This window comes from Mauremys mutica, chromosome 7, assembly GCF_020497125.1.
Source record: "Mauremys mutica isolate MM-2020 ecotype Southern chromosome 7, ASM2049712v1, whole genome shotgun sequence".
NCBI classification, from domain to species: domain Eukaryota; kingdom Metazoa; phylum Chordata; order Testudines; family Geoemydidae; genus Mauremys; species Mauremys mutica.
In genome coordinates this window covers 49,846,069-49,986,149 of record NC_059078.1, presented here as the reverse complement: position 1 = coordinate 49,986,149, position 140,081 = coordinate 49,846,069, and the positions used below count along the sequence as shown (strand labels likewise).

Here is a 140,081-nt window from a genome sequence, read left to right as displayed (position 1 = left end):
ATGTTTTATCCTAGATATGCCATGTAACATATCTCTGCAAAGGTTATGCTCTACCAGATATATTCATCCTATTTGCATGCATGTATCATTTTGTATTCAAAGTTATGAATATTGGCTATATACTTGTTTGATTTTAAGTAGCCTCAGTGAAGCATTTGGTCAGCTTCTTGAGAAAGGACTATGCTCAGTAAGTGCCCAGTCAAGAAACACTTAACTGACAATGAACTTTGGGAGATGCCAATCCACATGTGAGCTTTCCTGGGAATGTGGCGTCAGCCTGTAAGGAACTGAGTCATGCATGGATGTGTGACTTGCCCATGTGACTCCAAAACTCCATCTTGGAGCTGGATTCTGCATAGGAGAGAAGAGGGGTTTCCACCCACAAGAGAGAGTATATAAGCCCCTGGGTAAACCCCTCCATTTTGTCTTCAGCTGGCTCAAAGATGGCCTCTCCACCCCAAAGGATACCTGAAAGAAACTGGAACAAAGGACAGTAACCACAGGGGTGCATGGGTGGCAAGTTTGTAGAAATTTTGGTGGTGCCTAGAACCCACCCTCCCAACTCCACCCCCCTCCAAACTCTGCCCCCACCTGCCTAAGGCTCTGGGAGAGGGGGGGTAGGTCTGGGGTCCAGGTCCTGGTCTGGGGATTAGGGTGCAGGAGGGGTGTAGGGTGCAGGCTTTGGGATGGAGTTTGGGTAGAGGCTCTGGGCTGGGGGTGGGGGCGTAGGAGGGGGTGAGGGGTGCAGGCTCTGGGAGGGAGTTTGGGGGTGGGAAGGGGTGTGTGGGAAGGGGGGGTGCACACTCTGGGAGGGAGTTTGGGGATAGGAGGGAGTGCAGGGGTGAGGGCTGTGGGGCTGAGGAGGAGGGATTCATGATGCAGGAGGGGGCTCAGGGCTGGGGAAGAGGATTAGGGTGCAGAGGGACGAGGACTCTGGCTGGGGATGAGGGGTTTGGGGCATTGGAGAGGCTCAGGGCTAGGGCGGAAGGGCAGGGTAAGGGCAGCCTGCCCTGCCCTGCCCTGGGGGGCGCTAGGACCCTGGGGCAGCAGACAGCAGTTCTGCCGGGAGCCAATCCGTGTAGGAATGTGCTACACCGGCAGCACAAGCAGGCACAGGAGAGGCACCCGCCACTTTCTTTCAGGCAGGGACGCGGCGGGGCGTAGGGGAGGCCCGTGGGGGCCGGGGCCCAATCCAGGCAGGGTGGGGGGAGAGAGACCCAGCTCCAAATATTGCTGGAGCACAGCCCCCAGCCCTCAATATTCCTGGTGCTCGGGCACCTCGAGCCCATATAACCTGCCACCTATGCAGGGGTGTGAATGATTGCTGGACCCAGACTAGAAGGAGGCTAGTCTGTAAAAGAGGCTTATTGTAGGGTGACCAGATAGCAAGTGTGAAAAATCAGGACAGGGGGTGGGGGGTAATAGGCGCCCATATTAAAAAAAAAGCCCCAAATATCAGGACTGTCCCTATAAAATCGGGACATCTGGTCACCCTAGCTTACTGGAACATCTCTGAGGGTGAATTTTAGCTTTTTTACTGTATTAGGCTTAGACTTGGGTGTTTTATTTTATTTTGCTTGGTAATTCACTTTGTACGGTCTGTTATTACTTGGAACCACTTAAATCCTACTTTCTGTATTTAATAAAATCACTTTTTACTTATTAATTAACCCAGAGTAAGTATTAATACCTGGGGGGAGGGCAGCAAACAGCTGTGCATATCTCTCTATCAGTGTTATAGAGGGTGAACAATTTATGAGTTTACCCTGCATGACATCACTAGAGGGCAGAGTTAAGGTTGTTCAGGTAGAACATTATGCTTACCCAGGAGTTCAAAAGTTCTCCTTCCAAAAGCCTCCCCAAGCATGAAAGAACATCACCTCCCACCTTCCCCAGAGTATCTTGCTGGGTAGCAAAACACATGGAACATTACAGCCCGATCCCTCCAGAAACCCTCCCAGACAGCAAATACAATAAATGCTCTCCCCAGCATCCCCACCCAAGCCTTGGAAAGCCAGCCTGGGAGGGGGGGTTTCTAGAGGGACCCCTCTGTTGCCAGCATGATGGCTACCATCTGGGCTAACGCACCAAGGACTGAACCAGTGACTCCCCGAGCTAAGAACCATAAGCTACTACAGCTTGAGCTAATGAGCCTAGCCAGGACTAGGTGAGCTCCAGTGACACAAAGATTGCATGCCACAGGGCCACACAGGGAAAGTGGACGGTCTCAAGCTGGGACCCTTGGCTGGGGTTTTAGGCACCCCTTGAAATCCTTAGGCCCCTTTGAAAATACCAGCCTGGTTACTTAGGGCTAAGCCAACCCCTGTGGCTCTATTGATGGCTGAGAGCAGGAAGGTGGGGCTGGAGATGTAGGACAGGGAAGGAGAATTAATGGTGTTACCTTCATGAGAGCACCACCCAGGGGCTGCCCTCAGGGTCAAGGTGCCACTGTGCTGGGGGCTGCACAGACACAGAAAGAAACAGTGCCTGTCGGGAAGAGCTTACCCTGTAACTTACAACAAGGGGAAAGGGGTGAGTGTGACACAGAACAGGAGAGAGGTGAGGGGGACGGTGAGGAGATCACACTGATCCATGGGCTGCAATGACAGCTCAGGGGCACTTTGACCTACAAGCCAATGCTGCTGACCCAGTTGATAGGGAGCTGACTCCTTTTATGCCTCCCAGCAGAAGCGGGTCTTGAGGAGGGATGTGAAGGAAGAGGCAGAGACCTTGAGGGAGGGCATGCCATGTGGAAGGGAGCACAAAGACAGTTGGGGGAGATGGGGCCACACCGGAGGATCAGGGCTGGCACCATTGGCAGAACACAGGGGTGATGTGACAGGATACCAGAGCTGTGAGAGAGGATCTGAAGGGTGAAGCCGAGAAGCTGAGGAGCAGGCAAGCCAGAGGCAGGATTCACAGAGAGCGGGACCTGGGTGATGAACTGGGGGGGATGATCATGGTGGTTGCATTTTGCCTGGCTCTGAGTAGGGCAAGGTGGGTGTCAGGGAGGCCGGGGGTGGGGGGGAAGGCAGTCGAGATGAGTTGGTGAGGGCCTGCCTGGATGGGTGTTTTAATGAGGCAGGGACAGGGCCGCCCAGAGGGGGGGGCAAGAGGGGCAATTTGCCCCAGGCCCCGGGCTCCACAGGGGCCCCCACAAGAATTTTTCAGGGCCCCTGGAGTGGGGTCCTTCACTCGCTCCGGGGGGGCCGGAAAACTCTTGCGGGGCCGGGCACAGGAGCTTCTGCCACTCCCGGTCTTCACCGGTGCGGGGTCCTTCCGCTCCGGAGCGGAAGGACCCCCCACTGGCGAATTACCACCGAAGTGGGACCCGCCGCCGAAGTTCAACTCGGTCTTCGGCGGTAATTCGGCGGCGGGGGACCCTTCCGCTCAGGGACCCGCCGGTGAAGTGCCCCGAAGACCCGCGGCGGGGGCCCCCCCGTTGCCGAATTACCGCCGAAGACCAAGCTGAACTTCGGCGGCGGGTCCTGCTTCGGCGGTAATTCGGCGGCGGGGGGGACCCCGCCGCGGGTCTTCGGGGCACTTCGGCGGCGAGTCCCGGAACGGAAGAGCCCCCCGCTGCCGAAGACCCCAGGCCCCCGGAATCCTCTGGGCGGTCCTGGGCAGGGAGGGAAGGCTGGATTTAGGCCACAGAGGAGAAGTAGCAGGATGCAGACATGACCTGCCCCAGCACGATGAAGGATGGGCACAGTCAGAGTTGACACCATGTTTATTAGGGCCCCTGACCTCCCTCTGAATGCTCAGATCACTCCTGTTTTCACTTGCCTTTTTATTTACCATAAAAGCTTCTAGGGCTCCAGGTGCAGGGGCAGGACACGGCCTTACCATAGGGTCTAGATGGGACCTGGGATCCTGTCTCAGCCCAGCACAAGACTTGTTGGGTGGGATGCAGCTCACTGAAGACCAGCAATAGGATGATGGGCTTTGTGCTGGGTTCATCTCCCAGTATAAAAGCAAACCTTATGGCAGGGCTGGGATTCCTGACTGCCATGAGCCCTTGAAGATGACAGGACCTTCTTCAGTGCCTCAGTCCAGCATGCTGCTGCTGATGATCTGCCCAGAGGCCCTCAGCAGGTTCAGCTTCATGGAAGCATCAAGCCCCAGGAATATAAGCCAAAAGAAAAGTTGTGATGCACAAAGTTGGCAGAAGCGCAGTCAGGGACTGGCCACTAGGTGGCAGCATAGGGCTTTGTCATGGGTTTCCTCCCTGGCACTGTGGCATCACAGCCTGGGCCCAGCTGCATGGGAGGGTTCACGCAATCACTTCACTGATCTGAATGCTGGAGCTGGGAGCCCACCGGCCCGTGGGAGCAGAGTGATACGGTGACAGCACCTTGCTAGTTGGTTCTACTGGGGCATGTATCCCACTCTCATCTCTGCAGTATCGGAGCTTTCAGGCCGCACATTAAGCAATGTGATTGATATCTGTCCCATGAGGTTTATTCTCTCTCATCTCCACAGAACGGCAGCTGCTTCGGAGGCGGAACACAGCAGATTTGCAGCACTGGGGGTGGTGAAATTTGGACACAGATACCAGAGCAAACTCCTGCTCTTGGACTCTGCTTTTCCTGATTTGGGTGCAGTCAGCCTAGTCTGCATCCCCTTAGGGCACGTCGTCTACACTGTAGCAAGGAGTGAGCCTCCCAGCCCACGGCTTGGGAAGCCAGCTCAGACTCTCGAGCCCAGACAACTCCCTGGGTCTGAGCTCAGGTGGCTAGCCCAAGTTCCAGCCTTAGTCACAACACCCCCCAGGGCTCAAGCCCTGCCAGTGTGAGTCTGTCAGTGGGAGACTCTCTGCCAGCTGCAGTGCAGACAGACCCTTAAAGGCCCACTCCCACCTCGTGCCAAACTCTGCAGACCAACCCTGCTTCTGAGGGCTAACTTCTGTGCTTCCCATGCACCCCCAGTTCTCCATCTCCAAAGGCACCCATCTGGTGGCGGCTTCTTTGTATCTGTGAATGTCACTGGCTCTGCTCTGCTGGTGACGTCACAGTTGGTTGGTGGGGAGATAACTGTCATGTCACAAGCAGACAATGATGATCTCAGGTGAGCAGGGGCGGGCAGCTTCTCCAAGTACAAAGGTCAGGCGAGGGCTCCTAGTGTACAGGACAAGATGGAAGCAGAACATTCTCCGTAGCTGCCCCGGAATCTTTCCATTCTTCATTTTCCGAGCATTCCCCTGTTTGATTGTGTAACATCCAGTGAGAGACAAGGCAGCCCCTTCCTTCTACTGCCCCCCACCCCCATTTTCCCCTGTGAGTCACATTCCAGCCCTGATTCTCTAGGCTCTGGGAGTCGGGATTTGGAAACCAGATGGGCACACTGGAGTGAAAGGGATTAATAAGGAAAGAGCAGCACAAGTCAGTGCAAATGTGAGGCAGGGAGCACGGTGAGGGAGACAAGATCTCAGCTGAGAAACCATCCCAGAGTACAGGCAAACGCCCCTCCTCTGCACTGTGCCAAATGGCAGTGCTACCCTGCTGCTTGGGCCATAAATCCTGTGAGCAGGAAGACTTGGATTCTCTTCCCAGCTTCATCCTTGAGTTCTTGGGCATGTCCTGTCACTGTTTTGTGCCTCAGTTTCCCCAGAACCAAAGGGCATGGGCTGAAATGCACCAAGTGTTCACACTACATAGGGGACAATCCTTCAAGATGCCAAGAGCCCTCAATGCCCATTGGCTTCAACGGGAGGATCAGGCCTGTAGTGATTCCTGAGTGATGCCTCCATTCTCAGGAGTTTGGTTCCACCCAGAACCTCCCGCTGGCCCCTTGCCAGGAATTGCCTGTGTCCAGGTTCTCCAATGGCTCCCTTGCAAGGAAGTTGACGTGAAGCTGAGGTACACTGCAGGGAAGAGGACAGCACTGTAAATGAAGGCAGGGGCTTCTGAAATGGCTAGGAAGTCAGAGAAGGTGCAATGGATGTGCCTGGAGTGAGGGAGCTGTCTGGCTGCAGCATGGGAGAGTGGTGCAAATATTGCTGCCAGGAAACACCATTCAGGATCTGCAACAGCCTTTGCAAATACCTTTCCCCACAACCCTCTCCATGCTAACAGCGCTGTCCCAGGCTGGAGCTAACACTGGTGCCCAGAGCTGGTGCAAGGATGTTTCGCGCCTTAGGCAAAACTTTCGCCTTGCGCCCCACCCCACGGCAGCTCCCCCACTCCGCCCTGAGGTGCCCCCCCACGGCAGCTCCCCATCCTCCGCCCTAAGGCACCCCCCCCAGCCCCAGCTCACACCTCCTACGAGCACGAGCAGCCCGAGCACGCCGTCGCTACTTCACTTCTCCCGCCTCCCAGGCTTGCGGCACCTAAGCTGATTGGTGCCACAAGCCTGGGAGGCGGGAGAAGTGAAGCAGCCACAGCGTGCTCGGGGAGGAGGCAGGGCAGGGGTGAGCTGGGGCGGGGAGTTCCCCTGTGTGCCGCCCCCCTCCCTTACTTGCTGCAGTGGCCCTCCGCACGCTCCCCTGCCCCAGCTCCTTCCGCCTAAATGCCAGCGGCGACCAAGGCGGCCGAAGATCCGGCCACCGCGGTCGCTGCCGAAGAAAATGCCGCCCCCCAAATCCTAGTGCCCTAGGCGACCGCCTAGGTTGCCTAAATGGTTGCACCAGCCCTGCTGGTTAGACAGAGAAGAGAAGGTGACCAAGGACAGAGACCAGAGCTGCTGTGTGGTGAAGGGGAGAAGATGGTCAGAGAGATAGGGCTCATACTGAGAAGGGGGAGTGCTGGGGAGGTGGGCTTCTTGCTGATGACCCACAAGAAGAAAAGAGTTACCCATGAGGATGAGAAGGAGCCAGACTGGAGAGAAGCAGGTGTGCAGCCACATGGAGAAGGACAAGCTCAGTGCTAGGGTCTCACCCTCTGCCCACGTGTGGTATCTGAGTGTCTTAGGGGATGAGAGAGATGGGAGGAGACCACCGTCACCAGATGTTTGCTGAGGGACAGGAGATCAGAGGCTGGAGAGTAGTTGCTAGTAAGTGAGGAAGGGTCAGTGAGGGTATTTAAGATGAGGGATGATAGGGGCAGTGTTGAGTGTGATGAGAATGGACCAGGGTGGGACACAGGAAACCCCACCAAACTAAGCCAGAAGGAAGCTGGGAATGAGTGACAGGGGATGGATGACTTGATGATTACCTGTTCTGTTCATTCCCTCTGGGGCACCTGGCATTGGCCCCTGTCGGGAGACAGGATACTGGGCTAGACGGACCTTTGGTCTGACCCAGTACGGATGTTCTTATTTTCTTACAATCATGCTGTCAGGGTCAAAGGCCTCCTTGTGGTCGCCTAGGACTCTCTCATCCCCTCAGACTCTGGAGGGCCTGCTGATGTTGGAGCCGGGATTACAGCCCGTGAGTGGATATTCCCACAACAGCCCCTATTGTGGGAGAATGATGGCATTCCCACAGGCCAGCTGAGTGCTTGAGAGGCCTGCTCGAGTTATGGTGCCCTTTTCCTTGGAGTGGAGCCACCTGGCCAAACAAAGGAGGCTTAGTCCTTCAGGCCGGCTGCTGGACAAATCCAGAGAGAGGCAATCGGAGCCTGGGCAACATTCAGAGAAAGGGTAGGTGACTGTTCATGATCAGAGCTAGGATTGTTTCACCAAGGAACCCCTCCCAGCACTGAGCAAGCGGGGGCCACCCACCCCAGTGAGCAGAGGGGCCTCAATCACCTCCAGGGTAAAAGGAGAGGTAATCTCTGTCGGACATTTCCTCTGCGCACTACAAGCCAGATCCCCAGCCGGTGTAAATCTGAGCAGCTCCACTGGAGTCCCAGAGACAATCTGCAGTGAGGACAATGGAGCTGCATCCGTTTACATCAGTGGAGAATCTGGCCCTGCTTCTCATCTGCCCTTACACCATCCACTCATCACAGCGGGAAAGGCTGGCTTCGTGCACAGCTCCCTCCTACAGCAGGCCTGCCAGCACTTCACCTTGGATATGGAGCATAGTTTGGAAGGGGAAGGAAGGTTGATCCAGTGCCAGTTAAAGGCAGATAGTGAGCTGGAGTCAAGCTCCAGGCCAGCCAAGATAGAACCAGATAGGCCAGAGCAATCTGCCAATGCCCTGTGTACCAGCTTTGCCCGTTACTTTAGGGTACGCTCATCCATTAGGGTTACTCTTCGGGGGGAGTTCTGTAATTCTATCAATGTATTGCTTGTGTCACTTGTGTTCTCACATGGAGCTCTATTTCTCCCTGCTGAAAGATCCCTCCCAATGGAGCTATCATGCAGGACCTCCTCCAGCCCCAGAATCAGATGGACACACTCACACATTAACAGGAAATGTCTGAAAGGGCCAGGTTAATCAGCACTTCCAAGCTGACCTCTTATATGTCCTGGACTCAGTAGGCTGGGTCAAGCAGCATTTCTGAGCTCATCCTCATAGGCCCTTGGATTCAGCAGGCTGGGTCAAGCAGCACTTCCAAGCTGCCACCCGCATATGCCATAGGTACGGCACCAGAGTACACCTGAGCAGCCTGGGTCGAGCAGTACCTCCAAGCTTCCACCCTCATATGCCATGGGTACGGCACCAGAGTAGAGTACACCTGAGCAGGCTGGGTTAAGCAGCACCTCTAAGCTGTCACCCTCCTATGTCCCAGGTTCAGCACATCCCTATCCCCACTTTCACGTTACAGTTGTTCTGGCAGTAACCCACTTGATGAGCCATCCCCACAGGATTTTGGGGCGCTGCAGGGATCTTTTAGCTTAGGTACGAGGAGTGTTGCTGCAGAGTGAATGAGGAAGCCAAAAAACACCCATGAGGGGGAGAGAGAGGAGCAACCAGCTTAACCATGAAAGTTAAGTCCCCAGCACAATCAGTCAGAAGATGAAGTTTACTTGAGGTGGGGTGTGTGGAGGCTCTGCACTGTCTGCTAAAGGAGGTAGCACTCTCTTTGTGCACACCAGTCCCGCAGTCAGACAAAGTGGTGTCTAGTGGCTCTAGGACGCCTGGGTTCCATGCCTGACCCCACCAATGACTTGCCAAAGCGGCCTGTCAGAGACACAGCCTCTGGCGCCAGGTGTCTTTTGTCATCCATTCTGTTCCCATTGCCTTGCAGTTCCTCAATGCTATCCCCAGCGAATGTGTTACTGTCACCCTCTGATGGGACAGGCCCTGCGAGGTGTCCCAGCCTGGTCTGGATCACAGGCCCTACTGTGGATGAACAGCATTTGGCCCCTGTTTTTCCCTGCACCCTTCTTACAACTTAAGGGTCCGGAAGCCCTGGATCACTGGCCCTGTCCAATTCACCCCACTACACTGCGCTGCATGCGGAGCTTGAATGGGTTCCAGTAACCCAGTTGATTTTGGCACTCCCACCCTTTCCCAGTTCCTAGGGCTCAGGGCAAAAGGCACCTACCCGTACCCAGTTCCTAGGGCTTAGGGCCACCCGTACCCAGTTCCTAGGGCTCAGGGCATACTCTTCTGCAGGTGTGCTGGATCTTTTTACCAGTGAAAGAGCCTTACACAGTAATATCCTTATCCTCTATTAACAGTTACCAAAACAGAATGCACACACTAAGCATACAATGCTCACCACTCCCTATAAGGCAGACCAACTTTTCCTAATGGCCAGTCAGGATCAGGTCATCTGGGGTCTCCAGCTTCTGCACATTGTGATTGGCATGTTGAGGTCTGGCAGCTCTGATCTTGGGGCTGTGTCCTGGAGTTGGTTCCCAAGAACTTCCTTTTGGACCCCAGTTTATATAGTGAAACTTGAGTCCTGCTTAGCTGTACCTTAACCAATCATTTTACTAAAGGTTTACTAAACAATTTTTGGCCAGTCCTAACATACTGTGAAACAATTCTTTACCCAGTCAGACCCCGCCACCTTAGCTGATTTACACCTTGCAAAATTAGTTATGTAGCAGACAGAAGCAATCAAAGAACCAGACAAAAACGATACAGATAAACAATAGAGAAGTGAGGACCATACAAGCAAAACAATAATGGAGTAGAGATTTCACACCCACAACTGTTGATATGTGCTTCCTTGCCAGACAGGATGCCATCAATCAATGTTTTCTTTAAACATCTTAAGATCTGTTTCTTTATCTGGTGACAGTGGGTGCTATTAGGACAGGAGCGCCTTCTTAACAGCCCGATATCACGTTGTTTTAATGTGATTTGATGGAATGTGAGGATGTGACTTTCTGCTTCTTGGCTCGTGGTTGCTGCTCTACTAATATGACTGCAGAGAAAGGCCTCAGACCTTACATGACACCCCCTCCCGACTGAGTCACTCACCCTGCTCCACAGCGCCCCCTAGCACCATACTGGGGAAAGCACTGACTCAGAGGGTCGATGGCTTCCTACAGAAGCTGGGCTTTCGTTGGTGGTCTCCCATATCCAAGTACAGACTTAGCTCCTGAGAACTGAGGAGCACCAGGGCACAGCCAGTACATTAAACTTGCCCTCTTGGCTATTTGGCCGAGGCTATTGATTGCGGGACCCAGCTGGCCTGTGTGCCGGGGCCGGAGTGAGCGAAGGGGGAGAGGTCACCGGTCTCCAAAGCTGCACTCCCCAGAGCTTCACAATGGGAACGCCAGAGCACTCCAGAGTCCCACACAAATCTGCCTCTCTGCGAGCTGAAGTCATCAGTCTCAAGAGGGGCCTTTCTTCTCCCCACCAGGGCCTGCATCAAAGGGCTTCTGTTGCAGTTGTGTGTTGGCCGGCCCTAATTGCAGGCTGTGTAATCCTCAGGCAGTGCCAGCGGAACCTACGTAGCTCTGGGTCTTGAAGCTCTGTGGGGAAGCTGCAGACAGAAGAAGGGACCCAGAGTTAGGGACAGAGATAATGCCTGGCCCAGAATACAAGGGATTTTTAACCCTTATAATGCTGGTGTTTTCCTGCCAGCCAAGGAAATACTTAGGAGAGTTTATGTATGACAATTACCCAAAACCCCCACTATCTGAAGTGAGGTCTCCTCCCCTGACAGCGTTAGCTGGAGACACTGCCCAGGTTTCTGGCTCTGGGTTCTTTGGATAGGAGTTACTCAGATATGTGAGCATGGGAGGTGCTAGGAAAGGGGCCAGCTTGGGGTGGGTGTGCGGCTGAAGATGCTGCTTTTGGGTGCGCTGTGAGACATGTTGGCATTTCAGGGACTCCTCTCCCTGACTCAGCCTCTCACTGGCTCCCCCTCCAGCTCATGGCACCAAGCCCCCAGGCTTTTGTGAGGCTGCATTCGAGGGGCAGCTGTGGTCTAGTGGTCTGAGCATGCTGCTGGAGGCAGGACTGCTGGCTTCTCTTCCTGGGTCTGCAAGTGACCTGCTCTGTAAGTTGGTGCAAGTCACTTCCCTGGGCTGTGCCCATGGGCGCCAACTTATATGGGCTCTTGGAGCTAAAGCCCCAGGAATATTCATAATCAGGGGCTCTGCTCCACCAATATTTGGAAATATTAGATTTTTCCCCCTCCCCGGAGTTTCCCTGCTTGAATGTAAAGAGAGCACACAGCATGTCTCTCTCTCTCTCTCCTTTGCTGCTGCTGCCGGTAGCCTAAGGGCTGCAGCATTAACATAAGAGGAATGTGCTAAGCATTAACATAAGAGGAATGTGCTAATGATTGCTGAAGCACTCAGGAGGGGGAGGGGAGTGGAGGGGGCCTCCCCTCCCCTCCCCTCCCCTCCCACCCTTACCTGGAGGAGACACAAACGGGCCAGGAGACAGACAGACATTCACCTTAGCAGCAGTTGGGACTTCCGTGAGTGTTTGACCCTATGATTTTTTATTATGTTTGAGTGTTTGACCCTATGATTCCCCCCCTGCCCCAGCCCCAGTCCCAGCCCCCCAGTGAGGCACAGCAGGCTGCACAGGGGAGGCAGGAAGCCACATGTGAAGGCAATGCCCCCTCCCCCAGCACCCACCAACCCACCCGCCACAGGAGGGATGGGAGAGGGAGGCTTCCTAGACCTGAGCAGCTGGGGCTTGGGTGAATTTTATGACACCCTGCTCCCCCACCCCATAGCCAGCCACCACCCTGCCTACCCCACTTCTGCCCCATGCTGGGCAAGGGGCAGCCCCATCCCCCATCCACAGTGAAGTTATGGTGAGGGGCAACATGGAAGGCCACCTGTGCCCCCCCCCCCAGTACCCATCATAGGGGAGGGGAGTGAGCTTTCTGGACCTTAGAGGGGCTCTAGGAGCATGTGCAGAGTGTGTGTGCCATGGGGGGCAGGAGGGAACCCTCCCCTGGAGCTTGCTGCTGCCAGTGGTGGTGATGGGGAGTCCTCTCTGGCCCTAGCCCTGGGGCAGCCTGTCTGCACCCCAAGTTCCTCATCCTCAGCCCTGCCTCACTCCAAAGCCTGCACCCCCAGCACCGAGCACGCTCCTGCACTGTGAACCCCTTATCCCCAGCCCCACCCCAGAACCCTCACCTGAGGGGAAAAACATGCAACTTAAATTTGGTGGTCAGTTTGGAGTATCATTGTATTTAGCACAATATTTGATTATTTTACACCCTTCAAAGTATGTAATTGGTCGTATACAGGTGTTTTCTCTGAATACTGTCTGTGTGCCTCAGTTTCCCCAATGCATTTCTTAAGGCTCTAGATGGTGGGATAAGGGGGTGTGATTGTTGTAAAGCCCTAGAGGGCCAGTGTGATGCTGTCTGCACAGAGAATGGCTGACACCCTGTCTCCAGGCAACTGATGGCCTGGGCCACTCTCCTGCAAGGTGCCAACTGAAGGTGTTGGAGAACAAAGAGATCAGGTGGCCACCTAATGCTTGGAAAAGAGACAAAGGCCAGAGGAGGGAGTGTCAGTGCCTGTGCAGACTTCCGGGAAGCGCATGGTGTGGAAGGGGATGCTGGGATGCTTTGGAACAACTCCATACAAAGCCAGTCAGGACTCTGGGGGAGCCTCCTCTCTGAGCATACTGTCTCCAGGGCAAGAAGCTTACACCTTCCTGGGTCTGACCTTGGAGCATTCAGCATGCCCTTCCACACTGTGCACTTTCCGCAGCGAGTCTGCCCAGGCAGGTCCTGGGGCAACCAGAGGTCCCTGCACCCCAACTCCGCAGTCAGATGTGACTCTCAGCCAGACAGTAAAACAGAAGGTTTATTAGATGACAGGGATACAGTCTAAAACAGAGCTTGTAAGTACAGAAAACAGGACCCCTCAGTCAGGTCCATCTTGGGGGGTGGGGAGCCCAGACCCAAGTTCTGGGCCTCTCCCGATTTCCCCAGCCAGCTCCAAACTGACACTCCCTCATCTGGCCTTTGTGTCTCTTCCGGACAAGGAGGCCACCTGATCTCTTTGTCCCCAACACCGTCAATTGGCACTTTGCAGGGGAAACTGAGGCACCCACACAGTATTCAGAGAAAACATTAAGAACATTCCCACTTTGTCACAACAGGTGCAACAAAATTTAATACCGTATATTAGGTATTAATAGGCAAGTGCTGCTTCTGACTTTCCACTTTTAATTGACCCTTGTAATCTTGTGGTGCTGACGCATTGTAGCTTCATTTTATATCAGCTTACAGGGTGAGACCGGGGGGGGGGGGGGACACCACCATTTTGGGCCCCACCAAAAATGATATGAACCTGCCGCCTATGGCTGTGCCACAGTATCCCTCTCTCTCAAGGAGAGAATTACGCTCCGGCACAGAGAGCAGAGACAGCCAGAACCCTGAATGCTCTTCATTTTGCATATCAGGCCCATCTCTGTTACACCACTCATGACTTTATATACCTCTATGATATCCCCCCTTATTCTCCTCTTTTCCAAGCTGAAAAGTCCTAGCCTCTTTAATCTCTCCTCATATGGGACCCGTTCCAAACCCCTATTCATTTTAGTTGCCCTTCTCTGAACCTTTTCTAATGCCAGTATATCTTTTTTGAGATGAGGAGACCACATCTGTATGCAGTATTCAAGATGTGGACATACCATGGATTTATATAAGTTGTGACAAAGTTCCTCCTCTACCTTGGTGGGTCCTGCGCTTATTGGCGGATTTGCTCGCCTCAGAGATCTTCCCCTCTGGTGGAACCCACAGTCCAGGTCAACTCCTCCTATGTCTGATCAGGAGTTGGGAGGTTTGGGGGGAACCGGGCCCGCCCTCTACTCCGGGTTCCAGCCCAGGGCCCTGTAGATTGCAGCTGTCTATAGTGCCTCCTGTAACAGCTGCATGACAGGTACAACTCCCTGGGCTACTTCCCCATGGCCTCCTCCAAACACCTTCTTTATCCTCACCACAGGACCTTCCTCCTGGTCTCTGATAACGCTTGTACTCCTTAGTCCTCCAGCAGCACACCCTCTCACTCTCAGCTCCTTGTGCCTCTTGCTCCCAGCTCCTCACACACGCACCACAAATTGAAGCGAGCTCCTTTTTAAACCCAGGTGCCCTGATTAGCCTGCCTTAATTGATTCTAGCAGCTTCTTGATTGGCTGCAGGTGTTCTAATCAGCCTGTCTGCCTTAATTGTTTCCAGAAAGTTCCTGATTATTCTGGGACCTTCCCTGTTACCTTACCCAGGGAAAGGGGACCTACTTAACCTGGGGCTAATATATCTGCCTTCGATCACTCTCCTGTAGCCATCTGGCCTGACCCTGTCACAAAGGACAATAAGATATTCACTTGATATCGGCTGCCAACTAGACATGGAGCCATTGATCACTACCCCTTTAGCCCAACGATCTAGCCAGCTTTCTATCTACCTTATAGTCCATTCATCCAGCCCATACTTCTTTAACTTTTTTAACTTGCTGCCAAGAATACTGTGGGAGACCGTATCAAAAGCTTTGCTAAAGTCAAGGAATAACACATCCACTGCTTTCCCCCTCATCCACAGAGCCAGTTATCTCCTCATAGAAGGCAATTCCTGATCACTTTCCTCTCCTCTAAGTGCTTCAGAATTGATTCCTTGAGGACCTGCTCCATGATATTTCCATAAACTGAGGTGAGTCCGACTGGCCTGTAGCTCCCTGGATCCTCCTTCTTCCCTTTTTTAAAGATGGGCACTACATTAGCCTTTTTCCAGTCATCCACAGAACTATCCACGATGACTCCAAGATCTCTTTCCTGATTAGTTAGAGCTAAATTAGCCCCCATCATATTGTATGTATAGTTGGGGTTATTTTTCCCAATGTGCATTACTTTACATTTATCCACATTAAATTTCATTTGCCATTTTGTTGCCCAATCACTTAGTTTTATGAGATCTTTTTGAAGTTCTTCACAGTCTGCTTTGGTCTTAACTATCTTGAGCAGTTTAGTATCATCTGCAAACTTTGCCACCTCACTGTTTACTCCTTTCTCCAGATCATTTATGAATAAGTTGAATAGGTTTGGTCTAAGGACTGATCCTTGGGGAACACCACTAGTTACCCCTCTCCATTCTGAGAATTTACCATTAATTCCTACCCTTTGTTCCCTGTCTCTTAACCAGTTCTCAATCCATGAAAGGATCTTCCCTCTTATCCCATGACAACTTAATTTACATAAGAGCCTTTGGTGAGGGGTCTTGCCAAAGGCTTTCTGGAAATCTAAGTACACTATGTCCACTGGATCCCCCTTGTCCACATGTTTGTTGACCCCTTCAAAGAACTCTAATAGATTAGTAAGACATGATTTCCCTTTACAGAAACCATGTTGACTTTTGCCCAACATTTTATGTTTTTCTACGTGTCTGACGATTTTATTCTTTACTATTGTTTCAATTAATTTGTCCGGTACTGACTTTAGACTTACCAGTCTGTAATTGCCGGTATCACCTCTAGAGCCATTTTTAAATATTGGCGTTACATTAGCTATCTTCCAGTCACTGGGTACAGAAGCCGATTTAAAGGACAGGTTACAAACCATAGTTAATAGTTCCGCCACTTCACATTTGAGTTCTTTCAGAATGCTTGGGTGAATGCCATCTGGTCCCGGTGACTTGTTAACGTTAAGTTTATCAATTAATTCCAAAACCTCCTCTAATGACACTTCAATCTGTGACAATTCCTCAGATTTGTCACCTACAAAGGATGGCTCAGGTTTGGGAATCTCTCTAACATCCTCAGCAGTGAAGATTGAGGCAAAAAATTCATTTAGTTTCTTGGCAATGACTTTATCCTCTTTAAGTGCTCCTTTAGTATCTCAATCGTCCAGGGGCCCCATTGGTTGTTTAGCAGGCTTCCTGCTTCTGATGTACTTAACATTTTGTTATTACCTTTTGGCTAGCTGTTCTTCAGACTCCTTCTTGGCTTTTCTTATTACATTTTTACACTTAATTTGACAGTGTTTATGTTCCTTTCTATTTACCTCACTAGGATTTGACTTCCACTTTTAAAAGATGCCTTTTTATCTCTCACTGCTTCTTTTACATGGTTTTTAAGCCACAGTGGCTCTTTTTTAGTTCTTTGATTGTGTTTTTTAATTTGGGATATACATTTAAGTTGGGCCTCTATTATGGAGTCTTTGAAAAGTGTCCATGCAGCTTGCAGGGATTTCACTCTAGTCCAGAGGTGGGCAAACTACGGCCTGCAGGCCACATCCGGCCTGCAGGACCCTCCTGCCCGGCCCCTGACTCCTGGCCCAGGAGGCTAGCCCCCGGCCCCTCCCCCGCTGTTCCCCCTCCCCCGCAGCCTCAGCTCGCCCTGCCACTGGCGCAGTGCTCTGGGCAGCGGGCCTGACCCGGTGCTCTGTGCTGCGCAGTGCATGGCTGTAGTGCGGCCAGCCACCGGTGCTCCAGGCAGCGCGGTAAGGGGGAAGGGAGCCGGGGGAGAAGTGGGGGTGGAGAGAGGGCAGGAGAATTCAGGGTGGTGATCAGGGGTGTGGATAGGGGTTGGGGCGGTCAGAGGGGGGAAACAGGGGGGTTGAATGGGGGCAGGGGTCCGGAGGGCAGTCAGGAAGGAGTGGGGGTTGGATGGGGTACCGGGGGCAGTCAGGGGACAGGAAGCGGGGGGGTGGATGGGGCAGGGGTCCCAAGGGGCCATTAGGGAACAGGGGGTTGGATGGGACAGAGTCCTGGGGGTGGGCTGTCGGGGCGAGAAGTGGGGGGGATGGATAGGTGGGGTGGGGGCTGGGCCACGTCCCCCTCCCCTAACCAACCCTCAGGTTAAAAAGTTTGGCTGCCCCTGCTCTAGTCACTGTACCTTTTAATTTCTGTTTAACTAACCTCTTCATTTTTGCATATTTCCCCTTTCTGAACATAAATGCTACAGTGTTGGGCTGTTGAGGTGTTCTTCCCACCACAGGAATGTTAAATGTTATTATATTATGGTCACTATTTCCAAGCGGTCCTGTTATAGTTCCCTCTTGGACTAGATCCTGCGCTCCACTCAGGACTAAATCAAGAATTGCCTCTCCCCTTGTGGGAGTGACACAGCCAAAGCGGCCCGGTCTCAGGTGTAGCCCGGCCTGGACCCAGGCATGTCCGGGGTGGCCCTCCCCTGGCCCGGACCTGCTGGGGCTGGAGTAGGGGCATCTCTCCTGCAGCCCTAACCCCAGAGCTGCCACAGCAGGGAGAGGCGCCTCTCCCTCACAGCCTAGGTGCTGCTGCGGAGAGAGAGAGAGCTGGGGGGAGTCCTCTCTCCCCGTCATAGCCTCTGAGCACCCTCCTGCACCCCAAACCCCTCATCCCCAGCCCCACCCGAGAGCCCTCACCCCCTGCACCCCCAACCATCTGCCCCAGCCCTGAGCCCCCTCCCACATTCCAAACCCCTTGGCCCCACCCCCACCACACAAATTTTGTTATGGGCACCAATATGAAGGTGACACATCACCTTCATATTGGTGCCCATAACAAAATTCATTCCACACATGGGAACACTGTCCTGTGAGTTCTTCTGTGAGTATCTGGGTGTCCCTGCAGTATCTCCTGTTACTGCTCCAAGCAGAGACGGGACGGGGTCCTTTCTACCCAGATGTGTCTCTCTGACTAAATGAATACAGGACCTTCCTAATCCAAAGGGGAATCTAATGCTGGGGCAGCAGAGCAGGAAGCTTCTGCTGGCAATGTCACTCATTCCCAACCCGCAGTACTTAGTTCTGGGCCCTGCATGCTGCTTTGCCAATGCCCCTCAAGCCCACCCAGCCGCTGGTTTCACAGCCCTTGGCTCCTCTCCACCCGCTCTGCTGATGCCTCTCAGTCCCCACCTGCATCCCCTGCTGTCCAGCTCTGGGCCTCTCTTGAGTAGGATGTGCCACATTTGCTATGGTTTTATGCTGCGAACACTTTCAGATCCATCCCTCTCATTCCCCAGGTGACAATAGCAGCATTTGAGCCTCGTGCTCCCAAGGTACAAGGGGACTCAGGTTCTGCCCACCGAGCCCCACCCTCCCCTCACTCTGGTCTGACCTTCCTTTGGGGCAGGAAGTTCTGGTAGGGTTGCCAATTCTGGCTGGACGTATTCCTGGAGGTTTAATCACACAAAATAATCTTTAATTCCTGGAGACTCTAGGACAATCCTGGAGGGTTGGCAAACCCAGCTCTGAGAAGGTTTCCCAGGACAGTTCTATCCAACTCATGGGTACTGCGTCCCCTCTCCCAGCCCCCCGATCCAGGAGGGAGATGGTCCTGCAGACAGGCTCCAAAGGAAGAGTGGCCCCAGTGTAGGTGGGAAGGGAGCATCACTGGAGACTGGTGGGGGTGGGGAGTGTCTCAGCACTACTCTGGGGAGGCCATGGCCCTCTATGCCCTGCTGCTCACCCAGCTGCTCCGTTTAACTCTGCAATTGTGCCTCCCTCTCCCAGCTGCATTCCCTTGGTCTGGCTTTTCCCTCTGGCCTATCTGGCGCATGGCAGGGCATGTGTCTTAAGATGGGGTTGAGCTGGATCTCATTAGAAACCAGCTGAGCATGTTGACCTGTGGAGCTGCAGCTGGGAAGCTGGAGTGGAGCATAGTTGTGTCCCCCATGGCAACCACCACTGTGTGTACCAAGGGCAACCAAGGGGCTGCTGGCTCTATTATATATTCATCCCAAGATGCACTGGAGCAGCCGGGACTTCCCAGGGACATTTTAGTCCTGGGATACAGTATGGGGCATGCTCCTGTACGCGGAGAGAAGCGCAGGCTGGATACAGGTGTTGTCATGAGTGGCAAGGTGGAACAATAGAGAATGTGAATATCAGTACAGGGGGGATGACACATGGCCACTAGGGGGAAACACTGTCTCTCTTTCAATTGGCTTAGGGCTATTACCCAAATAGTGATGCAACCATGAATGACTCCTCTGCACCCTTCCATGCTGCTGGGGATTCCCAGAGATGAGATGATCCTCATCAGAGCTGGGCCAGCTTAGGTCAAAGCTGAACACGTCCCTCGGTCTCTCCCTCATCCTTTCCTCTTCTCTCCCTCCGTCTCTTTGTCTCTGTCCTGCCTCGCAATACAGGCACAGGTTTCCTCACCCTGACCCCCCAGCAGGCTGCGTCCTGCTCCGCCCGAGTGGCCGATCCCTGTCAGACCCTAGGTGCAGTGCCTACCCACAGTTCAAACTTCCCCAGCTGGGATGCCTGTGCTGGTTCCAGGTTTTCCCAGCATTGATGAGCCAGAGCAGCTCCTCCTGGCTCCTGGAACATTGGAGTCTCTCCCAGCAGTTGAAACTAGCAAACACACTTTCACGTAGGGTGCTGCATTAAGACAGAATCCCAAGAGCGGGGCACTGCGCTTTAATAGCGCCCCCAAAAGGCACTGTTCCCCTCTTCCTCCAATGAAACGCACAAGAGGGGTTGGGCATTTGGGGGTACTCTGGCCACTCTCAGCGTGTCGAGGGTTAACCCCACCCTCCAGGCTTTACCATGGATTTTCTGAACCCTAATTCCCGCAGATTCCCCGTGGACCCAGACACGCTCAGCTAAAACCTCTGGAATTTCCTCTGCAGCAGTGGGTTCTGGGGAGTCAGTGCTGGCCTTTGATCTGCATACTGTGCCGTCAGGGCTCCCAAGGAGAGAAGCAGATGGCAGGATGGCCTGGGATGCCAAGCACATAGCAGGCCTGGGCTCTTTCTCCATGGGAACATGCCTGGATCCTGTGGATCTGGGACAGCTCAGCTTAGCGTGAGTTTGTGCATGTCAGGAGAGTTCAGAGTCCGTCAGCCCTGGAGCTGTCCAGCCACAGATATACCACAAAGGGCCATTCTTAGAGGGCTCTGGGATGCACCCCCCACATCTCCAGGAGGGAGGGGCAGCCGGTAGGTTCCATCCAGAGGTGCCCGTCTATGCTGCAGAGCACTCTCCATGTCCATGTGGCCCATGGAGCGGGGTGGTGCCTCTGCCAGGATCGGGTGTTCATGTGGCAGCCTCGCCCACCACCCTCTAGCCCCCCGCAGAGGGACTGAGAAGATGGCCCTGTACAATGGGGCCCTTTGCTCCACACTGGAGAGTGGGGTGGCATGCTGCCCTCGTTCCTGCCCTGGCATTGGAGCCAGAGAGGGAGTGAGCAGAGGTCCTGGGTGCTGGGGCCCAGGTGTGGGAGTAGCACAGGCTGCGAGCTGAGGTTGCATACCCGTCAGCCCCACGCTCTCCTAGGCTGTGCGAAGGCCATGGCTGTGTGACAGGCTAGCCATGCACAAGCCAGGGATCAGCCTGTGCTGGGAGAGGCCAAGGATACTGGGTTGCAGGAACTACGTCAGGCAGAGCTTGGCCATGGGCCAGGGGCGGCTCTAGAAAATAGGCTGCCCCAAGCAGCGCGGTGTGCTGCGCCGCCCTTCCTCGGTCCCGCGGCGGGTCCCCTCTTCCCGCGGCTCCGGTTGAGCTCCCGCGGCAGGTCCACCGGAGCCCCGGGACGAGCGGACCTCCCGCGGGCACGGCTGCGGACGGTTCGCGGGTCCGGCGGCTCCGCTTGAGCTGCCGCAGTCATGCCTGCGGGAGGTCCAGCCGAGCCGCGGGACGAGCGCCCCCTCCGCAGTCATGCCTGCGGCAGGTCCGCTCGTCCGCGGCTCCAGTGGACCTCCCGCAGGCATGACTGCGGCAGGTCCACCGGCCCAGCCTGCCGCCCCCTAGATTTGGCCGCCCTAGGCAACAGCTTGGTTTGCTGGTGCCTAGAGCCGCCCCTGCCATGGGCAGGCCCCCTGGGGCAGGGAGACCACATGCCACGAAGCCAGTTGGAGGTAGAGACAGGATGGAGCCGCAGCTCCACCCTCCATGCCCAGTTGGATGGTTAGATTGGGAGTGGCAGAGAAACCAGTGACCTTCTCAGCACTAAGACTAGGAAGCCCCATCACCCACTCACCTATCGGTCCATCCATCCATCCGTCCCTCACAAAGATCCATCGCTCTCCCTCTCTTAGAGAGGGCCCAGAGCACCCCAGACCACCATCACTGCAGCCAACAATATAGACCCAATGCAGAAGGGGGCCTGAGAAGGACCTTCAAGCGGGGGAGGGTGAGTCACTCACCCCAGTCCCTGGTGAGCCACCAGAAAGTTTCCTCACTCTCAGCACACAGCAAGAGCCTGCAGGCGTGGGTCAGAGCCAGGGCTCGGACAGCTCAGTGCGACTGCAGGGCGTGGAGGAAGTTCTGGACTCTGACTCAGCGGCTGCTTACAGAGGGCACAGAGGAATCATTGACTTCTCCCTGGCATCAGGAGTGGCCTTGTCTCAAAGCTGCTTCCTTGTTCTGGATTAATGAATGGGCCATCAATTAGTAGCCCGCAGCCAGTGCTCATGCCCCCTCCCCACAGAGACCCCTGCTGGGAGAAACTGGGACTGTAATAGCTGGGAGCTCCCCCAGAGCCAGCGCTCTGCCTCTCCCCACAGAGCCCCTGCTGGGAGAGGCTGGGGCTGGAGCAGGGAGCTCTCCCCACAGCCAGCACTCCTGCCCCGCTCTCTACAGCGCCCCCTACTGGGACTGGAGTAAAACAATTTCCCAGCCATAGCTGGCAATCTAAAGACAACAGGGCACCTTTAGAAACTGTATTATTACTACAGCCAGAGATGTTAGGGCCAGAAAGGCCCATGATGACCCCTCATCTGACCTGCCCAGCACAGACTGTAGTCTCACCTGGTGATCTGTGCATCCAGCCCTGAAAATCTGGCTGAGTCCGCGCCGACCTCTCAGAGAGACACACAATCTGGACAGTAGATGGGCCCCTGGAGCAGCAGAGTCATGCGGGGTTGAATGGGCAAGGAGGAGCTGTGCTGGACTACATGGGAAGGCAGATTGGACGGGCTGAGCCCTTTAAGGCCAGAGGAGGCAGGTCGAGGGGCTGGTTCCCCGCTTCATATGTCCATAGAAAGTGGATGAAGCCCAAAGAAATAACTGAAGCCATCACTGGGAGAGAGGAAGAGGGCCTGGGGAACTGTCAGGCCCAGAGTCACCTTTAAGGACCTGGGGCCAGGAGCCTGGCAGAGGGGGTGGGGCAGGCTCCCCCCCAGCCAGAGTGGATGGAGCTTGGGGTCATCAGACCCACCTGGGAAGGATCAAGAGCCCAACTGGTGACTGGGCGAGTGATTGAGAAGAAGGCTGCAAGCCCAGGCCTCGGAGGGAGCTGCTGGAGGTGCTGCGGGGGGGAGGGGTCTCCGCTGGGACGTAGCCCCAAGGAGAAGAAGGACAAGGAGGAGGATGACTGTGAAACCCCTAAGTTTGAGGGGTGAGCTATGGACCGGAGAGGCTTGGATTTAAAGCCACTGTGCCAGGAAGGGGGGTTGTGAAGCCTACACCTGAGCAGAAAGGTACCTCAGGAAGATGGGGGAGGGGATATTGTTTCCAAGACCTTGGTGTGACTGGATTACTTTTAGGAACCTGCAGAGAAACTGAGGCAGAGGGCTGCCGTGACACCGCATGTAGAGACAGTACCGCTATTTTCAGGCGCCCCCATTGATGTGATCCTGCAGGCAGCCACCTCAGGGCCCACCACCGCCCTTTCCATTCTTGTGCCAGCAAAGAACAGGAGGGTGACCCAGCTCAGGCAGTGTGGCCATCTGCCCAGCTGGTAGCCGGTTGGGTAAGTGGCTGCACAGGGCTCAGTATCCAGTGAGTCAATCACCCTTTGTTGGCATCAGCCATAAAGGCCTAGGTTTCCGCTGCTGACTCACCTCTTTTGCAACCCAGATCACGCACCCCCAGAGAGCAGCTGTCCTCCCTCCTGCGCCATCCTTGCCTCCCCCCCCCCCGGGCTGTTACTTGGACCCATCACACGGCGAAGTGACTGTTCAGAGTTTAAAGGTCAGAAGAGGCTGTGGCATGATCTCAACCCGCAGGCTGGCAGGCCAGGGAGGGGCAGGAGTCTCTGCCAGCCTGACACCAAGGGACGGGGGAGTTTGGAAGCAGAGCCAGCCCATCGCTGCCTCCACAGGTCTGGCGCGTGCTAGAGAAATGGGAGGTCCCTGCTCACTGGTTTGAGATGTGGGGGGCCTCCATGCCTCCCAAAAACACCCACCTGACCTGTCCCAGCCTAGGACCCACCCCTCACAAGGGAGGGCAGAGCAACATAGAGCCAGTGATGTTAGGGGATCGATCTCATTGCTTGGCTCTGTTTCAGGTGCCTGGCAGGATCCAGAGCTGTAGGGCAGTGCCAGACCCTACCTGCTGGGATCGTTCCAGTTCTGAGCAAGGTGCCTGCTGCACAGGAGGGCAGGGAGGGCAGGCCCTTGTGCCCTGGGCAGACTGCAGGAGGGAAGATTTTGTCGCTGCAGTACTCGAAAGCGGGGTGGCAGCAGAGTCAGGGTTTACTCATTGCAGCAGGTCACGTTGCCCTCGCAAAGCCCGTGGCTGCAGGCACTCTCTGTTCTGCCAGGCCATGCTATAAGGTGCTGTGGGCATTGCCCCTGTGAGAGGCTGTGACTGGGTGCCACCTTCCCTACGCCCGTGGGAAGAGCCCCTCGGAGCACCATCCAGCCTTGTGGTGAGGCCATCCCTGCCTCTCCCAGCAGTGGGTGCTGGCTGGCTGACCCCGTGCACTGCAGCAGCAGGGAGGGCTGGGCTACAGCCACTCCTCCGCCCCACTGCACAGTCTGAGCAGGCTATCACGCTGGAGGGGAACGGACGGGGTTTCTCTGGTTTTGAGCACTGGGGGCCTGCTATTCACTGAACTACTGACTATGCGCGTGGTATCTGCTGGGCCCTGCAAGGCAGGAAATCTCCCTCACCGCCAGCACCTCTGCACCCACCCTGCAGTGCCTGCTGCTGCCAGGGGAGGCCAGGATAGATATTCCCGCATGCTGAGAGTATTTGGCGCTCTCTGCCAGAGCTGAAGCTGGAAAGCCCCTTCCCACATCAGCTGACTTGCTGAGCTGCTCCTGAATATGGGAGTGCCCCTCCGCCTGCATTTACCGCCTGGCCGTCCCCATCCCTTGCTTTGCCCTGTGCCTGGGATTTTTCCCTGGCACCCAGATGGATCTGAGCTGTAAGAAAGAAGAAAGAAACCCTCCATGGGTCCCTGGGCCCTCAAGCAGTGCTGGGAGATCCATCACCAGACAAGGCCCTATTGTGTCTGTGCTCTGGACTCCACTGGGCCTGCTGCAGATCAATAGTTGCATTATACACTCTTGTGGGCTGCCGGGGCTGTTCCCAGCCACCGCTGGGCTGTGAAAGCATCGTGGGATGGTATTCCAGGCAGCTGGAGTGATCTGGTTGGGAGAAGATGGGGGGCAAGAGAGGGAGAGCAGGGCAGGAGTGGGGAGAGTGCTCATGAGCCGCTTGCAAATAACTTAATGGTCCTATTGCACAATGAACTAATGGAGGTTCCGCACCATTAGTTCTAGTACAGAGAGCTGGGAACAGGTGTTCCCCTCTGGCTTAGTCATTAAATGTGACTGGCTGCCCCTGAGACTCCGTGGAGAGGGGCAGAAGAATAAGAATCTTGTACATATGTTTCGCTAGCTTCCCCAAAGCCAGCTTTATGGACAGGAACCGCTTCCCCGCCACAATGCAGCCACCCCTGGGCTGGAACATGGCCACTGTTTAACAACACACAGCAACACCACACGAGAGGTTAGGACAGAGAGTGAAGATGTCTGGATTAAATTGAAACTGCTGGGGGACGGGGTGGAACTTAGGGAGACAGAATGGAACAGGCTGTGTTGGAATTTGTCCAGGACACGGGGATTTGTCACCCCCACCCTGCCGAGATGTTCCAGGGTTTCCCTCAGAGCAACGGTCCAATACATTCACGCTTGTACTAGCCACACTGCATCGCACTAGACCAAGAGTAGCCCGTACAATTGTTTGAAATCTCCTCTGAAACACGGCCTCCCTACTGCTAGGCCATTCACTCGCTCCTGCCCTATTGGCGCTGCAGCCCGTGGGGTTTTTCTAGGTGGTCTCCCGGCCCAGCACTGCTCTGACCCCGCTCAGCATAGATCCGAGCAGCTGAAAGCCTCACACAGTCGCATCAGTGCCCACCCAGATGAGGCTGCAGAGCTGTGAATAAAGCCTGAAAGTCTGCGCCGAAGAAGCAGCACCATATCGCCTTCCCAGCCCACGTCCCAGCACATCCCAGCCGCCCTTTGTTCCCCCAGACAGTTGTTTGTCAAACAAGGAATTGAAGGGAAAAAGGGAGCCCCCACACACAGAGACACACAAAACCCTCCCTACTCAGCTTTGTTCTTCTAACACATGAGGACAGTAAATTCTCCTGGCTCTCAGTGGCTTGGCTCGGCTGAATGGCTATGCATGCCCCCCCCCCACCCGGAGGCGACACAATGAGACGGGCATCACCAGTTTGGCGCCTGCGTCCCAGACCTTTCTCCGTATGGCTGAGGCGAATGGAAAAGTTCCTGGGAAGCCTTGTGCCCAGGATCACAGAGAGCTCGGGGCACGGAGGTCCTGGGGGGAGGGTGATGGGTTTGCCAAGTGCAGGATGTGCTGGAGTATGGGTGCATCTGAAAAGGCCACCAGCAGGGGGTGAGTCGGAGCCTGCTTGGGGTCTGCTGGGTGGGCTGGGGGAGAGACACCTGCAGACATGTTCATGTTGCTCCCCCTTCCCCTGCTTCCCGGCTTTCTCACCCAGGCACAATAGAAGGGAGCTTGTGTTGCAGGCTGTCCCCAGATCCACAGAGCTGTGAGCAGGGGGAGTCCAGGGCTGGGCTAGTAGGGGGCTGCTGGTCGGGAATGAAGGGCACAGGCAGAGCTGTAGGAGGAAGGGAAGCCCAGGCTGGGATAGCAGGGGCTGCAGGTTGGGAGTGAGGGGCACTGGCAGAGCTGGGGAGAGATCCCAGGGCTGGGATAACAGGGGCTGCGGGTCGGGAGTGAGTGGCACTGTCAGAGCAGGGGGAGCTCAGAAGAGGAATAGTAAGAATTCCTTTCTAGGAGTATGAGGCAAACCCCGCCGTGGGGTCTCACGGGGACCTTTGTAGTAATAGTGCCATATGCTGTATTCGAATGAACACTCCAGGCCTGTTGAGCTTTGCCACCCGTCTGCTCTGCGGTGAGCTCACGGGTCCGATTTCTAACTCTGTGTCTGGAACCTCATGCTTCAGGGTGCCGGATGCTCCACTCTGGGGTCAGGAAGGAATCCCCACTTCCTCCCCTCCCCTCACACACACACCAGCGCCCAAGTGCATAATGGCTCTGTTGGGTTTTATTTAACTTCCCTCTGAAGTGTCAGATCCTGGCCACCCCCAGAAACAAGTTCCTGGTCTCGATGGACCATTAGTCTGATCCAGTGTGCCCGGCAGAGGGATGTAGAGCCAGGCCGGATGGGCCATTGCTCCGACTGGCAGGGCCGGCTCTAGACCCCAGCGCACCAAGCGCGCGGCAGGCGGCTCCGGTGGACCTCCTGCAGGCATGCCTGTGGAGAGTCCGCTGGTCCCGCGGCTCGGGTGGACCTCCCGCAGGCATGCCTGTGGATGCTCCACTGGAGCCGTGGGACCAGCGGACCCTCCGCAGGCACGTCTGCAGGAGATCCACCGGAGCCGCGGGACTGGCGACCGCCAGAGCGCCCCCGGCGGCGCGCCGCCCTGCTTGGGGCGGCGCAATTGCTAGAGCCGCCCCTGCCGACTGGTGCAGCAGGCGGTGAGATACGGCAGGGCTGGATGGAGCTGGGCTCCAATGGCTCTCCTCCCACAAGGCTGTCCCATCCCCTGTCACACTCTCAGTGCCCTGTGCCTGGCAGATCCTACCAGAACTTGTCCCCAACTTGCTGTGTTTGATTTTGGTGACATCAACCCACACAGCCAGTTTGTCCAGTCTGAGAGGGATGGATCAGCTGCAGAGCCGGGCTGGGGCCAGGCAGGGGGCCAGGCCCATGAGGGGTGAGCAGCTGCTGACAGCGCAGAGAGATTTGCACTGGGCCTTGCTGGCTGGTGGTTTGCAGACTGGGGAGCAGGCACTTTGGAGAGAGCGGCTTTCTACAGCCCGTGTGAGCAGAGAGGAGGATCCGGCCTGTTTCCACAGTGGGCACACCCAGGCCAAAAATACTGGCCCGTGGCAGGGTGGGGCGTGCTGGGCACAGCCCAGCTATTTTTAAGGTCTGGGTGTGTTGGAACAGCATCCAGCCGGGTGCTGTGAATCAGAGAGCAGGGCAGGGAGAAAGTGGAATTGCCAACTGGAGAGAGAAATAGAGATTATTTAGGTCTTTGTCCCGCGTCCCGATATTTCATTCCGCCGGCAGCACTCGCCTTTTTATTTATTTATTTATTGCTGCTCCGCCAGCAGCACTCGGTTTTGGGTTTTTTTCCCCCCTCTCGCTGCTCCGCTGGCAGCACTCGGCTTTTTTTTTTCCCCTCCGCTGGCAGACCCCCTCCATGTGTCCTGATATTTTCTCCCTCTCATCTGGTCACCCTACAGAGTCTGGATGTAGGAGTCTCTCCCCCTCCTCACATGTCCCCCCTTTCTGGAGATTGTGGGAGGCTCTGCCCTGGGAAGGATGTACAGGGGGCACTGGCTGTCTCGAGCTCCCCCTTTTAATATGTGTTTGTTCTGCTGTGTTACTGGGGTGTCAGGGGTGTTTGTTTCATTTGTTTCAGGGGTGTCATAATCCCTCCCCCTTGTTCTCCCTGGGGGCGAGGGGCTCCCCATGGAGGGCCCTTCCAATGGAGTGAGCACTCTGCCCCACAGACAGGGGCTTGGTGTGTGCCCACTGCGAGGGGCGTAGTTGAAGTTATTGGTGCCGGCTGATACAAAATCTGCCTCTCAAATGAGCAAATCCACTGTGATTTTCCTGGCCCGGGAGCAGCTTGGGGGAATGTCTACACAGTATTCAGGCTCGGGCTGGAGCCGGGGCTCTGGGTCCCCGAGAAGCCTGAATATTTACAACACAGTTTTTAAGCCTGTAGCCCAAGCCCTGTGAGCCTTAGTCATCTGACATGGGCCGGCTCGGGTGTTTAATTGCTGTGTAGAGGTACCTTGGGAGTCAGGTGGTCCAGGAGGGACTCTGGGTCGAGGAATTTTTTATTCCACGTATCCCCTTCTTTGTTCTTGCCGCGAACATCGTTCATTCCAAGGCCCCCTTTCCACAGTGCGGAGGCCCAGCTGGTGCCTACTGTCCCCTGCTATGGGCAGTGGGGATCCTGTTTGATGTGGCTTTACAGAGCCCTGAGCAGCCCTGGATGCTGGCACCATTTGGAGGGGAGGAATCATAGTGTTTGCCACAGCAGAGAGTATGAAATGTTCCTGGGGCAGGAAGCTGGGTCACCTGGGATCTTGCCCACACTCTGCTGAAACTGGGGACACTGGTGAGAATTCAGGCCCCAGAATAGAGGGGCAGGGGTGGGGACATTGTGGGGGCAGCAGCAGAGAGAGTCTGTACCTGCACCTATGAGATCGGCGCACCCCCCTTTGCCCTCAATGGGCTGCTGTTATTTGGCGGCCAACCCCGCAAGTCCCAGAGCCGAGAACCTCCTCCTTCTGGAGCGAGCACAAGCAAATGCTGGAGATGGGGCTGTGAAGCCTGCTAGGGAGGCGGATTGGCCTGGGATTGTTATAAAAAATGCCTTGACTTTGGAGACTCCGGGCTGTGGCTGTGGGTGGAGATGTGCAGGCCCCTGGAGGACACCGTTGCCACCTTTGGCTGAGCGGTTAGCCCATATTTGGGGCTTTGCTGGTTGTTTCTATTAGGAGGAGAAATTGACAAGTGAGTCAGGTGTTTTTTGGATGCAATCCTGTTAACTGACAGAGAGTGGACAAAGTCCTGTTCCCCCAAGCACTGCAGGAATCAAACAGCAGGAGGCAGGTTCTTTGCTCACAGTTCTAAGCCTCTTTCCAGGCAGCACTCTACCCAAAAAGCTGCATCTTGTCACTTTCCTTTTGGGCCATGTTTCCAGCCTTCTCTTGCTTTATGCTTGGCTTTTTGGCTGATCCTCTCTGCCTGTTCCCTGGGTGCTTCTGCTCACAGACACATGCCTCCATCAAACAGTACCCAGCGCACCCCCTCCGCCCACATACCTCAGCTCCTGACCAGCCTTCTTTCAGAGACCCCCTGCAAAATGACTACTGCAGCTGTGAAATCTGCCCTCCAGGGCAGGCCTTGCCCATTTTATTCACTGTCATAACTCTTTTCCCCAGTATCAGTGCAGTACACACTATCTGTTGGATCAGGAGAACAGCACCCGACTCCTAACCTTAGGCTGTTCTCATTTCCAGGTGTTGCACTGCACTAGAACAGGTCCAGTGGAAACCCTGGGAGCTTTCCTCTATCCAGGCACTTAGTAGACTCACTGGTTTACATTGTGGTTTTGTGGTTCCCTTTTTATTTGCTGCTTGTCAGAAACATTCGGCAAACAAACAGGGATCCATTCCAGCTTCAGGCTCACAAGAACTTTAGCAGCTAAAACTCCCCCTAAACCTTGGGTCTCAACCGCTCTCCGTCTTGGAAAGCTACCACAGTATGTAGCTGCTGTTATGGTTTTTGCCACGGCAGGTAGGACAACTTTCTCAGCACCAACCAATTGGCTACAAACCATTTGTCTCACCTGGGCTGCGTCTGTAGAGGGAATCATCACTGGCTGAAGCCGTAAGACACCTCCCTGGCATTGATTGCACAGTTATTAGCCATAACGGAATCCAAACCAATTATTCGCTCAGCCACTAGCTCGGCAATCCAGACTTCTCGCTCAGACTCCAGGGGTCAAACTTGCAGTCTTGTGGACAGGTGCCCTTGACTTATCTGGTCACAGGCTCCATTTAAGAACAATCAGGCGGTTCGGTTTTAGATCCCCTATTCCCTTGCATTGTTAACATGTCTGGACTGATAACTGTTGTGGCCAACTTTTAACGGAACGGCTTCCCTTCCTTTTTGCCAGTTTCCCTTATTTAACGACCGAATGTCTCGCTTTTTCTAACCTTTCAAAAAAGTCACAAACCAGCTAGAACCCGCCCTTGCCAGCATACATACCAGACACAAAGCTGTATATGCAGGGCTCACAGTGTCAGCATCCATCTTCCTCCCCAGCCGTGCTTCCTCTTCTGATGCACTGCTGCAAAGAAAGATTCACGTTCCACAGCTAATTCCACAGCCTCTCAGAGCGCCTTTGGCCTCCTTTTGCTGATCTTCACCTGCAAGGCCAAGCTCAGCTGAGTGTCTCTAAATGGGTCCATTGTTGATTTAGCCTCATTGATATCTAGACATGCTAGGAATGCACATCTCTGCAGATCCTAGTCTGGCAGTTCAGGTGGGGTTTCTTCTTTCCCTCTCCTAGCTCTTAGCTGTGCTCTGGCCAGCTCAGATTGATGGCTGGCTCCAACACACATGTCAAGAGCTTAGCCCAAGTCTAGATAACTCTGCCTCGGTTCTGGGGGGTACATTCTGCAGCACCAGTGGAGGTGGCCAACCAAGCCAGCTGCTGATAACCCACATTTCTGTCCCTCTCCTCAGCCGTTCATTTGGGCTATGAGGTTGAACTGAACTAAATATGCTTCCCTGGGAGTTTCACCCTCAAAGCAAGTTGGGTTTTGCCTTATTTGAGCTGGAACAATCCAAGCTCTCCCTTCGCTCTGGGCCTCGGTGACCTGTTACAAACAGACTTGTCACCTGGGTCCATTTTGATTGACATGCATTTTAATAATGTCTGGGGAGCTCAGGGTGTAATGTTCCCTGGGGTGGGTTTCTCTGCATTGAGACCTTTCAGTGTATTTAGTGTAATGTACAAGAGTTTTTCATTTTTACAATGCTTTTTAATGTGACTTCTATTTGATTTTTATGGTGAATAAAGGTGTTTGTCACATCATCTTTCTCCTTCTCCTCTCCTGCCAAGGCAGGTGGCTTGTCCCAGAAGTCCGTTTGCTTGTACCCCGGGCAGGGTGTGTGTGTGTGTGGACAGTATAGCTGTAAAGCACATGTGACAGAGCATAGCACTTCCTACTGTGTCTGCACTGTACCTAGCACAATGGGCCCTGCACTGTGATTAGGAGAGCGGGGGCTTGATGCTACTGTGATATGAACAGTAATAAGTATTAAGAATCTTGCTGTGTTCCTAGAGCTGTAATGGCATGTTTGCTTGCAATATGTTATCCAGCCACTAGGTGTCTCTATGGGCTGTGTAACGTGCCAGGCAGGGTGCAGTCCCTGGTAAACACAGGAGACAAAACGAGGGCTCAAGATGGGTGGAAGCTGGTTTGTTTGGGTCTGCAGCTGTGTCTTTTAATCAGTACCTACTATCTGAGGCGGGCTGTTCCATCCAGCACGACATGCACAGCTGGCAAACAATGGTGGGGAGGATAAAGCACTCTGCAAACTGACAGCTCTTCAGGCTGTTGGACTTCAGCTGGAGCACACAGGCCATGAAGGGGACCGGGTCTCCAAATTCTCCCAGTTCTGCCATCATGCTGCACCTCTCACGCCTGCCCGACACCCTTTTATCTGCATGTGTCCAATATGCATGTCAATAACTCACTCCTGCTCTGTGCTGCCGGCCCAGGCCCTCTGCTCTGCTTCCTGGAGTCCAGCAGCTACCTCAGACTGGCTCCTTTGCAGGTGGCAGCTAGCCCTGCAAGGGAGACTAGCTCTGCACAGCGGCGGCTCCAGGCACCAGCATGGGGCTCCAGGCACCAGCCTGGGGCAGCAAGCTGTGGGGGGCGCCCTGCCGGTCCCTGCGAGGGCAGCAGTCAGGCTGCCTTCAGCGGCTTGCCTGCAGGAGGTCTGCTGGTCCCACGGATTCGGCGGCAATTCGGCGGCAGGTACGCCAAAGCTATGGGACCGGTGGACCTCCTGCAGGCAAGCTGCCAAATCCATGGGACCGGGGACCTCCCGCAGGCACGCTGCCAAAGGCAGCCTGCCTGCCGTGCTTGGGGTGGCAAAAAAGCTAGAGGCACCCCAGGCTTCGCAGGACATGCACTGATACCTTGGTTCTGAGTGTGGCTGTTTTATTGCAGTGCGGGGGTCCAGGCCTTGGGCACACAATGAAGGGTTTGGGCCATGCTTTTGGGAGACCCTGAGCCCTGTCTCATTCCTCAGCTGGTCATGCTGGCAGTAGCGAAAGAGTTAACCACCCATCCCCTTCCCCCATCAGCTGTGGTGGTCAGGCTGCCCCTGTTGCAGATTGACAGACCTTTCAGCCACATCCAAGTGCTCCCAGCCCTCTGTGTGGCATCAGCCTTCGAAGTGTCCTCAGAAATCATGGAGGCTGAAGAGAGCGTAGCAGGGAGAGGCAGCTTCCATTAAACTCCCATGGTGCTCCGGAGGGTGAGGGGGCTGGCAGACTGAGGGGCTGGGCAGGATGATAGGAACCCACATGTCTCATTGGTTCTGTGCCGAGTTCTTGTCTTGGGTCTGCAGCAAAACCCTGGATCCAACACCCCCAAGTTGGCAGAAGTCCTGATCCCAATCCAGATCCCAGGGGCCCCGCAGGGCCAGACCCTTGTCCTGGGCTGACCCGTGCAGCCCAGATCTGAACAGTCCCCCCGCACAGGGCGCAGGTCCAGCTCTTGCTGGAGAACCGGGTTCCGAGCAGCTGCTGGTGGTGGTTTGTGAGGCATCCAAGCCCCTGAAATCCATATGACCTCACTGCTTCCATCATCTAAGCCACATGGAATATCCCTCCTCCTCCTCATTGGCAGCTAGTGAATCCAATCCACTGAGACAGACCTTTGGGTGGCTTATAGCCACAATGGCAGCTCCAGTGCCATCCTTAGCGAGGGGGCATATCCAGGAGAAAAGGGGGGCAGCCAAAGCGGCTCTTGCAATTCCCAGACGTTAGAATGGTGCTTGGGGGCGACTGTCAGCCAGCACAAAGTACTACGCCTGGAATTGGACTGGGAGCAGGCTGACCTGAGGGAGGGGGGCCATGAAGGTAACAGATCATGTGGAAAAAGCTGAAGTACTCAAGGCTTTTTTTGCCTTGGTCTTCACAGACAAGGTAAGCCCCAGACTGCTGCACTGGGCAGCATAGAATGGGGAGGAGGTGAGCAGTCCTCAGTGGTGAAAGAACAGGTTAAGGACTATTTAGAAAAGCTGGACATGCACAAGTCCATGGGGCCAGATGCAATGCATCCAATGGTGCTGAGGGAGTTGGCTGATGTGATTGCAGAGCCATTGGCCATTACCTTTGAAAACTCATGGCGATAGGGGGAGGTCCAGGATGATTGGAAAAAGGTAAATATAGTGCCCATCTTTAAAAAATGGAAGGAGAATCCATCCTCACTTTAGTCCCTGGAAAAATCATGGAGCAGGTTCTCAAGGAATCCATTTTGAAGCACTTGGAGGAGAGGAAGGTGATCAGGAATAGTGAAAATGGATTCAACAAGGGCAAGTCATGCTTGACCAACCTGATTGCCTTCTATGATGAGATAACTGGGTCTGTGGATATGGGGAAAGTGGTGGATGTGATATACCTTGACTTTAGCAAAGATTTTGATATGGTCTCCCACAGTATTCTTGCCAGCAAGATAAAAAAGTATGGATTGAATGAATGGACTATAAGGTGGATAGAAAGCTGGCTAGTTCTCAGTGGATAGTGATCAATGGCTTGATGTCTAGTTGGCAGCCAGTATCAAACGGAGTGTCCCAGGGGTCTGTCCTGGGGCTGGTTTTGTTCAACATCTTTATTAATGATCTAGATGATGGGATGGATTGCACCCTCAGCAAGTTGTTAGATGACACTAAATTGGAGGGAAAGGTAGATACGCTGGAGGGTAGGAATAGGGTCCAGAGTGACCTAGACAAATTGGAGGATTGGGCCAAAAGAAATCTAATGAGGTTCAACAAGGACAAGTGCAGAGTCCTGCACTTAGGATGGAAGAATCCCAGGCACTGCTACAGGCTGGCTAAGGAGCAGTTCTGCAGAAAAGGACCTGGGGATTACAGTGGATGAGAAGCTGGATATGAATCAGCAGTGTGCCCTTGTTGCCAAGAAGGGTAATGGCATATTGGGCTGCATTAGTAGGAGTATTGCCAGTAGATTGAGGGAAGTGATTATTCCCCTCTATTCAGCACTGATAAGACCACATCTGGAGTATTGTGTCCAGTTTTGGCCCCCCCGCTGTAGAAAGGATGTGGACAAATTGGAGAGAGTCCAGGAGAGGGCAACGAAAATGATGAGGGATCTGGAGCACATGACTTACAAGGAGATGCTGAGGGAACTGGGCTTATTTAGTCTGCAGAAGAGAAGAGTGAGGGGGGATTTGATAGCAGTCTTCAACTACCTGAAGAGAGGTCCCAAAGAAGATGGAGCTCGGCTGTTCTCAATCGTGGCAGATGACAGAACAAGGAGCAATGGTCTCAAGTTGCAGTGGGGGAGGTCTTAGTTGGATATTAGGAAAAACTTTTTCACTAGGAGGGTGGTGAAGCACTCTGGAATGGGTTACCTAGGGAGATGGTGGAATCTCCATCCTTAGAGGTTTTTAAGGCCCGGCTTGACAAAGCCCTGGCTGGGATGATTTAGTTTGTGTTGGTCCTGCTTTGAGCAGGGAGTTGGACTAGATGACTTCCTGAGGTCTCTTCCAACCCTAAACTTCTATGATTCTATGACTTAATGCTGCATTTGCCCCTCCCCTCTGAGCTCAACGGACCCTGCCCAAGACCTGGGCCTTTACATTTGTTCTTACTTTGTTCGTTGTTTCCCTTTGTGGGAGGTACGAGTCATCTGGCCAGAGGTGCCCGTGTGTCCAGGAGAGATGTACCAGCCAGGCGTCCCCAACCCCATGTGTGGGAGAGGAGCAGGAGCAGCTTGCGGGCAGCAGCCTGTGTTGTGTCTCATTTCTCACCCTGCATTTCTGCTGTGGCCATTTCTACCCAAGAAAGAATGTTCCTGATCGGCTTAAAGGCCCCTTGAATCCATTCCGAAGGGAAGTTCAGCTGTGCCTTGTGCTGGCTAATTCCCAGAGGCTCCCGGGGGGGAGCTGCCCAGGCAGTAAGCCGGGGAGGGGGTGGGAAGGAGGCAAGTGTGCAGTTGCAGATTAGCCACTGACTCTCCTGTGTTGCCCCTTCCAGCTCTTTTCCTAAAGGCACCTCCTCCAAATTCTCTGCTCCTCTCTAAACCCTGGGCTGTGCTGGGAAATACGGGGGGCGCTCTCAGGATGGATCGGCTGTGCCTTCCCTTCCTGAATCCCTCCCTCCCTCCCGCACAGACCCAGCAGAGCCCCGTTTCCTCGCCCCCAGTGGAACTTGGGAGCAGGATTAAGCGGGTGTCTCTCTGCAACAGTCCATGCCATCCTGTTTGCCCCGCCATGCTCCCCAGATGTCTTCCCCTGAGCTCCCTCTAATGTTTTCAGGTAGTTATTATAGCTGCTCACTCCTGCTCTGTTCCATGATTATGCTTTAAAGACACCATGTCCCTTGGCTTTAAAAGAGTCCCTGTATAATGTGACACGCAGCTACGGGCCTCCCAACTAGGGTCTGCTTCAAGAGGGCCCAAAAGGTTTTTTTTAACCGTGCGTGGGTCCTGTGTCACTCCATTACCATAGATAAATACAGGCTGGAAAGGGTTTTCTTTTCAAAAGCGGGACAGTGTTTCTCTTTCTGCTTGTCTTTTATCCTAGGCCTCATCTGTGTGTGAAATCTCCCCCCTTCTTGTTTCTGTCAATGGTACAAAAGTGATGGATCAAAGCCCTGACCAGGCATTCGCACAGAGCTTTATATCCACACAGGGTGATGCGGTGTGCCTCTGGCACTCTCGGACAGCTGTCAGCCAGCATGGAGGGGGGAAAGGACCTCCCTTCTATCGCTGCACTCTGTCAGCTAGCCAATCCCTTAGCAATATCCAGATTTGGAAGCCCAATGATTCTGGCCATTGCTGGGGGATCTCCGGGAACTATGGTTACTGGGATTTCAAACACATTAAACAAAGGGGCGAGAGTGTCATGTCTTTAACCCAGGCTTCCTTTATCCAAGTTGTGAGCTAGTCATTGCAGTTAAATGGGCATTAACGAATGGCACCAGGTTTAGCACAGCACCCTGCATATCCCTTCCCCTTGCTATGGTCTGACTTTCCCTCTTGTTTCTCTAGTCCTCCAGTCACCAGCATCTGCCCGACTAGACAGTACCCACGTTCCTAATGCCAGAACAAGCTGGATCTCCCTGTCCCCCAAAAGCCTTTCCAGGCTTGTCCTTTTAAAGCCAGCACTCTGAGGGCTGGAGCGATATGCTGCTTGCAGCCTGTCTCTTCCTACCACTTCCCTCAGAAGGATCTCTCCACTCTGCTGAGTTTGTTGGCATCGCTCTCTTCTCCTAATGGGATCCAGACCAGCCCTCCCGGTCCAGCCCCTCCCCTCCCGGGCAGTGCTGGGATCGTGTCATTCCCGGTCACCCCAGCCCCCTCCCCCCCTTTCCAGCAGGGGGGAAGCTCCTTGCCAGCAGGGGAAAGCGGGAACTCACGTCCCAGCCACATATCACTTTCCACACGTTCCCAGTGGAAACGGAGCCTGGCCGGCAGAAACCGCAGCCTGTGCTGTGCAAAACCATGGCCTTGTTCATCTCCCCATGCCAGCAAACCTCAGCAAGCGCACCCCAGGCCCACCACATGCTGCGCTGCGTCTGAGCCCCCGGAGAAGCAAGGAGGGATGAGGGTGAGAAGCCGCGGCTCTGCCTCGTCCCCTGATCTGCCAGCACAGGCTCCAGCTGGCTTTGCAGGACGTGCTGCAAGTCTGTACCGTGAACCGAGGAGAACAGCCAATAAAGGGGGAATGTGGCAGGGACCAGGCCAGCGCAGTAATACCTTCAATCTGTCATGTGCACTACCAGACTAATTTCACAGGCAGTTTAGGAATCCCCTGGCCACTGTCTCTTTTCCCCGTGTGGGTGGGTGCACAGGTTGGGGCTGCAGTCAGTTGTCAGTGGCTCAACTCTGGCAGAAAATCGAGCTTGTGTCTCCTGTGGGAGCTTCTGGGTGCTAATCGTATGAAGATCTCACCCGCTTTTCTAGTGGCATGGATATTATGCCCATTTCACAACCCATTCCTCACGCTGCACCGGCACCTCCCGCTGAGTTGACGTGTGTAAATGCAGTACGAGAATCACTGCAGCTCTCCTTTGATTCTTAGGAATTGGCCTCCTCTATTTTCCTAACTCTACTACTTACCCTCAGGGCCAGTGCGTCTTGGATCCTCCAGCTGGAGGGCTCATCTAACCCATACAAGGCCTACCAGAAAGGGATGGTCTCGTTTTTATCCTACCTTGGGTGGTCGCTCGGCAGGAGCGATAACAAGACAGAAATGGCAGCTTTACCCACAACATCTTCATGCTTCTGAATTCTGGGGCTTGCTGAAGCTTGCCAAGCTTGAGGTTATCCAAACCTTACTCCTCCAATGGAGCCTGGAGATATGTTTCCACAACATTCCCCCTGGCCTGGATCCATCTGGGAATGGCTTTGGTACGGAGACAAGTACTCGCTGCGTTTCGGGTCCTTTGGATTTTAACTCACGATGTACAGCTCTGCATCACAGGCATCTCCAGCATTGCCTGGCTGGAGCTATGAAGGCTTCACTCCTGATGAATCTATTTCCTTTGTTTCTCTGGGTTGGGTTTCCTTTGACTCCGGGGCAGAATTAGCAGATACACAATCTCCTCTAAGAAAGTCAAGCATATGGTGCTTTTTAAATGTGACCGTCGGACACTAGTAGAATATTGCATCTCTTTCTATCACAACGGGTTTGGCAGGATCGCAACTTTCTGAGGCTCCGAGATGTATCTGCATTGGCTAATGCTGTGGAAACCTCCTAGCGCCTCCCCTAGAGAGCAGGATTTCCATTGGCCAGTCCATGCTCCCACTGAAGTCACTGGGGGAGCTCCCAGCAATTTCAGTGGCAACAGAGTTCGGCCAGTACTGGGCGTGTTTGGAAATGCTGCCTGTTGATTCCATCTTTTGGAGTGAACAGCTGGTTCAGTGGTTAGAGCTCCAGCCTAGAACTCAGGAGCCCTGGGCTCAAGTCTCTGCCCTTCCACAGATTCCTGTGTGCCCTTGGGCAAGTCTCTCTGGGCTGCAGTCTGTCACCTGCCCAAAGGGGATCTCAGCAGTGTCCTATCTCACAAAATTGTTGCCAGGCTACTGGAGATTACAGCAGTGGGGGACAGAGACTTACCTGGTCTACACTTAAAATTTAGACCAAACTAGCTACTTCGCTCCGGGGTGTGAAAAATTCACCCCACCACACTGTCTTCTACAGTTTGGCCCTGATCCTTCAACTTTTAAACCCAGGGAGAGGGGGGAGAGCTAGTGACGCTGGAGGACAACGTTGGCATGAGACCAAATGGGGATAAACTGGCTGTGAGTCAGACAAAGTTTTCGAAGGCAGGCAGGCTCTGGAACACCCTCTCAGGCGAGGAGCGGGGGCAAACAACTGACCTAGTTTTAAGATGGTACTTGGTAAGTTTAGGAATGGGAAGATCTGCTGGGCAGGGGCGGCTCTAGGAATCCCGCCGCCCCAAGCAGGGGCGCTCTGGCAGTCGCCAGTCCCGCGGCTCCGGGGGACCTCTTGCAGACATGCCTGCGGAGGTTCCGCTGGTCCCGCGGCTCCGGTGGAGCATCCGCTGGCATGCCTGCGGGAGGTCCACTGGTCCCACGGCTCCGGTGGACCTCCCGCAGGCATGACTGCGGAAGGTCCGCCGGAGCCGGCTGCCGCCCTGCCGGCAAAATGCTGCCCCAAGCGTGCGCTTGGCGCGCTGGGGTCTGGAGCCGGCCCTGCTGCTGGGGCTGCCTGCGATCTTGGGGGGACCAGGAGGTCCCTTCCAATCCCATGTAATTTACAGACCAGCCACTGCAGGATCAGTGCTTTTAACTGGAGAACTCTGGAGGGGTGGAAGTGCCAACATGAGACCTTCATTGCACACTGGCAGCTAAATCCTGCCAACATGTAGCCACTGCCTCATCCCCTGCTCACCTTCCCCAAGGGGTGCCAGCTCCAACAGACATCGGATTGGTCTGGTCCCTTTGTGCGTTTGTGTGGCCCAAGTAAACCCCATGACTTCGCTGGAGTTACTCTGAATTGACCCCGCTGGGAGGGGGAAGAGAGTGTGGCCCAGGCTGTCTTCCTGTGTGTCTGGCTGAACGATCAGCATGCTCCACTGCAGCTGGAGGGAGAAAACTCCGGCAGATCTTTAAAGGCAGGGCCCAAATTCTCTGGTTCAGATGAGCCACGCTTAGCTCCAGACTAGGAACAGGCAGGGGGCAACATATACTTTCTGCTACCTTAAAGGTTCCCAGAGCTAGGAACTGGCTGGGGGTTGGTGTGACCCACCCACAGTAACTTAGAGCTGCTTCAGGGCGGCTCTAAATTGCACTCAGCTGCCTATGCCCAGCGGGGTCCTATGGGCAGCTGGGGATCACCAGAGCATAAGGATGCCCTGGTCACACACCCTTTTCCCTCTGTACCAAGACCAGTAGGGGGTGATGTAGAGCCATCACCCTGGCCCAAGGCCACTGGGGGCTTCCCAGTATGTTAGGAGAATCCTACAGGAGCCAGATCCATGTTTCTGGCTCTTTGTGCCCCCAGAGCAGGGCAAAGCAGCCAGAATAGAGGTGAGTGTCAGGTGCTGGGGCTGGAGTCATGTACGGTACCTGGTGTCTCCCCTCGTGCATGACAGCAGATAACGCAGAGGCCGGCAGGCCAGGGCAGCAAGCTCCAGGGTGCTGCCTGTCAGACACAGCCCCAGCATGCATGCAAGAAGTGACTTTCCCTATGATCCCCAGAGAGACAATATTTGCCATTAGCAGAGGATCAGCAGAGGCCTCAGGATTATTAGTCTTGTTACCAACTGGCACTGGGGGTTATCACCAGAGCAAGTGGCCGCTGGGGGTCCAGCTCTCAGACACGGGAGGCCAATGGCTGTTCTGGCAGAGAGCCCCAGCACGGGGAGTGGTTCGGTGGCATCTCACCTCGTCACTCAGCCCCCTCAGAAAGATTGGTTCCGCCAGTGAGACATGGAGACAGGCCCCATCCAGTCTCTACACAGTCACCCTGTCCCCCACCCCCACCTCTGCTGTGCGGGACCAACACCCTAGCTCCCAATGCTGGGCTGGGTCCCAGGAGCCCTGGGGAAGCTCAGAGCCACACTCAAACTCTGCACCTGGACCCTACGTCTGTAATGGGCAGAGCCAAACCCCTGGATGGATCTGGAACCCAGGAGAGCTGGGATCTGGATTGGAACCCCTTAGCACCGGCCCAGCTGTCCTCTCAAAGGAAAGGCGTTTTCCATTCACAGCCCTGGGGAAGGACCTCTCCTGGATGGGAAACCCTGCTGGTGCATTTGTAGGGGACGAGCCAGGGAAATTCCTCCCTGTGAACATCCCACAATGTCCCTGAGGAACAGATTCCCCCCATCCTTTGGTGCTGGAGATCCCACCCCTGGGTGGGCCATGAGCTGCAAGGACTGAAGCCAAAAGCTCTAGATCTAAGAGCATGGGCAACTGCTTCACGAGCTGAGACCCAACCCAGGAGCTGAGGCTGTTGCAGGCTCATCAGCCTTTACGAGGGGCCTGGCCCCTGGTCACCCGGCACATTGCTCTGTCCCACTCCATATACCCCTCTCACCTAAGGGGAAGGGCAAGTCCAGCCATATCCCTCCCTCCTTGCATCCTCATAGCAGGACCTGCCACTCCCCAGCCCCCTGACAAGGATCTGACCCCAAGCCCTCCAGTCCCAGGAGCTGTGAGTTCTCACACCCCATAGCTTGTGACACACAAATAGGGTGACCAGATGTCCCGATTTTATAGGGACAGTCCCGATTTTTGGGTCTTTTTCTTATATAGGCTCCTATTACCCCCACCCCTGTCCTGATTTTTCACACTTGCTGTCTGGTCACTCTACACACAAAGAACAGTCAATGATATGCTGCTCAAGGACCCACATATTTCCTGGCTGGTCCATGCACAGGAGCCTGAGCCATCAAGTTCAGATCTGGGTGCCAGTGCCTCTGCCTGGCCATTCCCTGGGCACAACAGCTGCAGAACCCTGCTTCCCCTTCACAGACTGCTCATGCAGAGCCATGGTAGGGGGATTTTATACTCAGGTATCTGCCCAGCCCCAAATCCCTTTGACAGACATGTAATTCAGCCAGTCGCTGCCTTCCCTTTGCTCAGCATGATGGTTTCACAGCCTCCCGTTACATTTCCTGTGCTGGGATGGGGGGTGTCTTGTTGCTCAATGTCTGGCCACTGTTTCACAGCAGCGCAGGGCTCCACTGGGCTGGGCTGTAGACGTGAGGGAAGGAGGTGCTTGGGCTTGGAAGACTTACTGCTTTATCCAGGATCTGCCTGTGCCACGTGCCCACAGCACTCCCCCCTCAGCGCTCAGTAGTACAGACAGAGGAGAAGACAGTTCCCAACCACCCCTCCCCAGAATGGGGGAGCCCTCCGGCTTCCAGCATATGGGTCCCTGAGTCTCTTCTGGTCCCGTTCTCTCCGAGGCGCCTCAGGCTCCCAAAGGGGAGAAGAGAACAGGCTGCTTCTCCCCCACACCTGCCTGCCCCCTGGCATTGCAGCAGCCTGGCCCCCTGGCAGCGATTTTCTGGGGCAAGGCCTCAGCCTCGGAAAGGGGCCAGGGCTGCCCTCCTGCGTGCTGCCCAGGGGCCCTGCTTTCCCTCTTCCCTTCCACAAGGAGCCCTGCACGCTCTCCATCTCGCCCAGCCCCCCGCACGGGAGGGCAATTAAAAAGGGATTAGCCGGCCCCAGAGCGTCTGGGAGCTGGCGCCTAATCCAGGCAAGAATTCTGCACATGGCTAGGGCAATATTTGGGGGTCCCTGAGTGACAATGGTGATTGAAGGCTTCCCCTGCAAGACCCCCCATGTCCCACCCCTATAAACCTCAGAGGGAAACCTGAACACTGAGGGAGCTTTGACCAGCCACGGGCACTTGGTCTTCTCTGATGTGTCTGTGCCATGGCAAGTACTTCATGATGGGAAAGCAGTGAGACCAACTACCTCTCTGGCAAAGAGCTGGCTGCTATGTTTGTGCCACTGTCCTCTACTGGGCGGAATTCAACTGTGTGCCACAGGCCTGTACTGCTATTGGAGATTCTCCACCAGCTCAAGTGGCAGAGTCTTTTAGCTCAAGCAGGAGGAGGGAGCTGAGTTTTAATGGATTTTATTTTCACAGCACCCCTGTGAGGTACAGGAGCATTACCCCCTTTTACAGGTGGGAAACTGAGGCACGGGACAGATTTGTCCAAGGTCACACAGCAAGACCATGGCAAAATTGGGTCTCCTGAGGCACAGTCCAATGCTCTCCTCACTAGTCCATGTGTTGTTACGGGATACTGTCTGGGGTTCTGGAAAGATGTGTCCAGTGCTCTGGAAACTCAGCAAACACGGACAACAGAAAACCAAAGCTGTTGGGAAGGGACCGAGGCCCAGATCCTCAGAGGTATTAAGGCGTCTAACTCCCATTGAGCTAGCTCTGTCCCACCCAGCCAGCCCCTGCCACTGGCTGAGGCCAGCCGGCCAGCTAGACTCCTTGTTAAAGACACTTGAATGGCATGCAAAGTGGAGACGGGTGGAGAGGAGATCGTGCTGCCCTCTGGCCTCCTAGAACAAAGCCGATGAATGCCCTGAGAGCAGACGAGCCCTTCATGACGAGGAGGGGAAATCTGCCTGAGGCCGCCAAGACGGAGCCACGCATCATCCATCACACAGCAAAGCTTGTCCCAGCATCCACAGAGAAGCATGGGGGTGTGTTGAAAGACTCAGACAATGTGTGACGCTGGAAGCAATCTTGATGAAAGATCCAACCTGCCAGGCACGGAGCCTTGGAAGTGTCTGTCCCCACGGTATCTGCAGATATAACTGGTAGCTATGTAGTTTGTGTCCTGCAGACAGCACAATCTTTGCCCTTCCACTTAGAGCCAAGGATTTGACCTTCAAGCCCTGAGCTCCTGGGGGAGGCAGCAAGCGACGCATTTCTGCCATGCTGAGGGCATCCAACACAGCTGCCTTCCTGATGGATTCCCCAACCAAGGAGATCCCAGGCATTTGCTGCAGTTTAGAATCTGCTCAAAGCTTGGGGCATTCCGCAGAACCCTCCTCCAGTGCCAGGATGCACACCACTGCGATTCTTATCCTGGGCTGTGTGGCAAGAATGCCACCTGTGTCTTGGCACCAGGCTGGCAAGGGCGAGGGGCTGGAATGGAATAAAGCAGCTCCAGGGACCATTGCTCTCTTCTTTGGGAGCAATTAGCAGGATCAGACCAGATCCGCTCAGAATCCAAGCCAGGCCCCGAAAGCCTAGTTCAAAGGACTTGCATGGCTACCAGGGACCGGGCTACAGGGTATCTGCCTGCTAAAAGAGAGAATGCAAGAAAATTGCTTGTCAAGGCTGAAGGACAGGAAAGCGAATACAAAAGATCCTCTGTTCCCACGGAGCCATGGCAATGTGTCCTGCCCCACAGCAACATCTGGGGATGCTTCAAAGGCTGCATTGGGCCTGGGACTGGACACCGCTAGCACAGGCCACAGAATTCTGTGGATTCTGCCACAGAAAGGGATGGACACCCCAGCAACAGATCTGGGCTCTGAACGTTGGGGGCTTGCCTTTGGGTTGGCCCCATGATAAAGATGGAGGCCAAGATCTCCAGCTGGGGCCTGGCTTAGAATCCTTCAAAGGGGCCTGAGGCTCAGAGGGCTGGTGTGCCCCAGTGGCTGAACAATTGGGCCCCTGGAAGGTGTCTCAGTTGGGGACCCCAAATCACTAGCCACTCTTGGAAACCTTGGCCGGCTGGAGTGACCCCTCTCCTCCGAGCTGAGCGGCTTTGGGTGGTGGGTTGGGGCAGGCCCAGCCCTGGTCACTTCTACGCTAGTTCCTAGATCGTCATTGGGATCGCCTGGTCTGACCTAGAAGGGGAGGGATCCAACTTACAAAGCTTGGAGCTTGTTCAGTGGCCAAAACACGTCCCCTAGAGCCACTCACGGCCACCCAGGGTGTCTGCAGCACGGATTGCTCCCAGCACCCTGACTCCCACGGGGGTTCTTTGTCACTAGGCCAGCCTTCCCTTCTGCCATGTGCTAGCTGGGTGTGGTCCCCTCCAGACACACATCCTCTAGGCTCAGAGTGTATGTATATGTTCTGGTGCTTATGTTCACATGGGTGGGGGGGGGGGAGTGCATGCACACGAGTGGCTTGGAGCATGTGGGGCATGGAAGGGGCCCTGGCCTGTGTTTCCACGCACACACACACACACACACACACACACACACACACACACACACCAGCATTATTTTCCTCTCTTGGTGAACAAGCACAGCCTCCGCCCCCCAACTGTTCCCCGTCCCAGTACACCAGGGCCGCCCAGAGGGGGGGGCAAGTGGGGCAATTTGCCCCAGGCCCCGGGCCCTGCAGGGGCCCCCACGAGAGTTTTTCCGGGCCCCTGGAGCGGGGTCCTTCACTCGCTCCGGGGGCCCCGGAAAACTCTCGCAGGACCTGAGCCCCTGGAGCTTCTTCGCTCCCGGTCTTCGCTGGCCGGGGGTCCTTCCTCTCCGGGACAGAAGGACCCCCCGCCGCTGAATTACCGCCGAAGCGGGACCCGCCGCCGGAGTGCAGCCGGGTCTTCGTCGGTAATTCAGCGGCGGGGGGGGGAGGGGTCCTTCCGTTCCGGGACCCGCCGCCGAAGTGCCCCGAAGACCCGCGGTGGGGGCTGCACTTTGGCGGCGGGTCCCGCTTCGGCAGTAATTCGGCAGCGGGGGGTCCCGGAACGGAAGGACCCCCCGCCGCCGACTTACCGCCAAAGCGGGGCCCCCCACCGCCGAAGACCCCGGGCCCCCGGAATCCTCTGGGCGGCCCTGCAGTACACACAGCACAGCAGCTGGAGACGGGCTGTCACTGCGCCGCTGGGGCATGCTGCCCCCTCCACTGATGAGCCAGGCGTGGGACGCTCTGCCCTTCCGCCTCTGTATCACTCTAACTTGGCGAGGGACCAGCATGGGATAGCCTGTCCTCAGGTGAGGATGGTGCTGCGTGGCCAACATGCCGTAGGCCTGCTGGCTACCCAGTGCTTGGTCTCTCTACCAGGGTAGCACCAGGGATTGGGTGCCAGTGGGCTCAGGACAGAGAGCTCCCAAACGCATTTCATGTGGGCCACCAGGCAAGCCTCAGAGGGTTGTTTCTGGAGGTGCCCTCAGCTGGATTTAACTGGTAACTGGGAAACCTCCGTAGCTCGTTCCTAGCCCCATGAGCCCCCCAGTCCCCATGCAGCACTTGCTGCCACGCTCCTGCATTGCAGAGTGGCTTTGACTGGCTGAGTTGTACAGGGTCCTGTGCTGCCAGAGATCCTGACCATTTGTGGTTATCAGAGAGCTCCAAGTGGAGGGGCCTTAACCACTGTGTCCCAGCCAAATCCCCTTTGGGGTAACTGTATTCGGCCTCCATGCATTCCCACTAAAGGTTTAGATGGACACAGGATGCTTCTTCCCTTCCTGTCCTAAGCGGTTGTTGCTGTGCACTGTTAAACAGCTGCTGTTTTCCTCCCCAGCAGTGGATGAATTCCAGTAGTGGGAGAAAGGACCGTACTAGATAGTGTAGAAGGAAAAAGCTTTGGGATCCTATGGGGTGGGACGTGCTAGATGAATGTATGATGCTATGATGACGCCATTAGGCCAGTGCACTCGCTCTGCCTTCTGAGAGACGGGGTAGATTTCACCTTAACATAAGAACATAAGAATGGCCATACTGGGTCAGACCAAAGTTCCGTCCAGCCCAGTATCCTGTCTACCGACAGTGGCCAATGCCAGGTGCCCCAGAGGGAGTGAACCTAACAAGTAATGATCAAGTGATCTCTCTCCTGCCGTCCATCACCACCCTCTGACAAACAGAGGCTAGGGACACCATTCCTTGCCCATCCTGGCTAATAGCCATTAATGGATTTAACCTCCATGAATTTATCCAATTCTCTTTTAAACCCTGTTATAGTCCTAGCCTTCACAACCTCCTCAGGCAAGGAGTTCCACAAGTTGACAGTGCGCTGTGTGAAGAAGAACTTCCTTTTATTTGTTTTAAACCTGCTGCCCATTAATTTCATTTGGTGGCCCCTAGTTCTTATATTATGGGAACAAGTAAATAACTTTTCCTCATTCACTCATGATTTAATATACCTCTATCATATCCCCCCTTACTCTCCTCTTTTCCAAGCTAAAAAGTCCTAGCCTCTTTAATCTCTCCTCATATGGGACCCGTTCCAAACCCCTAATCATTGTAGTTGCCCTTCTCTGAACCTTTTCTAATGCCAGTATATCTTTTTTGAGATGAGGAGACCACATCTGTATGCAGTATTCAAGATGTGGGCGTACCATGTGGGCATATAAGGGCAATAAGATATTCTCCATCTTATTCTCTATCCCCTTTTTAATGATTTCTAACATCCTGTTTGCTTTTTTGACTGCCACTTCACACTGAGTGGATGTCTTGAGAGAACTATCGAGGATGACTCCAAGATCTTTTTCCTGATTAGTTGTAGCTAAATTAGCCCCCATCATATTGTATGTATAGTTGGGGTTATTTTTCTCAATGTGCATTACTTTACATTTATCCACATTAAATTTTATTTGCCGTTTTGTTGCCCAGTCACTTAGTTTTGTGAGACCTTTCTTAAGTTCTTCACGGTCTGCTTTGGTCTTAACTGTCTTGAGCAGTTTAGTATCATCTGCAAACTTTGCCACCTCACTGTTTACTCCTTTCTCCAGCTCATTTATGAATAGGTTTGGTCTAAGGACTGACCCTTGGGGAACACCACTAGTTACCCCTCTCCATTCTGAAAATTTACCATTTATTCCTACCCTTTGTTCCCTGTCTTTTAACCAGTTCTCAGTCCATGAAAGGATCTTCCTTCTTATCCCATGACAACTTAATTTACATAAGAGCCTTTGGTGAGGGACCTTGTGTGACGAACTGGGAATGTTCTTAATGTTTTCTCTGAATACTGTGTTGGTGCCTCACTGTCCGCTATGCAGTTCTTAATATCTAGGTGGTGGAATAAGGGTGTGTGATTGCTGCAGAGGAAGGGGCCAGTACACCTAAATGCCTGGCACTCTGTCACCTAGCAACTAATGGCCAGGCCCTTCCCCCCTGCAAGGGGATGCTAAAGGTGTGGGAGAACAAAGAGGTCAGGTGACCTCCTGGCCCAGGAAAGAAGGTGGGGCTGGAGGGGTTTTGGGAGTCTGGAGCTGGCTGTGGACGAAGAGTGAAGTGCAGACGTGGGGGTCTGGCTCACTGCCCCCCAGAATGGACCTGGCCGAGGGGTCTGGTTCGCTGTATCTACAAGCTCTGTTTTAGACCCTGTTCCTGTCATCGAATAAACCTCTGTTTTACTGGCTGGCTGAGAGTCACGTCTGACTGCAAAGTGGGGGAGCAGGACCCTGTGGCTTCCCCAGGACCCCGCTGGGGCGGGCTCACTGTGGGAAGCGCACGGAAGGGCAGAGGATGCTGAATGCTCCAAGGAGAGACCCAGGAGGTGAAGATGTGTGAGCTTCTTGCCCTGAACAAGTCTGCTCCAAGGGAGAGGAGGCTCCCCAAAGTCCTGACTGGCTTTGTGGGGATCAGTTCCAGAGCATCACCCGGTGACTCTGTAACAACTTGTTAAAGGCTTTCTGGAAATCTAAGTACACTGGATCCCCCTTGTCCACATGTTTGTTGACCCCTTCAAAGAACTCTAATAGATTAGTAAGACATGATTTCCCTTTACAGAAACCATGTTGACTTTTGCCCAACAATTTATGTTTTTCTATGTGTCTGACAATTTTATTCTTTACTATTGTTTCAACTAATTTGCCCGGTACTGACTTTAGACTTACCGGTCTGTAATTGCCGGGATCACCTCTAGAGCCCTTTTTAAATATTGGCGTTACATTAGCTATCTTCCAGTCATTGGGTACAGAAGCCGATTTAAAGGGCAGGTTACAAACCATAGTTAATAGTTCCGCAATCTCACATTTGAGTTCTTGCAGAACTCTTGGGTGAATGCCATCTGGTCCCGGTGACTTGTTACTGTTAAGTTTATCAATTAATTCCAAAACCTCCTCTAATGACACCTCAATCTGTGACAATTCCTCAGATTTGTCACCTACAAAGGATGGCTCAAGTTTGGGAATCTCCCTAACATCCTCAGCTGTGAAGACTGAAGCAAAGAATCCATTTAGTTTTTCTGCAATGACTTTATCCTCTTTAAGTGCTCCTTTTGTATCTCAATCGTCCAGGGGCCCCACTGGTTGTTTAGCAGGCTTCCTGCTTCTGATGTACTTAAAAAACATTTTGTTATTATCTTTTGAGTTTTTGGCTAGTTGTTCTTCACACTCATTTTTGGCTTATTACATTTTTACACTTAATTTGGCAGTGTTTATGCTCCTTTCTATTTACCTCACTAGGATTTGACTTCCACTTTTTAAAAGATGCCTTTTTATCTCTCACTGCTTCTTTTACATGGTTTTTAAGCCACAGCTCTTTTTTAGTTCTTTTACTGTGTTTTTTAATTTGGGGTATACATTTAAGTTAGGCCTCTATTATGGTGTCTTTGAAAAGTGTCCATGCAGCTTGCAGGGATTTCACTCAGTCAATGTACCTTTTAATTTCTGTTTAACTAACCCCCTCATTTTTGCATAGTTCCCCTTTCTGAAGTTAAATGCCACAGTGTTGGGCTGTTGAGATGTTCTTCCCACCACAGGAATGTTAAAAGTTATTATATTATGGTCACTATTTCCATGTGGTTCTGTTATAGTTATCTCTTGGACCAGATCCTGCGCTCCACTCAGGACTAAATTGAGAGTTGCCTCTCCCCTTGTGGGTTCCCGTACCAGCTGCTCCAGGAAGCAGTCATTTAAAGTATCGAGAAATTTTGTCTCTGCATTTCGTCCTGAGGTGACATGTTCCCAGTCAATATGGGGATTATTGAAATCCCCCACTATTAGTGAGTTATTTATTTTGATAGCCTCTCTAATCTCCCTTAGCATTTCATCGTCACTATCACTGTCCTGGTCACGTGGTCGATAATAAATCCCTAATGTTATATTCTTATTAGAGCATGAAAGTACTATCCATAGAGATGCTATGGAACAAGTGGATTCACTTAAGATTTTGACTTCATTTGATTCTACATTTTCTTTCACATATAGTGCCACTCCCCACCTGTTCTGTCCTTCCGATATATTTTCTACCCCAGAATGATTGTGTCCCATTGATTGTCCTCACTCCACCAGGTTTCTGTGATGCCTATGATATCAATATCCTCCTTTATCACAAGGCCCTCTAGTTCACCCATCTTATTATTCAGACTTCTAGCATTTGTGTACAAGCACTTTAAAAACTTGTCCCTGTTTATTTGTCGTCCCTTTTCTGATGTGTCGGATTCTTTTTTATGTGAATGTTTCTTGTCTGATCTGGCCCCTACTTTATCCTCTTCCATCCTCTCCTCCTGACTATAACCTAGAGAATCTCTATCAATAGACTCTCCTCTAAGAGAAGTCTCTGTCCGATCCACGTGCTCCTCTGCAGCAATCAGCTTTCCCCCATCTCTTAGTTTAAAAACTGCTCTGCAACCTTTTAAATGTTAAGTGCCAGCAGTCTGGTTCCACTTTGGTTTAGGTGGAGACCATCCCTCCTGTATAGGCTCCCCCTATCCCAAAAGTTTCCCCAGTTCCTAATGAATCTAAACCACTCCTCTCTACACCATCATCTCATCTACGCATTGAGACTCTGAAGCTCTGCCTGCCTACCTGGCCCTGCGCGTGGAACTGGGAGCATTTCTGAGAATGCCACCATAGATGTCCTGGATTTCAGTCTCTTCCCTAGCAGCCTAAATTTGGCCTCCAGGATGTCTCTGCTACCCTTCCCTATGTCATTGGTACCTACATGTACCACAACCACCAGCTCCTCCTCAGCACTACACATAAGTCTATTCAGATGCCTCGAGAGATCCGCAACCTTCGCACCAGGCAGGCAAGTCACCATACGGTTGTCCCAATCATCACAGACCCAGCTATCTGTGTTTCTAATGATCAAATCTCTCATTACTAACACCTGCCTTTTCCTAGTGACTGGAGTTCCCTCCCCCAGAGAGGTAACCTCAGTGCGAGAGGATACCCTAACACCATCTGGAAGGAGGGTCCCAACTATAGGAAGGTTTCCCTCTGCTCCCATTGACTGCTCTGCTTCCCTGGGCCTTTCATTCTCCTTAACAGTGCAGGGGCTGTCTGAGTGGAGGTGGGACAATTCTACAGTGTCCCGGAAAGCCTCATCAACATACCTCTCTGCCTCCCTTAGCTCCTCCAGTTCTGCCAACCTGGCCTCCAAAGCCCAAACGCAGTCTTTTAGGGCCAGGAGCTCCTTGCACCGAATGCACACATACGCCACCCGCCCACAGGGCAGGTAATCATACATGCTGCACTCGGCGCAATAAACTGGATAGCTCCCACTCTGCTGCTGGGCTTCTGCCTGCATTGTCTCCTGCAGCTACCTAGTTAATGAACGGGTTTTGTTTAAATCAAAAAAATTTAACCGTGATTGGCTCAGATGAAAGTCCATGAAGTTTGTGCCAGGATCCGACAGGCGGGGGACAGAAGGGCTCTGTTACCTGGCCTGGATTCCTGTATCCCCTGGAACTGGCTCTGGGTGCAGCCTGCATACCAGGAAGTACAACGCTTGGAAGAGTTTCCTGTTGATTTCCGATTCTGAGATGGATGCTGGCGAGTCGGGCAACCCAGATCTGGGCTAACACAGGCTGGGGTGATAGAGCCCCCTCGGGCCTGCCGCCGCCACCAGCCCTTGTTTCTGCTGGCACTGGGGGCGGGATGGTGGAGGGAGGGGCAGGAAGTGGGTCAGCCTTTGGGTTTTTATAACCAAGAAGAGGAGCCTATGAGTTCCTCGGCTAAGGCAGGCATGTCTGGCTAGTTACTGGGCAAACAGGCGACCCCTGGAACCTCAGCAAGAGGGAAAGGGGCTCTTCTTATAGGGACTGTGTCAAAACAGTCCCTCTCTCACCCCTCAGGCCTGCTCCCTGGGTGTGTCTCAAAGTCAGATCTGCTGACTTTAGTGTTACTGACCAGAACACGGTATTGCAGCCTTTTGGTAACAGTGGTCACGAAATGAAGGTTTTTTCCCCCCAAAATTTCATGTTTTCAGCAAAAAATTGAAATGCAAAATACTTCTGCCAAAAAGGTTCATTTGGGATTGCCACTGCAGTGCCTCATGGGAGTCGTAGTTTGGTTACCTCAGGCTCCCATTCTCCTCTACCATGCCAGGCTCCCTTGACTGACTACATCACCCATGCTGCACCTCAGTCTCCCCTCTTGGTGCGAGGAGCCAGTGCATCATGGGAGATGTAGTCTGGCTGGAGAGCCCAGAGAGGAGAGGAGAATGGGAGCACGAGGCAGCCAACTAACAACTCCCACAAGGCATCAGAACAGCGTTGCAGCCTTAAAAGATTTTGGCTTTGAGGTTGGTTCAGTTCTTCTATGACAACTCGCGAATGTCATCTTTCGACCTATGAGCTGAGCCTGTCTGATCTGGGGTCCCCGAGAAACCCCAGCCGTGCAGCCCACACGCCCATCAGCCACGTCCCCGGGCACAGTCACATTTTCACCAGCAATCTTGTAGTGCAATGAGGTTTTGTCACCTGTCAGACTGGGCAGTGGCAGGGAACTGGGGCTGTGACGAACTGCGAATGTTCTTAATGTTTTCTCTGAATACTGTGTTGGTGCCTCAGTGTCCCCTCTGCAGTTCTTAATATCTAGGTGGTGGAATAAGGGTGTGTGATTGCTGCAGAGGAAGGGGCCAGTGCACCTAAATGCCTGACACTCTGTCTCCTAGCAACTGATGGCCTGGGCCCCTTCTCTGCAAAGGTGCCAGCTGAAGGTGTTGGAGACAAAGGGATCAGGTGACCTCCTGGCCCGGGGAAAGGAGCTGAGCAGAGGAGTTGGAGCTGGAGGGGGTTGTTAGTCTGGAGCCAGCTGGGGACAAGGAGTGAAGTGCAGATGTGGGGGTCTGGCTTGCTGGGCCCCAGAATGGACCCGGCCGAGGGGTCCGGTTCGCTGTATCTACAAGCTCTGTTTTAGACCCTGTTCCTGTCATCGAATAAACCTCTGTGTTACTGGCTGGCTGAGAGTCACGTCTACCCTGTGGCTTCCCCAGGACCCCACCTGGGCGGACTCGCTGTGGGAAGCGCACGGAGGGGCAGAGGATGCTGAATGCTCCAAGGAGAGACCCAGGAGGTGAAGCCGTGTGAGCTTCTTGCCCTGAACAAGTCTGCTCCAAGGGAGAGGAGGCTCCCCAAAGTCCTGACTGGCTTTGTGGGGAGCAGTTCCAGAGCATCGCCCGGTGACTCCGTGACACCGGGGCTCTGGGATTTGCTGCTCACAGAGCTGGTGGTATGAAACAGAACAGCACTTTCAAAGCAATCTGCTGCGTTTCATGAGGGTGCGGGGAGCTGGCCAGATGGCTCTGGGGGCTGCCTGCATCACCTCCTCCGTCCAAGTCAACTCATGGGGCTTAGATGGGACATAAGCTCATGGAGGTGAATTTCACCTGCCTCCAGGTGTAACTTCTGCCACCTCCCCGGCTGCTACCACACCTCAGCGCTGACCCCGGGTGCCTGCTCCAGGGCCGGGCAGCCAGGTCACTCTCACGGACCACTTGGAACTTGGCCCCTTTGTTGCATCTGCCCACCAGAGGGCAATTAGTGTCTGATGAACCAGTGGGCTCTGTGCCCACCACCTCCAAGAGCTTGTGTCTGTTGGTTAGGGTCAGAGCAATCACCCTTGGGCCTTGCCCTGCATTTTCCAGCCGGGAGGAGAAATGGGCTGTTGACATCTGTCTCCTAACTCACCAAAGACAGCTCTGTGGGGAGAGACAATCCCGGGGCTCTTTTATTTATTTCCCAGCCTGCTCCTGGGTGCCAGAGAGCGAGGACAAAAGCCTGTTTCCTGCAGTCCCACTGCTGCTGGCCCCATTTTGTTAAAGGACAAAACTCTGTTTGAAAAGCAGCCGTTGTGGATAATTAATGAGTTTTCCCCTCACCACCACCATAGCAGGAGTAGGACAGGACTAAAGACTGGCAAGATAGACAGACAGTTCAGGAGACATCAAAAAGATTGGGACAATTTAGTTAGAGATGAGCTGTGTAATGGGGGATACGGTGAAGACATGCAAAGTTGTGAGTAGTATGGAGGACAGAGCTCCTGTTTACCAGCTTGCAATACAAAAGCAGGGGGATGGCCCAAGCCAACACATTTAAAACAGATGCCAGGAAATACATTGTTGTTAATCTGAGGGACTCCCTGCCGCATGATATTATCGAACTTTTCAAAGGATTTCAATGGGAGTAAGGTGTCTAAATACCTTTGACATCAAAGCGATATTTGTCAGGATTTACTTTAATCTTCCCCTTGCTAAGATTCTTTCAGGAGGATACACGCTCCCTCTGGTCAACAGCTCTTGTCCCTTCCAGCATCCCCCCTTGGAAGAGAGTGTTGGATCCCAGTAGCAAAGGGAGGCGTGTGGGTGTGGAAATGCCTCCCTGCCAGCAGCACCAGGTGGACCCTCAATAGCAAGGCTCCCTGGGGAGGTGAAGGTGCACAGCCATTCTCCGCCCCTCCTGCGCCAGCTGAGGGGAGCTGAACAGAGGTTATTTCAATATTGTGCGAGCCATCAGTCAAGCGAGTATAAACCTGTCAGGGTGTCCACTGGGCGCCTCCGAAAGGCAGCCTCTGATGGATTCCCCCCGCGGCAGGAGCCAGTGCACCAGGCTTGTCTTTAACCTCCTTCCCCGGGTGATGGATTGCATTTTTGCTGGGGAGCTCTCGAGAGTTTTGTTCTGGCACGGGGGACACATGACAGCAGAGATGGGGGAAGGCTGCATTGTTACAGTGCCCCCTGGCACAAGCTGTGCCCTAGGCAGGCCATCAGGTTGGAGTCCCAGCTGGCATTGTCAGGGCATTCACTAGGCTGCAGTCCCAGAAACTCGGCCATAGAGATGCTTCTGTATAGCTGGCAAGAGCAGGGCATTGCTGTGAGAAAGGTCACACTGTTGGAGTCTGGGTGAGTGCTGGACCAGGGCACTGCTGTGAGGAAGCCCACAGCATCTGAGTGATGGCACATGGCACCAGGGCCAATCGGGGGGGACCAGGAGGGCCATTTGGCCTGGGCCTCAAGCGCAAAGAGGGCTTCAAATTTAGACACTTGTTAGTTTTTTTCAAATTTGATAAGTTTCACAACTTGGTTTTATGCACATCCCTATCGGACCAAAATGTGACACACTCTCAGCTTAGAGCTGCAAATTTAAGCAAATAAGAGAAATATTCAAATTATGTCTCACTCTTTTTTTGGTGCCTTATTTTGTTTTCATGTGTGGTCATTTTTAATTTTTTTATGGCTAGGGGCCTCAAAAGCTGAAAGTGGCCCAGACCTCTCTGGACCTCTGAAAGGGGCTGCATGGCACCACCCGGCCGTCAGCGTAGTCTCAGGAGCCTCACAAGCACCGATGTATTTCTCCGTACCCCTGTGCAACAGGGCAGCTCACAGCACCTGAGGGCAGGCTTGCATGGGCACATGGCACTGCCCTCCCAGGGGTTGAGAGTAACAGAGGAGAAAGGGCCAGAGGAGGTTTGGCGGAGCGGGAGCGTAAAACCCAAAAGCTGCAGTGATGGATTTGGGGGAGGGGCCTGACTTCCGGATTTTGCGGGGGTGACTGATGAGCCCCCCAGAGGGGTTAAATGCACGTCCAAAAACTGCAAGTACCTGGCCCCTGAATCATTTATCAGCAAAAGGCTCCAGGAGGGGGGCTGGTGAGGAGCCAGCAATAATTGGCCTCTCCTTGTGGTGCCAGGCGATCCCTCCAGTGAGAGGCAGCTCAGAGCTGCGGCCTCCCTCCCAGACACAGTGGCTGCTGCATTCGTGGGGGCTGGGCTCTGTGCTGGGGGCTTTTCTCTCTGGTCCTGCAGCCGCCTCGCACTGCTACACATGTAGCTCTGCCGGTTCCCCTCATTCCCGACCTGCAGCCCCCTGCCACCCCTGCCCTGGGCCACCCAACCCAGCTCTTCCATTCTAGCTTTAAGCTTCTCCCGAGCACTAGAGCTGGAAAAGCCCCATTAAATCTCCTCTAATCTACTGCCTTTGGGCCGGAAGGATTCTTTCCTAAAGCACAATCTTAATGCCTGTCCGAATTTAAATGTCCCAAATGAGGGAGCTTTTGCCCCTTCCCTGAGGGAGAGGAAGGAGGGCGTGTGATCAAGGTGCTAGCCCAGCACTTGGGAGTGCAATTCCTGCTTTGCCACAGACCTCTTGCGGGGTCTCAAGCAAGCTGCTTACGTCTTGGCTGCACGGCTCCGGCAGAGCCCACTAGAGGGGTGCGAATCGCAGAATGTTCTACCTGCCTTGCACAGACCCTGCTGGTGTGCTCTAAAGGTACCTCATTCACATTCACATGGTCCTGTTTGAAACAGGTCAATGGGAGCTGCATACCTCTTAGCACATGCCACCAGCTGGCTCTACACAGGGCGGTATGAGCATAGCACAGGAGCACGTTTCACAAATCACGCCCCTCTAGTGCGCTTTGCTGGCACAGCGTGGATAAACTCCTTCGTCTCACCGTGCCTCACATCCCCATCTGGGGATGACAGCCCTGCCCTGCCTCATTGGGGTGTGTGCAGATAAAAAGTTAAGGATCAGGAGGTGCCCAGATACTAGGGTGAGGGGGGCCAGAGAAGCCCCTAGCTAGATTGGAAATGCTGCCACAACTTCATACATCCAGGAAGGTTTTCCTGATAGTCACCTATGCTGAATTTCAGCCCATCTTTCCTAGCTACCCCTCCCCCCCCCACCCTTGCACCAGGCTGTCGTTGCCCAAGGGGCTGCTCACGGTTCAGGGTCCTGGGACTGTTCCAGCTGGAAGGAGAAATTGCCAGAGTCTGGTGTTTTCTTTGGTGCTGGCTTGTTTATTTCCAAGGCCCTCTCTGACCGCAGGAGGAACAAAGAACAAGAACATGCAGCTGCAGGCCTCAGGAGCCAGCAGACCCTGGAGCTCCCTCTCTAGCTTTTCCTTGCTCAGAAGTGACTGCTGGGCTGCCCTGCGATTCGCCTCTGCCTCTCTCTGTTCTGGTCTGTTCTCGGTGTCCCTGCATTCTGCCTGTTTTCACACATCCACCTCCTTCCCCAAATCAATACCCAGCAAAGCCTACACCGCCCACAGCTCCAGGGCGGGTTCCCATAACCTGCCTTAGGTGGGCGCTGGTGAGGAATGCCATTATGTTAATGGAAAGGGCAGTTCACCCAGGCCCTCTCAGCGGTCCAGAGAGGCCCAGGCCACTTCCAGCTTTTGAGGCCCCTAGCCATAATAAAAATAAAAAATGATGACACATGAAAACAAAATAAGGCACCAAAAAAAGAGTGAGACATAATTTGAATATTTTTTTATTTAACAAATGCTTTTCTGGCCTTTTTCTGTGCAAATGCACTAATTATTGAGGAAAAATCTAGATTTCGCTCAATGTCACAGTTGATATTAAGCATGCCGAGCCCATTCAAATGCTCTTGTCCCCTAGTTGAATGGTGGTAGTTTTTTACCTGCTTCAACACGTTGAAGGTGCGTTCACCTGAAGCCACTGATGCAGGAAAACTGACAAAAATACACAATGCAATCGTGGTATTAGGAAACACCCCAGAGAGTCCAAGTCTGAGTATTTCTTGAAGCAATTCCTTTGGCTTGCAATCCAATTTAAAGTTCATGGAATATATTTGTATGAGGAAGATGACCTCGTCACTGAGCTCTTTTGTGATTGCTTTGTTGTACTGAATTTGTCCAGCTGCAGAAAGTAGATCTTCATCACTCAGTCTGTTGAACTGCCAAAGAAACCCAAGAAGGGTACAAATTAGTCACAGTGACTCAAATCGACCTGTAAGACCTGATTGAATAGAGTCAATGATGACAAGGAAGACATTGACACATTGACCTTATAATGCTGCTCTGCATCGGATTCAGTAGGTAAGTTGCGATTGGTGGAGAACTCAGATGAAATGCCAATATTCTGTGCTATTTATTTGGACTCAGTCAGGATCACATCCCATTGTTCACGATTCTGTTGAATGTCATTGATAAGACTTTCAATGTTATACCTCTCAACATCAAGTGTAGCATTGCATGCTTCAATTACCAGATTAGTTTGGTGGATCATTCATTATAAGTAGCTTCATTCACAAAGATGACATCAGAATGCATTCAAATTTGGACATGTGCTTCTGAATAGACTGAAGTTCAGTTTGAGCCTGTGCAGTGAGATTGAGATTTTCAAGCTCATTTAAAGCCTTTCTCACTGAATTCAAATGCTGTGCAACTGGTTGAACACGATCATTCTGTGCAGACCATCTAGATTTGGACATCCCATGCAGTGAAACAGGAAGATATTGCTTCAGAATTTCCCACCTTTGTGGACTGCTACTGAAGAGATTGTACATTTGCTGAACAGTTCCAAAGTAAGTAATTGCCTCCTTGAATGATTCAGCACAGTCAACACCTACAAGGTTTAGTGTGTTGTTTCCACAGCCATAGGCAGCAGGTTTGTATAATTTTTGGTGGGGCCCAAAATGGTGGTGCCCCCCCGCTCCCGCCCTGTAAGCCGATATAAAATGAAGCTACAACGCGTCAGTGCCACAAGATTACAAGGGTCAATTAAAAGTGGAAAGTCAGAAGCAGCACTTGCCTACTTCAATATACAGTATTATATTTTGTTGCATCTGTTGTGATGAAGTGGGAATGTCCTTAATATTTTCTCTGAATACTGTGTGGGTGCCTCAGTTTCCCCTGCAAGATGCCAACTGAAGGTGTTGGGGACAAAAAGATCAGGTGGCCTCCTTGTCCAGAAGAGACACAGAGGCCAGAGGAGGGAGTGTCAGTTTGGAGCTGGCTGGGGAAATTGGGAGAGACCCAGAACTTGGTTCTGGGCTCCCCACCCCCCAAGATGGACCTGACAGAGGGGTTCTGTTTTCTGTACCAACAAGCTCTGTTTAAACTGTGTTCCCGTCATCTAATAAACCTTCTGTTTTACTGTCTGGCTGAGAGTCACATCTGACTGCAGAGTTGGGGTGCAGCGACCTCTGGTTGCCCCAGGACCAGCCTGGGCAGACTCACTTTGGAAAGTGCATGATGTGGAAGGGCATGCTGAATGCTCCGAGGTCAGACCCAGGAAGGTGTAAGCTTCTTGCCCTGGAGACAGTCTGCTCCGAGAGAGGAGGCTCCCCCAGAGTCCTGACTGGCTTTGTATGGAGATGTTCCAAAGCATCCCAGCATCCCCTTCCACACCGTGCACTTCCCAGAAGTCCGCACAGGCACTGACACTCCCTCCTCCGGCCTTTGTCTCTTTTCCAGGCATTAGGAGGCCACCTGATCTCTCTGTTCTCCAACACCTTCAGTTGGCACCTTGCAGGGGAAACTGATTTGGGAGAAATGAAGTAAAAGCTGCCCAAACCGAGCTTGAGCACTCCTGAATTTTGAGGTGTTCAAATCTGGAAGGCAGGTGCTGGGAGAGGGCTGTGGGCTCCATGGGGGAGCATGGCAGCAACTGTCTGGAGCTGCATGGAGCCAGATACGCTGGTCTGAGTGGCACAGTAAGCAGTTTGGGGGTTGGAGAAGAGGTAGGGAGTTCCGGGGGGCAGTCAAGGGACAAGGAGCAGGGGGAGTTGGATGGGGCAGAGGTTCGAAGGGGCAGTCAGGGGACAGGCAGCAATTGGATAGGCATGGGAGTCTAAGGTTTATCAGGGGACAGGTAGGGGGTGCGGTCCTGGGGGGGGGGGGGAAGTTGGGTGGGGTCTCAGGAGGGGGCAGTTGGGGACAAGGAGAAGGGAGGCTTAGATAGGGGCTGAGGTCCCAAGGGGCAGTTAGGGGCAGGGGTCTCGGGAGGGGGTAATTGGGGAACAAGGACCAGTGGGGCTTAGATAGGGGGTGGAGGTTCTGGGGGGCAGTTGGGGCAGGGGTCTGGGGAGGGGGCAATCAGCGGACAGAGGCTGGGATTCAAAGGGCTCTGGGCTGCTGGCAGCCGCGGGGATCCCAGAGCCCTTTAAATCCCAGCCGCCTCGGCTGGGAGTCAGAGGACTCTGGGCTGCCTGCAACCGCAGGGAGCCCAGAGCCTTTTAAATCCCAGCCGGGGCCGGGAATCAGAGGGCTCTGGGCTGCCCGATCGGCGGGGAGCCCAGAACCCTTTAAATCTCAGCCGCTGCTGGGATTTAAAGGGCTCTGGGCTGCCTGCAACCGCGGGGAGCCCGCAGCCCTTAAAAACTCAGCCGCGGCAGGAATTTAAAGGGCTCTGGGCTGCCTGCAACCGGGGGAGCTGAGACCCTTTTAAATCCCAGCCGCGGCCGGGAATCAGAGGGCTCTGCGCTGCCCGCTGCGGTGGGGAGCCCAGAGCCCTTTAAATCTCAGCCGCAGCTGGGATTTAAAGGGCTCTGGGCTGCCTGCACCCGCGGGGAGCACAGAGCTTTTAAAATCCCAGCCGCGGCCGGGAATCAGAGGGCTCTGGACTCCCCGCCGCAGCAGGCAGCCCAGAGCCCTCTGATTCCCGGCCGCGGCTGGGATTTAAAGGGCTCTGGACTGCCTGCAACCGCGGGGAGCCCAGAGCCGTTTAAATCCCAGCCGCGGCCGGGAATCAGAGGGCTCTGGACTCCCCGCCGCAGCAGGCCGCCCAGAGCCGTTTAAATCCCAGCCGCAGCCGGGAATCAGAGGGCTCTGGGCTGCCTGCTGCAGCGGGAAGCCCAGAGCCTTTTAAATCTCAGCCGCTGCTGGGATTTAAAGGGCTCTGGGCTGCCTGCAACCGCGGGGAGCCCAGAGCCTTTTAAATCCCAGCCGCAGCCGGGAATCAGAGGGCTCTGGGCTTCCCGCTGCAGCAGGCAGCCCAGAGCCCGCTGATTCCCGGCCGCGGCGGGGATTTAAAGGGCTCTGGGCGGCCGGCAACCGCGGGGAGCGCAGAGCCTTTTAAACCCCAGCCGCGGCTGTGATTTAAAGGGCTCTGGGCTGCCTGCAAACGCGGGGAGCCCAGAGCCTTTTAAATCCCAGCCGCGGCCGGGAATCAGAGGGCTCTGGGCTGTCTGCTGCAGCGGGCAGCCCAGAGCCTTTTAAATCCCAGCCGCGGCCAGGAATCAGAGGGCTCTGGGCTTCCCGCTGCGGCGGGGAGCCCAGAGCCCTTTAAATCCCAGCCGCGGCCGGGAATCAGAGGGCTCTGGGCTGTCTGCTGCGGCGGGCAGCCCAGAGCCTTTTAAATCCCAGCCGCAGCCGGGAATCAGAGGGCTCTGGGCTGCCTGCTGCAGCGGGAAGCCCAGAGCCTTTTAAATCTCAGCCGCTGCTGGGATTTAAAGGGCTCTGGGCTGCCTGCAACCGCGGGGAGCCCAGAGCCTTTTAAATCCCAGCCGCAGCCGGGAATCAGAGGGCTCTGGGCTTCCCGCTGCAGCAGGCAGCCCAGAGCCCTCTGATTCCCGGCCGCTGCTGGTATTTAATGGGCTCTGGGCTGCCTGCAAACGCGGGGAGCGCAGAGCCTTTTAAATCCCAGCCGCGGCTGTGATTTAAAGGGCTCTGGGCTGCCTGCAAACGCGGGGAGCCCAGAGCCTTTTAAATCCCAGCCGCGGCCGGGAATCAGAGGGCTCTGGGCTGTCTGCTGCAGCGGGCAGCCCAGAGCCTTTTAAATCCCAGCCGCCGCCGGGAATCAGAGGGCTCTGGGCTGCCTGCTGCGGCGGGGAGCCCAGAGCCTTTTAAATCCCAGCCGCGGCCGGGAATCAGAGGGCTCTGGGCTGCCTGCAACCGCGGGGAGCCCAGAGCCTTTTAAATCTCAGCCGCTGCTGGGATTTAAAGGGCTCTGGGCTGCCTGCAACCGCGGGGAGTGCAGAGCCTTTTAAATCCCAGCCGCAGCCGGGAATCACAGGGCTCTGGGCTTCCCGCTGCAGCAGGCAGCCCAGAGCCTTTTAAATCCCAGCCGCGGCTGGGATTTAAAGGGCTCTGGGCTGCCTGCAAACGCGGGGAGCCCAGAGCCTTTTAAATCCCAGCCGCAGCCGGGAATCAGAGGGCTCTGGGCTGTCTGCTGCGGCGGGCAGCCCAGAGCCTTTTAAATCCCAGCCGCGGCCGGGAATCAGAGGGCTCTGGGCTGCCTGCTGCAGCGGGAAGCCCAGAGCCTTTTAAATCTCAGCCGCTGCTGGGATTTAAAGGGCTCTGGGCTGCCTGCAACCGCGGGGAGCCCAGAGCCTTTTAAATCCCAGCCGCAGCCGGGAAACATAGGGCTCTGGGCTTCCCGCTGCAGCAGGCACCCCAGAGCCCTCTGATTCCCGGCCGCGGCTGGGATTTAAAGGGCTCTGGGCTGCCTGCAAACGCGGGGAGCGCAGAGCCTTTAAAATCCCAGCCGCGTCTGGGATTTAAAGGGCACTGGGCTGCCTGCAAACGCGGGGAGCCAAGAGCCTTTTAAATCCCAGCCGCGGCCTGGAATCATAGGGCTCTGGGCTGTCTGCTGCAGCGGGCATCCCATAGACTTTTTAATCCCAGCCGCCGCCGGGAATCAGAGGGCTCTGGGCTTCCCGCTGCAGCAGGCAGCCCAGAGCCCTCTGATTCCCGGCGGCGGCTGGGATTTAAAGGGCTCTGGGCAGCCCTGGCGGCGGCGGCGGCGGGGCGCTCCAAGCAGGGGAGAAAAAACATTGGTGGGGCAGAGCCCCTGCTTGGGATTTATTCATGGGGCTAAAGCCCCAGAGCCCCATATAAGTCGGCGCCTATGTCCACAGCTGGAGAAAATACAGTCTGAATTATGCTCAAGCAGAACTGCTTGTACACCTTTGTACTTCCCAGCCATATTAGATTCATTGTCATAGGCTTGACCAATGCAGACTTGAAAATCTAACTTAAAACATTCTAGAATTGCTAGTACTCGAGCAGCAATTTCTTTTCCAGTTTTTTTCATAAAATTATCAAACAAAATAAACCTTTCTTCAATTGAAAATGTTTAGCTGTCTACAATCTTAACATATTGAATAACCATAGTAGACTGTTCCTTGTGAGAACAATCTGGAGTGGCATCAACAATGATTGAAAAATACTTGGCATTTCGAATCTCATCAAGAATTGTTATTTGTACGAATGACCCACATAGCTCAATAAACTTGTTTTGTATGCATGTGGAGAGAGAACGGACTTGCATGCGCTTTAGACTCTCTTGCGATTCTCGAACACATTTAACATGCTCTGATAAAAGTGGGTCATATTTGCTGAGGAGCTCAACTATGCCTAGAAAGTTTCTATTTGCACCATCACCAGTACATTGACTGGAACCAAAGAAAGCCAATCCCCACTCAGAAAGAAAAAGGATGACATTCAGGATGCGCTCAAGAAGTTTTTTCCAGTTATTAGTTTCTGTAGAGAGTTCAGTCAAGAGTAAATTCTCAACTTACCTTTCAGCTGATGCTGCCCTACTGGCTGATTTCCATGCAACTTAGTTTTCTTTGTGTGATGTTGAACTCTCATGTGATGGTACTGGCTCTTTCAACTTCCTCCAAAATCTGTTGATGCTCCATCCTGATTGATCAGAGAGAACTGATGCATTGCATCCAGTTTTGCATCCAGTTTTGGGGCCCCCACTACAGAAAGGATGTGGACAAATTGGAGAGAGTCCAGCGGAAGGCAACAAAAATGATCAGGAGGCTGGGGCACATGACTTACTAGGAGAGGCTGGGGGAACTGGGATTGTTTAGACTGCAGAAAAGAGTGAGGGGGGATTTGATAGCAGCCTTCAACTACCTGAAGGGGGGTTCCAAAGAGAATGGAGCTTGGCTGTTCTCAGTGGTGGCAGATGACAGAACAAGGAGCAATGGTCTCAAGTTGCAGTGGGGGAGGTCTAGGTTGGATATTAGGAAAAACTTTTTCACTAGGAGAGTGGTGAAGCACTGGAATGGGTTACCTAGGGAGGTGGTGGAATCTCCTTCCTTAGAGGTTTTTAAGGTCAGGCTTGACAAAGCCCTGGCTGGGGTGATTTAGTTGGTGTTGGTCCTGCTCTGAGCAGGGGATTGAACTAGATGACCTCCTGAGGTCTCTTCCAACTCCAATCTTCGATGATTCTATGATTTGCAGCACTTTTGTTCAAAATGAAGCAGGGTGCACAGCACAGAGATTGTTTTTCCGTACTCCAGCATAACCAATCTCTTGTGCAGGTCTCACCATTTGGAAGAGTTTTTGTCATCAGACGAGTAGGGAAATCATGGTTATCAGCATCTCGTGGATTGTAACCTGGAATTTCAAAACAACTAATTTGAAGAAAAGTTGCATTTGGGCAGCATTGCTCTTGTCAATAATTCTAATGTCAGTCACAGTCAAACCTGTAGTACTCATGAATTGCTCTCGCCGCGTAAGATCTACATCATGATCTTCCTGTTGCTGTTGAGTTTCTTGATCGTACACAGGATCTTCTGCTGCATCTGTTACTGTTGGCACATCTCCTTCTTGACTACTGTCCTCATGTTCAGGTATTATCATTGAAATATCACAGACACAGATACAGACAAAGATAATGGACAAAATTTTCAAACATATGTCCTCACAAAACTCACTGTACAAGATTATCCTCACAAATTTTCACCTTGACTCTGGGCCTATAGATTATGATGGCCAAGCTAAGGCTCAATCAACCAGCCAGTCACCTCTTTTAGCTACCATATGAAGATAATAATGAGGAATTCTCACACATAAATAATTCCTTAGGCCTGGTCTACACTAGGACTTTAATTCGAATTTAGCAGCGTTAATTCGAACTAACCGCTCAACCGTCCACACCAGGAAGCCATTTAATTCGAACTAGAGGGCTCTTTAGTTCGAATTTGGTACTCCACCCCGACAGGTGGAGTAACACTAAATTCGACATGACTAGCTCGAATTAGGCTAGGTGTGGATGCAAATCGAACTTAGTAGCTCCGGGAGCTATCCCACAGTGCACCACTCTGTTGACGCTCTGGACAGCAGTCCGAGCTTGGATTCTCTGACCAGCCACATAGGAAACGACCCGGGAAAATTTGAATTCATTTTCCTGTCTGGCCACTTTGAATCTGACGTCCTGGCTGGACATCGGGGCGAGCTCCGCAGCACCTGCAACAATGCAGAGCTCTCATGCAGAGGAGTCCGGCCAATCCAAGAATAGAAAGAGGTCCCCAGCATGGACAGACCGGGAAGTCCTGGATCTGATCGGTGTGTGGGGCGAGGAGTCTGTGCTGTCGGAGCTGCGCTCCAGCAAGTGGAATGCAAAGACCTTCGAGAAGGTCTCCAAAGCAATGATAGAGAAAGGATACAGCCGGGATGCAATGCAGTGCCGCGTGAAAATCAAGGACCTGAGACAAGGCTACCAAAAAGTCAGAGCGGCAAACGGACGCTCCGGAGCCCAGCCCCAGACATGCCGCTTCTACGAGGCACTGCATGCCATTCTAGGTGGGTCTGCCACCACTGCCCCACCAGTGACCGTGGACTCAGTGGATGGCATAGTGAACCTGGACAGTTCCTCCTCGATGTTCGCCGATGGGGAAGATGAGGAAGGGTCTGTGGAGGACGGCGCAGGCGACAGCGAACACAAAACCGCTTTCCCTGACAGCCAGGATCTCTTCATCACCCTCACAGAGATCCCCTACCAACCCTCCCCGGCCGTTAACCCGGACTCTGAATCAGGGGAAGGATCAGGCGGTAAGTGCTAGAAACATGTAAACATTTATTTTTTATAAAACAGGTATAAAAAATAGAAATACTATATATAAAATTTTCAATGAAAAACTATATGAAAAGTAGGTCCACACATATAGGGATTGAACAGTAATCCTCCAGGGACAATTCAAGAAAGGTCTCATTTAGGTCCTCGAAAAGCCTCCGCAGGAGGTTCCTGGGGAGAGGTGCCTTGTTGGGTGCTCCGTGGAAGCACACTCTTCCGCGCCAGGACATCCTTATGTAGATGGGAATCATCGCCTCGACAAGCATGGCCGCATATGGTCCTGGTCTCTGCAGGGCTTCCCTTAGCATCCGCTCTTTGTGACTCCGAGGGACCCGCATCAGGGTGATCTCGTTCATGAAATGCTGCATCTAATTAGGGCAATTAGTGTATTGTTACTGTTGTGAATGGTTGACTTTTACTTTGCATAACAATGACCCTCGCTTAACAGCCACGTGTTGTAGGCCACATAGGAAAAGCATACATTGATCTTTCCCGTGCACTGGCGGGAGTGGCTGGAAAAGGGTCAGAGTATATGATTTCCAGATTGCCTTTAGCGGGAGGGCACAGCTATCCATTAACTGATAAGCAGAATGTACTGTAAGGCTTACCAGGACTGTCTGCTAGACGGATTCAGCTGTCTCTCCCCACTTGTCCGCTCTCCTGTGCAATGCCGCAGCCAATGAGAGCGTATTCCGAAATCTCGAACTTGGCCCGAGATCTCGTGATACTTGTTGCCCTGTATGGTCTTGTTCAGAGAAACTGACTAGACTGTGTTCACTGTTCGCAAACATGTATCTGTTCAAGGAAATCAGTTACTTTTCCCATCACACAGCTTCGGCTCTTTCCCGGACTGCCCCGGCATCCCCCTCGCAGAGGCTGGCGCAGATTAGGCGGCGAAAGAAAAAGACTCGGGACGAGATGTTCGCGGAACTGATGGCCTGCTCCAGAGCCGAGGCGGCAGAGCAGACACAGTGGAGGGAGACCCTATGTCAACAGCATCGCACAAACATCGAACGGGAGGATAGGTGGTGGCAGGAAGACCAGCAGGCGACTCAAACGTTGCTTGGGCTAATGAGGGAGCAAACGGACACGCTCCGGCGCCTTGTTGATGTTCTGCAGGACCGCAGGCAGGAGGACAGAGCCCCCCTGCAGTGTATCTGCAACCGCCCTCCCCCGCCAAGATGTCCTGCCCCCCCCTCACCCAAAAGTACAAGACGGCGGGGCGGTAGGGGCCGTGAGAACTGTCACTGCACCACTGCATAGCGCTAATGTACCACACACCTCTCACGCTATACATTTGTAGAAGTGCTTCCCTTACAGGCTCACCCAGTCCCAAATCCAAGTTTCATCCCCCCACTGTGTATTACATTATTAAAAGCTGTTTGCTGTTATTCACTGTTTCGGTCACGTCTTTCGTGTCAGAGGATTTTTTTTTGTATGGGGGGGAGGGGATTTATAATTGCACGATATAGCCTACATTACCAGGGTACAGACTTGGGGGCATGATCAACTGCAGGGCACACACACACTGCAGTCAGTAGGCACCAGGGTCACTCTGTGTGGTGTATGCTGGCCCGTGTCATTCTGTTATGTGTATGCTTGTCCAGGGTCCTAGCGCCTGCCACCCCCTTAATGTTAAGGCACGCTGCCCTTACCATGCACTTCCACCGTAGCAACGAGCCTCTCCGCTGCCCTGAGCCCCAGCAAGAGCCCTCATCCACGGACAGATACTCACCCTTCCCCCACACCCCTCACCCCTTCCTACGCCCAAACCCGCAGCCCACTGCCGTCATCCAAACCCCTATCCAAAGAAGGCACCACTCGCCCCTTCCTGCAAACCCACCCCTTCCTGCAATCCCTCCCCTTCATGCACAACCACTTGCAACCGTCCCCCACCCCAGAGACCTATGTAGGAGCAGGAGGATGTCATTCCTCTATGGAACAAGCGGTCTGTACATCAGTGCACACCGTGCCCAGCACAGTATGCGTCCATGTTTCAGCAACTGAACAGAAATGCAAAGTAAAACAAAGATTTATTAATAATGAGTGTAACAATTAATTTGATTTAAAACGTGCTTTGGAAGTGGGGGAAACTTGGAGAACGGGGTATGTAACCGCAGATCGAAATCGACACATACAGACACAGGCCCAGGGTCAGTTTCTCTTGAAAGCAAGTGGAGAGTCATAGGTTACCCTGCTCTCCGAGGAAACTAGCTTTCAAAGCCTCCCGGATACACAGCGCTTCCCGCTGGGATATTCTCTCGGCACGGGTGTCTGGCTGAGCGTAAACTGCAGCCAGGCGATTTGCCTCAACCTCCCATCCGGACAAAAAGGTCTCGCCCTTGCTCTCACAGAGATTGTGGAGCACACAGCAAGCAGCAATAACTACGGGGATATTCTTTTCGCTGATGTCCGAGCGAGTCAGTAAGCTCCGCCATCTCCCCTTGAGGCGTCCGAAAGCACACTCCACCACCATTCTGCACTTGCTCAGCCGGTAGTTGAAGAGTTCCTTCTCTCTGTCCAAGGCGCCTGTATAGGGCTTCATGAGCCAGGGCATTAGCGGGTAGGCTGGGTCCCCGAGGATCACTGTAGGCATCTGCACATCCCCAACCGTTACTTTGTGGTCCAGGAAGAAAGTACCTGCCTGGAGGCGTCTAAACAGACCAGAGTTCCTGAACACATGTGCGTCATGAACCTTGCCCGCCCACCCAACGAAGATGTTGGTAAAACGTCCCCTATGGTCTACCAGTGCTTGCAGCACCATAGAAAAGTAGCCCTTTCGGTTAATGTACTCGCTGGCCTGGTGGGCTGGTGCCAGGATAGGGATGTGAGTCCCATCTATAGCCCCACCGCAGTTTGGGAATCCCATCGCGGCGAAGCCATCTATGATGTCCTGGACGTTTCCCAGAGTCACTACCTTTGAGAGAAGTTGCTCAACGATTGCGTGGGCTACTTCAATCACAGCAACCCCCACGGTAGATTTGCCGACGCCAAAGTGGTTCGCTACTGACCGGTAGCTGTCTGGCGTTGCAAGTTTCCAGAGGGCTATGGCCACTCGCTTCTGCACACTCAGGGCTGCTCGCATCCGGGTGTCCTGGCGCTTCAGGGCAGGGGACAGCAAGTCACAGAGTTCTTGGAAAGTGCCCTTACGCATCCTGAAGTTTCGCAGCCACTGTGATTCATCCCAGACCTGCAGCACTATGCGGTCCCACCAGTCCGTGCTTGTTTCCCGGGCCCAGAATCGCCGTTCCACACCATGAACTTGACCCATTGCCACCATGATCTCCACTGCGCGGCGTACCCTGCTTTGTGAGAGGTCTGCGCCACTCTGTGACTTCCTGTCCTCACCGCGCTGCCGGAGCCTCCTCGCACGATTTCTCAGCAGCTGACTGTGGAAGAGGTGGACGATAAGGTGCGAGGAGTTGACAACGGCCATAAGTGCAGCGATGATCGCAGCGGGCTCCATGCTCGCAGTGCTGTGGCGTACGCGCTGTAACTGACAAGAGAAGGGCGCGAACAGATTTCCCGCCAGAGCTTTCAGGGAGGGAGGGCGTGATTGATGGTTCAATGATGACAGTTACCCAAAACCACCCTCGACACATTTTTCCCCCCAGCAGGCATTGGGGGCTCTACCCAGCATTCCACTGGGCAGCGGGGACTGCGGGAACTGTGGGATAGCTTCCCACAGTGCACCGCTTCCAAAGTCGACGCCAGCCCCGATACTGTGGACTCAGAAATTCGAATTAGTGTATTTACTGTGGATACACAAATTCGACTTCATAAGGTCGAATCCACAAATTCGACTTAAGTAGATTCGAAATAGTCTTGTAGTGTAGACAAGGCCTTAGTCAACTAGACGTAAAACTATAAAGACACTAACATGTAACAATTCTCTACCTTTTAACACACACTTGATCCAGCATCAGCCACCAGTAGTGGTTTGTTTTTATAATCAGCTGATCTGAGAGGACACGTTCATCACGGTCTAATCTTGTGCCATCAGAACCAATATATTTCTATTAATATTTATGAACATTTTTAACTCTTTAATATGACAAAATCTATATCAGTTAACAAAAAAATTATGTCTTTTACCAAATCACATCTCTTATTTGCTAAAATTTGCAGTTCTAAGCTGAGAGCGTGTGTCACATTTTGGTCTGATAGGGATGCGCATAAAAACAAGTTGCAAAACTTATCAAATGCCAAAAAATTAACAAGTGTCTAAATTTGAGGCCCCCTTTGAGCTTGAGGGCCAGGCCAAATGGCCCTCCTGCCCCCCATTGGCCCTGTTCACACCCTTCTATCTCAGTCAGGTTTGAACTTGACCCATGCCAGGGTTTCACCCAACTCATTACACTGTAATTCATCTCTCTCTCTCAGGCGTCCCCCTGACCCTTCGGGTCCCTCCACCATTCCTCCCCTCTGCACTGTCAGCATCATCCCAGTAAGGATCCTGAGCCCGATAGTCCAGATGCAGCAGCTGGCGGTGTGGAGCCCGGCCCTTCTGTTGACTCCTCTTGGCTTCGTGCCGTGACCTGCTGCTGTGGGCTCGTTTCTCCTGCAGAACCCAGCCAAGTGCCCTCAGCCCCTCTGCTGCCTGATCGCCTTCCCCTGCTGCAACGCCCCACTGCTGCCTTTAGACAGAGGCAAGAACATCTCTTCACAGCATGGAGGTACGAGGAGCCCCATGGCACATCTTAACCACCCTCCGTACTCTGGCCGGCAGTGGGAGACGGCCTCTCCGAGCAGGCCTCACCCAGGAGGGCACTCTGACAAGGCAGTTCAGATCCCTTGAGGAAGGCCCGTCAGACTGGGCCAATCCCCGCGAGGGGGAGTGATTTCCCGTGCCAGCCGTCTCTTGGGGCTCATGCCTGGCTCTGGACAATACCCCGTGTTTGTCAGACTCAGAACAGCCACCAGAAGCTCCACACGGTCTGCCCCATGGCAGCTGGCCCTTGCAAAGGAGATGGGGCTCTGCCTCACCTGGGACACAGCCCCCTCTCCTCCCCAGATGGGAAGAATGAAGATGATGGGCCTCAGCCAAGCCTCTGCCTTATCCAGCCCTGAGGACAGGGAAGGGAGGGGTGCTGATGGGTTGGCAGATGGCTGCCAGTGCTGCAGGGAGGAAACCAGCTCCTGCAGCAGACCCTGAGCAGCAGGAGAGGGAAGGATTCCAGCTAGGTAGGGCTGGGAGCGACCTGCCCAGGCAGGCAAGAGGCCAGCCACCAGGAAAAGCCCTGGGAGCCAACGTGAGAGTTGCTGGGAGCTGAGCCTGGAGGGGTGAAAGACCTTTTGTTTATTTAGCTGGGGTCTCTTATCCAAGGTGGTGATGGAGATGTCCAAGGGACTGCGAGGGCTCTGAAAAGGGGCTGATTCTGAGTGACCCAGCCAGAGGCCTGAGCTGTGCGAATCCCAGGATGAGATGGAAAAACTTGGTGAGGGGAAACTGAGGCAGGGGCTGCTGCAGAGCCCCTCCCCCCATCCCTGGGCATGAGGGGGCAGTCTGGAGCCCTGTGACAGGTGTAATTGTGTAGCTGGGCTGCAGCCCATACCAAAGGAGTGGACTGAAATAAAAGAACAACTGATATTTCCACCTGTTCTGGCCCCACATCTGGCGAGCTGCTGCTGCATGTCTAGGAGCAGTGCTTGCAGCCAGGCCGCCAGCAGGAGGCCTGAGATCTGCACACAGGGATGCAGAAAGCTCTCCAAGCCAGCGCAGCATGGTATGCAGGTGGACAAAGACGCTCCAGCCATGACGCAGCATCCGGTTAGGCCTTTTATGACGGAGACAGACCCGAAGCCCTTCGTGGCTCCAGAGGATTCAAAGCCCTTTGTAACCTTCCACTCGGGACCTGCAGCTCTGACCGGCCACGCCAATTTCCTCTCTGCACCTCACACTCCTGAGGGAGGGCCCTCGGAGCGCAAGGCTCTCTCTGGAGATCAGAGAGCCCCGAACGAGAGACAAACAAAACTGGTGTCTCTGGAAAAGGCAGCAATTCAAGTGCCTGGCGAAAGGAGGAGACTTGCCAGAAACATACGCAGCTCTGCCAGAGTGGACCTGACCTCCCACCAGATCTGCGCCATGTTACAGGGCTGCAGCCGGTCGCCAGGAGAGGCTGCTGGTGAAGGAGCAGTATATTCATATCCCTGTTCTGCTCTGGAAGGGGATACTCTCCAAAACAGCTGAGGGGCTCTGGGGTGTAAATGAGTCCTGGGCAGAAGAATGACAGTCCCTGGAGTCAGCAGAGCTGATGGGTGTACAGGGCTGTGGAGATAGGGACAGACAAACACCCACCCTGCTCATTGCTCCCGACAGAGCTTGGCCATGTGCAGCGAGAGATTTCCTTTCCTGGACTTGAAGCTCAGCCGTCCTTGCCATCAATGACATCTCCTGATAGCGTGAGCTCTCAGCAACGCTCATCAACACAGGTCTCATTGCCGTGTACGTTCAGGAGCTGTTCCCAAGGTCCTCGGGCCCAGCAGCAGCTCCCAACATCTGTTACAGAGTCCCAGGCTCGGTGCTCGGAACCGCTCGGAGTGAAGCCAGGCAGGACTCTGGGGCAGCATGTCCCCTCGGGGAGCACTCTCACCAGGGCAAGGAGCCTCCTTGGCTTCAGTGCCTCCTGGGTCTGACCTTGGATGTGGTCAGGGGTGGTGTTGTGCAAGGCACTGTGCATTTGTGGGTGGGTCCGGGGGAGCCTCTGGCCATAGGGAGTCTGGGGTTGTTAGGCGGGGTGGGGGGGGCTGTGTGGTATGGCATAGGCCCACACCTGAGGGGAAGGGACATGCTGGCAACATAGGGCCGGGCAGGCCACTGTGTGTCTGGCAACTGCCAGTTTGTAAATAGTGCCCTCGCATTGGGCGGAGCAGGGCTGCCCCTGCCACGCCATGCCCCATTGCCTCCATGAGGGCCCACAAATATGTTTGGCACTGGGCCCACAAAAGGTTAATCTGGCCCTGCCCATTGTCCTGGCCTTACCCAGCCTCTGCCATCCACCCCTGGCACCACTGGGGCGGGCCCAGGAGCCACAGTGAAGATCCGAGGGCCGCCAAAGGAGCAGAAGATTCTGGGCTGGGGCAGAGGAGGGGTGACCAAGAAATTGAGGAGCGCCTGGCCTGCTCAGCCTCTGGACGGGCCAAGAGCTGGCAGCTGCGTGGGGGAGGCAGCGGTGGGCACTGGGTGGGCTCTGGAGCTGGATGGGCCGGGTGGGCGACCCTGCCTGGGGAGGCTGCGCTGGGGCTCAGACTGAGCAGGTGGCACCAGCTGGGGGAACTACAGGGCACTCGCAAACCGGCCAAGAATTCTTCCCATCATAATGACTGAAATGTGCCGATAGGCAGGGTAAGGAAAATGCTGCTATTGGGGTTTAATTGAAGGAGATTTACTGTTATGTTATGTCGACAATTTGTTTCTTAACTTTGCAGATCTCCCTGCCTGCTGTCATTAAATCATTAGTCTGATCCCCCCCACTGTCCGACCCCCCCATAACTTCCTGCAACTGTGAAAATTTAAATCAATGAAATTTTTTTAAAAAGGCTTAAAAACCACATTGATCTCCTCCATCCAAATTATTAACAAAATAAAAACTGAATCCCACCAAATCCACTGGTACGAGCCCCCAACGCTGCTTTGTGGAAACCGAAATACATTGATACAAATGAAATGAACGGAACCACGGGAAGAACCTTCTCCTTGGTGTTTTCGCCAGCTCACATCCTAGAAAATGACGTTTCCTAATGGAGAAACCATCAACAACTGGGGTTTCTGGCATCTCTTTGCCAACCAATCAAAGTTGAGGCTTTTGAACAAGAAGTAACCTTTGCTGGAGGAGTCAAGGATCCTTTTCTCCTTATGCTTTTACAGTCAGCCTGTTCCAGTGCTGATCTCAGTTAGATTCTGGCTGATTAGTTTGTTTGTTTATTTATTTGTTTATTTATTAAGGTTGGATGGTGTATCTTCAAACGACTGAGGAGCTTTCTCCTATTCCCTGAAGTATTCTTTAAACTTTTTTTTTTTAAGGCACAAACCAGATGTTGCTCTTAACTCGAATTTGCCTCACTTCCTCTTAGGGGATGGGTTTAATTTTTGGGGGAAGGGGAGATGAGAGGAAATCCATCCATTTCTGAGTTTGAACGACTTAGGGCCCATATGTTGCTCTCTGTGGCCGGAGCGGGAGGGCACTGATCTGAGAGTCAGGACTCCTGGGTTCTCTTCATGGATCTGGGCAGGGAGGGGAGCCTGATATAATGGTTAGAGCATGGTGGGCTTGGAGTTTGGACTCCTGAGTTCTGTTCTCAGCTCTGGGAAGGGAGAGTTCTCTCATGGCTACAGCATGGGCGGGGGGGCTGTTAATCGGGACTCCTGGCGTCTGTTCCCAGGGGTAGGAGAGAAGTGGGGGCTAGTGGTTAGACCAGGTAGGCTAGGAGTCAGGACTCCTGGGTTCTAGTCCCAGCTCCGGAGCAGGGAGTGGGGCCTAGTGGCTAGCACATGCAGGAATAGTCAGGACTCCTGGGTTCTGTTCTCAGCTCCGGAGCAGGGAGTGGGGTCTAGTAGTCAGCACATGTGGGACTAGTCCAGACTCCTGGGTTCTAGTCCTGGCTCCAGAGCAGGGTCTAGTGCAGGGGTTGGCAACCTTTCAGAAGTGCTGTGCCGAGTCTTCATTTATTCAGTCTAATTTAAGGTTTTGCGTGCCAATAATACGTTTTAACCTTTTTAGAAGGTCTCTTTCTATAAGTCTATAATATATAACTAAACTATGGTTGTATGTAAAGTAAATAAGGTTTCAGAATGTTTAAGAAGCTTCATTTAAATTTAAATTAAAATGCAGAGCCCCCCAGACTGGTGGCCAGGACCCGGGCAGTGTGAGTGCCACTGAAAATCAGCTCGCGTGCTGACTTCGGCACCCGTGCCATAGGTTGCCTACCCCCGGTCTAGTGGTTAGCGCGCTGGGAGTCAGGATTTCATTAATTCTATCCCTAGCTCCCTCGATGACTTTGAGCAAGTTGCTTCCTTGCTCCTTGCCTCTATTTCCTCCTCTGTAAGAGGGTACAGGGGACCATTCCTCCTGTGCAGGCTGCCAGGATGGGCCAGGCCCTGAGCTCCTCCCAGGGCAGACGCGAGAGTGATTCCCCAGGAGTCATGCCAGAGCAGGGATGAGTTCTCAGTCCTGCTTCTCCTACCCAGCTGGGGCACCACCAGAGCCCCTCTTCCAGGAGCAGGGGCCTGCAGCAGGAAGCAGGCAGCTCTCTTCCAGGAGGCTGCAACATCATAGCCAGGCTCAAATTTCCTTCCTCCTCTGGCTAGTTTTGGAGCTTGTTTTTCTCCCCTGCAGCCCGGCGCCCAGCCACCGGCCTGCACCCATCTGTGCAGGAAGAGAGGCTGGCGCAGGAGGAGTGGATGTGGCAAGCACCCCCCTCCCCCGATGACCTAAGCAGAGAAGGAATCCAGGCGATTGCTGTGCCAGGTGTTTGCAAGAGGGCTGGGTCGCTGCTTGGGAATTGCAACTGAGTGGGACTGGCACTGAGCATGTGCGGGAGGAGCAGGAGCCAGCTGTTGCAGGAGCCATAAATCCTGGGGAGGCCGCGTGCTGACCCCTGTTCACTGGTGGTGGTGCCAGGGACCCCATGCTGACCCCTGTTCACTGGTGATAGTGCCAGGGACCCCGTGTAGCCCCCTGTTGGCTGGTGGCAGTGCCAGGGACTCAGTGCTGTCCCTGTTGGCTGGTGATGGTGCCAGGGACCCCGCACTGCCCCTGTTGGCCTGTGGCAGTTCCAGGGACCCCGTGCTGCCCCCTGTTGGCTGGTGGCAGTGCAAGGAACCCCGTACTGCCCCCTGTTGACTGGCTGGGAGTCAGGAAAGGACACCTGGGTTCTTTTCCCAGCTCTGGGAGGGGAGTGGTATCTAACAGTCAGAGCAGAGGACTGGGCAGCAGGACTCTTGGGTTGTGTTCATAGTTACTGCTGATTCATTATGACACTGAATGAGTCACTTCCTCGCCCGGTGCCTCGATTTCCCCCTCTGAATACTTTTACCTCTTCTGGGAGCTCCCAGAAAGTGGGAGTCAGGATTCGGAGTGCTGTGGTGATTGCTACTCACCCGTCCCTTGCTCCAGCATTGCCAAGGCCCCTGTGCTGACACGCCAGGCATTGCGTGACTCAGCACTGGAGGCAGATGGCCCGCAGATGTTCTCCCAGTACCTCTGGAGGAGCAGCAGCATCTGCTGGGTTCAGGGTGGAGCCTTTAGCTTTGCCCTCCATGCTGCACCCAGCTTGGTAGGAGAAATCCCCCCTCCATGCCCCTAGTGAAGGGGTCTCAGAAGGTTGCAGTGTCTGGACTCCCCGTGGCAAATTGCTGGAAATTCCCAGGGCCTGAGCTGGACTATGCAGGAAGGAACATGTTGGCGTCGCATGGGGCTGGATTACAGTCATGTCTCGGTCTTGCGGCTCATGGCTGCTGGACTCCGTCTGCTACCATGGGAGGTGGGTCTGGTTCTGTCCCATCAACGCTTCCATCCCGCCTGGGTAACGGAGCAGAAATGGCCCATTAGCCTAGAACAGCTGCTGGAGTGGTGGCCCTGGGCAATACCTGCAGGAGGAAGAACCCCTTTGGTTGGCACTGACCGAGGGCTGTCCTTAGGACCCGGTAGACAGCAGGCAGAGCCGTTTCAGCGGCCCACACAGCCTCTGTGAGCTCTGGAGCCTGGAGCACCCTGCTGGGGGAGGCCTCAGGAAGAGCCCTGGACAGGCAGGCAGGGAAGGCAGAGCTGATGAAACGAGACGTGGGCAAGCACTCAGGGAACATCTGGGATGGTGCCCAGAGGAGATGCTCATTCCCGTCAATTTCAGCTGCTCTGGCTCTGCACACTAGGGGACAGGCCTGCTGGAGCCAGGAGAAGGAGCCCAGTGCACCAAGGAGGTTGAGGGGAGGAATCTCCGATGATGCCCCTCTCTAGTGGCTATAGAATCTGGGAGTCTCCTACTGCACCCAAGATAATGGACGTGGCTGTTTAGCTCAAGCAGGAGAGACCTGTGCTTTGAGATCCCGTGATCTCAGGTCCAGTCCCTGCAGACGTCCCAGTCAGTGCGGCCCTGGCACATCTGACGCTGGATGAAATGGACTGGATGCCATTATTATTTGCATGGCAGGAGCACCCAGGAGCACCCTCCCAAACCAGGCCCCAAGGTGCCGGGTGCTGGACACCACATATAACAAAGAGCTCACAACCTATGGCTGGAGTGAGCAGGAGCAGACAGGCAGGCGGACAGGGAGCACAGGGCACCGAGGAGAAGACACTGATCATGCAGGTTCTTCGCAGCAGCTGCTGGACAGAAAAAGCTGTGGTTCTCCTGGGCTCTCCTGCTCGCAGCCTGGGCTGCCTGTTGTCACCACCAGGGGTCTCCCAACACCTTTGCCCAGGCTGAGTAGTGGCAGAAGGGCCTGCAGTGGGCATGTCCCCAATCAGAATGGGGCTGGGCCTGGGTCCTGGGTGGGTCCAGCATGCTCCCCGCTGGGCCAGCAGTGAAAGAGTTATGTGTCCGCACACACCCTGGGAACTCCTTGTTTAAACAAACAAGCCAGGGCGGGAGGGCGTGGGCGAGGAGAAGCGATAACGTCCTTCCCCTGCAGAGCCACCTGGGTGTCCCGGCCATCTGGCACAGGCAGCCAGCCATGGGCAGCGCTGCTGGCACGTCCCCCATATCCCCTGTCAGTGCCCACTGCCGTGCCTGGCAGACGCACACCAACCCTACTCCCTGATCGACTCCCGGACTTCCCCGCCCAGCCATCCGGAAATGCTGCGGTGATACGGCTGTGGACTTTCACTCGTGAGGTACGGACGGTTCTCTGCTGAGCAAAGCAGGCAGCTCTCAGGGCCAGATCACAGAGGGGCAGGGTGAGCACGTCCGGGCACCTCAGTCACATATCCGGTGGGCAGTGGGCACAGCTGGTACCAACAGCTAATGAGGCACATGGTGGCTTTCTTGTGGTGTTATGGGTGGTAAAAACCACTGGCGTGGCCTGTAATCTCCCCTCTCTTAAAGCCCCCTGATGCCAGAGCACCTCCCTCACTTATAGACCGCCAGCTCCCCGAGTCAGGCCAGGGCTAGCAGAACCGGTGGGGAAATGAGGATTGTTTCCCTGCCAGAAAAAAACAAAAAATCATCTGAAACACTTTGGAGGTTTTTTGGTCATTTTCTTTTTAAAATATTTTAGAAATGTTTCAAGTTTTTGTTGAAAACCTGGAAACCCCCAACTGAGCTTCAATTGCTACAACCTCAAACAGCTGCAGTTTGCAGGGGGAGGGAGACAACGTGGAAGATTTGACAAAAATTAACAATTTTTGTGAAAATTTCTGGCTTTGCAAAAAAAAATGTTGTGTCAAAAAGTTTGGCTGGAGAATTTTTGCCCAGATCTAATGAACTTTCTCTTTCTTTCTTTCCCACGTGGCTCACGCTGGGCCCTGAGATTTTATTTTTTTTGGTGCAAGGACAGTTGCAAAGCCCAGGCTGTTCTTTTCCTTAGTTTCTCAATTCAGATGCAAAATTTCCACAACCTGGTGGGACTTTTGGTGGCGCATTTGGTCACGCTTTCCGGAGTCTTTTGCCCCCTGGAGGCGGTGGGATGCATGACAGCCTGTGGATGTGTGGGGCGACGGGGGGGAGATAAAGAGACACCGCCTTTCTTCCATGCTGGTTTTGTCTTGTCTAGCTAGGTGGAGAGCTCTTTGGGCCGGGGACTGGCACAATGAGGCCCTGGTCGAGTTATTAGCTTGTATTATAGACTCATAGACTCATAGACTTTAAGGTCAGAAGGGACCATCATGATCATCTAGTCTGACCTCCTGCACAATGCAGGCCACAGAATCTCACCCATCCACTTCTATAACAAACCCCTAACCTATGTCTGAGTTATTGAAGTCCCCAAATTGTGGTTTGAAGACCTCAAGCTGCAGAGAATCCTCCAGCAAGTGACCCGTGCCCCATGCTGCAGAGGAAGGCGAAAAACCTCCAGGGCCTCTGCCAATCTGCCCTGGAGGAAAATTCCTTCCCGACCCCAAATATGGCGATCAGTTAAACCCTGAGCATGTGGGCAAGACTCACCAGCCAGCACCCAGGAAAGAATTCCCTGTAGTAACTCAGATCCCATCCCATCTAACATCCCATCACAGACCACTGGAATTGCTATAGCACTGAGGAGCTCTGGAATCCCATTGTGCGTGGAGCTGTACAAACCCGGACGGGGCGCTGCCAGTTGCAGTCGGGCTATTTGGGGGGTAGTTACTATGCAGAAGGTGGCTGAGGGAGGAAGGCAGATCCCGGGCTGTTTTGGAAGGTGGGAGAAGGGCTGTTGAGACGCGGGGTTATGACTGGGGGTGAGGGGATGGTGGGACGATGTGCAATGCATAGCTCTCTCTAATGGGGGGTTGGTCATGCTGTGGGGTCCCCAGGGGGACTGTGCTGGCCTGTGGAGGAGGTGCCATGAGGAACCAGCCTTGGGCATGAGGCTGATGGACCTTTGCGAGTGCTAGGGAGAAATCCAAGCGATGTGTTTGCTCAGTGCTGGCCTTGGCCTCTCCCCAGAGGAGCCTCTGCGACGGGCTGAGACCTTCATCTGGGGACATGCCAGCCAGCAGCCAAAACACAGCTCAGCCAATGCTCACTGCTCCCACCGGGAAGTGTTTACACCTCGCTCTGAACAACAGGACCCCAGCGCTCAGCAGGCAGATATGGGGCAGCTCCCACCCGACCCTTCCCTCTGCTAGGGCAGGCTGGGAACATGGGGCTCCAGGCAATGGGACGGTTCAGCAGGGGCTCCCCTCTGCCCTTCCCCTACCCCACAGCTACACCACCTCCCCCTGATTACCCAATTCCCTGGGCATCAGATAGCTTTCCTGGCTCCTGGGCAACCTAAATGGCCTGACTAGCTGGCAGGTAGCACCATGGCTGGTGTCATTCTGGGAGCAACAGTGGGGCAAGTAGATGCCATGCCAGGAGCAGCATGGGCATAGGCACTGCCATCATCCCATCACTTGGTTCTTAGTGAGCTCTGGGCCGGCGCCAGGTCTGGCAGCCCTGGAGATGGAGCCTGCTACATACCCCTTGAGCGCGAGGACACCATGAGCTCCTCCCGCCCGGCTGGCCTGGGAGGACCCCTCCGTGGGTGGAAGGGGACCAGTGGCCTGGGAAAGGATGGACCAGGACTCCCGACTCGGGTCACCCAGGCCTCTGGAAGTTGGCATGTTGCAATGACTTCATGGTGACTGCTGAGCAGGGCTTAGATTTGAACCCCACTCCCCATCTTTGCTAGCTCCTTCCTGAGCATACAAGGAACTGCCCCAATCCAGAGAGGTCAGATCTGCCTACACAGCTGCTTCCACCCTGCCCCCCATTCATTGTTTTCCCATCTCCGAGCCCGTGTTTCCCTTGCAGCGCAGCGCCAGCGTGGCAATGCCAGTGGCCAAGGGGTGAGTGCAGAGGTATTGATGTGACCCGGCAGCCCCCAGCTGGCCGCAGGCCATGCAGAAAGGTGGGAAGTGCGCAGCACCATCCACTGCACGGCACTTGCTATTCTTGGCAGCGCCGGGTGGAAAATTAGAAGCATCAAAAGAATTTTGTTTTCCTTTGGCTGGGCCAAAGCCAGGCAGCTGGGCCACAGCTGAGCAAGGAGGAGGCTGACAGATTCCATCATCTACCTCTAAGCCAATGGACAATGCCTTGGTCCGTGAGATCTGTGACCCCCCCCCCATGAAATCATTGTGCCTGAGCAGGCTCCTCCATGCATTCTATGTCGCCTTTGCGCACGCTGGTTCTGCTGCATACGTACCCCACTGGGTATATAGGTGCTCGCTGGGGGCCTTAACTTGCCAGCTCATGTTGCAGTGACTGGAGGTTCCAGGTTCAATCCCCACTCTCCAAACCAGCCCTTGCAGGAGCCAACCAGAGGAAATGGGACCGAGCTCCTGGTGGTCTCCCAACAAACAGGGACCATTTGCCCCCCGTTATATCTGCACCTGCAGGCGGGGTGGAGAGCCATAGAGCATCCTCCCAGCTCAGCAGGATGATCTCTATCCTCTGGCGTCACTAGAGGGCTTCTCCCGCCTTCCTTCTTTGGCCCGGGAGAGCAATCAGGAGGCACCGAGCTCCTTGGGCTCCTTGCCTGAAGACTCAGGGATGGAGGTGGACAGCTGCTGTGCCCCAGCATTGGGTGCACGGTGTTGGGCACAGCCATACAGGCACTGGCATTGCAGGTAATCCTACAGGCAGCAAGGAGTGTCCATGAGCTGAGAGGCCAATCTCCAGGGAAAATATCCTCACTGCGTCAGCCTATTCCCATCCTGGGCTTTTGCCCAGCTCTGCTGATGCCCCTGAGTCCTGCCAGCAGCCCCGTCTGCACAGCCTGGCCTGGGCTGAGACTACACTAATTCTGTGCAGCAGATGGATTGTATGGACCTGAGCCCCCACCCCCATACACTCAGCCCCGCCACTCAACAAATTCCCACCTAGCTGCTGAATTCCCAGTGCCCCCCATGGGTGAACCCATGGAACAACAGCCCCAAAGGCCAGCGCCCCGCAGCCTGGGGAAAAGTCGTGTCTCGGAGAGGAAGGGAAACAGAAACCCACCAAGACGCTCTCGCGGCATCTGCCTGTGAAGCCCAGATCTGCAGCTTCTCCAAAGATGGGGGTGTCTGGTCTCTGTTCCCCCCCCCACCCCCACACATAGGGCACAATGTCTGGCCCTAGATCAAAGCCAGAGTTTGAGCGTTTTAATCCGAGTCAGGCCTGTGCCTACCCCACATGGGAGCCGCAGTGGAGGGGACCAGGACTGAAGGAGGCGTTCCCTGAGTGGCTGTGCAGGGGGGTGTGATGGGGAAAGGGCAGAATTTAATTTGTAATGAAGTAGGGGCTGGGGCTCAAGCAATTTTTTTACGTTCATAACTAACATAAGGCCAGGGGCGCTGGGGCTGTGACCTGCCAGGCTCGGGGATGCCGGGGCTCTGACCTGCCAGGCCCAGAGGCGCTGGGGCTCTGACCTGGCAGGCCCTGAGGTGCCGGAGCTCTGACCTGTCAGGCCCAGAGGTGCCGGGGCTCTGAACTGCCAGGCCCTGAGGCGCCGGGGCTCTGAACTGCCAGGCCCTGAGGCGCCGGGGCTCTGACCTACCAGGCTTGGGAATGCCGGGGCTCTGACCTGGCAGGCCCAGAGGCACCAGGGCTGTGACCTGCCAGGCTCGGGGATGCCGGGGCTCTGACCTGCCAGGCCCAGAGGCGTCGGGGCTCTGACCTGCCAGGCCCTGAGGAGCCGGGGCTCTGAACTGCCAGGCCCTGAGGCGCCGGGGCTCTGAACTGCCAGGCCCTGAGGCGCCGGGGCTCTGACCTACCAGGCTTGGGAATGCCGGGGCTCTGACCTGCCAGGCCCAGAGGTGCTGGGGCTCAGGCTTGGCACAAATTAAGCACTGGGAAAAGGTGTCCTGTCCCTGCCCTGGATGGCCAGACGTAGTGGCTCCAGGGCGGCCCCCCATCAGTCTGAAGGAGGGTGCAGGCAGGAAGAGGGGTGGGAAGAGGCCAAGGCGTGCGTGGGGAACAGAGATGTGCTCAAGGTCACCGCACTTGGATGGCTCCGTCCCGCAGCTGCAGGCCTGCCAGAGCCATTTCGGCCCACACACATCCCGGAAGATCTGGGGCAGGCGAGGACTCAGGGCGAAGGTGGCGCGCAACCCAGGGGCCTGGCCATGCTCCAGGGACTCTCTGGCCACCGCTCTGAAGTTCATGGGAGGAGACAAGAGTGGGCCCCTCTCTTTGCCTGTCACCCCCTTTCTCTCCCCCAAGGATCACACAGGGAGCCCCAGGCACAGCCATGGGGCTTGGCCAAGGAGGGGGCTGGGCCGTGGTGGCTCTGTGGGCAGTCATGGCTGTGCAGAGGGGCGGCTGCCAGCCCCTGGGGCACCAGCAAACAACCTGTTCTGCAGGATGCTGTGGCAGGCAGGGTGGGGGAGGGTCAGCTCCCGCCTTGGGCAAAATGCTGGTTGCAGTGGCCAGGTGCTTCCCAGAGCCAAGAAGTGAGCCACTCGCAGCCCATGGGGTGGCAAATGGGCCCTGAGCTCCTTTCCCACTCCTCTCGCTTCCCAGGATAAGGGCAGGAGCAAATGCAGGGGTCAGGGCCTTGGTGTGTGAGGGGCCCTGCTGGTGGGAGCATGGCTGTGCATGGGGGTGGGGGGACAGATGGGGGGGTTGTGTGGGATGGAGTGTAGCAGGGGTGTGCGGGATGTGTGTCTGGGAGGAGCTGCATGCTGGGGATGTGTGTGGGGGAGGGCTATGTTTGAGGTGGATAGGTCTTGGGGGTGCACGATGAGGGTGCAAGGAGGTGTTGGGGTGTATGGTGTGTGGATGTGTATGATGAGGAGCTGTGTGTGCATGCTGGATGTGTGTATGAGGACAGGAGGTGCTCTGCAGGTGCAGGAGGAGGGGTGTCAGGAGTGCGCTGGGGGTACAATGTGGGGTGTGGTGGTGCAGGAGGAGGTGTGCACTAGGGGGTGCCTTGGGGGTGCGCTGGGGGTCGATGAGGGTGTGGGGGTGCACTGGGGATACAGAGGTGTGTGCTGGGGGTTGCTGAGGAGTGTGAAGGTGTGCTGGGGTGCAGGAGGAGGGGTGCACTGGGGGGTTCTGTGGGGGTACAAGAGATGTGTGGTGCACTGGAGGGTTCCCTGAGGGTACGATGAGGGCTCTGGGGTATGCTGAGGGTGCCCTGGGGGTGCAGGAGGGGGTATGATGAGGTGCGCTGAGGGTACTATGAGGGGTGTGGGGGTGCAATGGGGTACAGCAGGAGGGAGCGCTGGGGGGAGCAGGGGGTGTAATGGGTTACAGAAGGAGGGGGCACTAGGGGCTGCAGGGGGTGCTATGAGGGTACGATGAGGGGTGCAGTGGGGTACAGCAGGAGGGGGCGCTAGGGGTGCCCTGAGAGAGCAGGGAGGTGCGCACTCCCTAACTTTACAGCTCCGGTTCTCAGTCCACTGCCCAGGGAGCGTTTCCCCCTCCGCCCCTGCAGCCTGCGGGCCGGGCAGCGCCCCCTTTAAGCGCCGGGAGGGAGCCGCCCTGCCTGTGGCTGCGCTGGGCGCTCCCCTCCCCTTGGCCCCGCCGGTCCCCGGGGTTGGAGCCAGCAGCAGCAGTCGCCGCGGAGGCGCAGGCCGGGTCCGAGGAGAGGCGCCGCGCGGTGCCGAGCGCACGGCCGCCGGGGACTCCAGCTGCGTCCTGCCGGCTCCTTCCAGCGCCCCGAGCCGGAGCCCGCCCCTGCTGCCCTGAGTTCGGGCCCCCGGGGGCCCGCGGCGAGTCAGGTTGGTCTCCTCCTTCCCCGTCCACGCGGGCTTTGCAGCGCTGCCTGCCCGGGAGGCGGCCACAGGCGGGAGGCGCAGCCTGGCCGAGCCGGGCGTCCTCTTCCCTCTGCTGCAGCCCTCTTGGGGTCCCCTAGGCGGACGATGGGTCCCGGCCGGCCAGCCCTGGCGCAGAGGCAGCGCTCGGAGCAGGTGCTGCGGACGGAGCCTTTCCCCAGAGCCGCTGGTTTCCTACTCCTGTGGGGCGGTGGACGCCACGGTGAGGGGCGCGGGGAGCAGCGGACGGAGGGATCCTGCGGGATACAGAGGGACCATGTGCGGATGCTGCGGGAAGCGATGGCGAGGCTGTGTGGTGCAGTGGTTAGAGGGGGGTGGGGCTGGATGTCAGGACTCCTGGGTTCTATTCCTGGCTCTTGGAGGCGGTGTGGGCGCAGGGGATAGGGACTGAGGAGACCTGGTTTGAATTCCAAGCTCTGTCCTGCTTCCTGTGTGAGCCTGGGCAGTCACTGCCCCACTCCATGTCTGTTTCCCTGGCTGCGCAATGCAAGTGCCCCATGTACAGCACGTTGAGTTGAGTGCCTGTTGGCTGGATGGGGTGTGTGTACAGGCAGGGGCACAGAATCCAGGGTCAGACTGGGGCTACCAGGCCCTCCTGGGGGCTGAGACAGAGATGTCAGAGCCAGGTGCTCCGGCCTTCGGGGCTGTGCAATGCAGTTAAGTCTCAGGAGAGTGACTGGCTTTCCCAGCGTCAGCACTTCCCTAGGCAGCTCCCGAGCCAGGCTTGGGGGGGATGGGACGGAGACAGGCCCAGGGGTGAGCTCTGTGATAGATACAGGCTCTGCTTGTTGCTTGCTCCCCCATCTCAGTGCCACCCCTCTCTCTGACAGTGCTGTAGTACTGAGGAGCTGGGACGGTGAGGGGGCTGGAGGGAACAGAGGGCCCCAGCACCGCCTGCCTGCTCCCAGCAGTGATCTGGCGTGTCCAGTGTGGAAAAGGCTGTTTGGGCAAGATAACTGGGTCCCCAGCGGCTGATTCCGGCAGATCTAGGGTCTGAGCAGGTGTGGGGGGGGAGGTGGAGGGGAGAGTAGCTTAACTCCCTGCAACCCCCCCCCGCTGTCTACAGTGTCCCCCTGTCCCATCTTTCTCCTCCCCTCATCTGGTGACAGGCCCCTGGGGAAGGCACAGATGGCTGGTCCTGAGGCGTTTGGGGCTGGGAGCCATGCTAGTGCAGAGTAGGGGCGGAGGAGGGGGCTGCAGGGGCAGAGCAGGAGGGGGAATGCTGTGGGGGTGGGGGCTAGATAGTGGGCGAGGCTTGTAGGGTAGAGCCAGGGCACCTGCAGGGGAGGATGGTTGCCCCCCACCACGCCATCGCCCACAGTCTCCAACCTCCCATCCAGCAACGCCATGTATTGCCTTGCTGGCCTTGATTCCCTTCCTCCTGCTTCCCCCACTGCAGGATGCTCATCGAGGGGTCTGTCCCAGGCCCAGACGGGGGCGTTTTTAAGCATGCTGGGTTCACAGTTGCACCCAGTGCTGGCCTTGACAACCAGCAGCTCGTGTGGGCTCTGGGGTGAGGGGGCAGGACTATAGCCTTCCCAGCTGACTTCTGTTTTGCCTGTCACCCGATCCCGTAAAACACTTTTACAGCCTTTCAAGTGTACAGCAGTTCGCAGGCTGGCACCGGCCCGAGCCCCGCCAGCCAGCCACAGCCTCGCCGTAGTTTGCTTTAAAGGGACAGCGTGCGTCCTTTGGCCAGTGGGGAGCAGGGAGCGCATCCTGTGGGAACAGCACTGTCTCGGAAAGGAGCAATGTCTCGGGGGTGTCCCACCACCCTCCAGGAAACCTGCGACTGGAATGGGAGGTGTGTGTGACGCCTCACTCCTCAGTTCTCATGGGAGAACAAGTGTCACCTAGCTGGTTTATTCTGCACTCTGCATTGCTGTGGTGCCCACACAGGCGTTACCTGCTCGATGGAATGCGTGTTATTCTGGTCAATCAGTAACGAGACCTTCCATTTCTCTAGGGAATTATATCAAAGTCCATCCCCATACATACACCCTCATCCACCCATCCATCCATCCCCAAACACACACACCCACACACAGCCATCCATCCCCATACACACCCACACATCCATCCATCCATCCACCCATTCATCCACCCCCCCACACACACCCATCCATCCATCCCCCTACACACACACACACACACACACACACACACACCCGTACACACACACCCATCCATCCCTGTACACACACACACTTTCATCCATCTGTCCATCCCTATACGTACCCTTCTATTTCTCTATCCCCCTACAGACCCACCTACCATCAAAATGTGGAACAGCACTACTCAATGGGGAGGGGGCAAGTGGTTTTTTTTTTTTCATGGGGGAAGGGAGTGAAGAAAATCTTCCCCACCAAGGAGGCAGAACTGGAATGTGGTTTGACCGGGACACTGGGATTAGCACTTACAGGATCACGGGATTTTTTTAATGACTGCGATAGGCCGTTAGTCTTGGCGGAGGGCTAATGAGTGCTCACAGATCTTGCAGCAGGGTTTCTTTGGGAATGGGCAGTGATTCTATCATCTAGGGGCAGTTTAGTCACCCGCCCACCCACACATGGCATGCTGAGAAGCTGTTGACTCCTGTGACTAAGGACACAGCTGGGCATGGGGTGAGAAGCTGGCAGCATGCCCTGAGCCTTCCCTTCCTGGCTAAGGACCAGTTATCAGGGAGTCCCCGGACAATGCTTTGGAACTGCTCTCCACAAAGCCAGTCAGGAGCAGACTGTCTTCAGAGAAAGCAGCTCACACAGCTTCCACTTCCCTGGGTCTGACCTTGGAGCATTCAGCATCCTCTGCCCCTCCATGCGCTTCCCACAGCGAGTCCGCCCAGGGGGGGTCCTGGGAAAGCCATGAGGTCCTGCACCCCCACTTCGCAGTCAGACGTGACACTCAGCCAGCCAGTAAAACAGAGGTTTATTAGATGACAGGAACATGGTCTAAAACAGAGCTTGTAGGTACAGAGAACAGGACCCCTCAGCTGGGTCCATTCTGTGGCCCAGCGAGCCACACAACCCCATCTGCCCTCACTTCCCGTCCCCAGCCAGCTCCAAACTGAAACTCCCTCCAGCCCCTCCTTTCTGGCCTTTGTCTCTTTCCCGGGCCAGGAGGTCACCTGATCTCTTTATTCACCTTTAGCTATCCTCTTGTAGGGGGGAAGGGCCCCTGCCATTTGTTGCCAGGAGACACAGTGTCGGTGATTTATGCACACTGGCCTTTATCCCACCACCTAGAGACTTAAGGAATGCATAGGGGAAACTGAGGCACCCACACAGTATTCAGAGGAAACATTAAAAACAGTCCCACTTCGTCACAACGCGTCACCCAAGGCAGATCATGGCTCCCCGGCTTGGTCAACTGGTGCGTCTCTTACCTACAGTCCACGGGTCCTAGCCCTGCACCCCTGAGAGCAGCTTCCAGGCAATGAGGGCACAGATTGATCTCCGGCATAGCGGGGTGATGCGGCCACGTCTTCAGCCCAGGGCATGGAATGGCCTCCAGGCGGCAGGGGGTCGTGGTGCATGGCACAGATGGCATGATGCAGCATCGCGGTGCTGGGCCATGGTGCTTTGATTCCCTGAGCGAAAGCCATGAGGTGGCCACCTGCCTGCCCGGCAGCCACCTCACTAGGCTCAGCCCTGCCTGGCAGAGGAGAAGGATGTTACGTATGTGTAGATGTTACCTTCCTAAGTATTGGAACCAAGGAGTCCTGGTGCCCAGGCCCCTGCTGTAACCACTAGACTACACTCCCCAAGCAAGAGAGGGGGATAGGTCCCAGACTCCCAGGAGTCCTGGCCCCCAGCCCCACAAATCCCCTCCCCCTCCCAGAGCTGGGGAGAGAACCCAGGAATCCTGGCTCCCAGCTCTCCCCCCACCCCAGCAGGCAGCTCCCTGCACTGCAGCCTGCCCAGTGCCTCCCCAGACGGCTAACTGCACCTCCGTGTGGGAGCCCTGATGACTCAGGCTGCCCCCAGCACAGTTCAGGGGACTGATGCTATGGGGAAAGAGGCCGTGTTTTCTTGGCTTCGTCTTCTCCTTCTCCTCCAGTCGAAGGAGGCAGCTGCTTCCAGGCAATCGCATGGGGGAATTTTCTGCGTTTTGATCTAAAGCGAAGCAAAAGCTGCTTTGGCTGGAACAGCCCAGCCCGGCGGGGTGTGGGACAGCAAGCGTGAGGGGGAGCAGAATCCATTCCAGGGGGCTCAAGAGTTTGGATGCAGTGATTTTTCTTGCCCTCATTTCCCATGGACTCCCAGGGCAGAGAGCTCGCTGATTGCCTGATTCGGATGCAGACCCATGGCCCCTGGAGTAGCTCCAGAAGATGCCCTGTGCTGGCTCCATAATTGCTTTGGGAAGTTGATGTCACTTAATCACAGCCAGTGCAGGGAAGCCATTGCACAAGCCGCATTGGCTGTGATGCCACAGTCTGTTCCCTTGGCAGAGGAGCAAGACAGGACCGGGAAATAATTCCTCAGGTGGTGTGGGGGAGGGAAGCCAGGAGGAGCAAACTCAAAGGGGGATTCACTCCTAGGTGCAGGGGTGGGGCCTGGCAGCCCTGCTCCGCTGAGCTTCTGGCTGGCAGAGGTTAGCAGGCCTCATTCTGCTCTCCTTTGCACCCGCTGACCCTCATGGACTGCCCAGGGGTGGCATAGAGCAGCATTTAGCCTCTTCTGTGTCTGATCAAATGATATCGGACAGATAATCCAGCTGTGTTGGGGCTTGGGCACCGATCCAGCAAGCATTCTAAAGTTACTCGCATCAGAACGGCACCCAGCCCTTCTTGTCCGTAGCTCCCAAAGGTGGGGGAAACTGAGGCACAGAGCAGGGACGTGGCTTGCCCAGGTCACATGGCCAGTCAGTGGTCAGACTGCCTCAGTCTGGTCTGCTCCTCATGCATGGGGCCACAACCCGCAATTGACTCCACAGGGCTCTGAGGGAGAGGAAGTATGGTCTAGTGGTTAGAGCACTAACGGGCTGTGGGAGACTTGGGTTCAATTCCCAGCTCTGCCACAGACTTTCAGCTACTCTCTGTGCCTCTGTTTTCCCTCTGTGAAATGGGGCGTGAGCCCTGCCCCGCCCTGCCCTGTTGTTCAGTAGATCCGTAAAAGGTGGTGGGTTGAGCTGCTCAGACGCTGTGGTTGCTGAGGGTGGGGTCAGCCTGGCACATAGCCCTGGGACTGAAATATTTCAAAATCATCTTTTTGTCCTGACATTGCATGTCATACGGATTATTGATATTCCCCAGGCTGTCTCATGAAACACACTCCTCAGCCACGTGCTGCTAACGGCGCCGAAGATCCTTCAGCCCAGGCAGACCTAGTTTGATCTCTTGCATAATGCAACCAGAGAACTGAAGGGGTAATGAAATCCAGACAGGTTGCTTTTCTGCTGGAGGCCACGGGGTGGCGCTGTATGTGTGGCTGGAGGTGAGCGGGGCATTTGCAGGAGGTAGACAAAGCAAACCTAGGGCAAGTGCTTCCAACCATAAAACATAGAAAGAGTTAAGGCTGGAAGTGTGGTTTAGGGGGGCCCAGCGGACTCCCCAGTGCAATATTACTCTAAATTTGACACCATTATGCTAGAAACTCTGGAAATGAACAACCAAGCCAGTGCCTGCCCCACCCAGCCCCCTCACCATCCGATCCTGTCCCCTCATTCATCCTACCCACATGACCTTAACTCTGCCCCCTGAAATTTGTGAAGATACATGCAAAGGTAGAAATAAGCAGTGCCTGGAAGATCATTGAGACTCATACCCTATTCAAGGGAGCTGCTCCCAATAGGCTGCGGCCCACACCCTGCAAGCAATCTTCGTAAGTTCACTTCCCCGGGCAAAGCCCATAACGTTCCCCGCTAGCAAAAAAGTGACATGCAAGAGTTACTCTGCAATGTAGTTAAAAATACAGACTTGCAAGGTCAATGGGCGTGAAAGTAAAACCTACACAACCAGATAATCGACGCACTTCGTAACAGCAAACAGCTCATTCACAGAAATATTCTTCTCCACCCACACAGCAGCCTGTGACATGAGAGAGAACTCTGCCCTAACAATGTGCCCCCACTATATTCCTTCTGAAATTATTATTACATGTTTAATAAGCAACAGGTAACCCGCTGTAGCGTATGGCAGTAACGGAACAGAGCAAGGGAGCAGGTTTCACCTCATTGAGCAGTGTGTGTCGGGGTAGTGTGGCAAACAATTGAGCATCGTCACTCTGCCTGAATCTCTTTATTGTGCATTTCCAGATGTTGACATGTGAGGGCTTTTTCAGGGGTAGGATCTGGGCAGAGAAAGTGTAAAGAGGTTTCAGGAGAACATTGCAGCCTCTGGCTTCTGCTTAACCAAACTCGCTCAGTTTGAACGGAGGGTTGGGTTGGGGAATTTCCCGTGGCTTGTCTTATTAACGAGAACCAAAGATTAAAATCAAGTGCTCCTCCAACATTCACAGGCAGGCTCTGCGCCGGTACCTCTGGGTCTGATGCCATGCAGAGGGGACAGGCTGTTTGCTGGCCTCTTGTATTGGTTGTGCCTGGGTCCCCATGAGGAAGCTTGGGCTATTGCTGCAGTCCTAGGGGATGTGGACTGGTGGATAGAGCATTTGGCCGTGACTTTGTAGATGTGGGTCAACCATTGATCTGCCCTGAGTGGGCAGGTCACGTCTTCTTGCTGGGCCTCAGTTTCCCTGCCCGTCCTTTGTCTTGTCCCTTTAGATTGCTGGCTCTTTCTTGGCCCAGTGCCCAGATGTTCCAGGTTGCTCTATTGCTGTGATGCTCAGTTGATCTCAGCTTATCAGGGGAAGCTGCCTGTACTCAGACCAGAGAGGAATGGGTTCCTTCGCTATTTGCTTTATGGCCCCGCATCACGCTGAGCTTAGAGTGGCTTTAGTGGGAGGCTGGGGAGCGCCAGCGCATTCCCAGACGCACGGTTTGTTCTGGTGGCAGCACCGCTGCAGTCACATACCAGAGCAGCCTCCAACCATTCCTTCCCTTCTGCCCTCCAAGCCGCCCGCTGCGGTGTGGGGAGTGGGGGTAGGCTTTAATCCACACTGGAAACATGGGGCTTAAAGCTTTCTCTCTAGAAGATTTTAAGCACGTGGGGTGAAAGCTGGGGGCTGTGGGGCCAGGATTTCACCCTTAGAGTCTTTAATGTGGGTCAAGTTAAGAGGAGAGGCTTACTCCTGACTTACAAGGAGAGGCTGAGGGAACTGGGGTTATTTGTCTGCAGAAGGGAAGAGTGAGGGGGGATTTGATAGCAGCCTTCAACTACCTGAAGGGGGGTTCCAAAGAGGATGGAGCTCGGCTGTTCTCAGTGGTGGCAGATGACTGAACAAGGAGCAATGGTCTCAAGTTGCAGTGAGGGAGGTCTAGGTTGGATATTAGGAAACACTATTTCACTAGGAGAGTGGTGAAGCACTGGAATGGGTTACCCAGGGAGGTGGTGATGACAAAGTCCTTGCTGGGATGGTTTAGTTGGGGTTGGTCCTGCTTTGAGCAGAGGGTTGGACTAGACCTCCTGAGGTCTCTTCCAATCCTAATCATCTATGATAAATCCTCTCTCTTCCCTGTCCCCTCTGTGACCCCCAAAACACCCCACTTGCTCCCCTGATCCCCTTTCATTCCCCCTCCACACTCCTCCAGTCTCCTGCTGTCCTAACCCCACTAGACCCTGGCCCTATTTGCCTCTGCCACCATCTTTGTGACCCCTCCTGCTTCACCAGCAGACCTCTGCCCCTCTGGATTTGTCCCCTAGCCTCTTGTTGTTCCCCCCCCTCCCCCCACACACACGAGGGTGTAGCCAGGGGCAGCAGCAGCTCCAGTTCTAATTTTAAATCCTACTGTGTAGACATCTTTGCTGATCTCTCTCCCCACCCCCCAACCTCCCTGTGGAATTCTATTGGGGAGGGGGATTTCAAGGGGATTACTTTGTGTCAAATCAGAGCTGTGACAGGAAGCTCCTGGCTTTAGCTTGAATGATGTCGCAGCTCCATAATGCAGTAATGAAGAGGCTAATGCATATGTGTGCCATTGCCCTCTGCTGGATGACATCAGAATTGCACCCCTATATGTCATAAGCCCTAGATTGTATGCCTTCAATGGCGATTCTCCATTAGCTCTGGGGATCACCACTGAGCTCAAAGTTGGTACAGAGGGGTCTTTCTGCTCCAATTCACTCCTTCCTTCCAGCCCATCTGCAGATGTGGCATTTCCCTTGGGGAATACAAAAGTTTCATCATCCTCTTTGGTTTTGCGTGGCAGTTTTCCGCTGTCCTTTGCATAGCCACTTCTGCAATGCAGCTTTGCATTCCCGACTTAGTCTCTTTGTCTCTCGCTGCTTGGAATGCAAAGACCTTTCGTTGGCTGGTTTGCGTTCAGTTGGCACAGTGAGCAGCGCTGGCCACTGGGAACCAGCAGGGGGCACTCAACGACACAAAACCTGACTGTTCTTGTAGGCCCTACTTCAAAGGAGACAGCTGAGAAGTGGCTGACATTAAAATATGTACATAAATAAAAATAAACTCAGCCCAAGTCGCTAATACGAGGTCAGGCGCTGGAGTTCTCAGTGCTGCTACATTAATCCCCAGTTGCAATTTTGCCCTGTTGTGTTAGGTGCTGTGCAAATGGGTCATGAGTGACTGTCCCTGGCCAAAGAACATACCATCGAAACAGCTGAGGGCTAGGAGCTGAAGTGACTTGCCTGGGCTCTCACAGTAGGTCAATGGTAGAGCTGGGATTAGAACCAGGTGTCCTGACTCCTTGCCTCCTGCTCTACCCGCTGGATGGCACTGCCTTGCTAATTGCTCCATTGTAACTGAGCTGATCTTCGCAAGGGGGGTTCACAGCAGCTGGCCAGGAAGCAGTTTCCTCAATCCGCAAATAGGTTTGAGAGTTGACATTTTCCCCCCCAATCGAGTGAGGAGGAAAAGTGCAAATCTCGGAAATATTTGCAAATTGAAACACTGATTTTTTTTGTCTTGATTTTTTTTCCATTTTGGGTCAATCGAAATGTTTCCTTTAAAATATTTCCTTGTCCCTCTCTACTTGGCACTGATGAGGCCCCAGCGGGAGTACTGTGTCCAGTTCTGGGCCCACAGGAGAGCAACAAAAATGATCAATGGTTTAGAAAACCTGACCTGTGAGGAAAGGTTAAAAAAACTGGACATGTTTAGTCTTGAGAAAAGAAGCCAGAGGGGGGAACCTGTTAATAGTCTTCCATTACGTTAAGGGCTGTTATAAGGAGGATGAGGATAGATTGTTCTCCGTGGCCACTGAAAGTACGACAAAAAGTAATGGGCTTAAGCTGCAGCAAGTGCGATTTTGGGTTCGATATTAGGAAAAACTGTCTAACTATCACAGTAGTTCAGCTCTGGAACAGGCCTCCAAGGGAGGTTGTGGAATCCCCGTCACTGGAGGTTTTTAAGGACAGTTAGACAAACCCCTGTCAGGGCTGGTCTAGGGTTACTTGGTCCTGCCTCAGCGCAGGGGGCTGGAGTTGACGGCTTCTCAAGGTCCCCTCCACCCCTGCATCCCTGTGGTTCTATGATTTCCACCTTTTTTAATCTTTGTTTTTAGTCTAGTTTGCTTCAATTTAGAAAGGAAAAGTGGCTTTGAACCAGCAAATTGGAATTTTTCATTTCAAAACTGTCAAAACAACCCGATGGCAAGTTTGAAACTTTTTTCCGAGCTGGGAGATTGGCCCAGCCCGGCCCTGCTTCGGGTACAGTTCCAGTTTCAATGAATCGGCATCTTCTGACAAAACACACTGAGTCACAAAATCCCCGCCCGGCCTTAGTGCTCGGCCATGTCGGTTCCTTGTAAGCCCAGCTCAGCTGGGCTCCAGATGTGCAGAACCCAAGGGGGGCTCCCAGCCCAGATGTGACGGTTCTCAGCAGGCCAGATGCAGATCCTGCCAGGAGGCCACATGGGCACGCTCCAGTGCCAGATCTGACCCACCTGCTGTCAGGGGCGGCTCTAGCTTTTTTGCTGCCCCAAGCACGGCAGTCAGGCAGCCTTTGGTGGCTTGCCTGCGGGAGGTCCCTGGTCCTGCGGCTTCGGTGTACCCACAGCCGAATTGCTGCCAAAGCCGTGGGACCGGCAGACCTCCCGCAGAAATGCCGCCGAAGGCTCCCTGACTGCTGCCCTAACGACGGACGGCAGGCCGCCCCACCCCCCGGTTTGCCACCCCAGGCATGCGCTTGCTGCACTGGTGCCTGGAGCCGCTGCTGCCTGCTGTTTACCAAGCGAGTGCCAATGCGCCCGGATCACAGAGGGGCTGGCCTGGGTGTAAACAGCTGCACAAGGTACAGGGTGAGCGAGTCTCCGTCTCGGCCCCTCATCCAGAGCTGCTGGCTTTGGGTTGGACGGATCAGGCCCAAGTCCCTCCCAGCCACCTGCCCCACTCCAGGGAGAGCAGGAGGAATGTGTGTCTTGCCAAGGGTCATTCCTCCTCCCCTGAGGCGGACTCTGAAATCACCCTCCCCCCCACGCCTTGGGGAGGGGGCTGTAATCTGAGCTCACTGTCTCTCTCGCTCCTCTGCCTTTCCAGCTGTCTGAGGCTCAGAGTCCAGCCTGCGGAGGAGCTGGAAAAGTGACCATGATCCCCGCACTGCTGCTGCAGCTGCTCTGGATCCTGGGCGGATGGGGCAGGATGGCTGGCCCCCACCCCAGGCTCAGACTGTCTTTCCAAGGTAAGCGCAGCACGGCCCAGGCGCTGTCTAGGGAAAGTGGTCCCGTCCGGAGCACGCGGATCCGTGGGATCCCCATCCTGCCACCAGGCCTTGGCAGGGGTGGAGTGGTGAATGACCCGGTTGGATCGGTAGGTGTCTCTGGTGGGCTGCACCTCCCCGCGCCCTGTGAGATGGGCGGTCGCGCTGAACCCTTTTGGCATCTCTTATCCAAGCTGTATCCGGAAATGTGTGCCCGAGTTAAACAATACGGGATGCGGTGATGAATGACAGATCCTCGCAGGACAGTTTCTGCCATCGGCTGCCACTGGCATAAATCCTGTTGCTCCACTGGCTGCCGAGAAGTCCAGGCCATATTCCGATCTCGGTTGCGTCAGCAGGTGCAAATCCTGAGCTAGCCAGTGGAATTACTCCGGATTTCGGTCAGGGTAACCAGGATCAGGTTCTGACTCCACGTTTTGTGAATACGATACGTTAAAGCCTCCAGTCCCAGAGACAGAGACAGAAGAAGGTGTATTTTCCTGGAAACGAAAGCTGCCCTCCCATAGCTGTCCTGCCATGCCCTGCAGCATGTGGGGTGGCATTAGGGAGTGGCGTTGGCGTAGGCTTTGGTGATCAGTATTCAGGCTGGATTCCTAGCAGCAGCCTAGGGAGCTAGATCCCCAGCAGGCCGAGCTGGGGGTAACTGTAAAGTGACTTCAGCAGAGCTGTGCTGATTGGTGCCAGCTGGGGATCCGGCCCCCAGGGCTTGGCTGCAGCTTATGCGGGTGCCCCCGGCTCTGGGTGACCCCCAGCAGGCAGAGTTCTGGGAGGGATTATGGGGCTTTGGGCTGGGCCGTGTATGGCATCGGGAGGGCCTTCCTTGTGGGGTTCTGGCTGGGATCAGAGCCAGCCTACACGAAGCGAATGCTCTGTCCAACCCGAGGGGCAGGTGGGGGCTTGCAATGAATTCTTATTACAGCCATGCCAGGCCATCCGGCAGTGTGTTGTTCCCCTCACCCCTGCCAGGCAGACACTGGGCTGGCTCCGCACCCGGGCCGGGGGCTCCAGCTGACGCCGCAGAGAGAGTATGGGGTGCAGAGATGCTGCACTCCCCTTGGTGGCCCAGGAATGCCCACAGGCAGGCAGCAATGTCATCCACAGCACTCTGTCCCCGCACGTGTGAACCCTGTCGGTGCTGCAGGCCAGTCCAGGAGCTGGACGTCTGCAGCCTGGCTGGACGCCCCACTGTGCGGGGGCCTGGCCTGCCCCATTCATTGTGGATGGTTGATGTTGCTGGGGGAGCAGCTGCCTTCCTGTCTGGCGGTGGGGGCAGGGCTATAACTTGGGTCACCTCCCCCATCATCCCCCCCCACCCCCCAGCTTCTCCGGTAGGATCCGGATTTCGGCTCAAGGAGATGTGTTCTCTCCCCCTTTGCCCACACCCCAGCCTGTGATTGTCCCATCTTTGGAAGGTCTCAGGGTTACATTTTCAAAGCAAGAGGAATGGGGGTTACCCCCTGCCCAGCCTGTACACCCTGCCCTGCTGGGATATGTATATGTCTCGGGAGCTGGCTGGCTCGAGGAGGGGATCTGGACCTTTTCATCTCCAGGTCCCCAGTTCTGATCCGGCCCTGGAGCCGGGGGACTGGCAGGCCCCAGGTTTGGGAAGTGTAGTCCTGAGCCGCTGCTCTCCAATTCACCCAAGAGTGCGAGTGACCCCCGGCATTTCCCAGGGGTTAATGACCATGTGACGTGGGTTCAGGGGTGGGAGGTAGCAGGTGTCCCCCAGCCCCTACCCTTTAGGCAGCCTTGCCCCCTTGCTGGAAGCCTCAAACCCAGGGAGCAACTGTGGGATGGAGACATCTTCCCCTCTTGCTCCTTACAGGACTCCCCTGGGGCAGGTGGGGGTGGGGCTGGCTCCGCTGCTTCAGCTCTCTGGGGAGGGGCCTGGAGGGCTGGAGCCAGCCCCTCTCAGCAGCAGGAAGAAAGGGGCCTTCATGGGGGTGATGCTGTGGAATGAGTGGAAGCCGTGCAGCCCGCCTCCCACCCACCCCAGGCACAGCTCCCGACAGCCTCTTGCTGCCCCATGGCAGCTGACCCCAGCTCCGCCAGGAGCCCAGGGCACTTCAGGAGCTTGGGCACAGCAATGGGCTGGGCTGCAGCAGTGCCTGGCCTCAGTGCTGATCCCCCACGCAGCATGCCAAGGGGCCTGGTGCTCGCTGGCTTCGGCACCGAGGTGCCTCCTGGCTTCAGGGGCCGGTGCGGGCCCTGGTGCCCTTGTGGGCCGGGGAGGGCTCTGATGCCCTTGTGAACTGCTCTGATTTCTCCCCCTCCCAGCACTGGGGGCTGCCAGGGAGGGTGGCATGAGGCAATTGTGCCAGGGAGCGCCCCTCACCCCAGGGTACTCTGCCAGTGGGCAGATCGGTCCAGTTCTGACCCCTTCCCACGGCCAGGGCAGCACACAGGAGCTGGGGTGCAGCCCAAAACAGGGCTCTGTGTCCTCCCTCCTGGGAGATGAGGTGGCTGGGGCAATCGGTGGCAGGGCGCTGCTGCACTGAGAGCAGAGGCCTCCGGGAGGCCTTTGCCCTTTCCACTAATTTGTCCATCAGCCAGAAACTCATTAAAGAGGTATGTGGAGGGGGGGAGGGAGCTGCCTTTTGAGCAGTTTCCAGAATAGTTGCTAAGCAGCAGCGTGGGGTTGCCGGGTTACCTCACGTGATGCCAGTCCTTGAATGCTCCCAGTCAAGTCCCTGAGCAGCCGGTGTCAGGCGGGATTGAACCAAAGGGGAAATGGCCAGCGTGGGATGGGAAAGGATTCACTGTGAGATGGGGGGCAGCTCCTGACTTCTCCAGCCCCCACAGCCCCAGCCTCTCTCAGTAGGGGGCACTCCAGGGAGTGGGACAGGAGCACTGGCTGTGGGGCCTCAGCCTCTCCCCGCAGGGGGCGCTGTAGGACGCGGGCAGGGGTGCTGGCTGTCAGTGTCCCCAGTCCCACTGAAGTGTGTTTGCTCCCAGTTCCTGTATCCACTGCGTTACTTTCACACCTGGTTTCAGTAGCGTGTCACTGACCCCTGGATTGGACCCCCAACCCCATCCCCACTTCAGAAGTGGGCCCAGCTCGGGGAGCAGCAGTGCCTTGTTCCCAGGTGTCCTACTGCGGGCCAGAGGCCATGGCTGCCTGGCTGAGGGTCCCTCATACTTGGAGCTGGGGCTGTGTCTCCCCACTGGGAGGAGATCTAGCTGGGCTAGCCCGTGGGTAGCCAGGGCAGTGCAAGTCCATGCCTAGCCAGCAGCGCTGTGCTGGCCCCCAGCTCCAGAGCCTGGGGGTAGCTTGTGGTCCCTCCCGGCCATACTGACTAGAGAGGAATGTGAAACTGACCAGCCTGGCTTTGCTCTCCTGGCCAGTTAACGCTGAGAGGCCATGAGGCAGGCAGGCGATTGGCCCCTCGTGTCCTGGCAGCAGCAGGAACCTGCCTGCCTTGTGCAAAAGGAAAGCCACAAGAGGCAGTGGGGTCCTAGGCACAGGTTCCTCTCTGTGTGCCCCTTCCTTGCCACTCCCCTCCTTAGGCTGGCTCCAGGGTCCTGGATGGCAGGAGAGGCTGCGGGGGGTGCAGGCAAGGCCTGAGCTGATGCAGCAGCAAGAAGGGGGTCAGAGCGCAGGGAGGGATGTGCTGGCACAGAGGGGGAGGAGGCAGGAAGGGGTGGCCTGGGAGCAGGGGAGGGGGCATGGAGCAGTGGGAGAGGGGCAGGGAGGGGTGGCCTGGCAGCGGGGGAGGGGCAGGGAGCCGTGGGGGAGGGGAGGGGCTGATGCTGCAGGGGAGGAGGATACAGGGTGAGCTGGCTCAGTGAGGGAGGGGGCAGAGAGGGGGTGGGCTGGCACAGTGGAGGGGGCTGGGAGCAGTGAGGGAGGGGGAAGAGGGGGTGGGCTGGCACCGCAGGGGAGGCGGATGTGGGGTGAGCTGGCAGGGTGGGGGTGGGAGAGGGGGCAGAGAGGGGGTGAACTGATGCTGCGGGGGAGGGGGCAGAGATCTGGCTGGGCTCCGGCCCCTGAGCCATGCTGGGCTGTGTGGTCCCTGCAGGCGCCTCTGGCACAGGCAGCCTGTCCCCTGCAAGCTGCTCTCCCCCGCCTCCCCACAATGGCCCGTTTGTTCCTGTGGTGGCTAGCAGACCAGGCACTGTGGGGCAGAGAAAGGGCCTCTTCTCTGGGGAACAGCCTGTTGTGCTGTGCTGCCGCTGACGTGGTGAAGCTGGCGGGGGGAGGGGGTGCCAGGACAGAGGATCCAGGGACAAGCCAGGGATGCAGAGGGAAGCAGCAGCCCCTGGGCACCCCCTTCACCCCATGCACCCTCTGCCCATTTCCTAGATTGCCCCAGCCAGGGCAGGCTGAGCAGGGCTGTGGGGTGCACAGCTGCCACAGCCCATCTTCTGGGATCATGGCATCCAGCTGACTGACCCCCCCCCCGGGGACCTGGGGGTTCTCTGTGCTGGGGTGCCCCGTACATTCAGAGCCACCGGTGTCCAGTCCTGCTCAGTGCCTCAGTTTCTCCTCCCCAGTCTATTTAGATTGTGAGTGCTGGGGACTAACTCTCGCTCAGGGTCTGGCACAATGGGGCCTCTAACTGCTCCCCTAAGGCACAGCACTGTGCCCAGGTGCCTGCTGGGCAGGGAAGCCATCTCACCAGTGCCATGGTCCCCGGGTATCCTGACACCAGGCAGCATTACTTATGGGGCACCTGGCCCTGAAGGGTTAATTCCTTCTGCAGGAGACTTAGCTGGCCAGCGCTGGGGGACAGCAGTGCCCGTGTTGGCAGCACTGGGACCGAATCCAGGGCTAATTCCACAGCCTCTGCCTTCCCTGACATTTAACCCTGCCAGGAGGCAGCTGGCCTGGCCCTGTACTCCCTAACCCAGGGCTCCAGCCTCTGTATTAACCTCTTCAGTGCTGCCTCAGGCATGGACTAAGCACAGCTCCGGGGCTGCGGGCCGGCCTGCAGACACTGCCAGCCCCGGCGTGCCTGAGCTGCACACAGTCTGCGGTATGAGATCCTATGGAGAACAGCGGGGGCTAAATGGGAAACATTAACTCTTGGGGTGCCTCTGGAAAGGGAGTGGGGTCTAGTGGTTAGAGAGTGGGGGTGGGGGTTGGGAGGACTCCTGGATTCTATCTCTAGCATTGGGAGGGGAGTGGGATCTAGTGGTTAGAGCAGGGCAGCTGGGAGTCAGGACTCCTGGGTTCTGTCTGCAGCCCTGGGAGGGAAATGGGGTCACCTTCCTGGTGGAGGAGAAATTAGTGACACGGAGCATTGGTTGTGTTGTTAGGGTGACTTGTTTACGTGCATGCCCCAGTCTTTGAACAGAGATGGTCAGTCAGCATGCAGGGCAGTCCCTTCTCCCAGCGATCTCAGCCCAAAGGCAGCGCTCGGCTCCCAAGAGCAACTCAGCCTTGAGAAGTGAGTCCAGTTAGAGCCAACAGCAGAGCAGACTCTCTCTCTTCCTGCTCACACACTCCTTCTCTGCTTAAGCTTCCTCTACGTAGACCCCTGTATTACTACAACGCATGTCTTCCCAAGACTCAAAACTTGCTCGCACACTCAGAGAAAACAATCAGAAGCCTTGACTGCGTCACCTGCTGATGCCGACCCCAGCGGTGTGACTGTGTCACCCTCTGGTGGTGCACATATGGCTGGGGAGGTGGGCTCAGTGGGTTAATGTTCATTCCCGGGGAGCGATGTCCCCATATTCATTGCCAGTCAGAGGGTGCTGCCTGGCCCCATAGCAGCACAGTGCTCATTCCAAAGCTTCCAGAGGGCTGGGCTGGCTCCCACATGACTCATGTGCAAGAGACTTTGTTCCTGGGTCTCTACCCCAATTGTCAGAGTTGGAAAAGCACCAGAAATGGGGGTGATGTCTCTTGGGGGAGTCAGGGTCCTGCACCCCCGGCTTCCTGCGATTCACCAGGACTCTCAGCCAGCCAGTAAAGCAGAAGGTTTATTTAGACGACAGGAACACAGTCCAACACAGGTCTTGCAGGCACAGATAACAGGATCCCCCCTGTTAGGTCCATCTTGAGGCCCCAGGAGCCCCACAGCCCCATTGGGAAATCAGAGCCCTCTCTGTGCTTCCCTTCCTTTCCCCGCCAGCTCCAGTCTGCTCAACCCCCTCCAGCCCCTCCTCTCTGCTCAGCCCCTTTCCCGGGCCAGGAGGTCACCTGACCCCTTTGTCTCCAACACCTTCAGCCGGCACCTTTGCAGAAGAGGGGCCCAGGCCATCAGTTGCTAGGAGACAGAGTGTCAGGCATTTAGGTGCACTGGCCTTTTGCTTTGCTAGATACTTAAAAACTGCCTAGGGGACACTGAGGCACCAACACAGCATTCACAGACCCCAGTAAGAACAGTCCCACTTCGTCACAATCCCGTTGGAGCCCCCAGAACTTTGGGGGGGGCAGCAGCCCTAATGGGCATCCACCGTGTTTTTCACTCCGAAGAGAGCAATCCACCAGTGGTTAGAGCAGGGGACTGGGGGTCAGGACTCCTGGGTTCTATTCCTGGGGGGGAAGGGGGTCTGATAGGATGGGTTAGAATGAGGGTGGGGGCTGAGGGCCAGGACTCCTGGGTTCTATTCCTGGCTCAGGGAGGGGAATGGTGTCTTGTGTTTAAAGCAGGGGACTGGAAGTCAGGATTCCTGGGTTCTTTTCCCACCTGTGACAGTGTCCTTGGATATGTCCACACTGTGATAACTTAGAGCCCAGATCAGCTGGCTCAGGCTCACAGGACTAAAAGCAGTGTAGACATTCAGGCTCCAGCTGGAGCCCAGTTTCTGAGATCCACCCCCTTGGTGGAGTCCCAGATCCCGGGCTCCAGCCCCAGCCCGAACGCCTACACCGCAATTTTCCAGCCCCGCAGCCCAAGCCCAAGCCAGCTGCCCCGGCCAGCCTCGGCCGCAGTGCAACTCTTTTACTGCAGCAGAGACACAGTCCTGGTGGCCCAGCTCTCAGAGGGGCGGTGCCCATGGCTGCATGCTGGCTTCCCTGCTCTGAAAAATCAGGCCCCGAGCGCTGTTCGAAACTGACCATGGTGGCACCCAGGGCAAATCCTGTGCGGCAGGTGCCAGGAACCAGATGATGTGCGCATGGGGTTTGGGGTGGCGCTGTTCTCTGGGCCTGTGCTGGCATCCCTGACACTGGCCATCTCCAAGGCTCAGAACCACAGAGGTGCCTAACTCCCATGGGAGGGTGGGAGTCTAAATACTTTTGAGGACCCAGGCCCAGGGTCTTTGCATTCCATTCCCTTGGCCTCTGATTCCTGAGAGAAGCTGAGAGCCAGGGCGGAGCGGGCCTGATTCCAGCCCCCATGTCTCCCCGCAGAGTTAAAAGTGCGCCATGGGCTGCGCACCTATGGGCTGGAGCGCTCCTGCTGCTATGAGGCACTGCTTCTGGATGAGGAGCGGGGTCGGCTCTTCGTGGGCGGCAAGAACCACCTGGCCTCCCTGAGCCTGGACAACATCAGCAAGCAGGACAAGAAGGTGACAGGGCTGCACAGCGGAGGGTGGAGGGATCCAGGCACCCACCGGGGGGAGGGGCAGTGGGCAGAGGTGCCCACTTGGGAGGCGACATTGCCGGCATTCCAGCCGCCTCGCCTCCCCTGTGAAATCGCCCGTAACGACCTTCCGGCTTGAATGCCGTGGGGGGGTCGGCTGATGCCTTCGCTGCTGAGACCCTGCATCCCCACCACAGCTGCTGGAGGAGCCCCTGCTCCCAGGGTGCTGTGCAGCTTGCGTTACATGTCTTGAGTGTACTGGTGCTCAGGTGGGCAGGCACGGCCCTGCCCAAAAAGGCGCTGAGGACTGGCACGCTCGACCCACATCCCCAGGCTGCTCTGGCTGCTGCTGTCCCAGGGCATGGAATGGAGTGGGGAATTGGGAGCCCCTCTGCATGGGGCATGGTGGGGCACATTGTCTAGGGATGCTGCCCCTTGGTTCCTGGTGTGAACTGAGTTGGGAGGGTCTCGGCCTCATACTCCACAGGCTGACACCCCCCCCTCCCCTGAGTCCAGCACCACAGTTCATGCAGGAACTCAGGGCTGGGCTGGCAGGGGGCTGTGGGCTGGGACTGAGGGGCCCATGGCGGGAGGGGGAGATGCCTCCCCCTGATCTGTCCCGCTCTCTTCCCGCAGATCTACTGGCCAGCGCCTGTGGAGTGGAGGGAGGAATGCAACTGGGCCGGCAAAGACATCAATGTAAGTGCTCCAGCCAGGCTGAGCTGGGGGTGATTTAACTCAGGGAGTGGGCAGGCTTCCCCACTGACCCCGGAGCGCCCCCGCTGGCTGTGCAGGGGTTGCCATCCTCCCATGCCCTGCAGGGGTTTCTAGCCTGGCCTTTGAGTTGGGCACCTTGGAGCGGCTCCCCACAGTGCCTTGTCGCAGCGATGGAGCCCTGCTCCAACCGCCCTCCCCTGTTCTGGTCTGTCTGGGGGCATCCTGTGTGGTGCCCAGTGTGGAGAGTGGGCAGCCCAGCCCAGCACTGCCCCATGGGAGCCAAATGTGTTGGGGAGGGTCAGACCTGAAGTGTTTGGGGTCTGCCCCCCGTTCAGTGGAGACGGGACACCCTGTTCGTATCTCCCCTGCTCCGAGGCAGGGAGTGGGGCCTCGCAGAGCCCAGATCTCTTGGCCATAGGCCGCCTGGGGTCCTGTGAAAGGCAGGAGTGAGACCACATCTGACTCGCAGGGGGCTGGCCAAGGGGCACAGGGACAGCGTGGGATAAGCAGGCTGCCATGGGCTGAGGCCACTGCCCCCAACGGTTCTGGCAGCCCCAATGGTGAGGGGCCCCAAGGACTGGGCGATGCCAAGGTACCCAAAGTGACCCAGCCAGTGTGCTTTTGGGAGGGGCCCCTGTGGGGCTGGGGGTGACACGGCCCCCCTTCCATTGATCCCCACAGAGGGAGGTTCTTGATCCCCATTGGGCAGGGGTGAGTCTCTGGGGGGCAAAAGGGGTTTTTCCTTGCCCCCTTGCTGTGGCACTGGGAGGGCCAAGCCGGAGGCTGCCCACCAGCCTCTCTGCTCCTATTGGGCAGCATGGACCGTGCCATCTGGGGACCTTGCCCCACTCTGACGGGGCCACTGCCCTCTCTGGAGATAGACAAGGCCTGGGCGCCGGGACCCACCCCTGGCTTGGGTAGTGGGGGGTTCCCAGAGCCACTAGCACACAGCAGTGGGGCCTGCAGGGGGTGCGGGGAGGCGCAGCACTGCTGGGGGGCCAGGGTCTCTTTTGGGAGCCCCCTGGGCTGGGGGGGGAGGGAAGAAGCATCCTGGCAGGCTGCGGGGAACTGTCCGGGGGTTGGGAAGTAGTCCTGGCCAAGGGGGAGATCAGTGCAGTGATGCAGGGGGGCAGCAGTGAGCAGTCAGCAGGCTGCGGGACACGTCGTGGGTACCGAGTCCCCCCGAGCTGAGGGATCCCCCAGGGGCCAATTGCTGCGAGGCTGGGCCCAGGCTGGATCGGGCCCAGGCAGGATCAGATCCAGGGAAGCCTGAGGTGGGAGGGGGGAAGGCTGATCCAGGCAGCTGGAAAGATGCTGGGTGAAATCCCAGCCCCACCGCAGCTGGAGGCTGAGCTCCTATGGGGTGGGGGTGGGGGGGCACCCAAGTGACTGTTTATTGAGCGTTTAACCCCTTCCCAGCTGGACACCTGCCTGCCACTTTCCAGCACGAACTTTGCTCTTCAGAGCCTTGGCCATGCCCGGCAGAGGGGGAGGGGATCCCAGGATCCTCCCCGAGGCCCCAGTACCAGCTACTGACGGGTGCTGCCCCTCCCTCCCACCCGGTTCATCAATCAAGTGCCTGGGAGAAACAAGGGCCGATTGTTTGCCTGGCTGGGCAAGTGCTGGGCCTGTCTGCCGGGCTGGGGCGGGGGTGGCATTCAGAGCAGATGTGCTGGTCTGAGGGTCCCCCGCCCGGAGGGGGGTTGTGGGTCACAGTCCCAGGCGCTCCCCGAGGGGTGCTTTGTGTTTTCCTGCCCCAGTGCACTCTGGAATGCCTGGTGGCATTGTGCAGGCAGGATGTGGGGGGTCCTCTGGATGGATGCGGGGGTGGGGTGGCTGTCTCTGTGCTGAGCTGGGAGGTGAAGGGGATCGAGGAGTTTTGCAGCCTGGGCTCCTCCCAGGGATCTTGGGCTAGTCACTGCCTCGCTCTGGGCCTCAGTTTCCCACTGTGGAATGGGGATAATATTTCCCTAGCTCCCTCTACTGGTGTCCCTCAATCCCACCAGGTGGGAGGCAGGAGGGCCCTGGGCAGGGTCAGGCTGGGGGCAGCCAGGTGGCAGGAGGGGCCCAAGCAGGGCGGGAGCAGGAGGCAGGACTGGGGACAGGAGGCGACCAGGCAGGGCTGAGGGCAGGCAGCAGGAGGGCCCGGGGCTGGGGGGTGGGCGGCAGGAGGAGGCAGGGCAGGGCTGGGGGTGGGCAGCAGGAGGGGGCTGGGCAGGGGCAGGCGGGTGACAGGAGGGGCCTGGACGGGGCTGGGGGCAGGTGGCAGGAGGCAGGAGGGGGCCAGGCGGGTGGCTGGAGGGCCCGGGCAGGGTGAGGCTGGGGGCGGGTGGCAGGAGGGGCAGGGTGGTGCTGCATGGCACACTGGTCTGGCTGGACATGGCCATGGCAACTTCATTCCCATCTGGTTTCCTGCCGGCAGCACTGAGCCTGGCTCCTGCATTGGGGCGAAAGGGCAGCAAACAAGCAGCCTGAGGCCTGTTTGTCTGTCTAGGGGCTTTGACTGGCCCCTGCTAGCCCTGGCCCCACTGTTTACCCAGCCACTGCCCCTAGAAGAAACGCTGGACAGAAGTAGCCTTGCACGTGCTACTGCTCCCGGTCAGCTCTGCCCTCTGCCAGGGTCCCTGGGGCCAGATCCAGCTCCTGGGGCTGGCTGGGGCTCTGTGCCCCCCCATCCCCTGCAGCTGGGGATAGCAGGGGCTGCTGTGGGTCAGGAGTGAGGGGCACCAGCAGGGCTGTGGGGGGAGCCAGGGCTGGGATAGCAGGGGGCTGTGGGTCGGGAGTGAGGGGCACCAGCAGGGCTGTGGGGGGAGCCAGGGGCTGCAGGTCAGGATTGAGGACACCGGCAGAGCTGGGGGGCAGCAGGGAGGGGGGTCTAGGACTGCAATATCAGCTCAGCTCCAGGCTGGAAGTGTAGGGTGGGGGTGCCCAGCCAGCCGTTCCCTTCCCCTGGGTTCTCATTAGTGTTACTCATTTTCCAGGAGCTGTCAGACCCTCACTCTGAGTCGTGTGAGGATCTCCTGACAGCGCCCTCTCCGGGCGCCACAGCCCTGCCCACGGCACCAACAGGGCCATGATAAGTAGCAACGAGTGGAGGCTCAGACATGCATGTCCAGGCCCTGGGTGGCACCATCTGTGCCATGGCCTGGTGCCCTGATCTGTCCCGCCTGCAGCTATTAGCCAAGTGGCAGGGACTGGGGCAGCACCTGGTGCCCCCCCCCACTCCAGGAGCAGTGCCACTGCTCTTGGGGTTCCCTTCTTCCACTGGCCTGGCTAGTGGGGGCTGGGGTCACGCCCCAGCCGGGCCAGCACCTGCCTGAGATGGCAATTCCAGATGGGCAGGCCCTGCCGCTCACCAGGCACCAGGCCCAGGTGACTCAGGGCTGGGATGGAACATCCCTGTGCACACGCCTGGGAACAGTGAATCACTGCCCCGGCCAGGCCAGGGGGGCAGTGATACAGGCGGGGCCTCTCTGCCCTGGGGGCAGCTCCAGGGGACCTGGGGTGGGGACCGGCCTGGATCCTTGTGCCCCTGGAATGGCTCAGGGCAACCGCAGGGGGGAAGAACCAGCCTGGATTCCCATTGCCAGCTGCCCTGGTGTATGAGTCCACGTGTGGGAGGCCTTGGCCTGGGGCTCCCCCACAGCCAGCACTCCTGCCCCACTCACCACAGTGCCCCTGCTAGGAGAGGCTGGGGCTGCTGGGAATTCAGTGTGTTTCTGAGACAGGTGCGGGGGGGGGGGGGTGAGCAGTCTTTGGGCCGTGCTGCAATGAGATCCTGTTGGCCAGGGACACTAGCACCCCCAGAGGCGAGGCAGGGAGCCAGCGTCCCAGCCTCCAACTCCTGGCCATGGATCCCAACGCTTGGACCTTGCATTCCAGGGGCCAGAGCAGAGGGGCCAGGGGGCCGGCTGGAGCCCTGGGCTCAGATGTGTTGTTGGCCAAACCCACCCAGAAACCCCAAGGGGGCTGTTGCTCTGGTCTCAGCCCTGTGAGCTGTATCCTGGGGGGGCAGAGGGAGCAGTGGGTCTGGGGTAGCCGCTGCCCTGCCCAGAAGGACAGATAGCGGGGAGCCCACAGAGAGCTGGGCAAAGTGTGGACCAGGGTGGTGCCAGCTATGGGGGCACAGCAGGGAACATGCCCCCTGCCAGGCCCCATCCCACTCACCCCCAGCTCCCTCCACCCCTGTCTTTCAGGCCGAGTGTATGAACTTCATCAAGATCCTGCACCTGTACAACCGCACCCACCTGTATGCCTGCGGCACAGGCGCCTTCCACCCCACCTGTGCCTTCGTGGAGGTCGGCCAGCGCATGGAGGTAGGGCCCGGTGGCACCCCTGCTAAGGGACAAATGAGAGATGCCCTCCCAGCCCCAACACCCAGGGCATCCCCTGCCTGCCACCTGTCCTGCAGGGGCCCCATCTGGGGCAGATGGGACTGCTCCCCCTCATAGAATCATAGAATCTCAGGGTTGGAAGGGACCTCAGGAGGTCATCTAGTCCAACCCCCTGCTCAAAGCAGGACCAATCCCCAACTAAATCGGGAGGTGGGGGGACTGGTTCTTAGCAGCCCTGGCCCCAGATATCCCCCCCCCCCCCCCCGGCCATTGCTAACGTGCTTCGTTCCGTCTCTCCAGGAGCCCGTCTTTAAGCTGGACCCTGCAGCCATGGAGGACGGCAAAGGGAAGAGCCCGTACGACCCGCGGCACGTGGCTGCCTCGGTGCTCGTGGGTAAGAGCTGGCACGTGGGGCCCTCCGTATCGACTGCTGGGCCCTGCTGACTGCCACATGCCCTTGCCCTTCCCCACAGCACCCGCTACTGGGAGAGGCTGGGGCTGGAGTAGCTCAGCCAGCCCAGCCTCTTCCCACAGGGAGCGCCGTGGGGAGCTCCCCCCCACAGCCAGCGCTCCTACCCAGCTCCCCACGGCGCTCCCTGTGGGAAGAGGCTGGGCTGGCTGAGACACTGCTGGCTTGTGCCCTCTGGGGGGTGCCGAGGGTGAGATGCCAGTTCTGTGCAGAGCCAGGACACACGAGCCCCTGTGGGTCACTGAGCACTGTCCCAGCAGAGGAATCTGAGCCTTGAACTCACCACTGAGCTGGGGGGGAGGGGTGAGCAGGGCCCAGGTTGTGGGAGCCGGGGATTCACTTGTTAACCCCCTGATCCCCCAGGGGTGCCCCTGTAAATTCCCCCCCTCCAGTGACATCTGGTGAGAGGGGTGGAGCGGATCCCTTGGCTGTCTGAGGAGCAGGACGCCCGGCCTTTCCCCTGGTGATGGGGGGAGGCAGGGGGAGGTAGGCGGGGAGGACTGGGCAGGCCCGTGCCCATGTTTAATGCCCCCCACCCCTCTGATCCCTGCCCTAGGGGAGGAGCTGTATTCCGGGGTGGCAACCGACCTGATGGGCCGCGACTTCACCATCTTCCGCAGCCTGGGGCTGCGCCCGTCCATTCGTACCGAGCAGCACGACTCCCGCTGGCTCAACGGTCAGTGCCACGGCTAGGGGGGAGTCTGGGGAGGGGGGTGAGGCCCAGGAACATAATCCTGCTGCTGCCCAGGGGACGATCCCTCAGCTCGAGGATGCTGGGCCGCATCCTGAGTGTGATGAGTTTGGCAGCCTCAGCCAAGCTCCTAGTGAATTTCACTCCCTGTCACAGACTCGTCTGGGCCTGACTCCGGCCCAGCCCCCTGCACCGTGGGCAGGGGAGGCTCCCAGATCTGAGCATGCCAGTCGCTGGGCACAGATGGGAACAGTGACATCAGGGGGAGGCAGAGCCAGGGGGAGATTTCAGAACTCGGGAGCAGGTGTGTGTTCTGTGTTCCTGCCCATTATTGGGGGCCCTGTGCCCCTGCTTGTCCCCTTGTGCATGCCCCTGATTGGGGGTCATTTCCCAAAGGCTGAGGGGCACTGGCAGGGCTGTGGGGGGGACCCCAGGGCTGGAATAGCAGGGGCTGCAGGTCAGGAGTGAGGAGCACCAGCAGGGCTGATGAAGACGCTTTCCTGGCCCTAATCCTGTGGGCATCTGTGCTCTGTTCTTCCCCTTTGGCATTTCGCTGACTCACCCTCTGAATCCCACCATCTGTCATGCTGGGATAATGAACCCATCGTCCTGCAAGAGCTTCTGGCCTCATTCACCCTTGGGAGGCCTCATTCCCACCCTTCCCCTGGCCATGCCTGGCCCTGGGATTCGCTCTTGGCTCTCCCCCAGTGTCCCCATCCCTGCAGGCAGTGGCTGCGGGGGCTGCCAGGCTGGGGCTGCCTGTGGGCCCAGCCCACGCTCAGCCCCATCCCTATTCTGCCCAGAAGGTGCCATCGCCTGGAAATGGGCAGCACCAAGAATAGCAGCGCCCCTGGGAGCGGCTCGAGATCACCCTGAGACAGTGCAGTGAGCTGGCACCCCCAGGCTCTGCCTCCAGGGCACCAGAGCTGGGCTGGACTGGGTGCAGGAATTGCTGGGCAGAGCTGTGGGGGGGAGCCCAGGGCTGGGCTAGCAGGGGGTTGTGGGGCTGTGGGTTGGGACTGAGGAGCATCACCCGTCTGCCCCGTACCGAGTCTCCCTTCTCTCTGGCCCTGGACCGACTCTCATGGCTGGGCTGACTCTCCCTGTGGGAGCTGGTGGATCAAGGCTGCCACCTAGTGGCATGTGACTTCAGGGCCCCCTTTGAGTGGGGGGCAGTTGTGGGGCGATGGAGCCAGGGTAGGGGGTGGTCTGGCTGCATGGGCATGGGGATCCCCCTCAGCTGCACGTTCCAGGGGCAGGGGAATGAGCACGTCCAGGTGTGCCCGATCCCAGCCTGGTCTGGCTGGCCAGGGCAGGTACCTGATGCGGCACGGACAAGGGGGGTGCTGGGGGAGCACGGAGCTGCCTGTGGCAGGGCAGGTGCCCTCCGGCCTCCCCTAAACCTCCCCAGACAGGCAGGGGACCTGGGCTGCAGCTCCGACCCCAGGCCCCATTCACTGCCGAGCCAGTTCCAGGCAGCAAAGCGCCCCCCCACCGGCACTGGCTGCAGGTCCTCCCTGATGGTCAGGGCAGGGCCCAGCTGATCTCCTGGCAGTGTAGAGCCCATGTTGCCCCTGGCCTGGCTCAGGCTGTTAGCTTCACTTCTGAGGAAGGGAGGGCCGGGGGCTAGAGCAGTGAGTGTCAGGACTCCTGGGTCCTGTTCCCTGCCGTGCCACTGATTCACTGGGTAACATCCCTTCTTTGTACCCTGGTTTCCCCCTGTGTCAGTCGGGGGTAGGGCACTGCCCCTGTGTGGGTTGGCACGTGGGTCAGATAGCAAAGCGCTGGCAGCCCTGCCATATAGAATCATAGAATATCAGGGTTGGAAGGGACCTCAGGAGGTCATCTAGTCCAACCCCCTGCTCAAAGCAGGACCAATTCCCAGATTTTTACCCCAGTTCCCCAAATGGCCCCCTCAAAGATTGAACTCACAACCCTGGGTTTAGCAGGCCAATGCTCAAACCACTGAGCTATCCCTCCCCACAATGACATGGGCTGAGTGCAACTGTTACTCAGTCTACTTTCTGCCTGAGCACATGCTGGATGGCATGGGTGCCCGGTGCTCACCTCATGCCTCCCCATGCCTGACCCTCCATTCCTCCTCATGTTCTGCCTGGCCCAGAGCCCAAGTTTGTGGACGTGTTCTGGATCCCGGAGAGCGAGAACCCGGACGACGACAAGATCTATTTCTTCTTCCGCGAGACGGCGGTGGAGGGGCAGCAGGGGCTGGGCAAGACCAGCTTCGCCCGCATCGGCCAGATCTGCAGGGTGAGTGCTCCCGTGCCCACCTGGCCCAGCTGGGACAATGGGGCTGGTCCCATTCACTGAACCCCTGGGGGGCCGGGAGGGATGGGTGTGACCCCCATCTGTGCTCCGCCTGCACAGCAGCGACACTGGGATTGGAGCCGAGCCCTCCTGGCATGTGGGCAGTGGCTCTGCCAGCCAGTAATGTGGGATCCTTTCCCAGCTGTGCTGGCATGAGCCCCACTCTGGGGACAGCTCAGTCGGGCTCTCCCGTGCCACTGCAGCAGGTCCGGCCCAGAGACAGGGAGTCCATTGTCTGTCGTGCCCTGGGACCTGGCAGCGCTGGCGTCCTGGTGGGTGGAGAGGTTCCCTGGGGGTGGGCATCCTGCTGAGCCCCGTGCCCGGCCCCCGCTCAGCCTGTCTGCCCTCCCCACAGAACGACCTTGGTGGGCAGCGGAGCCTGGTGAACAAGTGGACAACGTTCCTGAAGGCCAGGCTGGTGTGTTCGGTGCCAGGCAGCGATGGGGGCGACACCTTCTTTGACGAGCTCCGTGAGTGGCGTGGGGCGGGCACCAGCTGCAGGGCCACTGCCTGGGTTGGGGGGGGCTGTGTGACAGGGCATGTGGGGAGGCTGCGTGCTGGGGGGGAGGGCTGGTCACGTCAGGCGGGAGGAGGTATTGGCGGGGGGGACTGTGTGCCTGGGGGCGGGGGGCTGATCAATGACATGCCCATCCCTCTCTGCCACTCACAGGCGACATCTTCCTGCTGAGGACGAGGGACACACGGAACCCCCTGCTCTACGCCGTCTTCTCTACCTCCAGGTACAGCGAGGCCCCCCCAACACCCGCCCCTCCCCCGCATGCCCAGCCCCCCCAGTTCTGTGCTGCCCCCCCAATGCCCAGCCCCCCAGCCAGCTCTGCGCTGACCCCCAGCTCACCTGCCCTCCCCCTCAAGCGCCTGTCTCCCCACATGTCCCCCCAGCTCGCTCTCCAGCCAGCCAACCCTGCACTGACCCCTCTGCTCACCCGGACCCCCCCTCAATGCGCCCAGCCCCTTCAGCCAGTTCATCCAGCCCCCCCAACTCATCAGCCCCCCCCCCAGTTCATCTGGCCCCCAGCTCACCCAACCCCAGCTTGCCCATCCCCCTCCGCCCCCCCCACCCCAGTCAGCTCCACGCCACCCCTCCACGACCCCTTCACCAGAGCACCCACAGGTTCTGCAGCTGGGCCTGGTGTACAGGGGTGCTCAGGGCCAGGGACCCCTAGTCCTTCCCTTCCTGCCCCATGCCCACTCTGACCCCTTCTCCCTGTGCCCCTTGCCCTTCCCCCACTCGATGCCCCCTTTGCTTCCAGTGCCCCCCTCATGCCCTTGCCTGTTGCTTTCCCTGCAGCTCGGTGTTTAGGGGCTCCGCCGTCTGCCTGTACAACATGCACGACATCCGCCGAGCCTTCCTGGGGCCCTTCGCTCACAAGGAGGGACCCAACTACCAGTGGGTGTCGTACCAGGGCCGTGTGCCCTACCCTCGCCCGGGCATGGTACGTGCCGTGGTCCCCAGCTGGCCGGGAGGGACGCGGGGCAGGGGGCTCCCCCTGCAGCCAGTGGGGATCAGGCACCTCCCCCAGCGTCGTCCCTCAGCAGGGCTATGCAGCTGCCCGAGCCTCTTGATACCTGCAGCCCTGCATCCTGCCCCCATCCTGGACCCCTTGAGCTTGGAGCTTCGTACCTCAGTGCCCACACACAGCTCTGCCAGCCTTTCCTGGGGGGAGAGTCCATCCTGCCCCCGCCAAGAGGCCTGTGGGGGCAGGCGGTGGCCAGCTGAGCGAGGGGCCTGGGCAGCAGGGAAGGCTCAGCTGCTGTCAGTGCTCTGCAGGAAGCAGCAGAGCCAGGGCTGTGTGCCAGGTCTCAGCACCCAGTGGATTTGGTAGGGAGCTGGATGTCCAGCTCAGAGCTGGTCCATTGGCCAAAACAAGCCCCCACCCTCACCCAAAGGGAAATGACTGAGCTGGCTCTGGCCAAGGGGCCCGGAAAGGATGAACCACAGGGGCTGCGGGTCGGGATTGACAGGCACTGGCAGAGCTGTGTGGGGGGAACCGAGGGCTGGGATAGCAGGGGGCTATGGGTCAGGAGTGAGGGGCGCTGGCAGAGCTATGGGGGGAACCCGGGGCTCGGAGGGCAGGGGGCTGCGGATTAGGAGTGAGAGGCACCAGCAGAGCTGTGCAGGAGCCCAGGACTGGGATAGCAGGGGGCTGTGGGTCAGGAGTGACAGGCACTGGCAGAGCTGTGGGGGAGCCCAGGAATGGGATAGCAGGGGGCTGTGGGTCGGGAGTGAGGGGCACCGGCAGAGCTGTGGGGGGAACCTGGGGCTCGGAGGGCAGGGGGGCTGCGGGTCGGGAGTGACGAGCAGCAGTGTCTCATGTGCCGTGGCCCGTCCCCCCATTTTCCCCAGCTGACCTCGCCCCTCTCTGCCCCTCAGTGCCCCAGCAAAACCTTTGGCACCTTCAGCTCCACCAAGGATTTCCCTGACGACGTGATCCAGTTCGCCCGCAACCACCCACTCATGGCCAACCCCGTGCTGCCACACAACCAGCGGCCCGTTTTCCTGCAGACCAGCGGGGACTACACCTTCACCCGCATCGCCGTGGACCGGGTGACAGCCGCCGACGGGCACTATGACGTCCTCTTCATTGGCACAGGTGCACCCACTGCCTCTCCCAGACCCCGTTCACTCCTGCCAGCCCCAGATTTCCCTGGAGCTGTCACGGGCAGAGCCCAGGACCTCTAATGTTCCGCCCACGCCGCACGTGCCCAGTCAGCGCCCCAGCTGCCCTGAGGCCCTCCTGCAGCGCAGGGAGTTGGGCATGTGGCTAAGTGCAAGGACAAATAGGGGAGCGACAGTGGCTCAGTGACTGGAGTTCTGTTCCCTGCCCCGGCACTGGCCTGCTGGATGAGTGCCTCTCCCGCTCTTGCCTAGTTTCCCCTCGGTAAAAAGGGGATAACGATACTGCCCCGGCCTGAGAGCTGTGGGGGCTGAGCGTAAGGGGATTATGCTGTCCTTGCTCACACTAAGCCGTGACTGTGACCCCTCGGCTTCCCTGGGACTGCCTTTGCCAGTCAGGGCCCCCTTCTCTCGATGCCCACATACAGATCTGGGAGGCTGACCCTGGGCAGTGGGGTCCTGGGCCTGCATCTCTTCCCAGCCGGGTGTGAGTGTGTGGGAGCTGCCCAGGTGAAACATCTCAGCTGTGGATGTTGCCATGCCCTGTCACCCCTTCCTTCCCCCCGGCAGACGTTGGCACGGTGCTGAAGGTGGTCTCAGTGCCCAAGGAGAGCTGGCAGAACATGGAGGAGCTGCTGCTGGAGGAGCTGCAGGTGTTTAAGGTAGGACAGTGTGCAGGGCAGGGAGGTGCCAGGGGCCTGATTTCCCCCACGCACGCGCACACACACCTGTCTTGTTGCAGGCTGGCGAAGTCGTGGCCCCCCCGCCACCCCTTCTACCCCTCTTCCGTGCTTGGGAGCTGGCAAAAAGCAACCCGAGCCATGGGCTGGAACTGCTTTGCCTCAGCGTATCCCTTTCCCCTTCCGGGTGCTAAAGGCTGGTGCCACATCCTAATGAGATGGGGGCTGAGGGAGCGGTGGCCATGTGGTGACCAGCCCACCCCCCCCCCGGCAAGGTGTGTGACTGGGTGCCTGCCACATGGGCCCATCCCCCCTATCCATGTTGGGTGGGGCCGACGGTGCCGTGGGCGGGCAGCCCTGCCACCCACGTTAACCCAGCGTCGCCAGCCTGACTCAACGGCTGGAGCCAGGACTCCTGGGTTCTATCCATGGTCCTGCCACTCTGTGCTCTCAGGTGCGTCACTTGGCCTCTCAGCGCCTCGCCCATGGAGCGGGCAATGGGGCTGACACCGCCCCAGAGAAGTGCAGTGAGACCCCCCAGGCATGGCCTGGACAGACGGGCAAAGCACCAATGACTGGGCTGTGCTAGGAGCCTGGTGTTTGCCTGGACTCCCCCTTAATGTGCCTTGTGCTCTGTTTGTCTCGGCAGGATTCGTCCCCCATCACCAGCATGCAGATCTCATCCAAGCGGGTGAGGAGTCCGGCGGGCACGGGCAGCATCTGAGATGGTTGGAGGGGAAGAGATGGGGGGTGGGGAAACAGCTGTGGGATGTGCTGGCCATGGCACTGTGCCAGGGTGCTGGCTGGGGTGCCAGCCATGGCTCTGTGCTGGCATGCCAGTTGTACCAGGGTGCCAGTCATGGCATTGTGCCAGTGTGCCAGCTGTGGCACTGTGCCAGCCATGCTGGGGTGCTAGTCGTGGCTGGATCCAGGGCAGGCACTGGACCCATCTGTGTCTCTGCAGCCCCTGGCACCCAGTGCCCTGGAGCCAGCCATTGTAATAACAAGGGTAGGGCCTGCTGGGGATTAGCTCCGTATTCTGGCACAGCATTGTCCTTGCACCACTGGAGACCGAGGAAAAGTAGTCCTGGGTACAGGGGCTGGAGGAGGTGTAAGGAGACCGACCCACGTGTCGGGCCATTACTTGGAGAGCTCGGGGCTGCCCTGGTGACACGTCCAGGGCAGCCAGTGCAGGTGGGCGCCGGATTGGGCAGCCGTCTGCCCCTCCCCCCAGCTGGCGTGCTGTGCCGGGGCCCTCGCTGCAGTCCCCACGGCTCTCCCTTGGCCTCATCCCCTGCAGGAGAGCTAGGCTGGCCCTGACCCGCCTTGACCCAAATGCCCCCAGACGCCCTGGCGTGGGCGCCCAGTGGGTGAGGCTGGGCACTGTGGCCACCCCATCCCAGGGGAAGAGTCTCCCCTCCTTTCCCCAGGCTGGCACCTCCTGAGACACAGGCCCCATGGGGGCGGTGACCCCTTGGCCACATGCTGCATGAGCACCTTCCCGGGGATGCGGTGCCTTGGCATGCGCCCGGGTGCTGGATCCGCCCCCGACCGTCTGGCCTTGCCTCTCCAACAGCAACAACTCTACGTGGGCTCCCCGACGTCCCTCTCCCAGCTGCCCCTACACCGCTGCGGGATCTACGGCAAGGGCTGTGCCGAGTGCTGCCTGGCCAGAGATCCCTACTGCGCCTGGAACGGCACCAGCTGCACCCGCTACATGCCCAACACCAAGAGGTACGGCCCCTTCTGCTCCAGCCACATGGGGCCCAGGGGCTCCTTGCTCAGATCATTTCCTCACTGCCCCTGGAAGTGCCGAGCCATGGGGAGGATGCCATGGGACCGGAGAGGAAGCCAGGGGACCGGGGAGAGGCATGCAGGGGGTGCCGGGTGCATCAGAGCTGCCCCCCACACTGCAGGGCTTGGGGTGATGTCGGGGGTAGGGTTGGTGCTGGGATGATCTTGTGCCAGCCTTATCCTGGGCCTAGCTGAAGTGATAAGATCCAGCCCAGGGCAGGAGGCCTCTGTTCAGTGCCACAGGCTCCCAGGGTGACTTTGGCCTCAGTTTCCCCATCTGTGCAATGGGGAGAAGAGCCTTGCCCTGCCGCCCAGAGGCGTGTGAGGAGAGCGACATTAAAGAGCGTGAGGCACCCAGATGCTAGGGTGATGGGGGGCCTGGTAGGAACCTTGCCGCTGCCAGCAGTCAGCACAGCAACAGCCTGTTCAGAACAGCGACAGCCCCTCGCTAGGGACTGACGGGAGAGACTCCTTGGCCCCATGTCGCAGAACTGTGGGGCTCCGCACCCAGGGTCCAGCAGGGTGCCTGACGTAGGGTGCTCCTGGCAGGTGCTGGGAGAAGGGGGCTCACTCCCCAGGCGCTAGGAGAGGCTGCCAGAGCCCCTGTGCTCCTCAGAAAATGTCTGTCCGTCTATCCATCCCCCGCTGTGCCCCCACCCTGACCCCTCTCCCCGCTCTCCCCTAAGGCGTTTTCGGCGACAGGACGTCCGGAACGGAGACCCCAACACGCTGTGCTCTGGAGGTCAGTGTGCCCACTCCCTGCCCCTGGGGTACTAGCTCAGCCCTTAGCCCTCTGCGTGCCCATCCTCCCAGAAAGAGACGTGCCTGGGCAGTGCCACTGCTGCCTGCTCGTGTGCCGCAGGATGTGGGGCGGGGCGCTCCCCCTGCTCACACGCCTGGCATGAAGAGACATGGGCACAGGTCATGGCCGTGCCTCTGCCCGCTCAGCGCAGACACCTGGCGGGTGATAGCTTATGCCTGCTGCATGGCCCATGGCTCTGGAGCATGCCAGCCACACTCTTCCTGTCCCAGCCACCCTGGTGCATTCACTTGTGCCTGCTCCATGCCACGTGACCCAAAGGCTCGGGCACATTTGCTCGTTCTGGCCCCATGGTGCGGCTGCCCCGGTGTGTCTCCCATGCTCATGCTCTCTCTGGCCCATGCCCGGCAGATCCCCACCAGAGCAGCGTGCCGGAGAAGAAGCTATACGGGGTGGAGGGCAGCAGTGCCTTCCTGGAGTGCGTGCCCAAGTCCCTGCAGGCCCGGGTGCTGTGGACCTACCAGAAAGCCAGCGACACCCCAAGGAAGGAGGTACAGGGCCCCCCATCCCCAGGAGCGGGCTGCTCGGCCTGACCCACGTGCCGTATTGATACCGGGGCATTGGGCTGGCTGTGCCCAGGCTGGTCAGAGCCAAGAGACACAGGCTGGCACCTATCATACCCCAGGCTCCTGGATCCCTGTGCCCTCCCGGCTGGGCTCCAGAGACCCCTCCCATCCTTTGCCCCTTCCCACCCCACTCACTGCTGTGTATGCATGACACATGGCCACCCCCAGCCAGACCCCTCCCGGTTGTATAGCTCCTCCGGCCCCACCACCTCACTCTCCCCTCCTGATCCCTCCCTGGCGCGAGGACACCCAATCCAGCCTGGCCCTGCCCTGCCCCGCCCCGCTCCAGCTGTCCGGGCCCATCCTTCCCTTGTGCCAGCTCAGTCAGCTCCAGCTCTGAAGCGAGCTCTCGGCACCTATCAGGCATCTCTGTGCCCTGATGCCCCTTCGGCCCATCCCCGCCCAGCAGCACTGGCGCAGCGCATGGCCTGCTAGCAGCAAGCCCTGCCCCCGAGCTACCCAGCCCCGCCTGGGAGGCCAGGGTGGTGCACTGAGGCACTGCACTTTGGTCCTGGCGCTGGCCCTGCTCCTCCAGCTCCAGCTCTGCCTTGTCTCCCCGGGCCTGCAGGTGCAGCTGGACGAGCGGGTGCTGCTGACGGAGCGGGGCATCCTCCTCCGCAGCGTGGCACACAAGGATGCCGGGCTTTACCACTGCCAGGCCACGGAGCACGGCTTCACCCAGACCCTCCTGCGCCTCTCGCTGGAGGTGATCGGCGCCCGGGAGGAGGCACCCACCGAGCCAGCCAGCAGCAAGCTGTGGTACCAGGACTTCCTGCAGCTGGTGGACCACCCCAACCTCAGCGCCATGGATCAGGTCTGCCAGCAGTTGTGGGGCCGCACAAGCCACCAGCCCAAGAAGAAGCCGCCCCGGCCTCCCTCGCTGAGCATCCAGGCCAAGCCCCACAAATGGAAGCATGTGGAGGAGACGCGGAAAGCCCGCAAGCGGCGCACACACGAGCTGCCCCGCGCCGAGAGGGGACCCCGCAGCGCTGCCGCCTGGTGACCCACCGGACTCCTGCTAGGAGGCGGGGGGAGGGAGGGTAGGGACGGGGGAGACCGGCGAGCCGAGCCGGCCGTGGGTTCCCTCTGCACATAGCTAGGTGGGGGCAGCGGCACCCTTGAGACACCCTTCTCCCCAGCCAGGTGCGGGGCAAGCCCCCAGGGCCTGCCCCACAACCAGAGACGGGGGCCCGGGCCTCAGACCAAAGGCTTTGGGAGGCCAGCGGGAGAGGAGCAGGGGCCGTGCACCATCCAGACACCGAAGAGGCCTCCTGGATCTGGCCGTGCCCCAGCCTGGATCGTCCCCCGAGGGGCAGATCAGTCCAGCAGGGACTGTTTTTGTTCGATTGGCCCTTGGCCCCTGCCCGACATCCTTTAACCCAGCCCTCTCCAGTGTCAGGAACCTCCCGGAGACAGTTCCCTGCACACCCCTGTTTGGCATGTGCTGGGGGGCAGGGAGGCAGGTACCTGGGTTCCCCCTGCTCCCCTGGGGACACGACCACTGATGTATTTATTAACGGACTGTTACTGATGAATGTAAACCCGCCTCAGGCTGCACCCCAGCCCCCAGCGGACTTGGGGGCACTAGTCTGGTCCTAGGTACGTGAGCACATTCCTGGCTGGTGGCTTCTGGGATGGGCATGTGTGGTCCCATGGTGCAATGGGGGGCGCAGCAGGCAGGAGATCAGAGCCCAAGCCTCTCCCCTCACTTGGGACACTCCCTGATTGGAATTAGGGGCAGGGTGCCCACCTAATGAGGCAGCCCAGGAGAGATCACCATGTGGCTGGGATGGCTCCAGATTCCTGCAGGGTGGGGGGAAGGAGGAGTGAGTGGTGGGGAGTGGGAGCGTCTCTGCGTGACCCCAATGCCCCATGTCTTCAGCCCGATCCCAAACCCAGGGAGAACTGATCCATGGCCCGTGGGGAAGCATGGGGCATGCCAGGCATTCAAGGCCAGGAGCCAGCTGGCCCTGAGGCCTGAGCCACAGAGTGCTTCCCCACGACCGCCATCCCAAACCTGGCTCTGTGGGATGGGAATAACCGCAGGCCTTGTGGAAGTGGGATCTGGGTCCAGACCAGGCACTTTCAGCCTGGCTCTGGCAGTGCCCGGCGGCCATCTCTGGCTGCTGGCCATTTGGGGTGGCCGGCACTGAACAGGCAAGTTGTTGGGTGTCACCACTGGAAGCCTGAGGCCTGTCTGGGGATAGAGAGCAGCTCTCACCCGAGAGGGGGGTCAGGGGAGGGAGCTGCCCTGGGGTGGGTGGAGGCGGCTTTCCCAGTTGCTCCTGGCCAGGGACAAGGCATTTCAGCTCCAGGCTGCGTCCGTGCAGTACCTTTCACCAGCTGGGTGGCCCAGCGGGCTTCAGGTGACCAGGAGTCTGCCACTGCCCTGCCAGGGGACCTTGGCCAAGTGCCTTCACCTCTCTGGCCCCTCCTCCCCCGGGCACGAGGCCCAGGGAACAGCCAGCACATGGAGAGCAGTCACCAAAATGCTCCAGGTACGAGCTACGTGTTATGACGTTCAGTCTGAGCCCTGGCTGGCCATGCCCACACAGAATGGAGTGCATGGCCCAGCAGGCACAGCAGCAGGTCATCAAAATGGGGCTTCTCTCCCGAGGACGAGATTTCAGCCCAGACCTACAGAGGTATTTAGGCTCCTAACTCCTGTTGTAGTCAATGGAAGTTGGGCCCCTAAAGACCTTGGAGGATCTGGCCCTTGGGTGGGTATGTTGGTCGCTAGCCCCTTCGAAACCTATCAGCCTGGGTCTCCTGCTTTTCCTCTCCCCTGGGGGTGTGACACCACTGACCCTGCTGTGGAGACGCAGGTGAGCAAAGGGGAAAGTGCCGCTTAGGTCTTCAGGAGCCAGCTCGCGTGGATGCAATCACCACTGCGCCGACAGTGAGGCAGGAAAATAGGGGGTGGAAAGAGAAGGAAGGAGGCGGTCGCAGGCCGGGCAGGCCAGTGTAGCCCTGGTGTGGGAGAAGGGAGCGTGGCACAGAACTGGACCCGGCCCGGCGGGACTGTATTATATTAACACAATAAAAGCAGTTGATGAACCCTTGTGCTGGTTTCTGAAATGGCCTGAACCTGCTTGGGCAGCACTTTGCCCCTGCTACAGGTAGCTGAGCCACAGAGCCAGGCTGAGGAGCCTGGGCTACTGGAGCCGCATGTAGCCAGGATCAAACCTGGGGCCTCGAGAGCTAAGAAGCAGGTGCCTTTGGTGGATGCTCCTGGGCTCAAACAGGCTCAGCTGCTCTCTGCAGGCTGGACCGGCAGGCAGCAGGTGTATAGTAGTGTATGTGCAGCAGAGGGCGCTATTATAGTGTGCAGAATTGCTCAAAGGGCTGGGAGCTGGGAAGGGGCAGGAAGCAAAGGGACGCCCTAGGAGTGATGGCTGGCTGCATCCTGAAGCTTGCTCGCTGCCCAGGCTCAGTGGGCATGGTGACTGCGAGTGGCCGGTCCCAGTGGCTCTAGCAGGCCCCGCTCTGGCTGGGGATCCTCTCTAGCTGTCTCCCCACAGGACAGGGTCATCTGAGTATGCAGCGTGATGGGTCCCTCTCCAGGGCTGGGATCGCACCGGGGGAAAGGAGGGGGTTGACCGTCACCCAGTTCCTCTGCCCATCAGCCTGGAGGGCTTTGGGGAGGCTGGAGGCACCCCTCACATTTGCCCCATCTCACCCCCCACATCCTTGTGGGACCTCCCATGGTACCCATCACAACTGCCTCTCTCCCCCCAATGGCCCTCACAGCTGCCCCATCTCTAGCCATTCCCCTCACAGCTGCTCTCTCCTGCTGTGCCACCACCTTCCCCCTACAGCCCCATCACCCCCCCCTCCTCCCAGTCCACTGCAGGTCCCCTCGCACACCCTAGCCCCTCGCCCTGGCCTTGCTGCCTGACCCTGTCTGGCCTGGGCAGGGTGCCTGCGCGGTGACCTTTGGGTGGAGGGTGGGATGGTGCCACCCAGTGGGTGGTTGGGTGGCAGGTAAAGCCCAGTCACAGCGGCGCAGCCCAGCGCAGGGCTGCACCTTGGGCTCTGTTGAGTTCCCCAGTCACCCAGGCAGGGCTGGGACAGCTGCACAGCCTCAGCGCCCTGCCGGCAGGGCTTGGGCAGGGTTGTAGGTGCGCGCATGCCCCCAGCTCACCTAGAGCACTGAGAGCTCTCCCCTTACCCCCCACCAGCTATCTGGGCCCTGTGATGCCCGTGTCTGGCTGCTGCCCCCTGCTCCCTGGCTGTGAGAGCTGGCAGCGCCAAGGTCACCAGCTCCCAGCCATTAGAGGAGGGAGGAGCCGCCTGCAGCACTCGCTGGCCAGTGCTGAGCTCTGGGGCTGTGGCTGGGAGGCAGCCCAGGCCCCCTGCCCTTCCCCGGTGCCAGTGGGGGTCTGTGCCCCGGCAAGCAGCCAGAACTGTCACACGCATGGGAGGGAACTGGGGGCAGGAGACACAAGGGTTGAGTCTCCTTTGCACGACAGCCCTTTTAGGCCCCTCTGGCAGCACTAGGGGCTGTTATTGCTCACCCCGCACCGGGGCTCCCTCAGCTACTGGCACCTCCTAGCCCTGGGGCAGGCAGCTCTAACTGGCAGGGGACAGGTCCTCAAATGGCCCCAGAATGGCCACCTTCCCTCAGTTCTGCGCGCCAGGACTCAGAGGATGGGCTTGGGGGACTGGGGCCAGAGCAGGAGTCTGAGCAGGGGGTAGGAACCCAAGGGCTGGGCCTGGGGCAAAGGGAGGCCCAAGGGCCCATTGCAGGGGCACCACCTGAGAGCAGCAACAGGCCTGGGCATGTGCTGCCTGGCACCACCCAAGGCCTGACTGTCTGTGACAGCTTCCCATGCACTGATCTCCGTGAGTCTCTGCGCCGGGCCAGGGGTGATGCCAGTGCAGGTACATCAGCCTGCACTGTGGGAAGAGATTGTGGGAGCTCCATCACTGGCCAGTCTTACACCCAAATTGGCTGGTTTTCCACAAGCTCTGCCCTGGATGTTAGTGGGGGGCAGGGCTCTGGCCTGTGACAGGGGCTGGGGGTCAAACTAGCTGATAGCAATGGCTTCTTCTAGCCTTGCAGTCTTTGATTTGCCCCTCTCGGGCCCCTGGGACATTGCAGGGGTGGGGAATCACCGAGGGGCAGGTTTGCCCCAATCTGCCCTCTCCTGTCTCTTTGGCCCTTCACGCCCAATCAGCATCAAGCTAGCAAAGGTAGCCCTCTCCCTGCACTCTACATGTACATGAAATCGCCCCAGTTTCGCTTGGGCTCTGTGTTGCCTACTCTCCAGTGGGCAGCGCTGCTGGGAGCTTTCTGCTACTCCTCGAGCTGGTGACATAATCTGCACCGCTCAGTTTCCACTTCCAGCCAAAGCAGGCCAGGCTGCTTCCTTGTCACCTGCTGGCACTGGCTGCGCCACCCCTCTGCCCCGGGCCAGGCAGGCATGGGAACTTCCCACGCAGGGAAGAGATGGAAACCGAATCCGATGCCCCTGCCCCAGTGCCAAGGAGTGATCCCCAGCTTCCAGCAGCAGCCCACACTGGCCCCTCCCTTGTCACCAGCTGGGCCTTTGCAGTTTCGTTTCTTTAGTGAATGGAAAATGAAACTTAGCAGATCAAAACCGGGGAAACCCTTAGCTCTGCTGCTGCCAGTTAAGGTGGCCTTAGGGAGCAGCTCCAAAGTGCTCGCCCAGGTGCTCGTCTGCCCTGGCTCCTGCATTGGGGTGCGCTGCAGGTGCCCTCCCTCCCCCAAATCCTGCTGTTCTTCCTTCAGCCAGGCTTGAAAATGCCCCTCAGCCAGGGGGCGGGTAGTCGCTGTCTGGGTCAAGGGGGAACCTTACCACCACTTAACCAGCCCTTTCGTAAAGGAAGGGGCCGGCCTGGCAGGCTTGCTGCTGGAGAGGAAGCGCAGCAGTGGGGAGGCTGCCGTGAGGCTGCAGGCAGATGGCTCCAGGACCCCCCTGGCACTCAGGGGTGTCCAGACAGTAGGCGGCAGAGTGACATTAACGAGACTCTGGGCTGGGGGTTCATGTCTCTGCCCACGGCCCTTCATTTGGGTCTCCCTGATTCCTAGATTCCAGGGCCAGAATGGACTCTGCCCTCCTGTGCAGCACAGGCCAGTGACCTGCCCCAAAATAACCCTGGGCGCAGCTCTGCCAGCAAAGCATCGGGTCTTGCTTTAAAAATGGCCAGGGATGGAGAAGCCACCACCCCGCCTTGGTAAGTTGTTCCAATGGTTAATTGCCCTCCCTGTTAATTACTCTCCCTGGGGCAGTTACCAGAGGGTCCCTGTGTCCCAGCCTAGGCACATGAAACTGACACGGACGAGGTCAGTGTCACTCTCTGGCAGGGTGGGGGAGACAGACACTCAGGATAGGGGCTGGCATGAAGGACAGCGCCTGCAAACAGGGCCTAGGGACAGCCCCCTCCTAGGAATCCCTGCAGCTGGGGATGGGGGAAGTGCATTGGGCTGCCCCTGGAATTGGGGATGAGGACCAGCCCCCAGGCTTCTCTCCTAGCCATGCCCAGCAGGCGTCTGGTGGACAGTTCTAGTCCTGCAGCCCAGGCCACCTTAACAAGCTCAGCCTGACGTCATCCACAGGGAGGAGCTTTGGGCTTTGCCGGGGTTGCTTAAAAGCAGCAGCAGCAGAGGAAGGCAGGGACAGGGAGCAAAGCAGCAGAGATGGAGCTGTACCAGGTGCCCGCAGGCTCGCTGGATGCCTGGATTGCAGAGCATCTCCAGCCCAGTGAGGAATTCCAGCAGCAGGTGAAAGACACTGTCCGGAGGATCTGTGATTTCCTGAAGGAGACGTGCTTTGATGACATCAAGGTGTTCAAGACGGTGAAGGTGAGTCTGTTCTGGACCAGCTGCCAGTGTGAAAGAGCTTGTCAGGGCTCCTTTGGTGCAGGCAAAAGCCTGGGTGTCTACACTGTGATCAGGGCAAGCTGAAACCACCAGCTGGACGGGCCAAGGGATGCTGAACAGGGCTCCCACTTACAGCTGGCAGCAGAGGGCATTATCCCATAACAGCCCTGGCTTCCCAGTTGCTGGTGGGATCAGGTAGGAAAGTAGGAGCTGCATTGTCAGGTCAGAGCAGTTTTAGCCCAGTAATCTATCTCTGACAGTGACCAGCACCAGCTGCTTCAGTGGAAGGCACAAGATCCCACCTCGTGGACAATTATAGAATTATTTGCCTATAGGGGAAGTTTCTTCCTGACCACAGGCTGTTAGTGGTCAGTTTATGCTCTGAAGCATGAGAGTTTGTCTCCCTTGTACGGTGACATGTTTCAGACTGGTAGCCGTATCAGCAAAAAGAACAGGAGTACTTGTGGCACCTTAGAGACTAACAAATTTATTTGAGCATAAGCTTTTGTGGGCTAAAACCCACTTCATCGGATTCATGCAGTGGAAAATATAGTAGGAGGATATATATACACAGAGGACATGAAAAATGGGTGTTGCCATACCAACTATAACGAGAGTAATCAGTTAAAGTGGGCTATTAGCAGCAGGAGAAAAAAAAACTTTTGTAGTGATACTCAGGATGGCCCATTTCCAACAGTTGACAAGAAGGTGTGAATAACAGTAGAGGGGAAATTAGCATGGGGAAATAGGTTTTACTTTGTGTAATGACCCATCCACTCCCAGTCTTTATTCATACCTAATTTAATGGTGTCCAGTTTGCAAATTAATTCCAATTCTGCAGTTTCTCGTTGGAGTCTGTTTTTGAAGTTTTTGTTGGGGTATTGTGACTTTGATGTCTGTAGTTGAGTGACCAGGGAGGTTGAAGTGTTCTCCAACTGGGTTTTGAATATTATAATTCTTGATGTCTGATTTGTGTCAATTTATTCTTTTACGTAGAGCCTGTCCGGTCTGGCCAATGTACATGGCAGAGGGGCATTGCTGTCACATGATGGCATATATCACATTGGTAGATGTGCCGGTGAACAAGCCTATGATGGTGTGGCTGATGTGATTAGGTCCTATGATGGTGTCCCCTGACTAGATATGTGGACAGAATTGGCAACAGGCTTTGTTGCAAGGATAGGTTCCTGGGTTAGTGTTTTTGTTGTGTGGTGTGTGGTTGCTGGTGAGTATTTGCTTCAGATTGGGGGGCTGTCTGTAAGCAAGGACTGGCCTGTCTCCCAAGATCATTTCGGCCCCATTGTGCATATGTATTACAATACAGGCTTTAATGACATGATCACATATTATTTTTCCCATGGGACCCTGCCTCATTCAGTGCACAGGGTGGACTTGCTCTACGGGTGAATCAGAGCCAGGTAGTAAAGGAGACTGTTGTCTGCAGGACTTTGCAGCAGATGGAAGGTGTGCAATGAACAGGGCAGAGGGTTCCAGAGAGAGAAAGGAAGGTCTCCTGGGTAAGACAGTTGAATGCTGCCCTGGAGAACTGGACTCGATCCCTGCCTCTGCTCCGGAGTTCCTGTGTGATGCTGGGCAAGTCACTTAACTCAAGCTGTTCCCAAAGTGTGCATTCTTCATTTTTGGGTGCCCAATTGGAGCCCCCAGGGTCTGATTTGCAGAATTGCTGAGTGCTCACAGCTGCGACTGAAGCCAACGGGAGCTCGGCTTTGACGGTACAACATGCTATATAAATGCTACGTCATCTGTGGGGCTGGCCAAACTCTGACACATCTGTACTGAGCATGTGCAAAGGGAGATATTTCAAAGGTTCTTAGCTTGGGCAAAGTTGGGTGGGTTTTCACGGGCATGGCAAAAGGCGCATCCCTGAGACGCAGGTCACCCCACTGCCAAATTTCAAGGCTCTGCCCCATCTTCAGTGATCAGAAGGAGATGCGGGGAGAGGGGCCCCCAGCAGTATACACTACAACACTGGATTCATCCCAGGAATATTTTCTATCCCATCCTAACACTTCTGGTTTGTTGCTGGCTGCCCAGCAGGGGGGGTTGTGCCAGAGGGGTGACCTGGCTCAGCGGGCACAGGCGTGAGGGCCCCTGTATGGCTCAGCGCCTGGGATTGTTGAGAGGGTAGCGCAGTGAGCAAATGCTTCTGTTCCTTGGCAGGGCGGCTCCGCAGGGAAGGGGACAGCCCTGAAGAACAACTCGGATGCGGATCTGGTCCTTTTCCTCAGCTGCTTCTCCAGCTACCGGGACCAGATGGAGAACCGTGCGGCTGTACTCAACACCATCGAGCAGAAGCTGAACCGGTGCCGACAGACCATCGCCTTCAGCGTTGACGTGGAGGTTTCCCAGCCGAAGGAGAAGGGCACTTGCCCGCGCTCACTCTCCATCACCATCCAGTCGAAGAGGCGGAGTGAATCCATTGAGGTGGACGTGCTCCCGGCCTACGATGCCTTAGGTAGGGACTGTATCCCTGCCCCTCAGCTCGGCCTCCGGGGATCCAACAGGTTTGGGGGTACCCACCCCCCCGCAACGTCCTCATGGGCCCCAGGGCTTATCCTGAGAGAGCTCATGGGAATGAGGGTGCAGCCTATGTATGGGACACAGGACTAGCCCAAGGCCCATTGGGACAGGACTCCCCTCAGATCTGTGTGTGGTGACCCTTCCTCCACTCTCTCCCCCAGGGCAGGTGACTCCTGGCAGCAAACCTTCCCCCCAGGTCTACGAGGATCTGATTCGGGCCAGAGCCGGGCCCGGTGAGTTCTGCACCTCCTTCACTGAGCTGCAGAGGGACTTCGTGAAGCGTCGCCCGGCCAAGCTCAAGAACCTGCTGCGGCTGGTCAAGCACTGGTACAAAGAGGTGAGGTGCCCTGCCCTGCCCGAGTCAGTGATTCCCCTCTCCCCCACCCTTGCTCCTTCTCACGCTTGGCCAGCCCTGGGGGTTACCATTGTATGTTAATGTGGGTTCAGCTGGAGAGCTCTGGGCTGACAAAAGAACCTCCCACATGTTAAAAACCTCTCTGGAATAAAGCTACTGAAGGTGATCACAGGAGCCCCTCCACCTGCCAGCGCTTCTCAAGTCTTTCCAGAAGATCACTTTGCTTCCCAGCATTTTGCTCACCGGAGATGGTGGTCGTCTTGGCTTAGGCTGGTCTGTCCTAGCTCACTGCTCTCCTGGATGCTCTTGGGGTGGGCTGCAGTGACTGGGTTCCATCACCCCATCAAAGGGCCGTGGGTGTCGCTGGAGGCAGACAGGACACTGGACTAGATGGATCTTGGCTCTGATCCAGTCTGGCGAGTTTGCTGAGTCCCTCTCTAGCAGTCCCAGAATATCTGTCCAGATCACTGGTCCCCAAACTGTGGGGCACCCCCCTGGGGCACACAGAGGAACATTCAGGGGGGACACCGCAGGGCCTGGGCCAGCCTCCACAGAGGGCAGGGAGGGAGCGCCACCCAGCCCCACTCTGCCCTCAGCTCCAGCTCTGCCCCCAACCCCGTGGCTCCACTCCTGGCCGCAGCACCAGCCACAGCTCCGGCCCCGGCCTTGGCCCCCGGCTCCCAGTTCCCACATGGGTGCGGACAGATTACATTATGGGTAAGGAGGGCACAACATGGAAAGTTTGGGGACCGTTGGTTTAGATGGCTTGGGTCACTCTGAGACAAGCACTCACAAGATCTTCTGATCATTGACTGGACCAGAGGTTAAACAACAGAATTGTTGGCCATCTTGAACAGAGTCTGACTAGGAAACAGAATCGATTAAAAATCATTCCAAAATAAAACAACAATTTATATATCACTAGAGATAGAGCTAGATATAAATTCCCCATTGGAACTAAATTTGAGTAGCTTCATAACAACCAAACACTCAAACATCCAATCACACGTCTCCTCCTCTAATCTCAGGGCAAGCAAATGAACAAAGAGTAAATTTCAGATAATGATTTAACAACCTATTTCCTGCTCGCTTGAGTGGAAATGACACTAGCCTGTCCAATGGCACTTTACAGGGCCTGGGGAGAAGAATTTTCTTTATCCTAATAAACACCTGAAATGAGTCAGTGCCTGATGCCACAGCCTTTGGGGACTTCACACCAGCAGTGGAAATAAAATGTGGAGCCTTCCGTTTCAGAAGCACAGGCCTCTGCCACCTAAGCTAAAGGAGAATCCCCACTAGATGTTAGCAATATAGGGCCTTGACACACAACTGAGCAGGTCTGATTACACACACACACACTCTCTCTCTGTTTCCAGCTGGTACATTACACCCCGGCTCACCTTGTCTGGCCACTGCTAAGTAGTTGAGGGTTGTGGTGAGCATAGGACATGGGCAGGGGAGGGCACCCACCTGACCACGCAGCAAGAGGGATTTGAGGCCCCTGTACTCCCACCCCATCCCATGTCTCAGGCCGGCTTCCCCCATCTCCTTAACAGCTTTCCAAGACAACAACGGGCTTGCCGACCAAGTATGCCCTGGAGCTGCTGACCATCTACGCCTGGGAGAGTGGCACCGAGAGGGCAGAGAAGTTCAGCACGGCTGAGGGGTTCCGCACGGTGATGGAGCTGCTGTGCCGGTACCAAGAACTCCGCGTCTACTGGACCGAGTTCTACGATCTCCAGTCCTCCGTGATAGGGCCCCATGTCAAACGGCTGCTGCGGGAGCCATGGTGAGACCCCTGCATCTGCTCCTCTTGTCTCCGCGCGGCTCACTCACGTCTGGCTGCAGCTTGGCCTTCCTTTCTGCATGGGAGGGAGACTGTCATACCCGGGGACACGCGAGCAGAGAACTGGCAGCTCTGCTCAGCGTCTCTCAGCCCTGCCACCACCAAGACCCCTGCGGTTACACTCAGCACCAGCCAAGCAATGTTGCCGGCCCAGCACGCCCTGCACCATGTGCAGCCAGGTTGCCCCTGGGGTTGTAGGCCCAAAGGGAGCCCCGGCCCCATGGAGCTCACTGGCCAAATCCCATTAACTGAAGGGAGCAGAATTCCACCCGGCAGCACCCATATGAGCAAGGAAGAGTGGGGGGCTCACAGCCTGGCACAGGTCTGTCCCCCACTCTGCCACCAGTACCCCGTGCCTCAGTTTCCCCATGGGCATGGTGGGGATGGTGACACTGACGGGGCAAGGGCTCATGAATGAGTGCATGTGGTACCCGGCAACACCCCTGGGCCGGCACTAGAGATGGATGTGATAGTATCGCACATACTAGGGCAGCAGCTGTCTCCAGCCCCTCAGCTGCCCAGACCCTGGCTCTTCCAAGCTGGGAGACCCCAGACCATACTTACCCTCCCCATTGCCCCATCCTCGAGCCCCTGGGACTCTGGCTCCAGTCGGTCAAGCCTGAGACTCCCTCCTCCAGCTCCCCTCTGCACCCCAGTGCGGTGCCTGAGCCGGGGCAGGCAACGTGGGCAGCAGGCAGCTGGGATGTGTCAGCAGCCTGGACACAGAGCAGGGCCCGGCTCATGGGGGAGAGGGAGCAGGCTGGGGCTGACAGCAGAGCCTCTGGCCACGTGGGCAGGTGGCTCAGCTGAGGAGCCATCGACAGAGAGAATCTGTTGTGTGTTTGCAGCCCCGTGATCCTGGATCCAGCCGACCCGACAGGAACCTTGGGGCAGGGAAAGAGCTGGGACCTGCTGGCGAGAGAAGCCGCCAAGTGCCGGGACCAGCTGTGCTGTAGGAACGGCCTCGCCCCCATCCGCTGCTGGGATGTGCAGGTACCAATGCCTCACAGGATCCCCTTCCCACCGCAGCCTGTGATGAGCTCTTCCCTGTTCAGAGCCTCCCGAGCATGGAGTAGCCGGGAGCTCCCCTGACGGCCCCTGCTCCTGCCCCGCTACCCTGCTGGGAGAGGCTGGGGCTGGAGTAGTCGGGAGCTCTCCCCACAGTCAGCGCTCCTGCCCCGCTACCCACAGCGCCCCCTGCTGGGAGAGGCTGGGGCTGAAATTGCTGGGGGATCCCCCTCCCCCACAGCCAGCGCTCCTGCCCAGCTCCCTGCTACAGAATCTGATGGGCCCAGAACTGCGGGAAGCGCTCATGTTGAGATTCCACTCCCCAGCAGAGGTTGCTATGCCAGGGTGCCGTTAGAGGTTCGCCGCTGCCCCACCTGGGCTGTCCGACCCCCACCCATCCCCATCTCCTTGTCTCTCTTCCAGCCAGCCAGACCCATGCAGGTGATGGTGAAGCAGCTGTCAGGGGTCAGCCTGGCCCTGCGCCTGAGCCCCTCCACTACCACATGGGAGATTAAGGAGGAGCTCGAGCGTGCATGGGGCATCTCTCCTTACACGCAGCGCCTGGCCCTGCAGGAGCCTGGCCTGGAAAACCAGCTGCTGCTGGACGATCAGACCCTGGCATCACACAGCGTCTTCTACGACACCACGGTTCTAATGCTCACGACCGAGCCCCAGGAGATGGAGATCTTTGTGAAGGACCATAACAGCAGAACCATCACCTATGATGTCCGCGCCAGTGACACCGTCCTGGGCCTGAAGAAGAAGATCGAGGGTCGCACGGGTGTCTCCGCCAGCCAACAGCGCCTGACGTTCAACAGCAAAGAGCTGCAAGACGACTACACGCTCGCCCATTACAGGATCCGGAGCAAGAGCACGGTCTTCCTGCTTTTGCGCCTCAGGGGTGGGTAAGATGCTCACTGGGACCTGCACCCTGGCAGAGAGAGCATCACAGTGGACTATGTTTCCCAAGATTCTTTGCATGATAATTCAGGACTTTGCTAATGCCCCCCACGTTCCAGAATCAGCACCACGTCCTTCTGTAGTGCCAGCCCATCCCCACGCCTCCTGCTGCAGCTCCTGGGAGCTCTTTCCCGCCGCTCTGTGGCCCGTTTCGGGATGTACTGCCCCCAGTGCAGAGCTGGGTGCTGGGCGCCCACCAGACATTGTTCATTATCCCTGTTGTTGTAGTCCCCTTCCTCCTCCATGTCCTGACTCCACCACTGTGTGTCACCATCTCCATTATTATGTCATGCCAAATCCCGACCAGTGTGTGCCGCTTGGAATCCGAAATAAACAGCTTCCACTCATAGGCGGTGAGTTATGTTCTTGTGTGGTGCCCGGGCTCCAGGAATATTCAGGGCTAAGGGCCCTGTTCCACCAATATTTGGAGCGGGGTCTCTCCCCCAGCCCTGCCTGGATCGGGCCCCAGCCCCCGTGGGTCTCCCCCCCCCCCCGCCCTGCTGCGTCCCTGCCTGGAGCAGGCCCCAGCCCCCGCCTGCCACCCCTCCCCCCGCGCGTCGCCCGCCCCCCCCCCCCCCCGCCGCCCCCCGCCCCACTGTGTCCCTGCCTGGAAGAAAGCAGCACGTGCCTCTCCCGTGCCTGCTTGTGCTGCCAGTGTAGCACATTCCTATGCAGAGCCCCGCTCCTGGCAGAACTGCTGTCTGCTGCCCCAGGGTCCTAGTGCCCGCCAGTCACTAATGGCAAGGCAGGCTGCCCTTACCCTGCCCTTCCACCCTAGCCCTGAGCGTCTCCAACGCCCCAAATGCCTCATCCCCAGCCAGAGCCCTCATCCCCCCTCACCCTAATCCTCTGCCCCAGCCCTGAGCCCCCTCCTGCATCATGACCCCCTCAGCCAGAGCCCTCATCCCCCCGCACCCTAATCCTCTGCCCCAGCTCTGAGCCAACTCCTGCATCATGAACCCCTCATCCTCAGCCCCACAGCCCTCATCCCTGCACCCCCTCCTATCCCCAAACTCCCTCCCAGACCCTGCACCCCTCACCCCCCTCCTGCACACCCACCCCCTGCCCCAGCCCAGAGCTTGCACCCAGCACCCAAACTCCATCCCAGAGCCTGCACTCCAGACCCTCTCCCCCACCCAAACTCACTTCCAGAGCCTTAGGCAGATGGGAGATGGAGTTTGGGGGGGGCAGAGTTGGGGGGAGCGGGTTCTGGGCACCACCAAAATTTCTACAACCCTACCACCCATGCTTCCGCTAATCCCAGCTCCTGGGTCTTATGTCCATGGGATGTGGGTCCCACCTGCCCTGTGCATACAGCCGGGAGTCATGGATTCAGAGATTCATTTACTGAGCTCATCTAGTCTGACCTCCTGTGTCACACAGGCTGGAGACCTGCCCCACATTAATTCTTCCAGCAGATCCAGCAGCAGTTCGGTGACTGGGTCGTGGCCCCCTCATCCGACCAGGCTACAGCAAACTTGCTGAGTTGTCTCCCCCAGCAGCTTTGTTCAACGCACACAGCCCCACCGGCTTCCTCAGCGGGGCAGTGCATTGTGGGAGAATCTGGGCTGCACTCCCATAGTGCCTCAGTGGAGACAGCGTACCTGGCAGATGGGGATACACGGCACCACGGTGCACACTGGGATATCTGTGGCACAGGGAGCTGGGAGTGTGTCATGGACACGGTTATGGTGGGGAGGCTCATTTACATGCCCGGCTGAGCTGTAATCAACCTGCTGGCTTGTTACCGAGTGCCCACCTCTAGGCTGAGCTGGAAAGGCACAATCCAGGAGGAGTAATGTCCTGTATCAAGCCAGGAGGGGGTGCTGTATGCAAGGCAGGGGATGTGGGCTCAGTGAGAGAACCAGAGGGCTGGAAGATGGGGACTGTGCCCAAGTGTCAAGGTTTCCTCCCCAACTTTGAACTTTAGAGTACAAATGTGGGGACCTGCATGAACACTTCTAAGCTTAATTACTAGCTTAGATCTGGTAACGCTGCCACCAGCCAGAAATCAGTGTCTGGCGCACTTTCTGTCCCCCCAAAACCTTCCCTGGGGAACACAGATCCAAACCCCTTGGATCTTAAAACAAGGAAAAATTAACCATCCCCCTTCACCAATCTCTGGTGAGCTCAGACCCAATCCCCTTGGATCTTAAAACAAGGAAAAAATCAATCAGGTTCTTAAAAAATAAAGCTTTTAATTAAAGGAAGAAAAGGTAAAAATTATCTCTGTAAAATCAGGATGGAAAATGCTTTACAGGGTACTTAGATTCATATAGCCCAGAGGAAACCCCCTCTAGCCGCAGGTTCAAAGTTACAGCAAACAGAGGTAAAAATCCTTCCAGCAAAAAGAAACATTTACAGGTTGAGAAAACAAAAATAAGACTAACACGCCTTGCCTGGCAAGTTACTTACAAGTTTGAACATGAGAGACTGATTCAGAAAGATTTGGAGAGCCTGGATTGATGTCTGGTCCCTCTCAGTCCCAAGAGCGAAGGAACCCAAAACAAAGAACACAAACAAAGAACTCCCTCCACCAAGATTTGAAAGTATCTTGTCCCCCTATTGGTCCTCTGGTCAAGTGTCAGCCAGGTTTACTGAGCTTCTTAACCCTTTACAGGTAAAAAGAGACATTAACCCTTAACTATCTGTTTATGACACCAAGATAAGAAGGACTCTGGCCCAGCGGTCTGAAAGAGGGATTTTTACACCATGTTTCAGCTCAGCCAGCCTGTGGGACAGCCAAGGCCGCGAGACAGGCCCGGCCATTAATGTTTATAGGACCAGGGCAGTATTCGCAAGCTGAGCAGCATTCCCTTTGGTGGGAAAGCTCATCAGCCATTGGGGCGGTGACTTGTTGCCTCCTAGGATGAGTCTTCATAGACAGCCATTCACCTTCATAGAGCATCAGGGTTGGAAGGGACCTCAGGAGGTCATCTAGTCCAACCCCTGCTCAAAGCTGGACTAACCCCCAAATGGCCCCCTCAAGGATTGAACTCGAAACCCTGGATTTAGCAGGCCAATGCTCAAACCACTGAGCTATCCCTCCTACTGGCTCCCAAAATGCCACCCTCTTGGCTTGAGGCTGGTGACAGAGGATGTGGGGGAGGCTGCCTGTGAGGGGGAGAGCCCAGCGGGGCCCCATTGAGATTCCAGGCCTAAGGCCAATGGGGATAGGCTGGGAGAGCCACTTGGGGTGGGGGTCTTGGGAGCCACGGGGCAGGGTACCAAGCTACTGCCCCCAGAGGCTGGGGTAGGAACAGCTGGGTTGATATTTTAGCAGCACCCTGAGGGCTCGCCAAAGACCCTTGTCCTGCTGCCAGGCCTCCACCACTTACTGTGTGGGTGACTGGGCCCCACTGCAGGCTCCAGCCAGCAGTGCCCAGGGCTGCAGCACCTACCTCTGAGAACATGGGTATGCAGCACTCCCAGGGATATCCTACCACAGGGAGGTGCCACGTCGCCCTCCCTCAGCCTCAGTTTCCATATCTGTATCTTGGGGATAGTGATGCCACCCTGCCTTTGTATAGTGCCTGGAGATCAACGGGTGGAGATGAGTACATCAGGCTCCAGTCTATTTATTACACCTCCGGCGCTCCTGCTGCCCCAATGGTGCCCCTCATGCCTGCCACATCTCCCTGCCATCCCCACATCTACAAGGCCCTTCCCAGTCACCCCAGCACCACATTGCCCCCAAGGTTCCCCTCACAGCCACCCCACTCCATCCTGCCCCACCCCCAGTCCCATGGGGCCCGTCACAGATGTGCCATCTCCCCACCCTCCCAATGCCCATGTCTGCCCCCATCCTCCCTCCCAGCCACCCCATCTCCCTCCGTCCATCTCATCATAGCCTCCCGTCTGCTTCCTTTCTTCCTCTACACCCCCTCCCCCCATAGCCCCATGCTCCCACCAGCATGGTCCCCTTCCGGTGCCCTCCATCACCCCCTGCCTAGCCCCACCTCTCTCTGGGTAATAACCCTCTGGGGGTGGGGCACGGTGATAGAGTCATCCAGTGGCCAGCTGGGTGAAGCCCCATGCCAGGCAGGGCCCTGTGATGACACAGTGACCCTGGGACTGTATATTTTCCTCTTCCAAGCTCATCTCTCACCCAGGCAGGTTGCTCCTGGCCCCCGTGGGAGCAAAGATAAAATCAAGCCCTCCATGACAGTGTGATATGGGGTGGGGGAAGCAGGCGACGGGCTTTGGGAGGAGGGGTATTGCTGAGCACTGCTCCAAAATAACCCCCGAGAGCAGATCTTTCAGGCAAACGGCCAATCTGGATTTTAAAATTGCCAGTGATGGAGAACTCCCCACGCCCCTTGGTTAATTCCAATGGTTAATTACTTTCACTGTCCAAAACCTATGCCTCACTTCCTGGCTGAATTTGTCCAGCTTCAGCTTCCCCATTGGATCGCGTTAGACCAGAGGTTCTCAAACTGGGGGTCAGGATCCCTCAGGGGGTCGCGAGCTGTCAGCCTCCACCCAAACCCTACTTTTCCTCCAGCATTTATAATGGTGTTCAATAGATGAAAATGTGTTGTTAATGTTTAAGGCGGGGTCGCGCTCAGAGGCTTGCTATGGGAAAGGGGTCACCAGGACAAAAGTCTGAGAGCCCCTGCATTAGACCTTCCTCTGCAATTACACCAGCCTCTGCGTGATGGAACTGTCACTCACACGACTACTTTGGGGACAGCAAAACCAAATGATGGAATTATTGATAACTTAGTGTCTGAGACCAGGCCAGGGAGGTGATTCCATCTTACATCACCTTTGGTTCTTTTCTCGCACATTAACCAACTGCCCAAAGAAACAAACCCAGAGCCACAAAGGTGTTTAGGCTCTTAACTTCCACTGAAAACATGAGAAGTGAGGCGTATCTTATTCAAATGAATAATTCACAGAAGCAAAAAGGAAGCAAAGAAAATACAGTAACTTCAACACCAAAGAGGAGGTGAATGCATGTCACCGTATCAACTGGAAATAGACTCATAGACTCATAGACTTTAAGGTCAGAAGGGACCATTATCATCATCTAGTCTGACCTCCTGCACAATGCAGGCCACACGAATGATGCTGGAGTAGGTCGAGGACATGAAATAAGTCATTTAGAAGGGAGTGTAAATTCTGAGTCAATTGCAAGAGCCAAAGGGGCATCAAATGACCTGATGTCACACAGCATGGCAGCTGCGCTGGTCTAAGTTCAACAAAAACCCACGACCAACCACCGTTATTCTCCGATGCATCATTGTCACCAGACAGTCCCCTTTAAGAGACTGCAGGGTCCAATGCACCTGTAACTATTAGCTGCCTCCAAGTGGGTTTAAGAGACAGCACCTCAGCCACATAAATGGAAGAGAGACAGAGACAGGGTCAGTCAAGAAGGGGGTAGAGGAGCTGGGTGAGCAGCCTCAGGAGGAAATGGGAGACCGAGGGAGACTCAGGAGCAGCAGAGGGGCACTGATGAGGACTGGCCAGTGTTGGGGAACCCTACTGAGGTACAGGGGAGCTTGTGCAGAGACCCCTGGGAAGAAGAGGAAGAATATTCTTCTGAACCAAAAGCTGAGGGCTGACACAGGAGGGGAGATCCTAGGATCAGGGTAGGACCTCCAGGCAGGGAGGCCAAGATGGGGGACTGCTGGGGGAGTTCTGTGGCAGGAGACCTTGCCTGGGGGAACTGGAGAAGCGTCATGGGACAGGCAGGCTTCTGAAGTGGGTGCTGAGAATGTGTCCCTTTTCTGGCTGCACCCAGGGGAAACTGAGGCAGGCACACTTGCTGTGCTGCTGGAGGGCACTCCGCACCGGGCTGCCTTTTCTCAGGCTCTTATGACCCAGTGTCACTTTGACGAATCAATGATAAGAGTACAGTACTCAACTGAGGTACAAACTACAAATCCTAGTGTAATTCACCAGCCTGACTCAAAGGAACAGTTCTCCATGGATCTGTACAGATGTGAATGAGGGAACAGATGCCAATCCACTTCTGTGCCGCTCCACCTAAGTCGTTAAACCATGTAGAGGACCTCATTAAACTAAGAAGGCAAAAGCACCATAAAACCAAATGCCCTTTGCCAGACCAAGCAATGATGTCTCTGGACTGCTTTCAGAAAACTGCTTTTCACGTTGATTGTGAGATGCAGGAGACCTTCGCTGCTCCTGAGCCCCGACACATTGGGCAGTCCAGTTCCTCCACTAATTGCGGTTGCTCACTAGTTGTGGTGCTTCTTCAGAGGTGATGCCAGTGCATTCAGCATGGTCACCCTCTTCTGCCATGTCTTCCTCACGTTCGTTTCCTCGCTGGGGTGGCCAATTAAAAGCTTGCTTAGCAGGTCTCCCATCTGCCATCCAGTGTCTAGGTCCCAACCGCACACACCTTTTTTGTTGATGATATTTTCTAACCTGTCCTGCTCTGCAGCTCCCTTCCTCTCACGCTGGTTGTTTTGTCTTTCCACAAAATGTGTATTTGCAAATGCACCATTTGGATCATTCGGGCACTGTAAGGTCAGCACTAGCACTTAGTCCATATGCAATGTAATGATTTCCACGGGCTGTTGGAACAGCTTTGGGGGAACATGGGGCTACTTCTAGAGGCAGGAGCAAGTGAACCTAGAAGTTGTATCAACCCAGCAGCTCAGGAAAGGTGGAGAAGCAGCAGATCACTAGCGATGGGCTTATAATTATTTTGAGCTTTGGTGGCATTGGCTGGTGTGAATTGCTGGAATCCCTGACTGGAAAAGAGGCCAGTTGTTCCAGGCCGCTGGGAGCAAACCACCTGTCTGTGCCATGGAGCACTTTCGTTGTCTGGTGCCCGCTGGGCGCACAAAAGACTGATGACGAAGCATGAATGGCAGGTTGGGGAGAGAGACAGCTGGCTGCTGAGCGTTGGGAGCAGCTGTTGAATGAAACCACACAGAAGTGAGGCATAGGCGCCGATTCCATGGGTGTTCTGGGGCTCAAGTGAAAAAAATAGGGGGCGCTCAGCACCCTCAGGGCCTGATTAAACTTTTGCAAGCCCTGGTGCCCAGACTGTGGCCCCGCCCACCACTCCGCCCCAAGGCCCTGCCTCTTCTCCCCCAAGTCCCCACATCATGTGGGCCACATGAGAGGGGGAGGAGGCAGAGAGGAGCACCCACCAGCAAAACAAAAGTCAGCACACGTGAGTGAGGGGGTTGGTGTGTGGATGGGGGTGTGGTGCTGGGAACACTCCAGCTGTTCCCGGCCCAGAGAGAAATAAGGGGTGTGTGTGGAGTGGGAGATAGTGAGGATGTGGCAGATGAAGGAGAGATGTGGGGGCCATGGGAGACATTCATACACCCCTATCTATGCCCCCACTGATGCCCACAAAAAGGGTTAATTATATGGGGGAAATATCTCTGTCCAGCCTGCTGTCCCCCAGCACTTAGCAGAGAGGATGAGCACCCAGCGGCAGAGGCAATGCCAGGATCAGCCAGCAGGGGGAGGCAAAGGGCAGCATCCAGCTTCCTTCCTGTGCCCCGCACTGGCTGCCTATGGAGCACGGCATGCTGAGATCTGCAGCCTCCCTGGGCCTGAGGGAAAGGGAGGGCAGCGGTGGAGCTCCCCAGAACACTCTTGCTGTGTGGCAGGAATGAACAGTTGACTGGGTCCCAGCTTATGGTGGAGGGGCAATGACCGCAGAGCTGACATCACAGCAAATCATTTCCACTGCACATGAATAAATGTTCCTACAAGTGGCATTGCCACAGGCTCAGCTTTGGGTGGGCCTGGGTGCTAATGGGATGGGCTGTGGCCCCTCCGTGGCTACGCCCCTCTGTCCCACTGGTTGTATTGCATTCTGCTTTCTCTTGCAACCAAGCCTGCTGTGTTTAGAACAGCTGTCTACGAGATCGTGCCCGCTGCATGTGAAGCAGACCCCTGGCACCAGCCTGCACCCGATGCTTACATCTAGGGCAGGGGTGTCCAAACTACGGCCCGCGGGCCAACTGCGGCCCGCGGGTCAGTTTTTATTGGCCCGCAGCAAATTCTGAAAATACAGTTAAACCCTGTTATCTCGACGGCGGGCGGGCGGGCGGGCGGGGACAGGCAGGGACCGGGTATGCGGGGGCGGGCGGACGGGCGGGCGGCAGGAGAAGCCGGGACCAGGTAGGTGGGGCAGGGACCAGGTATGCGGGGACGGGCGAGCGGGCGGGGACGGGCAGGGACCGGGTATGCGGGGGCGGGCAGGCGGTGAAGCGGAGCCGGCGGACGGGCGGGCGGCGAGGCGTAGCCGGGCGGGCGGGCGGCAGGCGAGCCGGGACCAGGTATGTGGGTCCGGGCGGGCGGGCGGGCGGCGAGGCGGAGCCGGGCGGGCGGGCGACAGGCGGAGCCGGGACCAGGTATGCGGGGCCGGGCGGGCGGGCGGGGACAGGCAGGGACCGGGTATGCGGGGGCGGGCATGGCTCCCTGGTTCTCCCCCGTTTCCGGTGCCGGTGGCTCGCCCCCAGCCTCTCCCCCGCTCTTCCCCCTCACCCGCAGCCTCAGCTCGCTTGCGCTGCCAGCGGCGCAATGCTCTGGGCAGTGGGGCTGTGAGCTCCTGGGGCAGGGCAGCTGCAGAGCTGGGCCTGACCCGGTGCTCTGTGCTGTGCGGTGGCAACAGCGTGGCCTGGCTCCAGCCGGGTGGCGCGGCTGTAGCACCGCCAGCCACCAGTGCTCCAGGCAGTGCAGTAAGGGGACAGGGAGCAGAAGGGGTTGGATAGGGGGCAGAGGAGTTCAGGGTGGTGGGCAGCGGATGGGGGTGTGGATAGTGGTTGGGGGAGGAACAGGGGGTTGAATGGGGGCAGGGATCCTGGGGGAGCAGTCAAGAAGGAGAGGGGTTGGATGGGGCCATCGTCCCGGGGAGGCCGTCAGGAATTAGAGGAGGGGTTGGATGGGGTGGCGGAGGTCCAGGGGTAGTCAGGGGACAGGGAGTGGGGGGTGGTGGTGGTGGATGGGGCAGGGGTCCCAGAGGAGCTGTCAGGGGATGGGGGTTGGATGGGGGAGGAGTCCGGGGTGTGTGTGCAGATAGGAGGTGGGGGCTGGGCCACGACCCCTCCCCTAACTGGCCCTCCATACAATTTACGAAAACCGATGCGGCCCTCAGGCCAAAAAGTTTGCCCGCCCCTGATCTAGGGTATTAAATGGGAAATCAGTGGGACAACCCAGTCCATGCAAGCAACAAGGCAGCTTGGGGTAGCTGCTAGCTAGATGGCCACTCGCTGTCCAGTTCAGGGATTACTCAACTCCACAGTCTGCTCAGGCTGACCCCAGTCATGGGACTGCACATTAATGGAAAACAACATAGCTGCACGGTGTAGCCCTCTAACACCATCCTGGTTGTGGAAAAAAGAGAATTACAGCTAATATCAGCAATAAGAGAAGGATCCAATTCTGATCTGTGCAGCGTGGCCAACCCCACACAGGCTAAAATTGTGAGTCAGGTCCCTGCAAAAATCATGAGTTTGGCTTATAATATCATGATATTTACAAAATAATAGATGTTGTCTTTTTTTAATTTGCCTTCCGGTGTTGGTGAGCTTTGGGGTCACATTTTCAAGATTTTTTCTGCAGCCACACGTGCTAGAAACATATTTTTATTTAAAAAAAGAAAGCTGAGAGTCTTTCATAGTCATCTGCCTCCAGGAGCTGGGGATTTAAGAAAAATACTAAATGTCTCATGAGCCTTGCACTAAAATCACAAGAACTGGCAACACTGTCTATAGATAGCATCAGTGGGAAGGCTCCTAAGCTTTGATCCATTAAATTAAGAGGCTTCAGAGTGGTAGCCGTGTTAGTCTGTATCAGCAAAAACAATGAGGAGTCTGTAGCAGGGTGGACCCCTGCTCTGGCCCTGAAGGGGTTAAAAACAGCCCTGGGAAGGGGCTGAGGCTTGAGAAAGCAGCTTTTAAGATGGGCTGATTGGGAAGTGGCTGCAGCTGGGCCACGCCCCAATCAGGCCCAGCTGGCCCCTATGTAAGCAGAGTCAGGATGAGCCCCACCCTGACATCCG

The 140,081-nt window shown here is 56.5% G+C and overlaps 2 protein-coding genes across 3 annotated transcripts; both read left to right on the top strand.

Annotated features, from left to right (window-relative positions):
* The first annotated feature begins 76,551 nt into the window (after positions 1-76,551).
* SEMA3B (semaphorin 3B) lies at positions 76,552-119,581 on the top strand. 2 transcript variants are annotated; one of them, XM_045024004.1, is made up of 18 exons: positions 76,552-76,736; positions 93,838-93,979; positions 101,322-101,479; positions 102,130-102,192; positions 106,407-106,526; positions 106,845-106,938; positions 107,570-107,689; positions 109,827-109,972; positions 110,385-110,499; positions 110,700-110,769; positions 111,339-111,483; positions 112,422-112,641; positions 113,235-113,326; positions 113,994-114,035; positions 114,921-115,078; positions 115,825-115,880; positions 116,310-116,449; positions 117,093-119,581. In XM_045024004.1, exons 2-18 carry the CDS (start codon positions 93,886-93,888, stop codon positions 117,525-117,527), a joined length of 2,268 nt encoding a protein of 755 aa, XP_044879939.1. In that variant the 5' UTR covers positions 76,552-76,736; positions 93,838-93,885; the 3' UTR covers positions 117,528-119,581. The 2 variants fall into 2 exon arrangements, with proteins under 2 accessions (XP_044879939.1, XP_044879938.1); XM_045024003.1 differs by lacking the exon at positions 76,552-76,736 and adding an exon at positions 82,989-83,231.
* Positions 119,582-123,162: 3,581 nt separating this feature from the next.
* Positions 123,163-130,441, top strand: LOC123374656 (2'-5'-oligoadenylate synthase 1-like). Its single transcript, XM_045024841.1, has 6 exons — positions 123,163-123,353; positions 125,553-125,847; positions 126,074-126,249; positions 127,824-128,056; positions 128,962-129,106; positions 129,545-130,441. The coding sequence occupies exons 1-6, from the start codon at positions 123,189-123,191 to the stop codon at positions 130,028-130,030; spliced, it is 1,500 nt and encodes a 499-aa protein (XP_044880776.1). The 5' UTR covers positions 123,163-123,188; the 3' UTR covers positions 130,031-130,441.
* Positions 130,442-140,081: the final 9,640 nt, after the last annotated feature.

Excerpts from the sequence above, each read along its gene's own strand:
- SEMA3B (XM_045024004.1), top strand. The coding sequence starts at position 93,886 with ATGATCCCCGCACTGCTGCTGCAGCTGCTCTGGATCCTGGGCGGATGG. Across the intron at positions 113,327-113,993 it reads AGGAGCTGCAGGTGTTTAAG|GATTCGTCCCCCATCACCAG; the intron begins GTAGGACAGTGT and ends TTGTCTCGGCAG. Across the intron at positions 115,079-115,824 it reads TACATGCCCAACACCAAGAG|GCGTTTTCGGCGACAGGACG; the intron begins GTACGGCCCCTT and ends CTCTCCCCTAAG.
- LOC123374656 (XM_045024841.1), top strand. The coding sequence starts at position 123,189 with ATGGAGCTGTACCAGGTGCCCGCAGGCTCGCTGGATGCCTGGATTGCA. Across the intron at positions 125,848-126,073 it reads CCCGGCCTACGATGCCTTAG|GGCAGGTGACTCCTGGCAGC; the intron begins GTAGGGACTGTA and ends TCTCTCCCCCAG. Across the intron at positions 126,250-127,823 it reads TCAAGCACTGGTACAAAGAG|CTTTCCAAGACAACAACGGG; the intron begins GTGAGGTGCCCT and ends TCTCCTTAACAG.